Source organism: Bufo gargarizans, chromosome 3, assembly GCF_014858855.1.
Source record: "Bufo gargarizans isolate SCDJY-AF-19 chromosome 3, ASM1485885v1, whole genome shotgun sequence".
NCBI lineage: Eukaryota > Metazoa > Chordata > Amphibia > Anura > Bufonidae > Bufo > Bufo gargarizans.
In genome coordinates, this window is record NC_058082.1 from 565,673,459 (window position 1) to 565,790,354 (window position 116,896).

Sequence of the window (116,896 nt, forward strand, 5' to 3'; positions counted from 1 at the left end):
TTTTAGCAGACCCATTAAAATAAATGGATCCGCATACGGTTTGCAAAAAGGAAACATACATTTGTGTGCATGAGCCCTGAGGGTGGGTTCACATCACGTTTTATGCCTTGTTTTTTTTTACAATGGAACTCTGATATCAGTCTGAGGCATCTGTTTAACGTATACGTTAAACAGATGGGAAAAACGTGATGTGAACCCAGCCTTAATGACAAACATAAGAAGCCACGTGCCGATAAAGCATGCCTCTACAAAGTGTCCCTAGAAAACAGATTTCAGATGTTGACAACTGTACCCAAGGTGTGAATACGTCAATATAACCAGGACCCAGATATGGCAGTGAAGAGGTTAAGAAGTGCTCAGTCAGTTTCAGTTTCATTTCTCTGGAAACAAATCTCTTCAGAAGGAGAGGCGTATAGAAACACATTCAATACACAGCCAGTCTCCAGGAAGACACCAAGCTCTCCACACAGGTAAGTGCCTGCACCGGGATCACCCTTTGTACAATCTGTGCAGCTCCACAGGGGCCCAGAAGATAAAGGGGCCACTGCTATCCTAAAATCAGCCTGCCACTGTCTGTTAGATCTCATGTAAGTGCCTGAGCTAATGAGCTTCAAAGACCGGAGCAGACCACCCCGATTGTGGGAAATATGGGCTCAGTGAGCATTCACTTATTAAAGGGAACCTGTCGCAATGAAAATGCAGTGTAATCTGCGGGCAGCCTGTCCTAGAGCAGGAGGAGATGAGCAGACTGATATATAGTTTTGTGGGAAAAGATTCAGTAAAACCTGAATTGTATTCATTTAAAATCTTACTTGTTTTGGGCTGTGAAGTCCAGGAGGCGGTCCTATCAGTGATTGACAGCCTTCCGTCTATGACTGCGTATGCAGAGTCAGCTGTCAATCACTGATAGGACCGCCTCTTGGACTTCAAAGCCCAGAATGAGCAAGACTTTAAATGGATAAATTACTGGTTTTACTGAATCTTTTCCCACAAAACTATATATACAGTAAGTCTGCTCAGCTCCTCCTGCTCTAGGACAGGCTGCCCGCAGATTACACTGCATTTTCATGGTGGCAGGATCCCTTTGAGGGAGCATCCTACTCTGTGTTGGACACTTATGAGGGTTTCATTCTCTGTTTTGGCACTTAGGGGGCATCATACTGTGTGGGTGTAACTTATGGAATCATCATACTGTATGGGGGCAAATAAGGGTGCATCGCACTGTTTGCATCATATTGTGTGGGGCCCTTACGGCATTAATCATACTGTGTGGGTGTAACTTATGGAAGCATCATACTGTATGGGGGCAATAAGGGTGCATCGCACTGTGTGGGTGCCCTTAGGGAAGCATCATATTGTGTGGGGCCCTTACGGCATTAATCATACTGTGTGGGGCCCTTATAAGAGCATCATACTGTGGGAAGCACTTATGGGTCCAATATACTGTGGGGTGGGCACTTCTAGGGGCATCATGTTGTACTTGGAGCACTTTAGGGGCATCATACTGTGGGGAGCTCTTATGAGGGCATCTTACTGTGGGGTGGCATTTTTGGGGGCATCATACTGTATGTGGGGCACTTAAAGGGCATCATACTGTGTATGGGCATTTAAGGGACATAATACTGTTCGGGGAACTTATGGGGACATCATACTGTGTGGGGGTCACCATATTGTGTCGGGGAGTTTAGAAGCGCAAAATGCTCTGTGGGTGCAGTTAGGGGGCGGGGGCATCATACTTTGTTGGGGTACTTAGAGGAGCATCATGCTCTGTAAGGGCACTTAGGAGGGCATCATACTCTGTGTGGGGCACTTATGAGGGCATCATACTGTGGGGCACTTTTAGGGTCATTATACTTTGCGTGGGCACTTATGAGGGTATCATAAATTGCGTGAGGCACTTATGGGGCATCATATTGTGTGGGGGCACATAGGGACATCATACTGTGAAAGGGCACTTAAGGGGGAAATCCTAGAATGTGGGAGGACTAAGGGGACATCATACTGGGTGGGTGTACAAATCAGGGGCATCCTGCTGTGAAGTGGGTGCTAAGGGGTCATCATACTGGTTGGGGGACAAAAAATGCATCCCATTGTGTGGGATAGCACTAGGGAGCATCACTAGGCTCTAAGGGGCCACCACTATTGTGAAAGAAAGACTTAAAGGGTTATTCTCAACTCAGGGGGCATATCGCTATGCTAATGAATGCGGCATCTGAAGGGTTCAATGACGGGGGGGGGGGCGTAACGATTACCGTTCCCCATCATTACGAGCGCTACATACAAATGATGTTTGCTCCTTAATTTGGGACTTTTTGAGTTTCTTGGCACTTTTCTAAATGGCAAGAAAATGGGCAGAGCCTGAGTAATTTGATGAATGTTTCATAATCTACGCTAAAAACCGGCTATAGCCGGCTAAAAAACAGTTATATCTCAAGTCTGTGCTACCACCTGGGTGGCATAGATTTGAGTTTCCGGTGCACAGAGGGTCAAAAATGCCCCTGATTTAATAACAGGCATCCGCTTCTTAATAATTTAGGCGCATGTCACTTAATAGCACCTATTAGACCAAAGGCATTATGGGGGTCATTTATCAAGGTTGCTATTCGCACATTGGTCTTGTTGTCCCCTGCAGCATCGGGCAATTGCAATTTGTAAAGTCATCGTTTGCCGGCGGCAGATTGGAAAATAATGATTCTGAATGAGGACAAGCGATGGCTACTGTGGAGGAGACCGCTCGCTGCATGTAATAGCAGCAGTCTCCTCCACTAATGAGCAAAAGATTGCCGGCAAGGAACGCTTCCCTCACGACAATCGGCAGCCCCATCTGCTGGTCTAATACCAGCCCTATGTACTATGTTAGAAACCGATCACCATGAGACACGGTCAGTACATAGGAAAGGCGACTGCTATAGGTGAAGCCAAGTTCTGAGGCATCGTTACGCATGTCCACTTACTATTTTCACACAAAGGACGTATCATCAATAAGATCTAATAGGTTATATGTGACTCAACAGAAATAGACACTAGTGGCAAGTGATCGTACCAAATCTCCTCCAAATGGGGTCGTTTTCTGCTTGACCTTTGTGACCCATTATTTCAGTAGGCCAATCTGACCCGAATTGTGTGGATCCAAATCACATCTTCATATACAGTATATCTACATACATACTTAATAGCTTGGATGATGGTATTGATCTAGATTCTAGACAATACAAGCCATAACAGAGAGGGATGTTGTCATCTTGGGCTGGTGTCCACCACATTTTCTTTTAGCAATGACGGTATGTAGACTCTTTTGTAGCATACCAAACCACAGGGGAAACACGTGAGGCTCATAGTGGGCCGATGGGTGCAAATGTTCATGTACTCACGGTTAGCAGATGCCTCCCTGGGCTGGCGTACAGTGGATGGGAAGACAGCACAAAATCCCCCGGGGCACTCTCGGTTGCAGGGAATACCAGCCAGATGTTGGTTGAGGTGCCCTTGGTAATTGGTGTTAGGTGCTTTTGCGGCTGGGCCCATGGTTCGTGACGCCAGCACCGTAAGGTACAAATGTTGAGAGTAGCAGTAGGCCCACTAAGATATGCCCACATTGTCTTATAGGTGCGGGTCCCACCGCTGATACCCTCACATATATTGTGAACGGAGCCAAGAAAGTGGATAAGGGCGCAGTGCGCTGCCGCCCTCCATTCATTTCTATGGGAGAGGCGGGGATTAGCGCTTGGTGGTGGACGTACCACAGGAAATTTCTTGTCCTCCAGCAACAGTGCTCCCCGCTCCGTTCTCGATATAGGTGTGGGTCCTACCAGTGTTACCCACACCTATCAGACAATGGGGGCATATTCAAGCAAAATCCCCCCATTGTCTATGTGAATACCCCTTTAAAAACTGTATGTCCCTTGTGTGTCCCTTGTGGTAATCACACTAGTTATGTCAGAGCGTCATCGGGAAATCATTAAACTGTAACATTACACTTTATTAATGAATTCCTGATGATGCTGATGGACCGTGACTCCCACAAGGGCTCATATGAAAGGGAACAAGATTGAACAATGAACAAGCATTTGCTGTTCATGTGCCAATCATAGGGTCTACGATCAATAAAGAGCCAAAAGATAGCTGATTATTGATGGTCATGTTAATGGATCTTACGACATTGGCACTAATGCTGTTTTGAAATAAAAACTACCAAGGGTGTTATAATAAACGCACAGTAGTGAGACTAGGGTAGTTTTAATTTCAACACAGCTGTAGTGCCAAGGTTCCCGGTACAGGACAATAAAAACACAGACACAGTGTAGTAAACTATAAAAAAAAGTTTTATTTTTTAAACAATAAAAAAACAAAAAATATATAAACATTAATTTTATTTACAATTGTTCATAACGGTGAGGGGAGGTGGACTGTCGTGGGCTTGATGGTCTGGGGCTGGCAATGGTAGCCCCCCTGTCCTGGCGATCTACTGAGATTAAACTACGGGCCACAGGAAAGGATGCAGGGCGTAATTGTGGGGTGTGGAGAAAGGAAGGGTCTGAGGAGGAGGGCACCCGAGCATGTGTAGAGGTGGAGGGAGTTTGAAAAGAAGTAGTAGGAAAATACTGGGCAGGAGAAGAATAAGAAACAGAAGGAAACACATGCTGGGGGGGGTGGGAAGGAAAAGATTGGCGGTACTGGCCACTGGTGTGGGATGGGGGGTAGGTGTGGGATGGGGGTGGGGGGGGTTGGGGGTAGGTGTGGGATGGGGGTGGGGGGGGGGGTTGGGGGTGGTGCATAATTTCCCATGACCCGTTCTCTAGCATGATCTTAAACTCATGCAACTGCTCGGGCGTCATTGAGTCTATCAAACTGATTAGGCTTAGCCCATAATGGTAGTTTGGGCTGCGTTGAATCACCGACTCCGCCCCCTCCCAGCGACGAATCAAGTCAGCACCAAACTCCATCTGATGTTTGGCAAAACCTTCCAGAGCGTCGGAAACGACCTCTACAAGGTTCACATAATCAGTTTGATTTGGCCTACCGGATGTCTGTCCGCTCACCAGGGCTCTCAAATTTTGTCGAAAACCGAAGAGCCTCTGTTGAGCGGAGGGATCCGGTAAGGGACCCGGATTATCCTGAGCGATCTATTCCAGTTCCGCCTCAGAAGGTTGTTCAGGCTCCTGAGTGCTGCTGGCACTTCTGTAGGAAAAAAAAATAAGGAAAGTTAGGAATTGTTCTTTAAATAAAACATCCATGTTCTATGCTATGTCTACCGTATACCATAGGGGGCTGTCCAAAACAGGGGAGCCATACATTCCGCTGTCTCAGACAGCCCCTTTACAAATTTTTTTTTTTACAGTTGTTAAAAATATTTACCTTCTTGGTGCCATCGCCTTTCGTAGGAACCCCAGGGCCGCCATATGGCTGCCGCCACTCGGGGCCTGAACCTCCTTGTTAAAATCCCTCCTGAAGCGGTCCCGGATAGATCAACGCGTTGTAACCAGTTTGACTATAGAAAAAAAACATACAAAATAAAATCAGCATGATGTAAGGAAAAGAACAATATTAATGTATTAAAATACATATTGTTTTACTTGCCATATTTCTCCTGAGCCACCGCATTAAAATCCCCCCAGGTCTCAAAAATTTCCGCACAGATGTCCCTCCAGAGCCGCTGGGTCCGATGATGATCAGCGTGGTGGCGGTCGGAGTGGTCCCATAATGATGGACGCGCCTCCACCAGTTGGATGAGGAGCAGGTTATCTATGGTAGGAACCCCAAACTCCTCATCTTCCCTGGTGGAACCTCTGGAACCCTGAAAAAAAGGAAATACAAAATTAAATGTAAATCCTAATACAAAATGCAAATTAAAACTACTTAATTCAAGACTTACACGTCTACGACCGCCACGCTCATTCCCGCGGACTCTGGAGGCGACTGGGGGATCCTCGCTGGCGGCTCTAAGTGCAGATTGCTGAAACAAAAACAAAAAATGTTTTAAACAGAATGTATTTAAATAAAACATTTTATTAGATATACTTACTTCTTGACAGCCCCGGTCCGGGCTTGGTCCACCTCCCCTGGACGCTGGCGATTCCAGCACTGGTGAGCGAGCCCCCGGCAGATGAGCCGGCCACAGCTGGAGAGCCCTCCGCTGATGAGGATGAAGAAATCTATAATAAGAGCACATACTGATTAATGCAACAAAGTACAAACTCCAAGTGTTGATTTTATACTTACCGGCCACTGGATACGGCGGCGCCTTCTGGGTGGGTTTTTCCAATCGATGCTTGTCTTCTTTGAGGACATCTGTATGCAACAGAATACCAGACAAAATGCAGATAACGTTAAAGGAACTTATTTAGAGCACTATTTCCTCATATATCAACAAAAATGTTTTTAATTTTAATACTTACTATTTAAAATATAGTTTGGTGCTTGCCCACCGCAGAACTTTATAGAAATTCAAAAAATATATATATTTTTTGGGACGACCCTAATAATAAAATGATTAAAAAAATTAATCCTATATGAGCCATAATCCCCCCAAGTGCCATAATCACCCCCAGAGACAGCAACCCCGCATAGTGCCAGCAGCCCCCCACAGTGACATCAGCCCCCCAGTTCCAAACAACCTTCCCACAGTGCCCTCAGCCCCCTCAATGCTAGCAGCCCCCACAGTTCCAGATACACCCACCCCCGCTGTGCCAGCAGACCCCACAATTCCAGCCACAAACACCCCCGCAGTGCCAGCAGCAACCACAGTTCCAGCCACAAACACCCCCGCAGTGCCAGCAGACCCCCCAATTCCAGCCACACACATCCCAGCAGTGCCAGCAGCACCCACAGTTCCAGCCACATAAACCCCTGCAGTGCCAGAAGCACCGCACAGTTCCGGCCACAAACATCCTCGCAGTGCCAGCGGAAAGTTGCTCTCAGACACTTGTGCTGATGAGGTCCATAAGCTGAGTTTAGCTGTTACTCTCACTAGTCTCTCCCCATATCCAGACATAGACCTACTGCCTTGTGTTTCACTGCTGTAGATAAATGTTAGGTGTACTCCCCTAGCCTGGCCATGACCAAGGAGAAGACTACATGTTGGACGATGCCTGTTCCTCTCCTCCATGAACTTGCTTCTCCTCCTCTCACTAACTACTAACTTCCTGTCTAGACACTCCCAAGCTATATGTATTATGTGGTGCCAGCACCACCTATGGGCGAGTGGGTGTAAATGACATTGCCAGTCTGATAAAAGGAAATACCATACAATGCAAATAAACACATGTATATATATATACCCACATATGTGTGACCCATTTACACACATATGTTGGACACTGCAATTTTTTGATGTTTTTTATGATCCTTTCTTACTCTATAATCAGTTGATGTTTTGTTTTTTTAGACGTCAAAATGCAGAGTAATGGCGAAGCATCTGGCTTTTGTTCTGGCAAGCGAGATGCCTCTGGTGCACCAAAGACTGCGTCACCATCTGTATTTGAATTGACTAGTGCAAACTTAACAGCCTCAGACCAAAACCAAAGCCTTCCAACACCAGTATCTACTACATCAGAGGAGAACTTACCACCAGCTACAGAGACACCCTCACAAGTGGCGGTAGCTAATGAAGGTACATTTCTTTGTAGGATACTCTTATTGAATATGTTTGTTGCTCATGTTATACATTTGAATGGATTTTGAACTTTATGTGCTTTTTTAGGTTCCTCCACTGAGGTATTAGACGTTCAAGGCACAACGGTAAGGACCTCTGTGCATTCACTACATATATTTATAGAGGCACGTTAACACATAGTCTCACCTCAATATTTTAGTTTTATGGTGTTTGTGCAGCGTTGAGGTGACGCTAGGGGTCCCTTTAAGAGGGAAAAAGTCAGTAGTTTTGTCATGACACCAGTTGCAATGAAGCAACAAGGGCACAGGGCCCCTTTTATTGATATTGTGGTACCCAGTGTAGGAATGCCAGAGTGGTGTAGAGTGGCCTGAATGTCCCTAATGGTGTTGCACGTGGGACGGTGCTCCTACCTGGATACCCTGGAACCCAAGGCATTGTCGCCTGTTGCAGAAAAAGGGATAGTTGATGAAAGGAATGATGCAATAAATTGAGTCCAGACCTTGTGATGAAATTGATAACAGCTTTACTTGTATAAACCTTTCTCCAAAAGATTTACAGGATTTGTCTTGGTTTTTCAGCAGGTTTTGGCATTAACTGAACTGTGGCAGGCAAACTCCTCTCCGCCACTTCTGTTGCTTTCTGGCTCGCTGTGCTGACAGGATTAATTAGGAATCTTTTCCTTTCTGCTTTACTTATCTTTGTAATCTGCTCTGTCTCTAGTTGTATCCAGGGATCTTTCTCCTCCTGGCTCCAGAGGCTTCAGGCTTTGGCCTCAATATTCAGCAGAGCTGAAGGTGCTCTAGCTGGCCTAAGCAGGGCTTGTCCAGCAGGGACGGGTTCCTGCTGCCTTCCCCTAGCAGGGGGTACTATATTCTCACTTCTAACTAGCTAAACTTGAATAAAGCTAAAAGAATGGAAAGAAGGTTCCATTATAGGTAAAATAGCCCTGGCATTGATGCTGCCACCTGCTGGTGAACCAGGCACATTACACTTGAACAGTTATATAACAAGAAATATGAATACCCATTTTGCAGGACCTGGAAATAAATACATAGAATGACATGTGGTTATCCATAGGAGATAGTGGCTAGGTGTAAAAGTGGTAATGTACCTCTGGGGCATTACATTTGTTCCATATTTATAGTCACATGTCTCCAAAGTGTCTCGAATTCAGTATGATTGTTCCAAAAAGTCATAGAAAACTGTAGTGGTTACTGTACTCTCCTGAAGACACAATTGGTGCTGAGAGAAGGTAGCATTATCACTCGGTAACTAAGTGTGGGGGCTGGGTGGGGCACGTGTAGGGGGTAGGACACCAACAGATCATTCTGACTCATTGCTAGGACAACAAACTGAATCTTTGCCCTGGCCGAAAGAATAGGTATCACCAGCTACTCAAGTTTAGAGACATGTGGATAGCGTGAATATCTCACATAGATTGGGAAGAGCAGGTGGCAGACATTTTTTAGGCCATGTGGTTGCGTGGTCTGTGAAGGGCATGTAGCATACACTTTTGGATGGCATGTGACTGGGACTTATGACTGACACTTTGACAGGCACTGTTTTTGGCATTGCATTTGGGAGTCCTATGGCTAACACCTATTTACAACCTTTAGCCATACCTTTCAACTGCCCCAATCTAAAAGGGGTAGGTCATGTGCAAATATGTCCCAAAATTGGTGTGCCTCGACAGATCAGGGGTTGGGTTTCATATGTCCCGTGAACAAGAATTCATATGTTGGGAGGTACAGTATGTCTGTTAGCGAAGGTTCTGACAACACCATGAAAGGCAGAACACAAAAACTTTGTCATGAATTTGTCAGAAAGTTGGTGGGTCTCAAGAATGTATCACAAAAATAATCTCTGTTAATTTTATTTTCCATTAAAAGGTACAACCAGACAACGTCCTAGGACAACAGTATGAGTACAAGATCCGTCCATGTATTGATCTCATTGACTCGTTGAGGTCATTGGGCGTGGAGAAGGATCTGGGATTACCGGCGATCGCTGTGATTGGAGATCAGAGTTCTGGGAAAAGTTCGGTTTTGGAGGCTCTGTCTGGGGTTAATCTTCCCAGGGGCAGCGGTGAGGACTTAGTCATGTGTGGCTTATTCATAACCGTAAATCTAGGTCTAACATTTATGGAGCAGGAGGAAGCATTAGGAGGAAGGCTGCAGGCCGGAAAAGCTCTAGATGATCACGATTAGTATGTCTATAGGATTATATTAGTCTGAAGGCAGCCAAGAGTCCTTTTGGCCTCTGTTGGGCCAGTATATGTCGGTATACTTCAACAATAGCATACTATGCCATTCCATACAGTAGTATCCAGTAATAAACTTATGTGATATTCCATTTATTTTAATGGAACCACCTAGATGACGGATGCAACTGTATGGTGTCCATTGGATGCCTCCAGCATATTCATTGTATGCTTTTCCTAGCATATGCATTAAAGAGGTAAATCAGACATCATATAGCATATGACAATACCTTTCTATAAAGCTAAAACCAGCCCTGTACCTCACATGGATCCAGAGATCTCCCCATTCACTGCTTCAATTGCTCTGCCAGATTATCTTCACCTGGCAGCTCAGGGGGCGTGCCCTTTCTACAGCAGCTCTCTCCCTGTAACTACCACAGCTTCTAACAGAACAGATTTAGGACTCATGCACATGGCCGTATTTTCTGTCCACATCCGATCTGCATGTGGACCCATTCATCTCAATGTAGGCACAAAAGATGCAGACAGCACCCCCCTGTGCTCTCCACATCCATATATCCATTCTGTGGCCCCGCAAAAATATAGAACATGTTTGGTGGACAAGGATAGGACATTTCTGCAGTAGAAAAAGGCAAGCACTCGGTAGGGATCACTGTTTTGCGGATTTGCGGACTGCAAAAATGGATAACGTCGTGTGCAGGAGCCCTTAAACTGAGTATGTGTGACCATGGAAGGAAGGAAAAGAGCAAACAGCAGGTGGCGCTATACAGATACATTTTATTGAATAGCTCAGTGGCCATACTAAATTTTTCATGCAATTGAAAAAGTATTTAGATCCAGGTGCTGGTTTGAAAAATGTAGAATATGCTTTGTGACACAACCCCTTTGAATGGAGGATATAAGCTTGACCTGATCATAGCCTCAGGGTCTGTATACGGCTCACCCGTCACTCCCTGGTCTCTGTTGGATGGGGCTGTACTCCATCACTCCATCACTTCGTGGACACTATTACTCTATGGACATCTTTCCTTCACTTGACTCCCATTCATTGCTACTGCCATAAAGCACATACCTCCTGCTGTACTTTAAATGCAGATGGGGCAGGAAGAAAGTGTGTGTGCCAATAAGGCCACCCTCATGTGAAGAAGGCACCTTAACAAAATAGGACATCAGGGGCCTCAGGTATACTTGCCAACATTTCCATGGTAAAAATGTAAATTTTGGGGTGGGGATCTTAGGCAGCAGGATTTGCCCCTTTTGTGGCCCATTACCTGGGATTGTCCTGGCTTCCTGGCTTACCTGGGATTGTCCTGTCGAGCCCATAGAAGTGAATTGGAGCGGTGGCCGGTCATGCGTGGTGCGCTCCCATATCACTTCTATGGGGAGCCCCCTTGGTGGTGGCTGGACCGGACTCCTCCAGCCACCACCTTGCAGGGCTCCGTTCTCGATATAGAAAGGGTCCCAGTGGTGGGACCCGCACCTATAAGACAATGGGGGGATATCCTAGCGATATGCCCCCATTGTCTATGATGAGACAACCCCTTTTTAAAGGGATAATTGACTTAAAGTTAGGCTGCTACGTTCACATGGCTATGGCGCTGCCATGCCCGTGCTTTGCATTGAAAAAAGCACAGATCTGCAAAGCACCAACTGTGTGAACACAACATCATGGTGCGGATGCGGACCCATTGACTTCAATGGGTCTGCGTTCCACAAGATGTGGCCAAAGACAGGACATGTCCTATCTTTTAAGGGGCAGAGGCATGGATCCAAAAGCCCAGTGGCATCACAGCCATGTGAATGTAGTTGACACTTTAAGTCAATTCTAAAACAGAGATACATCTGAAGGCAAGGTAGTGGCAGTGTGCCCCCAAAACTGAGGTGACATGCTGTGCAGCCACATTACAGCAGTGTCACTCACACAGTGACTAGAACCTAGAACCCAGGCCAGCACAATCATGGAAAAACCAGTAGAAACTGGCCACTTTGTACACAGACTAGCAGCAACTAGGTCCTGGGCCCCTGGCCCTGTCTGCCTACCAGCCTGTAGCAGGAGTGGCCCTTCATTGGCACATCAGTCAGGACAGGAGGGCTGCTCTGAAGACCGGTAAGCTGGCTGCTGCTATCTCCCAGGCCCCATTCCTACCCGGCGGCACCCCTCAGTCTTATAATTTGTAGAGGCTGAGCTCTCTGCTCCGGACCTCACGCCTCACCCCACTTACTGCCTGCAGCTTCATCATCCACGTCCCGCGCCCGCGCCCGGCCCGAGCTTAAAGGCAGAAAAGCTCTTGTTTATGCTTAGCGTGTCTATAGCGTTACATTAACGTAGCGGAATGCCTTAATCACTTTTTGAAAAAGTGACAAGAGCGTCAGAGAAAACGAAAAAGTTGCAAAATTTGTTGCAGACTTATAATTTGCAATTTTTCTATGACAGAGAACTGCCGTAGAGCTATAATGCATCGCCCTTTATCTCCTGACTTTAAGGCCTCATGCACACGACCGTTTTTGTGGTCCGCATCCGAGCCACAGTTTTTTGCAGCTCGGGTGCGGACCCTTTCACTTCAATGGGGCCGCAAAAGATGCGGACAGCACTCCATGTGCTGTTCGCATCCGTTGCACCGTTCCGTGGCCCGACAAAAAAAATATAGCATGTCCTATTCTTGTCCGTTTTGCGGACAAGAATAGGCATTTCTACAATGGGACGCCCGTTCTGTTCCGCAAATTGCACATGGACGGCTTCCGTTTTTTGCGGATCCGCGGTTTGCGGACCGCAAAAAAAACGGCACGGTCATGTGCATGAGGTCTAATAGTAAGTAGAGCTTTAAAGGACAATGCCACCTTTTCGAGGTTTCGATTAGGAAATCATTTTGCCCTTCTCTGCTTAAACCTAGTCCACCCAACGTGGAAGACTGACCGTAGACATAGGTCTGCGAAACAGGCCCCCGCACTACGGCGGACCACTCCTGCCGGTAATTATGTACAAACATCCTCAGGAACTGTTTACAAGACTTTGCCTGCAGTGAGAGAAGCAGCTATAAGGGCCGTTAACAAAATGTATTAGACTGGTTGTTTTTTTTCCCCAGTCTGATCCTATTGACTCCCATTCTCCACCATCTAAGCATCCATTTCAAATGTGGGGCACAGGAGAAACCTTCTGTGGACCTCCAGTATACAAGTACTGTTATGGTTCAACCACCAGAGAAAGTGGTATCAGTGGATCCTCAAAGCTGGCTAAACCAAGGTGTGGAGTCTAAGGGGTTCCCTGGTATTTACCCCTTAAACTCTGTATTAGGATCTGGACTTCGATGCAGGGAATGGCAGGGTCAGGAACTAAGCGAAGTTTAACAACATGAAGGCAGGCAGAAGGCGTCAAGCCATGAATCATTCAGAAACGTAGTCAGGGACTACCCAGAGTTGAGGGTGGAACATGACCAGACTGCCACACTAGATAGTGTTGATCGCGAATATTCTATTCACATATTTTTATCGTGAATATCGGCACTTCGAGAATTCGCAAAGATGTATAATATAGTGATATATATTCGTAATCGCGTTCGTAATTTTTTTTCATCAGTAACCTCCCTTCTTGCTTGTGGCCCAATGAGAAGGCAGCAATGTCTTTGTCAGAGCTTAGCAACATCCCTAGCAACCAATAGGAAAGTTGCCTACCCCTTACTATATAAGAACCTCCCCAGCAGCCATTTTCTGCAGTATTTTGCAGTTCTGAGAGAGAGAGAGCAGTGACATTGCTGCGCTCTGTGCTTTCATCTGGATCCTATTCCTTATCCAATTACATTAGATAGTTAGTTACAGTAGCTCATATATACTGTATAATACAGATAGTTAGTGGGAGATAGTCAGTGTAGGTTAGATAGTGATATAGTGTAGCTGATAGGTTCCAGTGCAAGGTGTTAGGTAGTGTGATAGGGATTACTGTTTCTCTGCTGTCCATACATACATGCTACAGACATGGTGCTGTGATGTCACAACAATACTTAGTGCACCAATCAGTAATATCTACTGAGACCTGAGAAAATGTGAAGTTGCATGTATTGCGCAAAAAATATGCGCATCATAAAATAATGACTGGAGATCACAAATTCTAGAATTAAGCAATATTTCGCAAATAATTTGTAGAATATTCGTCATATATTCGCTATTATTTTCTTGATCACGAAAATCGGCAATATTCACGCAATGCGCGCGCAATACAGGCGTGGGTCACTATAGCTACATTTTTCAAGCTACTAGAGGTTCCTTAGACTGGAGAAAATGATTGGCACAGCAGAACATTAGAATAGCTTTATATGCAGATAGAGTGCTCCAATATATTCGCTATTGCGAAATCGGCACGAATGATGTGAATATTTGGCGCAATACGGGCAACTTCACATTTTAACAGGTCTGACTACATATTAGTGATTGGTGCACTAAGTATTGTGAACTTTTGACATCCATAGCCCTATGTATGTAGCATGTATGTACGGACAGCAGAACCTATCAGCTACACTAGATCACTATCTAACCTACACTGACATCTCCCACTATCTGTATTATATATATGAGCTAAATAACTATCTAATGTAATGACACAGGAAAGCACAGAGCACAGTAATGACACTGCTCTCTCTCTCTCAGACCTGCAAAATACTGCAAACAAGGGCTGCTGGGGGGGTTCTTATATAGTAAGGGGTAGGCAACTTTCCTATTGGTTGCTAGGGCTGTTGCTAAGCTCAGACAAAGACATTGCTGCCTTCTTATTGGCCCACAAGCAAGAAGGGAGGTTACTGCTGAAAAAAAAAATCTAGAATAATTGAAATTACGAATTTATATCACTATATTCTAAATATTCGCAAATTCTCGAAGTTGCTATATTCACAAAAAATATTTGCGATTCGAATTTTCGCACCCAACACTAAACACAAGGGCAGCATAATAAACTTACCATGTGTTATGTAATACATAGGTTTTAGATAAAAATCATGCATTTTCATATAATATATAGGAATAATTTGATATTATAAAATGTATTGGCTACTACTATTGATATAATCATTTCTGATCTTTCCTATAGGTATTGTGACAAGATGCCCCCTGGTCCTAAAATTGAAAAAATCTAAGAAGAATTCCCCATGCAAAAGGCAAAATAAGCTATCTAAAGCAGGAAGTGGTAGTGAAATCTCCAGGGCAGGTGGAAAAAGAAGTTCGGAAAGGTAACGATGGTCCAGCAGCAGCCATCAGGGGCGTAGCTATAGGCTCATGGGCCCTGGTGCAAGAGTTCAATTTGGGGCCCCCCTACCCTCAATACCGTTTCCTAACACCACCAGACCCCTGCACACCCACCATGTTCAAGCTAAACTAACAGGATTGTGCTCCACACCCAGTTTATCACGCCGCCAGTTAATACATCCCTGATGTATTAACTGACCAATAACATGGAGATCCCAGTGCCAGCTGCCTTGCTGGTGGACGATTGGCATATACTTCTGCTGTGACCCACAGCAGAAGTATATGCCAATCGTCCACCAGCAAGGCAGCTGGCACTGGGATCTCCATGTTATTGGTCAGTTAATACATCAGGGACCCCCTGGCATGGGGCCTGGGCATAACTAAGTGCACACTGTGTGATCCATAGGCAGGACTGAGTGGCTGCCCTCATCCACCAGCCCGTCCCTAATACCAGTCAATACCCCCTTAGGAAATCTCTCATCAGATGTGAGAGCAGCAGCGATCGATCATCCAGGATTAATGTGCACAGTGGGAGGCCTCCCTTAGGCAAGTGACAAACTGCCCCCCTCATTCTTATGCAAGTGACAAACTCAGCTCTGCTACATCTACAATGAGCAACTACAACAAATGTAATGCCAAACTGCAGTTCCTCTATGTGATGCCTTGGATAGCTTCCACTGGACCCACAGGCTGTGGGTCCAGTGGAAGCTATCCAAGGCATCACAATCACATAGAGGAACTGCAGTTTGGCATTACATTTGTTGTAGTTGCTCATTGTAGATGTAGCAGAGCTGAGTTTGTCACTTGCCTCTGATTGAGGGGGGGGGGGGCAGTTTGTCACTTGCCTAAGGCCAGGGTAAGGGGGGCCTCCCACCCAGGCTGTGCACATTAATCCTGGCTGATCGATCGCTTCTGGCCTGCTGCTGTGCTGCCTGCAGTCACATTTGATGAGAGTACTGATTTGTTTTTTCCTAAAGGAGCGGGTATTGACTGGTCTGGTCTGGGGCTGCTGGCTTAGTTATCACTGACTATGTCACCGCCACCGGCGCTCCCACCAGGCAGGTTAGGGCCCCCGGACCGGACTCACTCACTCAGGGACAATCACAGTTCACAGACACACACTTTAACTGGTCTGGACCGGACTACCAGGACCCTGGTCCGGTCGGATGGTCCAGCCAGCCACGCTCACCTCAGCACAGCAGACAGTCTGGCAGGCAGTCGCACTCGCAGGCTCAGGATAGGAGGAGCCGAGGAGGGGAGCTCTCAGCCAGGAGAGGAGGCGGAGTCAGCCAGGAGAGGAGGCGGAGTCAGTCAGTACCGGTGTTCCGGAATTTTCTGCTACCCGGAAAATTTTGCTACCCACGTCACTTCCGGTAGTGACGTGGGAGGTGTGTCACCTACCTCGGCTCCTCATTGGCTCTGCCGGGGGTTGGTGGCGCAGGCGCAGAGGATTCCCAAGTAGCGTGAACGCGCCGAAGGTAGCAGAAAATTCCGGGCCACTGCGCATGCGCGAAAAAGACGGCCGAACGTAGCAGAAAATTCCGGCTTCGCGCGTGCGCAGTGGGCCGGAATTTTCTGCTACCTTCGGCTCCTACTGCGCCTGCGCCGAGCCGTCTTGTTCAGCAAGCAGAAGGTAGCAGAAGATTCCGGTCTACTGCGCATGCACGAAGCCGGAATTTTCTGCTACCTTCGGCCCCTACTGCGCCTGCGCCCAGGACCAATAACATTTGAACTACTCTAGGCGTGCATGCGCCGTGGCCTGTCATTTTAACCTCAGTACAGAAAGCGAGCCTGTTATACTCGCGCTTGCGCATGGACATGTACAAATTTGAAAACCATTTAACTGACTCGGCGCTACTGCGCCTGCGCCAAAAAGACGACTTGGCGCAGGCGCAGTAGCGCCGAGTCAATTAAATGGTTTTCAAATTTGTACATGTCCATGCGCAAGCGCGAGTATAACAGGCTCGCTTTCTGTACTGAGGTTAAAATGACAGGCCACGGCGCATGCACACCTAGAGTAGTTCAAATGTTATTGGTCCTGGGCGCAGGCGCAGTAGGGGCCGAAGGTAGCAGAAAATTCCGGCTTCGTGCATGCGCAGTAGACCGGAATCTTCTGCTACCTTCCGCTTGCTAAACAAGATGGTTCGGCGCAGGTGCAGTAGAAGCCGAAGGTAGCAAAAAATTCCGGCCCACTGCGCATGCGCGAAGCCGGAATCTTCTGCTACCTTCTGCTTGCTGAACAAGACGGCTCGGCGCAGGCGCAGTAGGAGCCGAAGGTAGCAGAAAATTCCGGCCCACTGCGCACGCGCGAAGCCGGAATTTTCTGCTACGTTCGGCCGTCTTTTTCGCGCATGCGCAGTGGCCCGGAATTTTCTGCTACCTTCGGCGCGTTCACGCTACTTGGGAATCCTCTGCGCCTGCGCCACCAACCCCCGGCAGAGCCAATGAGGAGCCGAGGTAGGTGACACACCTCCCACGTCACTACCGGAAGTGACGTGGGTAGCAAAATTTTCCGGGTAGCAGAAAATTCCGGAACACCGGCGGCTGCACACAGCTTCCTCTTTCGTCTTCTGACCTCAACTGAAGCCGCTCCCCCTCCCTCCTCCTACTTAGCCTGCCCTGCACAGAGCACGTCACGCAGGGCCTCGCCTCTGCCCCGCCTCCGCCCCATGTGAATCTGGTTTCACGCAGTTAAAACTGATATCAGCTGCGGGCCGCGTTCTCCTGGCTGAGGGGGCCCCGTGGGCCCCCCTGACTTAGGGGCCCGGTCGCAATTGCGACCGCTGCGACCCCTATAGCTACGCCACTGGCAGCCATGAAATGTCCATATCATTATCTGATAGACTTCAGCCTGAGAGGTAGACATTGAGGGTGCAGGGAACAATCACAACTGGACCATGGCATCAGAGGAGTTAAAGGGCCATTCGGAAGACATCAGTATTAAAAATGGTGCATGGCCAGTGTGGGCCCTGTAACTGATTTTTCATGAGAACCTAGAAGCTACAGGTCAAACATACATCTTTGACTCAATATAAACGGAATCCTATATCAGCAGTGCAGACTGACCCTTGTGTCTAGTTGGGTAGCAAACCACGTGGCTACTATCATGACCAACATTATATTACTTATATGTACCTCCCTCCAGCTGTGTCTAAGACATCTCATTCAGCTAAATGGTACCATTACTGATGAGGGTTAGGAATCCTGAAGCAGCTCTCTGCAGATGGATGTCTGGTTTGGGCTATATGAGCTAATTTCCATATATTTTCCCATGGAGCATTGCCTGTCAATAGGCCTCCATACACTGCTCATATACAGTCTCTTCAATGAAAGTCAGTCTGTAGCTATAAAGAAAATATTTGATGTCATCTACCTTTGATGTCTTACCAAGATCATATTGTCTTCTAGCCCAAGATCACATTGCTGGTGCTGGTAATGGAATCAGTGAAGAGCTCATCACCCTTGAAGTAGAGTCTCCAAATGTCCCAGACCTGACATTGCTCGATCTTCCAGGAATAACACGAGTTGCTTTACCCAACCAACCTCCAGATATAGGACAACAGGTAAGCTGAAAAGCCTATATGCGTATTGTTTATCTGCATATCAAGACCAACGAATAGAGGTAAAGACACATGGGGCAGAGTGACGTCCATGATGTTCATAAACTTCTCATTTCTTTCTCCCACTTTATAGCGGTCTTTGTGAACTGGATACTTATTTCATGTTTTATAACAGGTCCCCCTGGAAAATCTTTCCTCTGCTTTTCCATGAGATAAATGCAGCAAGCCTCGACACCACTAGGGGAGCTACTTACATACAGATAGTAATGATTTCAGTGGGAGCTGTATACATCTGTCAGCCTTAATATTATCATTGAAAGGGGTTGTCCAAGTTACTCTTTTAAGGCAGGGAAGCTACAGTATGAGGATAATAAAAATAACATACTCTCCTATCCTCCCCACCACCATGATGTAATGTTTTGTCCGCAGCGAGGATGTGCCTATATGTTGGACTTGACCACTGCAGCCAACCAATGGACTCAATGGTATATAGCACAAGACCTCTGAAGCCTGTGGCCAGTGTCTTGCTGCAGCTGGCCATAGATCATCATAGCTGTTAGCTACAGGGTGAGTTATGGATATCAACGTATGCCCAGAATGAGTCTGAAGCTGACTAGGTGTGTTGTGATGCTGGTGTGCTGCACCACCACCCTATTCGGAGGAGTAAGTTAGGAGAAGGTAAGAGGTTTGGTATGGATAGTGTCTAATGGTATTGGGCTTTGACCTATGAGATAGTTAGGCCTGAGTCTTGCCCATCTGGTGAGTTTTGAAGAACTTTAAGCCGGTGCAAGCCTGGTCATCAGGAGAAGTGGTAATGGACTGGAGGATGCAGTGGCTAGCCTATTGTGGGGCTAAAGGCAGCCTGGAGGCCAGCAGACCTGATATGGGGTCTGGGGAAAAGCAATGCATAGGGTTATCTGGTGTTTGTGTATAATTCCCTTTAGGCAAGTGGTTCCACTGTTTCTCTAATCAATCGACCGTGTGCGCCCCGTGCCCATGCTGGGGACCGCAAACTGCAAGCATGGGGCACACAAATTTGTGTGACTGAGCCCTTAGTTTACGTTCTGTAACGTAAGGTAACGGCACCACCAAGTGTGTACTGTAACTGCTGAGATTGTGCCGCATCTGAACATTGTAACCATCCTGCTTGCTGTGCCACTATATTTAAAGAAGAGAAAGTAAATTTTAAGTGTTTGAACTGAATTTGAACTATGATTCTTTTATGTTAAAGGGGAACCAGTTAAGAAACCCCACTTTATAGGTCTCTCCTGTTACCTAAAATGTTGTTGACTTCAGTGGATTTGATCTCTTCATGTTTCTCCTATCTCTCGTGATAAAAATCTAATCATTTATACATATCACAATTTCACAGATCAAGAATATGATCATGAAGTACATAAAAAGGCAGGAGACCATCAATTTGGCTGTGGTTCCCAGTAACGTGGATATTGCCACCACTGAAGCTCTAGAAATGGCTCGAGCAGTGGATCCTAAAGGAGGGAGAACACTAGGTAACAATGACTGATATAAGTTGTAGAGCTCTTATTATGTATACGCAGAACTGGACAATAATGAGCTACTTTAGGTAAAAGGATAAGCAAAACTAAGAGGATCAACAAAATACATACAATATGAGACTTTCCAAGGCAAAAAACAATATTAATTAATTTTATTTTGGTACTTGGCCATGAAAAACATAGATGGTGCTGAAGGAGCCTGCCGCTACCTTTTCAGTGTGAACTTCAAGATTGCTCTTCCACGACTCCAAACCTTAAACTTTCTTTGCACTGACAATTTTTTCTTCCTATAAAATTCTAACTTAAGGTTCCAGGCCACATTCCAGAAAGCACCAGCTAACAGTAAATGTGCACAAGAAACACCCTATTGTTTCAATATCGTCAGATTCTCTTTTTATTTCTGTTGCGCCAATATACTACAGGTTGTACAGAGGTTGTCATTAGAGATGAGCGAAATTTTTTAAAATTCTATTTTACTGGGTCGCCGAGTTTTTAGAAAAAATTTGTTTAGATCCAAATTTATTTGCGGTGAATCATGTTAAAAATCGGCTATTTCCTGTCTGCAGAGAGCCTTTATAGTGGTGTAGAACACTGTACCTTGCAGTAACACACATAGGGAGTCTGCTGTGGTAGTGAAATAATACTGTGAGTCCGTATGACATGCAGATGACAGGCGTCACTCTTAGAATCAGTGCACACTTCACTTATTTGGGTAGTCACGGGGCCAAAACTGACCAAATAACTCAAGCATGAACTCAGCCTTACATGTCGATGTTAGCGCCAAGAAGAAGCGCATTCCTTTTACACTGTCGTCAGCTGATTCAACATAGATGTCTACAGAACCTGTTCTATTAAATGCTTATACAGAGTGGAGAGGGTGTCAGCAGTGAGTATGTGTTGACGTCACTGATTATTTTGCATTTCCTCTGATCCGTCAGAACAATAACCCCCAAAAAAATGATTCTGTCTGTTGAGCATCTGCCTTCACTCGGTCAGCATTTGGTCAGTAATCCATCAGTATTGCTAATGCCAAAAAAAACAGGAGTGGATCCAAAACAGAGATGACATGTGAATGAAATATTTGCATGTCTTCTGTGTTTTGTACCCACTCCTGCTTTTGGCTACCAAATCACAAGCCAATTCTGATTGGACCATACAGACCTTACAGCTGTTACACAGACAGGATCCGTTGTGTGTCTCATTTTTCCTTATTTCTGACTGATCAGAAGAAGGGTCAAATAAATGATGTCATCCAGGCCGAAAAGCAAAATAGTGGCCCAGTTATGAAGTGGGGAGGTTAGGAACAGCATGAGAAGTCCACAGAGTGGCCCTATGACATAGTGGTGAGGTGGAAGCCGCATGGGAAGACCAAAGAGTGGCCCAATGACAGCGTGGAGGTGGCGGCAGCAGTAGCATCAGGAGGAGGCCACAGAGTGGCACAATGACAGAGTGGAGGTGGTAGCAGCAGCATCAGGAGACCATAGAGTGGCAAGGTGACATAGTGTGGAGGTGACAGCAGCATCAGGAGACCACAATGGCAAGGTGACATAGTGTGGAGTTGGTAGCAGCATCAGGAGACCACAGAGTGACCCAGTGACAGAGTGTGGAGGTGGCAGCAGCATCAGGAGACCACAGAGTAGCAAGATAACATAGTGTGGAGGTGACAGCAGAATACGGAGACCACAAAGTGGCAAAATGACATAGTGTGGAGGTGGCAGCAGCATCAGGAGACCATAAAGTGACCAGGTGACAGAGTGGGGATGTGGGTGGCAATACGAGTACCAGCTGAAGATGGTGGGTGAAAGAAGGAGCATTTGGCATCAGATGTGTGGCATCAGGTGGGTGGCAGCATCAGAATAGGAGCTGAGGCAGGTAGCCAGAAGAAACCGGTCTCTTTTGTCAAAGTGTTGGTGTGGCACCATGGATGATCTAGTCTGATGCATCAGGCATTGGTGGGTGGAAATCCTGGCTGATCCACACCTGATTCATCTTGACAAAGGTCAGTCTCTCCACATTTTGGGTGGACAGGTGAGTTCTTCTTGGGGTAACTATGGCCCCCACCACACTAAACACCCGCTCTGATGCCACACTACTGGCTGGGCAGGACAGCTTTTCCAGGGCAAACTCGGCCAGTTGTGGCCACAAATCCTGTTTAGCTGCCCAAAAGTACAGTGGATCTTCAATGTGGGGTGGCAGGGTACTGTCCAAATATGCCACCACCTACTGGTTCTGGTCCTGCTCCAGGTCTAGCGGCTGGTGAGTAGTTTCTTTACTAGGTGGGTGAAGAAAGCTGCTCATCAGAGACTCTAGACTCAAGTTGTTGCTGATGGAGCTGGAACTGCTCATACCCCCCACCCTGCCACAGCAGCCATGGCAGAGGAACTTGATGGCAGAGGGCCCCTCCCGGTCATACCTGCGAGAGAATGGACCGTGGCGCAGATAGGCAGCACCTAACTCACTACATAGGATGTCTCTATAGTAGTTCAGTTTGTCCTCCCTCTTAGCGGGTGTAAAAAAGGCCCCTGTTTTGGACCGGTAGCGAGGGTCCAACAAGGTGGAGAGCCAGAAATCATCCCTCTGCCAAATGGTGACAATTCGGCAATCATTACGCAAGCAAGTGCATCGGGTATCGGGCCATTTGTGCAAGTGACTCAGAGGGACTCTCTGCCTCCATCTCCACTGCATACTGCCACGGTGTGTCTGAGTCCTCTGCCTCGTCTTCCTCATCACCCTGTAGCTCCTCTGGCTGCTCCTGCTCCTCCTCTCCTGTCACCTGTGTGTAAAAATCACCCATTTCACTGCACATTGCTTGTGCTTCAATATCCTCCTCCTCCAGTTCAGCCCCCACAGGGCTCATGTGGCTGTGAGATCTAGGCGCCACATCTCCAGTCACCTGACCAGCCAGATTTAAAAGCATCTGTTCCAGGACATGAAGCAGTGGAATTGCGTTGTTCATCCCGTAGTCCTGGCAACTGACAAATAACGCGGCCTCCTCAAATGGCCTGAGAAAACGGCAGGTGTCACGCATGAGCTGCCACTAGCTGACATCGAAGTTACACAGAGGAGTACTCCTGTCCGCTTGGATCATCAAGAAATTGTTTACGGCCTTTCTCTGTTCGTATAGTCGGTCCAACATATGGAGGGATGAATTCCAACGAGTGGAAACGTCTCATATTAGCCTATGTTGGGGGATGCCGTTCTGCCGCTGCAGCTCAAGGATGTTGTGCTTTGCGGTGTACGAGTGGCTGAAGTGCATGCAAAGTTTCCTGGCCATTTTTAGGATGTCTTGCAGATTGGTGGAAGACTTCAGGAAGTGTTGTTACAGTGAGGAATGAATATGGCGGCACTGCTCACACCTAACTCCAGGGCCCACTACTGCTCACTTATCGATAGCTGGTACTGCGGTGTATAAAACTTCATCTGTGGTGCTCAGCACTGAAGAGGTGAAGTTGATTCAATTCGCAACAATGTAGAGAGAATGGACAAAGATGTGCGGCACTCACCGAAGTTGCTGTTAGGTTACTTCTTTATTGTACCATCTTCAGAAAGAGTTACAAGCAGGATTCTGGGGCGGACACTCTGTTGCAGGTGGTAGCGGCTACGGCCGTTTCGCGCGTGTAATCGCATTTCCTCTGGCTTGAGACTTTCTACCTCAGCTCGGCACAAGCCATCAGTTCTCTGAAAGGTGCAGAGTCCACCACTTGGAAAGGGAGGGACTTCAGCACTTAGGTGATCAATTACTGACAGAATGACTGATTAGGAGTGGGAGCAGGAGCGTCTGGATCAGCAGATGATGGGAAGGACAGACAGCTCCATTCAGCTGAGGTGGTGGAACCTTGACTGCCTAAAACTGGGTGCGTGCCAATGGGTGATGCAGCGGTTGCTGTTGCAGGCTGGACCACCACATCGGAGCCACGGTTCTCCCAGGACACTGTATGGTGATGCTGCATATGTTGATGCAGGGCTGTGGTACCAACATTGATACCCTTGCCACGCTTCACCTTCTGCCCACAGATTCTACATATGGCCATGTTCACCTGTTAAAAAAAAAAACGGACAAACCGCCGAGTAGGTAATTTTACCCCCAACACTGCGCACTGACTGACTGCTACCACTGCTGCTTCCATGAACCTGTGCACCACTACTTTCCGGGCAGGTAGGCTCCTGCGAAGCAAGTGGTCTACCCCAGGCACGTTTGGCTACCGACCTCCCACTGCTGCCTTGCTGCTGACTCCCAGCCATGCTAGTGACTTACTGGCTCCGCCGCTGCCTCACGGGCAAGCTCGCACCCTCTTCTCCCGATGATGATGAAGCCCCTAATTTCCCTGGCTCCCGAGTGCGATCAGCTACATCATCATCATCGAGTAGTATCTGCACGTCACTGATGTCCTCCTCAATGGTCTCTGGGTCAGGAGCCTCACCGCTCGCAACACTAGCTCCCACGCCACTCTCCTCATCACTACTTTCCCGCCTACCGGAGGAAGCGGCAGATGTCTCCTCCACATCTTGGCTGGTCAGTAGCTGCTGACTGTCCTCTAGTAGCTTGTCCTTGCTGTATAGTGGAACTGACCCCACAGCATATAGTACTTCTCTGGCTAGAGGGAACAGAAAAGGACAGAGGCAGGTTGAAGACACCTGCTCCCGGGCCATGCCAACTAAGTGTTGTGTCTGACGAAACCACCAACTCTTGGGTGAGGGTGTCTGATGTCACTTGGGACAAAGTGGATGACCGTGTCAACCATTCAAGAACCGCTGGGTTGCTGGTCAATACACGACCGCTAGATGACACCGGGAGCTCAGGCCTCTCGCTGTGACTCCTGCTGCCACGCCCCCTTACTCCGCTGCGACCTGTGCCTGCGGCATAAACATTTAGGCCTCTGCCACTCCCCTGTGCAGGGCCTGGCACTTCTCTGTCTGACATACTCTTAGATCAAATAAATAAAAAAAAAAGGAAATTAAAATACCCCAAAAAAGTCTGTCATTTTCTTACTTCACCACACAATGGCAAATACTTTTTTTGTGCCACTAATACACGCAAAAAAGGGCTGTAATTTTCACCCTTCACCACACAATGGCTAATAAGCACTTTCTACACTAATACAAGCCAAAAAATGCTTTAGAACATATAACTGCACGTAGACATATAAGACGTAGACAAATTTCCTTGTAATAAACCCTGTTACTGGCTGTATCACACAGCACTTGCACCCCAATAACAAGAACGGTTTGCTGGAATTACAGAGCTGTATAATGGAAATTTGAATCCGCAGTCAGTGCAGCAAGGTGTAATAGGATTGTTCCTATTACCCAGGCAGTAACCTCCCCTACTGAACCCCGTTCTACATAAATGCTGTGGAATGATTCCTCCCTATCTTTTCCTAACACCTTGAATAATCTTTCCCTGAACTTGTAAGTCGTTTTTTTAGCACAATTAAGTCTTTCCTAGCACTGTCCCTAGTGCCTGCTGATGTCTCTCCCTGCACTAAGTGCACTGAAAAATGGCAGAATCCAAGATGGCTGAGGCTATTTATAGGGCTGTGACATCACAGGACTGGCTGTGACATCACAGGACTGGCTGGCTGCTGATTGGCTGCATGCATGGCATTGTGGGTGATCCCGAGTTCCTTGCTCCATGTCCTCACATGTGCAGCAGCCATTTTAGGAAAAAATGCAATTCGTTACCACGAAGCGTGAGAAAATTCGGCTTCAGTGCGAATGTAATTTTTCCTTAAATTCGGATCGAATTCCACTTCGTCAACTTCGAGTCGCTCATCTTTAGTTGTCATCATTTACATCACAATCTAAATTTCACATATCAACTATCCATACATTGTAGGGTCAATTTTAATAATAGCCAATTCATTGAGCAGTATGTTTTTAGAGTATGTGAGGAAACCCATGCAAAGCCAAGATCATAAAAACTCCATTCAGATGTTTCTTGGTAGAATTTGAACCCAGGACCCTGGCGTTTGAAGGCATCAAGCCTGCTTGGATGTAGACATTGATATGGATGGTGATTTCTTCACTTTTCTCAGCCCTGTAAATTATTATATAGACGACTTGATTACCGAACGAAATTTCTTTCACAGGGATCCTGACGAAGCCAGATTTAGTTGACAAAGGATCTGAACAAAATGTCGTCAGCGTTGTCCGAAACCTGGTGTACCCTCTTAAGAAAGGCTACATGATCGTCAAGTGTCGCGGGCAGAGTGAGATCTACAGCAAAATCTCTCTGAAGACCGCCTTACAAAATGAGAAAGATTTCTTCAAGAACCATGAACATTTCGGGTAAACTGCAATGATATGGATGGATGAGGATGCCCAGGCTCTGTTAGGGTTTCTTACAGGGACATAATAATAGGAAGTAGAGAAGTAATAGTTGAACCCATCAATGGTTTTTGAGGGTGATCTAAGTCCCCCATGACATATAAGAAGACACCGGTATTATAAATAGCTAATGTTGGGTAAGGTGTATCAGTATAAACCATTATGAGGGAATCACTGAGCAGCACACATCTTTCTTTGCTAGTGATTCCAGACTGATAGCTCTTACCTAAACTGATACATTGCAACAAATTCCCAGCTATGTAAGTAGCACTAGGTCAGGAATGTAAACTGTGAATGTTTCCATTTATAGATGACTAGCAGAGACTTTAAGGATAGTGAGGATTGGGGAGGCTTGCTGCTGCAGCCAGTTGCCTTACAGCCAGAGTGCTGATCTGTAAAGAGGAATGGGATAGACATGAATGATCTCATGGGACACACATAGACAAATCACTTATAATTTTCTCACAGTTTTGAATGTAATTAAGCCTAGGATCAAAGGAGAGGAAGATATTTAAGGAGAAATTGGTGGATTTTTATTATACTTGTATAAGTTGTAGAACACCTGTAATGGGGCATCATATTTTTTTAGGGTTCTTCTGGAAGAGGAACGTGCTACAATTTCCTTGCTGGCAGAAAAACTTACTGTTCAACTTGTGGATCATATTTCTGTAAGTCAACCATCAAGAAGGGTCCCATCTTTGGGCCACTAACTTATGGAGGTACCTAGGGGTCTGTCAATTTAATCCGACCATCAGCAGCCACTAAGAGAGAGTTGCTACCTCTCCATTGATGACCAATTGGCATCAGTAAAACGGGTCAGTGGCAGTACTACCACACTGCAAGAACATGGGTGGCATCATTTTCCTTGTACCCTTATTTTATTAAGGGAAGCATCCACAGATTTGTCATCTGATATTGTGCCAGTAGCTGCCACTTGGAGGTGCTCCTTACAGGTATGGATTATAAATCTAGTATCTAACTTAGTCGAGGAGAAGCAGATGATTTATAGCTCTGTAAATAGTAGATGGGGCTTTAACCCCCTATAAAGATATATTATGAATTGATAGTGAAATTTTGAACCTACATAAATCTTGAAATAAATTAAAAACACAATAGCAAAAAATGAAAAAAGAACACCTGAAAAACTTAATATGATTGAGCTGAGATTGGCTAAGTATAAACTGCCATTGGTGCTTGGTCACTATTCACACAACCAAGGTTGTGCCCCTTTTATTTTCGGTTCTGGAGCAGAGTATATGTTGAGGCAGGGTCACATTAATACTGGGTGGCATCTCCCCTGTGGTCACTCCAAGCTCTTTGGAGCCGTAGTTCAGCCAAGGTGGTTTTTGGCTGTTGTGCATGGGAGATTCTTTTCCCTATCCAGTCCCAGACATTCTCAGTTGGTTATCGAGCTGGCCAAAGTAGCTGCTGGAGACCCTGAAGAGCACATTGTGTAGCGTGAACAGGCGTTATCTTGATGGATCACCAAGTCTCCTGAGTCACAAAAGGCAGTAGGACTGGTTCCATGATGTCCTGGACATACCGAAGATGGGTCAATGTTCTCACCACGAATATCAGACAGTAACACCCATGGTAGCTAATGTTACCCCACACCATGACACATGTACTAACCCCTAGAATGATATGGTGGCTTAGAGGTGATAGCATTCCTAGTAATATGAAGAAAGTTTACATTGTGAGGATGAGGGGGGATTGTGTTAATATTTATACATTTCTTTGTATGTTTTAGAGAACAATACCTTTTCTGGAGGTCCAAATAAAAAAAAAACTTCAAGAGGCAGAGAAGAAAATGAAGATAATTGGCACAGGCGTCCCAGAGATAGAGTCAGAGAAGCTATTATTTCTCATAAATGTAAGAGCTGATTGAACGAGGTTAAAGTGGTTTTCAAAGCATTTTATACTGATGACCTATCCTCAGGATAGCTCATCAGTATGTGGTAGGTGGGGGTCCGATACCGGCACTTCCACCGATCAGCTGTTTGAGTAGGCTGTAGCGCTCATCGGCCTCCTCGCAGCTTAACAAGCACAGCACCGCCCATTTGATAGTGTGCGTGGCTGGTATCGCTACTCAGCCCTATTCACTGCACCCAAATCATGTGGCTGATGTATGTGAAGGAAATGGCCCAGGTAAAGCTGCGAGGAGGCCGCAGAGTTCACCAAAGGACTGTGGCTTCTTCAAGCAAGTGATTGATGGGGATGCTAGGAGTCAGACCCCCACCAATCAGATAATGATGACCTATCCTGAGGATCAAACACTCAGAAAAATCCTATAATAAACTTCTATTTACTACACTGATCAGCCATAACTCCCCAGTAAATAATGGTTAGTACCTACCAAAAGTGGTCCAAGGATGGTCAGCTGGTGAACCACTGTAGCAACAGGGTCATGGCACCCAAGGTTCACTGGGCATGTTAGCATCAGAACATGGAGCAATGTCCTGGTCTGAGTCACAGTTTATATCATCTGGATGGCTGAGTGCGTATGCATCACTTACCTGGGAAGGAGATGGAGCAGGATTGACTATGGGAGGAAGACAAGCTGGTGGAGGCAGAGTGGTGGTCTGAGAAATGTTCTATCAGGAACATTTCGTTCCTGGCATCACGCGGATGTGATAGGTACTACCTATCTAATCAGAGTACAGACAAGTACCCCCTTTATGGCAGCAGTGCTTCCTAACAACAGTGGCTGCCGTAACTAGGATAATGCACCAGCCACACTGGAAAATTGTCCAGGAATGACAAAGAGATAAAGGGGATGACCTGGCCTCCAAATTCTACAGATCTCAGTACGATTGTTATCTGTGGGATGTGCTGGAAAACCAAGTCAAATCTATGGAAGGTGCATCTAGCAACTTAAAGGATCTGCTGCCAATGTCTTGGTGACAGATACTATAGTACACCTCAGAGGTCTTGCGGAGTCCAGGCCTTGACGGATCAGAGCTGTTTAGGCAGCACACAATATTAATATCATGGCTGATCGGTGTATAGTCTTCTCCAGTTCTCATTGCTGAATTACGATTGGCATAATCTTATTTAATTCTTATCCTCTTGACAGAGAGTCAGACATTTTGGTTCTGGAATCACTGAAGTCACTCAAGGAGAAGAAGAGGTCACATATGGAGAGCGGAAATTGTTCACCATCATCCGAACAAAATTCTCCAAATGGGAAAAGGATCTGAAGCAATCATCTGCTACATGTAGGTGCAGGTCACAAAATGCCGAACCATATGGCAAGGCAAGATATCCAAACATACTCCACTCCACTCCCTTAACGTATTGAGAAAGATCAGTAACAACAGTTCTAAGCAAATTAACTACGAAGAGCTTTACTTGTCACTTTAGTTGCAATAGAAAAGGAAGTCATACGAGGCCTCCATCAGCCTAAATCCAGCCCTGTTTGGTGTCCATTCAGTCCACTGCCATCTATTCTGGCACAAAGAGGGGGGATTCCAAGTGTCAGACCCTCTTTTATGGGATCAACTAGACGGCCACCATAAGCAGTCATGTATATGTAAAGTCTGGAAAAATGTGATAACCGATCCTTTACCTTTCAGTGTGTGATGGCATAATACATGACATTACTGATTATGAGAACCAACATCGCGGAAGAGAACTTACAGGATTTGTCAACTACAAAACATTTGAAAAAATTGCAAAGAATCAAATCCAGACATTCGAGGAGCCGGCCATTGAGAAGCTGAACGATATCACAGGTAGGAAAAAATCAGTTATCAACAAAAGTGTGTATAGAGCATACCAACAATTATAGCAGCAGGTTAAGTGTGATTTGATTTCGTCTCAAGAAAGTGACCTATATAGTCCTCTGAAGACAGGTTTAGGCTACTTTCAACATTTCAGGTATTGACATCTGTCATAGAATCTCAATACCGGAGAAAAACGCTTCCGTTTTGTCCCCATTCATTGTCAATAGGGACAAAACTGAACTGAATGGAATGGTCCAAAATGCATTCCGTTCCGTTTGGTTGTGTTCCCATACTGGAGAGCAAACCGCAGCAAGCTGTGGTTTTCTGCCCGACATGGGATCAGGAGCAAAACGGATGACCGACAATGCAAGTCAATGGGGACGGATCCGTTTTCTCGGACACAAAAGAAAACGGATGCGTCCCCAATTGACTTACAATGGTTTTTAAAGATCATTGCTATGTTGGAGTTAATACAAACGGATCCGTTCATCATGGATGCAACCGTTGTATTATTAAAAACGGAAACGGTTTTGCTGATCCCTGCCGGATTAGGCAAAAACGCAAGTGTTAAAGTAGCCTTAAAAGAATATTCCAGTTTTTTTAAGTTATCCTCTATCTACAGGATAGAGGATAATTATTATATTGGTCACAAGAATGGGGACCTTACCTCCTGCAGCCCCCTTAAAATGAATGGAAAGGCCGGTTGGGCATGCGTGTGGCTGCTCCATTCATTTCTATCGGAGCTCCGGAGATAGTACATCGCTCGTCTATCTCAATGGAACGGACGCATGCATGCCCAACTGGCCATTCATTTCAGGGTGGCTGCAGGGTTAGGACACCCACCGATCTAATAGTTATCCCCTATCCTGTAGATAGGGGATAACTTCAAAAAACCGGAATACCCCTTTAAGTGTAGGATGTATGGCTAGATTCTAGGTAGGGCAAAAGGATTAGTGCCCAAGGGCCTCTTCTACTCGGCAGTCTTCCAATGGATGCTGCCAGTGGTGGATTATCATATGGGCCTTTTGGGTGGCTGCCCAGGGCCCAAGGCTCCTAGAGGGACCATGGATGACTGACCTAAATGTCCATATAATTATCTTCGAATGACACAGACTGACCTAGCCTTATACCTGCACTAAACATAAGAGGACCTTACCCCCTTACACATACAGCAGCTGTTTCTAGGGCTGTTGCGTGGACCCCAGTGATCTCCAGTTTAGACCCAGTGTCCCCTGCTGGAGTGCACAAAAAGAAGTGTATGGCAGAGAATATTTGGCTTGATGGCAAGAGGAAGAAGAGAGAGAAGTGTAGGCAGCAGTGTCGCAGTCTGTGACTGCATTCTCACAGTGACAACCCTACCATGTGTCCACTCCACACTTTAGGGCAGAGTAAGGTAACTTATTTGGAGCCAGGGGCAGATTGGCCATAGACCTTACAGGGAAATTTCCTGGTGGGCCAATGGCCAGAGGGCCGCCTGGTCCCTCCTCATGGCCAACCAATGGAAGTTTTTGTGGATGTATTTTGTGCTGCTGGCGGTATTTTCTGATGGACTGTAGAATTTGGTTCTGCTGGGGTGGTATAATGTGCCACAATATGGTATTTCTGGCCCTGCCTTCCATCAATTTGGACCCAAGTACAAAATGGGGCCACTTTTAGCATTTTTTCTAGGGCCTTTTTAAGTTCCCAGTCTGCCCCTGCTTGGAGCTTTTGCTATAGTGATGTGACATGACTACGAATCTCATGAGATCCATAGTAAGCAGAGGACCCCACAAACTAGAGCTGCTCTTCTGTGTATACAGTAAGTCTGAAGAAGACTGCTGAATAGATATGTGCTGGTTCCACCTTTGGGACCCACACCTATATCCAGAAAGGGGCCCCAGAAGTGAAGGAGAGAGCACACCACGCAAGCACTGGCGCTCTATGTTCACTTCTATGGAAGTTCAGAAAATAGTCAGGTAATTTTTGGAAGTCCCATAAAAGTAAAAGAGAGCGGACTGCACATCCACAGCAACTCCTACATTCACCTATATGGGACTGCCGGAAATTGCCGAGCCAGCCCTTGGCTATTTTTGAAACTCCCTTTGAAGTGAATGGAGGGCAACCTCGCTTGTGTGGTGTGCTCTCTTTCACTTCGGGAGGCCTGTTCCAGAGATAGGTGAGGGTTCAGAGGGGGGTCCTGCACTTATCTGACTTTGATGGCTTATCCTAACGATATGTCATCAAAGTCTGAGAGTCACAAGTGTCACAACAAGCCTGGCCTCTTCCTTCCCATCTGTCAGAAACCGAGCAGTCTTCCTGAAGCAGCAACTACCAGTCCAGTGACCTTTCAGTAGTAGATATGATGATAGGTTTCATTTTTAATTGCAACGAAGTTCCACCACACCCCGTTCATACATTAGATTGCTACTCACAGTTGCTTTAGTTCAAACCTTTAAAGTGTAACTGTCATATTTTTTATTTTATTTGCTAGTTTATTAGAGCTAGGCATGTACACCTGAGTTAGTCTGTAAATGATTGCCAAAAGATCTGTAATTACCTTATAATAACAGCTTTAATTAATGTCCCCTGTCCCTTTCCATTACTCCCTTAAAAGACAGTTGCTATGGCTTGCTGAAGAAGACAGGAAGACGGTGGGGCGGTCCTTCACACTGCATGCCTGCATTAGGTTTCAGAGTGAGGAGGCGTGTCTCTCAGTAATCCAATCTGATTGGCTGGCAGGAAGCTGCTGGCTACAGCAAGTCTGTAAGGGAAGTGAGGGAAAGCAGTTTTTGCCTCAGAGAACTGGCAGGGGAGCCATATTGGGAAGGTCCTCATATTGTAGAGGTTAAAACAGCTGTATCTAAGGGAAAAACTCAAGGAAAACAGTAGTATGTGAGGAAACTAAAGATTGCTTTATGCATATTGCTGCTGCAGCAGTAACATATGCAAAAAATTATTTTTTTGATGAAAACATGACAGTTACACTTTAATCCTTTATTAACATCTTTCCATTAGAATACATCTCAGTGTACTTTCAGGTAGCCATCACAGAGAATGCGGACAGCACACAGTTTGTCCGTTCCATAGCCCCGCAAAAAATTTAGAGCATGTCCTATTCTTGTCCATTTTGCGGACAAGAATAAGCATTGTTAAAGTGGATCCACAAGAAAAACAGATGCAATACGGATGCCAAAAGGTAGTCATCCGTATTTTTGGCAGATTAGTGTTTTGCGGATCACAAAACACAAACGGTCGTGTGAATGTAGCCTAATTGCGAGAAACAGCTATTTATGTCCAAAATACGGACAAGAATAGGACATGTTCTATATTTTTTTATTGAAGACCCATAGAAATGAACAGGTCCATGTGCAATCTTAAGAAAATGCAGATTGGACACGAATACAAAATTCAGTCATGTGCATGAGGCCTTAGATAGCATGTGGCCGTGTGGGATCCCCCTTCTGAACCCTGAAAAATGTGTATTCAAATCTAAAAAATAAAATTCCTGCGTAGCAAATGTTGTAACGGAAAAAAACAAAAAACACAGGATTCACCGTTTTTTAATCACCTTGTTCCCCGCCCCCCAAAAAAAAATGTCAATAACTGTGATTAAAAAATCTTACGTCCCACAAAAATGATAACAATAAAAGCTACAGTTTGTCCCGTTAAAAAAAGCCCTGAGACAGCTCTGTTGAGAGAAATATATAAAAGTTATAGCTGCCATAAGATGGCGATGCAAAGAACATTTAAGATTAAAAAAAAAGTTTTTTATAGTTTTTTAAAGTAGTAAAATACGTAATCATATTGAATAAGGATGTCATGTCTTTTTTAGCGCAGCTTGAACACAAAAAACCTTGGCGGAATTGTGAGGTTTTTTTTCAATTTAACCCCACAAGGAACTTTTTTTCGCCGTTTTTCGATACAAGATATGGTCAATGAAATGGTGCCATGAAAAAAATACATCTCACAAAAAATGAACCCCTCATATGGCTATAAAATTTAAAGTAATGGCTACTGGAACGTGGGGAAGAAAAAAATAAAAATGCTAAAATTGAGCCCGGTACTTAAGGGGTTAATACCTATCTCATCTAAAATAGTGGCTCTCAGGTGGAAATGGCTAAAACGGATGCCAAACAGGTGCTTTAAATTCAGGTTCTATTTTTTTTCTTTTCTTCTGACGGATCAGAAGAACGGAAAAAAAAATTGCAATGTGAACCGGGCCTTAGACAACAAAAAACATTTGCTAAGAACCTCATATTTCTCATATGTATCATATTAAATGCAGTATTATTATTATATTATGTGTGTAGAGTTTGAATTTAGAGCATTGAGAGTGGTGTTCTATTCTCTTTTAGTCTCTGAAATCCCGGATACGGGATGGATATGTTTCAAGACATTGTTGAGAAAGAGTTACTACATGTAAATGATGCTTCCCATTTTAGACGCCGGTCTTAAAAAGCCCCTGTGCTGGCGGTGGATTCTCCGAAGTTATGAAGAGGCGCCGGCAACCGCAGCACTGGTGCCTATAGGTTGGTGTGGCCCAGTGCCGTGGGAGGCTCAGCCTGACAGCAAGGTTGTTGTTGGGCTGCTGGGTTGTGCTGCCTTGGTTGTGGTGTTGCTGCGACCCACTCAAAAGAGGTCACCTTGACGTGGTGAGTGGGTTTATGCATCATCATCAAAAAGTATACAAAGTACCTCATGTGCTGTTTATAAATGATGCTGAGAAGCAATACGTCCTCGCATGGCATGGGGATGCACAATCCGCTCTTTTCTATTTCTGTTACAAAAAAAGAGCATAAGCGACATTTGCAGGTATCAGGTACTGACCGCGCATATCTTTATCTCATAGAATTCGTCAGATATAATTTCAATAATACAGCGCAAAAGCATTTCACCCAATATCCGAATCTCTACGGAACTGCAAAGGTAAAGTAGGATTACATTCATTTATACAGTATTATTTTATAAAGCCAACACATCTGGTCTGAAAATCTTGTTGATTAATGTTGAGCGAATCGAAGTTGATGGAGTAGAATTGGGGTGAAATAGTGTTTTAATACTACTGATTTTGGAGTGTTCACGTTGACCATATAGTATACAACTACATATTTTATACTATAATGTACTGCTATACACATCTTTATATAATATACAGCTACATACTGTATACTATAATGTACTGTTATACACATCTCTATATACTATACCGCCACATACTGTATACTATAATGTACTGCTATACACATCTCTGTATACTATACCGCTACACCCTGTATACTATAATGTACTGTTCTACACATCTCTATATACTTCCGCCTCCATGTTGTCACTCGGTTGGTCCTGCGACAATGTCTGCCTCTGCCTCCTTATCCTCCACCATGTCCTCAGCCTCCACTGCACGGACAAGTCACAGCGTTGACTATCATTGTGCCACTCGGTGGCCTTCTCCTGATGCTGCTCCTGCTGCTGCCGCCACCTCCAGACCCTGTCATTGTGCCACTTGGTGGCCTCCTCATACTGCTTCCAACTCCAGACTCTGTCATTGTGCCACTCGGTGGCCTCCTCATACTGCTGCCACCTCCACACTCTGTCATTGTTCCACTCGGTGGCCTCCTCATACTGCTGCCACCTCCAGACTCTGTCATTGTGCCACTCGGTGGCCTTCTCCTGATGCTGCTACTGCTGCTGCCGCCACCTCCAGACTCTGTCACTGTGCCACTCGGTGGCCTCCTCATACTGCTGCCAACTCCAAACGCTGTCATTGTGCCACTCGGTGGCCTCCTCATACTGCTGCCACCTCCAGACTCTGTCATTGTGCCACTCGGTGGCCTCCTCATACTGCTGCCACCTCCACACTCTGTCATTGTGCAACTCAGTGGCCTCCTCATACTGCTGCCACCTCCACACTCTGTCATTGTTCCACTCGGTGGCCTCCTCATACTGCTGCCACCTCCACACTCTGTCATTGTGCCACTCGGTGGCCTTCTGATGCTGCTACTGCTGCTGCCGCCACCTCCGGACTCTGTCATTGTGCCATTCGGTGGCCTCCTCATACTGCTGCCAACTCCAGACTCTGTCATTGTGCCACTTGGTGGCCTCCTGTCACAGCCTTTGCTGTGTGTGCCGTGACACTTGTTCCATGCTTGCGGTTGCCGGTGGTAACGTGTTGCTGTTATGGCATGTGGTGGTAGTGTCTTGGCTTTGGCTGTGTGCGCTGTGACATGGTTGCCATGCATGCTGTTGCCGGTGGCAACGTGGTTGCTGGTGTGTGCACTTCCCCTTTAAGTTGTAGCCTTCCCCTGTCTGGTGCTGTTAGGGTTAACCCCCTGATTGGGTGTGGTCACTAGGTGCTTCTTATACCTGTGGCCTTTGGCCAGGAGTCAGTTGTACTCCAGCCTTGGTATGTGCTGGAGTTATGCTCCTTGTCTGAATGTTCCATCTTCCTGTGTGAGGGCCACCTAGTGGGACATCGATGTCTCCAGCGTTGTCTTCCCATTCTATCCTCCATGTTCCCATACCTTACTTGTGTGGGTTTATGTTCAGGGTTTGGTGTCTAGTCTTGTTGTTGTTACATGTCTGGTAGTTGGCGCTTTAAGTCCAGCATGTATGCAAGTCGTACCCTGTTGGTTGTGCCTCCGGAAGGGAGCTCCATGGTTTCCCGGAGGGGTGAACCAGAAGCCAAGTCTGGGTACTGTTGCTGGAATGCTGGTTCCTGTGTGTCAGTACATACTGCATCCGCTTGGTGTTTGGATTGCAGTATGTTTTTATGGGTTCCAGTTTACCTTGGTGTGGTGTTTATCTGTCATTCCACTTGGCTTCCTTACCCTGCTGCTAGGCCATTTGAGACTCCTGTTCATCCGTGTCTGGGAAGAACAGGTTGTCTCTCCCTTGCTCCTATGTGAGGGATTATCAGGGTGACTCAGGGCCAAAGGTATCCTGGGTATGAGCCGTCCTACCATCCAGGTTCGCTTATACGGTGATGAGTTAGGGTGAGGATTAGGGACGCTGTAGGAGGTGACCTGCTCCCTGATCCTGACATCCTGGCCTAGCTGCTTCTCTATTATACCTTACATTGTACGGTGGGGGGTTTCCTCCACTCTCCACCGTGACACCTCCTCATACTGCTGCCAACTCCAGACTCTGTCATTGTGCCACTCGGTGGCCTCCTCATACTGCTGCCAACTCCAGACTCTGTCATTGTGCCACTAGGTGGCCTCCTCATACTGCTGCCACCTCCACACTCTGTCATTGTGCCACTTGTGGCCTCCTCATACTGCTGCCAACTACAGACTCTGTCATTGTGCCACTCGGTGGCCTCCAAATACTGCTGATACCTCCACACTCTGTCATTGTGCCACTCGTGGGCCTTCTCCTGATGCTGCTACTGCTGCTGCCACCACCTCCAGACACTGTCATTGTGCCACTCGGTGGCCTTCTCCTGATGCTGCTACTGCCACCTCCAGACTCTGTCATTGTGCCACTCGGTGGCCTCCTCATACTGCTGCCACCTCCAGACTATGTCATTGTGCCACTCGGTGGCCTTCTCCTGATGCTGCTACTGCTGCTGCCGCCACCTCCAGACTCTGTCATTGTGCCACTCGGTGGCCTCCTCATACTGCTGCCAACTCCAAACGCTGTCAATGTGCCACTCGGTGGCCTCCTCATACTGCTGCCACCTCCAGACTCTGTTATTATGCCACTCGGTGGCCTCCTCATACTGCTGACACCTCCAGACTCTGTCATTGTGCCACTCGGTGGCCTTCTCCTGATGCTGCTACTGCTGCTGCCACCACCTCCAGACTCTGTCACTGTGCCACTCGGTGGCCTCCTCATACTGCTGCCAACTCCAAACGCTGTCATTGTGCCACTCGGTGGCTTCCTCATACTGCTGCCACCTCCAGACTCTGTCATTGTGCCACTCGGTGGCCTCCTCATACTGCTGCCACCTCCACACTCTGTCATTGTGCCACTCGGTGGCTTCCTCATACTGCTGCCACCTCCACACTCTGTCATTGTTCCACTCGGTGGCCTCCTCATACTGCTGCCACCTCCACACTCTGTCATTGTGCCACTCGGTGGCCTTCTCCTGATGCTGCTACTGCTGCTGCCGCCACCTCCGGACTCTGTCATTGTGCCATTCGGTGGCCTCCTCATACTGCTGCCAACTCCAGACTCTGTCATTGTGCCACTTGGTGGCCTCCTGTCACAGCCTTTGCTGTGTGTGCCGTGACACTTGTTCCATGCTTGCGGTTGCCGGTGGTAACGTGTTGCTGTTATGGCATGTGGTGGTAGTGTCTTGGCTTTGGCTGTGTGCGCTGTGACATGGTTGCCATGCATGCTGTTGCCGGTGGCAACGTGGTTGCTGGTGTGTGCACTTCCCCTTTAAGTTGTAGCCTTCCCCTGTCTGGTGCTGTTAGGGTTAACCCCCTGATTGGGTGTGGTCACTAGGTGCTTCTTATACCTGTGGCCTTTGGCCAGGAGTCAGTTGTACTCCAGCCTTGGTATGTGCTGGAGTTATGCTCCTTGTCTGAATGTTCCATCTTCCTGTGTGAGGGCCACCTAGTGGGACATCGATGTCTCCAGCGTTGTCTTCCCATTCTATCCTCCATGTTCCCATACCTTACTTGTGTGGGTTTATGTTCAGGGTTTGGTGTCTAGTCTTGTTGTTGTTACATGTCTGGTAGTTGGCGCTTTAAGTCCAGCATGTATGCAAGTCGTACCCTGTTGGTTGTGCCTCCGGAAGGGAGCTCCATGGTTTCCCGGAGGGGTGAACCAGAAGCCAAGTCTGGGTACTGTTGCTGGAATGCTGGTTCCTGTGTGTCAGTACATACTGCATCCGCTTGGTGTTTGGATTGCAGTATGTTTTTATGGGTTCCAGTTTACCTTGGTGTGGTGTTTATCTGTCATTCCACTTGGCTTCCTTACCCTGCTGCTAGGCCATTTGAGACTCCTGTTCATCCGTGTCTGGGAAGAACAGGTTGTCTCTCCCTTGCTCCTATGTGAGGGATTATCAGGGTGACTCAGGGCCAAAGGTATCCTGGGTATGAGCCGTCCTACCATCCAGGTTCGCTTATACGGTGATGAGTTAGGGTGAGGATTAGGGACGCTGTAGGAGGTGACCTGCTCCCTGATCCTGACATCCTGGCCTAGCTGCTTCTCTATTATACCTTACATTGTACGGTGGGGGGTTTCCTCCACTCTCCACCGTGACACCTCCTCATACTGCTGCCAACTCCAGACTCTGTCATTGTGCCACTCGGTGGCCTCCTCATACTGCTGCCAACTCCAGACTCTGTCATTGTGCCACTAGGTGGCCTCCTCATACTGCTGCCACCTCCACACTCTGTCATTGTGCCACTTGTGGCCTCCTCATACTGCTGCCAACTACAGACTCTGTCATTGTGCCACTCGGTGGCCTCCAAATACTGCTGATACCTCCACACTCTGTCATTGTGCCACTCGTGGGCCTTCTCCTGATGCTGCTACTGCTGCTGCCACCACCTCCAGACACTGTCATTGTGCCACTCGGTGGCCTTCTCCTGATGCTGCTACTGCCACCTCCAGACTCTGTCATTGTGCCACTCGGTGGCCTCCTCATACTGCTGCCACCTCCAGACTATGTCATTGTGCCACTCGGTGGCCTTCTCCTGATGCTGCTACTGCTGCTGCCGCCACCTCCAGACTCTGTCATTGTGCCACTCGGTGGCCTCCTCATACTGCTGCCAACTCCAAACGCTGTCAATGTGCCACTCGGTGGCCTCCTCATACTGCTGCCACCTCCAGACTCTGTCATTGTGCCACTCGGTGGCCTCCTCATACTGCTGCCACCTCCAGATTATGTCATTGTGCCACTCGGTGGCCTTCTCCTGATGCTGCTACTGCTGCTGCCGCCACCTCCAGACTCTGTCACTGTGCCACTCGGTGGCCTCCTCATACTGCTGCCACCTCCAGACTCTGTCATTGTGCCACTCGGTGGCCTCCTCATACTGCTGCCACCTCCACACTCTGTCATTGTGCAACTCAGTGGCCTCCTCATACTGCTGCCACCTCCACACTCTGTCATTTTTCCACTCGGTGGCCTCCTCATACTGCTGCCACCTCCACACTCTGTCATTGTGCCACTCGGTGGCCTTCTGATGCTGCTACTGCTGCTGCCGCCACCTCCGGACTCTGTCATTGTGCCATTCGGTGGCCTCCTCATACTGCTGCCAACTCCAGACTCTGTAATTGTGCCACTTGGTGGCCTCCTGTCACAGCCTTTGCTGTGTGTGCCGTGACACTTGTTCCATGCTTGCGGTTGCCGGTGGTAACGTGTTGCTGTTATGGCATGTGGTGGTAGTGTCTTGGCTTTGGCTGTGTGCGCTGTGACATGGTTGCCATGCATGCTGTTGCCGGTGGCAACGTGGTTGCTGGTGTGTGCACTTCCCCTTTAAGTTGTAGCCTTCCCCTGTCTGGTGCTGTTAGGGTTAACCCCCTGATTGGGTGTGGTCACTAGGTGCTTCTTATACCTGTGGCCTTTGGCCAGGAGTCAGTTGTACTCCAGCCTTGGTATGTGCTGGAGTTATGCTCCTTGTCTGAATGTTCCATCTTCCTGTGTGAGGGCCACCTAGTGGGACATCGATGTCTCCAGCGTTGTCTTCCCATTCTATCCTCCATGTTCCCATACCTTACTTGTGTGGGTTTATGTTCAGGGTTTGGTGTCTAGTCTTGTTGTTGTTACATGTCTGGTAGTTGGCGCTTTAAGTCCAGCATGTATGCAAGTCGTACCCTGTTGGTTGTGCCTCCGGAAGGGAGCTCCATGGTTTCCCGGAGGGGTGAACCAGAAGCCAAGTCTGGGTGCTGTTGCTGGAATGCTGGTTCCTGTGTGTCAGTACATACTGCATCCGCTTGGTGTTTGGATTGCTGTATGTTTTTATGGGTTCCAGTTTACCTTGGTGTGGTGTTTATCTGTCATTCCACTTGGCTTCCTTACCCTGCTGCTAGGCCATTTGAGACTCCTGTTCATCCGTGTCTGGGAAGAACAGGTTGTCTCTCCCTTGCTCCTATGTGAGGGATTATCAGGGTGACTCAGGGCCAAAGGTATCCTGGGTATGAGCCGTCCTACCATCCAGGTTCGCTTATACGGTGATGAGTTAGGGTGAGGATTAGGGACGCTGTAGGAGGTGACCTGCTCCCTGATCCTGACATCCTGGCCTAGCTGCTTCTCTATTATAGCTTACATTGTACGGTGGGGGGTTTCCTCCACTCTCCACCGTGACACCTCCTCATACTGCTGCCAACTCCAGACTCTGTCATTGTGCCACTAGGTGGCCTCCTCATACTGCTGCCACCTCCACACTCTGTCATTGTGCCACTTGTGGCCTCCTCATACTGCTGCCAACTACAGACTCTGTCATTGTGCCACTCGGTGGCCTCCAAATACTGCTGATACCTCCACACTCTGTCATTGTGCCACTCGTGGGCCTTCTCCTGATGCTGCTACTGCTGCTGCCACCACCTCCAGACACTGTCATTGTGCCACTCGGTGGCCTTCTCCTGATGCTGCTACTGCCACCTCCAGACTCTGTCATTGTGCCACTCGGTGGCCTCCTCATACTGCTGCCACCTCCAGACTATGTCATTGTGCCACTCGGTGGCCTTCTCCTGATGCTGCTACTGCTGCTGCCGCCACCTCCAGACTCTGTCATTGTGCCACTCGGTGGCCTCCTCATACTGCTGCCAACTCCAAACGCTGTCAATGTGCCACTCGGTGGCCTCCTCATACTGCTGCCACCTCCAGACTCTGTCATTGTGCCACTCGGTGGCCTCCTCATACTGCTGCCACCTCCAGACTATGTCATTGTGCCACTCGGTGGCCTCCTCATACTGCTGCCAACTCCAGACTCTGTCATTGTGCCACTAGGTGGCCTCCTCATACTGCTGCCACCTCCACACTCTGTCATTGTGCCACTTGTGGCCTCCTCATACTGCTGCCAACTACAGACTCTGTCATTGTGCCACTCGGTGGCCTCCAAATACTGCTGATACCTCCACACTCTGTCATTGTGCCACTCGTGGGCCTTCTCCTGATGCTGCTACTGCTGCTGCCACCACCTCCAGACACTGTCATTGTGCCACTCGGTGGCCTTCTCCTGATGCTGCTACTGCCACCTCCAGACTCTGTCATTGTGCCACTCGGTGGCCTCCTCATACTGCTGCCACCTCCAGACTCTGTCATTGTGCCACTCGGTGGCCTTCTCCTGATGCTGCTACTGCTGCTGCCGCCACCTCCAGACTCTGTCATTGTGCCACTCGGTGGCCTCCTCATACTGCTGCCAACTCCAAACGCTGTCAATGTGCCACTCGGTGGCCTCCTCATACTGCTGCCACCTCCAGACTCTGTCATTGTGCCACTCGGTGGCCTCCTCATACTGCTGCCACCTCCAGACTCTGTCATTGTGCCACTCGGTGGCCTTCTCCTGATGCTGCTACTGCTGCTGCCGCCACCTCCAGACTCTGTCACTGTGCCACTCGGTGGCCTCCTCATACTGCTGCCAACTCCAAACGCTGTCATTGTGCCACTCGGTGGCCTCCTCATACTGCTGCCACCTCCAGACTCTGTCATTGTGCCACTCGGTGGCCTCCTCATACTGCTGCCACCTCCACACTCTGTCATTGTGCAACTCAGTGGCCTCCTCATACTGCTGCCACCTCCAGACTCTGTCATTGTGCCACTCGGTGGCCTCCTTATACTGCTGCCACCTCCACACTCTGTCATTGTGCAACTCGGTGGCCTCCTCATACTGCTGCCACCTCCACACTCTGTCATTGTGCCACTCGGTAGCCTTCTCCTGATGCTGCTACTACTGCTGCCGCCACCTCCAGACTGTCATTGTGCCACTCAGTGTCCTCCTCATACTGCTGCCACCTCCAGACTCTGTCATTGTGCCACTCAGTAGCCTTCTCCTGATGCTGCTACTGCTGCTGCCGCCACCTCCAGACTCTGTCATTGTACCACTCTGTGGCCTCCTGATGCTGCCGCCACCTCCTCACTGTCATGGTGCCACTCTGTGGCCTCTTCCTGATGCTGCCACCACCTCCAGACTCTGTCATTGGGCCACTCTGTGGTCTCCTCATGCTGCTTCCACCTCACCACTATGTCATAGGTCCACTCTGTGGACTTCTCATGCTGTTCCCACCCTCCCCACTTCATGACTGGGCCACTATTTTGCCTTTCGGCCTGGCTGACATCATTTGTTTGAACTTTCTTCTAATCTGTCAGAAGGAAGGAAAAATGAGACGCACAATGGATCCTGTCTGTGTAGCAGCTGTAAGGCCTGTATGGTCCCATCAGACATGGCTTATGATTATGTAGCCAAAAGCAGGAGTGGGTACAAAGCACAGAAGTCATGCAACTATTCCATTCAGGTGTCATCTCTGTTTTAGATCCACTCCTGTTTTATTTGGCATTAGCAATACTGATGGATAATTGAGCAAATGCTGACCGAGTCAAGGCGTATGCTCCACAGACAGGATCCGTTTTTTGTGGGTTATTGTTCTGACGGATCAGAGAAATGGCAAAATAATCAGTGACGTCAACACAAACTCACTGCTGATACCCTCTCCACTCTGTCAGGGGGCTCTACTTGTATAAGCGTTTAATAGAACAGGTTCTGTAGACATCTATGTGGAATCAGCTGACGACGGTGTAAAAGGAGTTCACTTCCTCTTGGCGCTAACATTGACCTGTAAGGCTGAGTTCATACATGAGTTATTTGGTCAGTTTTGGCCCTTTGACTGCCCAAATAAGTGAAGTGTGCAGTGATTCTAAGAGAGACGCCTGTCATCTGCATGTCATACTGACTCACAGTATTATTTCACTACCACAGCAGACTCCCTATGCGTGTTACTGCCAGCACAGTGTTCTACACCACTATAAAGGCTCTCTGCAGCCAGGAAATAGCTGTTTTTTAATGAGATACGCTGCAAATAAATTAAGATCGAAGTCTATTTTTCCGGAAAATTTGGCGAACCGGCCGAATAAAATGTTTGAGAAATTCGCTCATCTCTAACTATTATGTACTGCTATACACATCTCTATATACTATACTACTACATACTGTATACTATAATATACTGCTATACACATCTCTATATACTATACTACTACATACTATATACTATAATATACTGCTATACACATCTCTATATACTATACTGCTACTGTATACTATAATATACTGCTATACACATCTCTATATTCTATACTACTACATACTGTATACTATAATATACTGCTATACACATCTCTATATACTATACTACTACATACTATAATATACTGCTATACACATCTCTATATTCTATACTACTACATACTGTATACTATAATATACCTCTATACACATCTCTATATTCTGTAGTGCTACATACTGTATACTATAATATACTGCTATACACATCTCTATATACTATACTACTACATACTGTATACTATAAAGTATTGCCTGGTCCTGCAGAAAACTGTGGATTTGCCCAAGCTTTATTATAGTTTCTATGCTCTGCTGAAGCCTGTAATTCAGACCCTGGTGCTCTCCATTTTGCAGCAGCAGACCAGAAGATAGGCTGCACCTTTTGATAATTAACCCTTAGGTGCCTCCTGCACCCGTCACTATAATAGTCTTTTTTTCTAACTTTTCAAGGGAAAGCTAGAAGAGATTTGTAGTGAGCAACAAAAGGAGGCTGAGAAAGCAATCCGCACACAGTTCAAGATGGAACAGATCATATACTGCCAGGACACCATTTACGGAGGATCTCTGAAGGAAGTCCGAGAAAAGACAAAATGTGCTACATTTGGAATAAAATCAGATATACAATTGTCTGTTGAGGAAATGTCCCAACACATACAGGCATATTTACAGGTAAGACTTTTATGATGTGATCAGATAAAGATTTATATTTTAAAAAATGGAAAAATACCCACAAAGACTGATTGTATCATAAAAAATGTAAGAGAATATTTCTACTATACTGCTGCTTCTATGTACAAAATATTATTATACTGCATCTGTGTACAATAATATACAGTGACCAAAATATAAACGCAACACTTTGGGTTTTGCTCCCATTTTGCATGAGCTGAACTCAAAGATCTGAAACATTTTCTACATACACAAAAGACCCATTACTCTCAGATCTAGATCAGGTCTAAATCTGTGTTAGTGAGCGCTTCTCCTTTGCCGAGATAATCCATCCCACCTCACAGGTGTGGCATATCAAGGTGCTGATTAGACAGCATGAATATTGCACAGGTGTGCCTTAGACTGCCCACAATAAAAAGGACACTCTGAAATGTGCAGTTTGATCACACAGCACAATGCAAAAGATGTCGCAACTAGAGTTGAGCGAACACCTGGATGTTCGGGTTCGAGAAGTTCGGCCGAACATCCCGGAAATGTTCGGGTTCGGGATCCGAACCCGATCCGAACTTCGTCCCGAACCCGAACCCCATTGAAGTCAATGGGGACCCGAACTTTTCGGCACTAAAAAGGCTGTAAAACAGCCCAGGAAAGAGCTAGAGGGCTGCAAAAGGCAGCAACATGTAGGTAAATCCCCTGCAAACAAATGTGGATAGGGAAATGAATTAAAATAAAAATTAAATAAATAAAAATTAACCAAAATCAATTGGAGAGAGGTTCCATAGCAGAGAATCTGGCTTCCCGTCACCCACCACTGGAACAGTCCATTCTCAGATATTTAGGCCCCGGCACCCAGGCAGAGGAGAGAGGTCCCGTAACAGAGAATCTGTCTTCATGTCAGCAGAGAATTAGTCTGCATGTCATAGCAGAGAATGAGGCTTCACGTCAGCCACCACTGCAACAGTCCATTGGCATATATTTAGGCCCAGCACACACACAGGCAGAGGAGAGAGGTCCCGTAACAGAGAATCTGGCTTCATGTCAGCAGAGAGAGAATCAGTCTGCATGTCATAGCAGAGAATGAGGCTTCACGTCAGCCACCACTGCAACAGTCCATTGTCATAAATTTAGGCCCAGCACTAGTGTTGAGCGGCATGTCCCATATTCGAATTCGCGAAATTTTGTGAATATTCAAAAGAATATTCGTAAAATATTCGCGATTATTCAAATTCGTTATTATTTCGCATATGCGATAATTCGAATTATCGCATAATACATATGCTATGCAAAATTCACATGTGCGCTAATGAAATCGCCTTACGAAGATTCGCAACTCAATTCAATCACTAATGTATGAATGCAATGCCCTTTGCCTCTGTTCTGGGACAAGTGTAGATATTCGCATGTGCGCTAATAAAATCGCCTTACGAAGATTCGCACCTCAATCACTTTCTAGGGAATGTGAGACTTTTGGGAATCAATCGAGATACAGTGGGGGGTGATGACAGTAGTTGACAGAGTACAGATCAATGTAATCTGTAAGGTGGAAAGTAAAATAAAAAATACGAATATTCGTAAATCGAATTTTACGAAGTTCTACGTATTCGCGAATATGGTGCTATACTATATGAATGCACAGGCCTTTGCCTCTCTGTTCTGGGGACAAGTGTAGATATTTGCATTTGCGTTAATAAAATCGCCTTACGAAGATTCGCAGCTCAATTCAATCACTAATGTATGAATGCAAAGCCCTTTGCCTCTGTTCTGGGACAAGTGTAGATATTCGCATGTGCGCTAATAAAATCGCCTTACGAAGATTCGCAACTCAATTCACTAATGTATGAATGCAAAGCCCTTTGCCTCTGTTCTGGGACGTGCCGATATTCGCATGTGCGCTAATAAAATCGCCTTACGAAGATTCGCAACTCAATTCACTAATGTATGAATGCAAAGCCCTTTGCCTCTGTTCTGGGACGTGCCGATATTCGCATGTGCGCTAATAACATCGCCTTACGAAGATTCGCGCCTCAATCACTTTCTAGGCAATGTGAGTAAGATCTGAGCTGTTGGACCTTTGGGAAACAATCAATTATATGTGTACTGTAATTTTGTGGGGGGGGGAAAAAACAAAAAACAAATATTCGTTTTTACGAATATATAGCACTATATTCAAAATATTCGCGAAATCGCGAAGTTGCGATATTCGCGAAAAAAATTTGCTTTTCGAATATTCGCGCTCAACACTACCCAGCACCCAGGCAGAGGAGAGAGGTCCCGTAACAGACAATCTGGCTTCATGTCAGCAGAGAATCAGTCTGCATGTCATAGCAGAGAATGAGGCTTCACGTCAGCCACCACTGCAACAGTCCATTGGCATATATTTAGGCCCAGCACCCAGGCAGAGGAGAGAGGTCCCGTAACAGACAATCTGGCTTCATGTCAGCAGAGAATCAGTCTTCATATCATAGCAGAGAATCAGGCTTCACGTCACCCACCACTGTAAGAGTCCATTTTCATAAATTTAGGCCCAGCACACAGGCAGAGGAGAGAGGTCCCGTAACAGAGGATCTGGCTTCATGTCAGCAGAGAATCAGTCTGCATGTTATAGCAGAGAATCAGGCTTCACGTCACCCAACATTGGAACAGTCCATTGGCATATATTTAGGCCCCGGCACCCAGACAGAGGAGAGGTTCATTCAACTTTGGGTAGCCTCGCAATATAATGGTAAAATGAAAATAAAAATAGGATTGAATGAGGAAGTGCCCTGGAGTCCAATAATATATGGTTATGGGGAGGTAGTTAATGTCTAATCTGGACAAGGGACGGACAGATCCTGTGGGATCCATGCCTGGTTCATTTTTATGAACGTCAGCTTGTCCACATTGGCTGTAGACAGGCGGCTGCGTTTGAGGCCTAGTATTTAGGCGCTGGGTGACCGGTATGGATTTAGTGACAGAATTAGACTTGGAAATGCACAGTAGCGGTGTGTGTGAAGTTATTCTGAATGACCCTATGTGCACCTTCAATATTATATACCCTTTTAGGGATAGATTTCAAATAGCTCTGATATAGCAGAAACCACTAAATTATGAAATTGCTAAATTGGGAATTGTATTTCAACCCAGAACAAGAAATGTGCTTGAACGGACACTAAATAACTCGCCCAGCTACAGCACTAACGACAGATTTAGCTGGATATGAATTTGAGGCCTAGTATTTAGGCGCTGGGTGACAGGTATGGGTTTAGTGACAGAATTAGACTTGGAAATGCACAGTAGCGGGTGTGTGAAGTTATTCTGAATGACCCTATGTGCACCTTGAATATTATATACCCTTTTAGGGATAGATTTCAAATAGCTCTGATACAGCAGAAACCACTAAATTTTTAAATTGCTAAATTGGGAATTGTATTTCAACCCAGAACAAAAAATGTGCTTTGACGGACACTAAATAACTTTCCCAGCCACAACAGGACAGCGTTAACGAGAGATTTAGCAGGATATAAATTTGAGGCCTAGTATTTAGGCGCTGGGTGACAGGTATGGGTTTAGTGACAGAATTAGACTTGGAAATACACAGTAGCGGGTGTGTGTGAAGTTATTCTGAATGACCCTATGTGCACCTTGAATATTATATACCCTTTTAGGGATAGATTTCAAATAGCTCTGATATAGCAGAAACCACTAAATTATGAAATTGCTAAATTGGGAATTGTACTTCAACCCAGAACAAAAAATGTGCTTTGACGGACACTAAATATCTTGCCCAGCAACAACAGTACAGCGGTGGGTAACGAGAGATTTAGAGGGAATTAAATTTGAGGCCTAGTATTTAGGCGCTGGGTCACCGGTATGGATTTAGTGACAGAATTAGACTTGGAAATACACAGTAGCGGGTGTGTGTGAAGTTATTCTGAATGACCCTATGTGCACCTTCAATATTATATACCCTTTTTGGGATAGATTTCAAATAGCTCTGATATAGCAGGAACCACTAAATTATGAAATTGCTAAATTGGGAATTGTACTTCAACCCAGAACAAAAAATGTGCTTTGACGGGCACTAAATAACTTTCCCAGCTACAACAGGACAACGGTAACGAGAGATTTAGAGGGATTTAAATTTGAGGCCTAGTATTTAGGCGCTGGGTGACAGGTATGGGTTTAGTGACAGAATTAGACTTGGAAATACACAGTAGCGGGTGTGTGTGAAGTTATTCTGAATGACCCTATGTGCACCTTCAATATTATATACCCTTTTTGGGATAGATTTCAAATAGCTCTGATATAGCAGGAACCACTAAATTATGAAATTGCTAAATTGGGAATTGTACTTCAACCCAGAACAAAAAATGTGCTTTGACGGGCACTAAATAACTTTCCCAGCTACAACAGGACAACGGTAACGAGAGATTTAGAGGGATTTAAATTTGAGGCCTAGTATTTAGGCGCTGGGTGACAGGTATGGGTTTAGTGACAGAATTAGACTTGGAAATACACAGTAGCGGGTGTGTGTGAAGTTATTCTGAATGACCCTATGTGCACCTTCAATATTATATACCCTTTTTGGGATAGATTTCAAATAGCTCTGATATAGCAGGAACCACTAAATTATGAAATTGCTAAATTGGGAATTGTATTTCAACCCAGAACAAGAAATGTGCTTGAACGGACACTAAATAACTCGCCCAGCTACAGCACTAGGGACAGATTTAGCTGGATATAAATTTGAGGCCTAGTATTTAGGCGCTGGGTGACCGGTATGGATTTAGTGACAGAATTAGACTGGGATATGGCCAAAAAATGAACAGACTATTGCTGGTTAAATGCACTTGGTGTGACAGCTTCACCCTGATGTAGGCTTTAGCCAAAAAACAACCACACCATTGAGGGTTAAATGCACTTGGTGACAGGCGCAGCTTGCCCCTGATTTTGTATATGGCCAAAAAATGAACAGACTATTGCTGGTTAAATGCACTTGGTGTGACAGCTTCACCCTGATGTAGGCTTTAGCCAAAAAACAACCACACCATTGAGGGTTAAATGCACTTGGTGACAGGCGCAGCTTGCCCCTGATTTTGTATATGGCCAAACAATGAACAGACTATTGCTGGTTAAATGCACTTGGTGTGACAGCTTCACCCTGATGTAGGCTTTAGCCAAAAAACAACCACACCATTGAGGGTTAAATGCACTTGGTGACAGGCGCAGCTTGCCCCTGATTTTGTATATGGCCAAAAAATGAACAGACTATTGCTGGTTAAATGCACTTGGTGTGACAGCTTCACCCTGATGTAGGCTTTAGCCAAAAAACAACCACACCATTGAGGGTTAAATGCACTTGGTCGCAGCTTGTGCTGGCGCACCACAAGACACAAAATGGCCGCCGATCACCCCAGAAAAATGAGACTGACAAACGGTCTGTGCAGCCTAAAAACAGTGAGCAATTGAGTATCAGCAGCTCAATGGTCCACAGCTGCAGATCGATCAGTTAATCAAGTCCTTTGGAGGAGTTAATCTGCCTAATCTCGCCCTACTGTCGCAGCCGCAACCTCTCCCTACGCTAATCAGAGCAGAGTGACGGGCGGCGCTATGTGACTCCAGCTTAAATAGAGGCTGGGTCACATGGTGCTCTGGCCAATCACAGCCATGCCAATAGTAGGCATGGCTGTGATGGCCTCTTGGGGCAAGTAGTATGACGCTTGTTGATTGGCTGCTTTGCAGCCTTTCAAAAAGCGCCAAGAAAGCGTCACAAAAGCGCGAAGAAAGCGACGAACACCGAACCCGAACCCGGACTTTTACGAAAATGTCCGGGTTCGGGTCCGTGTCACGGACACCCCAAAATTCGGTACGAACCCGAACTATACAGTTCGAGTTCGCTCATCCCTAGTCGCAACGTTTGAGGGAGTGTGTAATTGGCATGCTGACTGCAGGAATGTCTACCAGAGCTGTTGCCCATGCAATGAATGTTCATTTCTCTACCATAAGCCGTCTCCAAAGGCGTTTCAGAGAATTTGGCAGTACATCCAACCGGCCTCACAACCGCAGACCACGTGTAACCACACCAGCCCAGGACCTCCACATCCAGCATGTTCACCTCCATGATCGTCTGAGACCAGCCACCCGGACAGCTGCAGCAACTATCGGTTTGCATAACCAAAGAATTTCTCCACAAACTGTCAGAAACCGTCTCAGGTAAGCTCATCTGCATGTTGTTGCTGCAGCTGTCCGGGTGGCTGGTCTCAGACGACCATGGAGGTCACATGCTGGATGTGGAGGTCCTGGGCTGGTGTGGTTACAAGTGGTCTGCAGTTGTGAGGCCGGTTGGATGTACTGCCAAATCCTCTGAAACTCCTTTGGAGACGGCTTATGGAAGAGAAATGAACATTCATTGCATGGGCAACAGCTCTGGTAGACATTCCTGCAGTCAGCATGCCAATTGCACGCTCCCTCAAACGTTGCGACATCTTTTGCATTATGCTGTGTGATCAAACTGCACATTTTGGGACACCAAAATTTTGCTATAGGAGGATCATGCGTTCAGCGTTCGTGCTCCCAGCCTGATGTGATCCCGCTCTGAGTGAAGCCCGGATGCCGCCGTGACGTTCGCCTTGATGCTGCCTGGGACACCGCTGTGAAACCGCTCCATTCCAGCTCCTGCAACGGAATAGGCCATGAAGCCAGCTGATGGTGCTTGACGCCGTGCTGGTTACCGCCTGCTGCTGTTCGGCATATTTTCCTGCTGGCTGTCTACTAACAGCCCTACGCTGAGGTCCTACTGCCGGAAGGTCGTCATCCCACTGGTGTGGGTGGTAAGCCCCTTAGGGGCCCTTTGGGAAAACTCATAGGACTGAGGTGTGAAGGTGTGGGGCCAGTTGGAGGTGTGGGAGCGCTCCCCTTTTCCCCTTGAAACTCTGGGCAGGGCAGTGTGACCTGGATGCCCTGTCACATCCTCATTGGAACTGTGGTACCTTAACCGGACACAATAGCAAGTGAGCGGGAGTGCGGGCTGGGGGGTAGAGGGGGCCATAACAAAAGGTTTTAAAGAATATAGGTGGAATCTGTGTGGTTTCCCCCCCCCCCCTCTAAATTCAAGCCAGCACTTAGACTCTAGACCACGGCAGAGGTGGAGAATCGGGCTATAAAGACCAACTCGAGGGCGGGTTACGGGTCCAGAGGCTTGCGGTCGGGAAGAATACACCTGATGGTTTGGAGCAGGGTGCGTTTATAGTGCTAACAGCACTTCCCTAGATAAGACTCTGACTGCAGGCACCTAAAATGCTGAAGTGGCCTGAACCCCAACCTGACTAGCCAGTGTGTCATAAAGGAGATATTGCTAATCTGTCTCAAGGCCTAATCGTTTATGGTCAGGGTGGAAAGGAACCTGAAACCAGTACAGCACGCTAGCACTACTAGTGTAACTCAACTACATGAGAAAGTACGGGGACTGGTAACTGTGAGCTAACAGGAACTAATCCAAATAATATAAATAACCAAGAGACTGCCTCTAATCCCTGTGAATCAACAATTTGGAACTGTTGTTGCTACTAACTGCTGAGCTCCCAATCACTTAACTGTACTACATTACTAACAAGCAAAGGTGGACTGTTAATGGATAACTGCCTGTGGATATCCAAAATAGATTTACTCCAAAAATACTTTGCGGATATTTACAGTAGTAAGATAAATAAAAATTCAGAGCAAATTTCGAGGTTAACAATAGATCAATGTAACTCCCTGGAAGCTCCATTAACCCCGACAGAAGTGAAGGATATGTTAAATGGGATAACAAAGAACAAGGCCCCAGGAATAGATGGCATCCCGTTTGAGGTGTATGCTCAATATAAAGAAATATTAATTTCCGAAACTGCTTAGAATCTGGGATTCAGCGAAGCAGGTGGGAAAATTGCCAGACTCTACGCGAGAAGCCTTGATCACACTTATCTTAAATCGTCCTATTTCACTGATCACCACAGACAATTAAATATTAGCCAAGATTTTGGCAAATAGACTTAGGAGTGTGATCTCGGTGCTTGTTCACGAGGACCAATCGGGATTCATGTTGGGGAAAACTACCACAGAGAATATTATGAGATACTTTGTGAATACCCAGTTTGAACCCACAAATTGCGGAGAACGGTTGATTGTAACTATAGACGCCTCAAAGGCTTTTGACACGATAGAATGGCCCTTTCTGTTTAACACAATGAAGAAAATGGGATTTGGTGATCGCTTTGTTACATGGGTAAAACTATTGTATACGGAAATCTCTGCAAGGGTGATAGTAAATGGAGAACACTCAGGTCGCATACCAATTGGCAGAGGGGTTAGACAGGGATGTCCCCTCTCCCCTCTGCTATTTGCTATAGCTATTGAACCGCTTGCAGACATGATCAGACAGGAACCGGGAATTATGGGGTTCAGATACCGTACCCATGAGGGAAAAATTGCTTTATACGCGGATAATATCATGTTATTTGTGGGTTCACATCCATCACTAAATAGGATATTTCAAGTATTCGAGCAATTTGGCAAACATGCGGGACTCAGTATAAACTGGTCTAAATCGGCGTGTATCCCGATTGACCCTCTGAACAATTTTTAGACCGGGACAGTTGGAAATGAACCCGTTAAATATTTGGGAATTCAGATTATCTCCGGATCCCAATGATTATGTTAGATTAAATGTGATCCTGAAAATCCAGGAAATTAAGAAGAAAATAGGGGTATGGAAAAGATTGTACATGTCGATGGCAAGACGCATTTCATTGGTTAAGATGTGCGTATTACCCGCCTTGAACTATACCCTGTGGAATACACCAATGACAATCCCCAAAAGATACTTTAAAATAATAGCCAGCCTACTCACTGACTTAATATGGCGAGGAAAAAAAACGAGGATAAAGGCACAGATACTGAGTATCCAGGAGAGGGAGGGTGGACTATCGGTACCAGATTTGGAACTTTATTTTAGTGCAGGGATTAGAAAAAAAAACTGCACATTTCAGAGTGTCCTTTTATTGTGGGCAGTCTAATGCACACCTGTGCAATATTCATGCTGTCTAATCAGCCCCTTGATATGCCACACCTGTGAGGTGGGATGGATTATCTCGGCAAAGGAGAAGCGCTCACTAACACAGATTTAGACAGATTTATTAACAATATTTGAGATTAATGGGCCTTTTGTGTATGTAGATGTGTCAGATCTTTGAGTTCAGCTCATGCAAAATGGGAGCAAAACCAAGTGTTGCGTTTATATTTTTGTTCAGTGTATATACAGAATATAACTACTATAATACTGTTGCGATGTACAAGAATATAACTACTATAATACTGTTCCTATGTACAAGAATATAACTACTATAATGCTGCCCCTATGTACAAGAATATAACTACTATAATACTGCTCCTATGTACAAGAATATAACTACTATAATACTGCTCCTATGTACAAGAATATAACTACTATAATACTGCTCCTATGTACAAGAATATAACTACTATAATACTGCTCCTATGTACAAGAATATGACTACTATAATACTGCTCCTATATACAAGAATATAACTACTATAATACTACCTCCTATGTACAAGAATATAACTACTATAATACTGCTCCTATGTACAAGAATGTAACTACTATAATACTGCCTCCTATGTGTAAGAATATAACTACTATAATACTGCTCCTATGTACAAGAATATAACTACTATAATACTGCTCGTATGTACAAGAATATAACTACTATAATACTGCTCGTATGTACAAGAATATAACTACTATAATACTGCTCCTATGTACAAGAATATAACTACTATAATACTGCTTCTATGTACAAGAATATAACTACTATAATACTTCTCCTATGTACAAGAATATAACTACTATAATACTGCTCCTATGTACTAGAATATAACTACTATAATACTGCCTCCTATGTACAAGAATATGACTACTATATACTGCCTTCTATGTACAAGAATATAACTACTATAATACTGCTCCTATGTACAAGAATATAACTACTACTATAATACTGCTCCTATGTACAAGAATATAACTACTATAATACTGCATCCTATGTACAAGAATATAACTACCAGAATACTGCCTCCTATGTACAAGAATATAACTACTATAATACTGCCTCCTATGTACAAGAATATAACTACTATAATACTGCTCCTATGTACAAGAATATAACTACTATAATACTGCATCCTATGTACAAGAATATAACTACCAGAATACTGCCTCCTATGTACAAGAATATAACTACTATAATACTGCCTCCTATGTACAAGAATATAACTACTATAATACTGCCTCCTATATACAAGAATATAACTACTATAATACTGCCTCCTATGTACAAGAATATAACTACTATAATACTGCTCCTATGTACAAGAATATAACTACTATAATACTGCTCCTATGTACAAGAATATAACTACTATAATACTGCTCCTATGTACAAGAATATAACTACTATAATACTGCCTCCTATGTACAACAATATAAAGATTCTTCAATTGTGTTGATGACATCACGTCTTCTCCTATGTACTTCTGTTTAGTAGTCACGTATGTTATGAGTAGATCTGTCCATTAACATTCAACTTTCTGTGTTTTCTTTTGCCCCTAGAACACGACCACTCATTTGTTGAAGCAGATCCCCCTGATCGTCCTGCACTACATGCTCCACGAGTTTGCTGACAAGCTGCAGGCCCAAATGCTGCTCCTACTCCAGGAGAAAGACAGCCTCAATGTGTTACTACTGGAAAAGGACGACCTGTCCAGAGAGCGGCAGAGTTTAAGAGACCAGATCAAACGCCTCCGTGCAGCCCAACGGAGATTAGCCAAATTTCCATGCTAGTCATTCCGCCCCTTTGCCCATCATTATTGGAGCAGAACTTTGAGTGAGGGGCTCCAGGTCAGCAGAACGATAAGTGAGGGGCTCCAGGTCAGCAGAACGATAAGTGAGGGGCTCCAGGTCAGCAGAACTTTGAGTGAGGGGCTCCAGGTCAGCAGAACGATGAGTGAGGGGCTCCAGGTCAGCAGAACGATGAGTGAGGGGGTCCAGGTCAGCAGAACTTTGAGTGAGGGGCTCCAGGTCAGCAGAACGATGAGTGAGGGGCTCCAGGTCAGCAGAACGATGAGTGAGGGGCTCCAGGTCAGCAGAACGATGAGTGAGGGGCTCCAGGTCAGCAGAACGATGAGTGAGGGGCTCCAGGTCAGCAGAACGATAAGTGAGGGGCTCCAGGTCAGCAGAACGATGAGTGAGGGGCTCCAGGTCAGCAGAACTATGAATGAGGGCTCCAGGATTCCCCACTTGTTATGACAAATTGCCATTGGTATATTTATCACATAAAAGAAGACCCCCGAACCGACTAGTCTGCCATTATACTAATTCCTTTTAGTTTGCTCTTAGTATAGATATAGGTTTATCCCAGGCATGCAGTATACAGTATATATTTTTGTGTCTGTATTGTGAAATGTAAAAATCCCCCCCCGCCCATGCATGAGTCTTGTCTAATTCTTACACCTCCTGAGTTGTGGTTGTGAGTACATGAAATAGTAAAGTGAGAAGCCATCTGATATAAGGAGTAGCTTGTCCATGACATCCCCATAAAGGGGTAATCTGGATGCAACAAGTTGTCTGTATTCCAATATTAGATCACTGGTAGTTCGACTGCTAGGACCTCCACCAGAAGAATGGGTACCCTTTAACCTGAGATGATCCCTGATAGGAAAGGAGAAGCAGGTTGAGAATGTTCACTGCTGCTTCACTAATTTGTATTGGTCTGCTGGAGATAGCTCAGTACAAGCTCTCAGCTATTTTAGGCAGTCCCATAGAGATGAATGGAGCAGCAGTAAGCATGCTCATCCTGCCACACAATTCATTTCAGGGGCCACACAGGGTACAGAGTCCCCATTCTCGTGATCGATGAGAGTCCCAGCAGTCACCCCCCCCACTGATCTAATAGTTGCCCTCTATCCTTTGGGTAGGGGATAACTGGTAAGGAACCTAGATACTCCCTTAAACCAGCCCAGCAGAAGGTGTCAGGGAAATTTGCTGCTAGTCAAACGTTTCCTCTGCAGCGGCCACTGCAGGAGAAATGTGATATGACATGTTGTCCATTCAAATGATTCATATAATATATGGCTGGGTTGGGTAAGGAACAGGAGCTGTTATGGCTTTAAACAGCCCATATGCTCTAATAGGACAATTGAATGGGTGTCATCTTCATGAGACAACCCCAGTCTGCTATACCAGCCATTTTCAAACTGCAAGACACATTGCCCCCACTAATAGAGATACCCCATTAGACTACAGCTAGGCCAATGAAACCATTTTTCTTAAGGATTTTGGCGTTGTCCTTGACTGGACATCATGATGTCCATCATCAAGTAATTCTAGCAGCCGTGGACTAATTCCCCTCTAGACCATTTATGAAGACATGACTATATGGGGGGGGGGGGGCTTAGGGCCTCCCCCCCCCCACCTTCCCAAATGGCCATCCAGCCATGAAGAGTTGGGTCACATACTCTATTTTTGCAGCTGTTCTGAAGTCTAAAAGAGTCGATGGCTCAACTGTTTCCATAACTGGCGTACACTTCAGTGAAGGGGGTCACTCATGCACATGACCACCTCCTCTGTATGTGGCTTCAATAGGCAGTCAGGTTTGTTCTGGTTCTCAAAGGAGGTCGCCACCAACCTTGATCCAAAGCATGATTGCTATGGACTGAGAGTAATGTGGAGAGAGATAAGTGGGTTGCAGAGAGTAATAGGTAGGGGATCATACATGTCATGATATATAGATTTACGAACGGAGAGTAGGGGACAGATATGGTTTTGTGACTTACTTAGAGGAATGGGTAGGGTAAGTCTCATTTAGGGGCAGGGGAAAAGTGTTAGAGAGTTTCATGTGACATGCTTTGGAGAAATATTCGGATGAGCAAATCGATTCATAACAAAATGGGTTAATTATGAATTTCACAAAAATTTGTCCACCAAAATTTGTCAGACAAATCCAGGGCGCACAGTGACATTTTAATGCACATGTTGGCGGGAAAAACCACAAGGGAGGAAAAGGAAGGATGGTCACATGACCCTGGGAGGAAGTGGGGGGGGAGACTTGCACTGATTGGCTCTCAGGCCGAGAGACAGCCTGGATCAGCCAATCAGTGCGGCAGCAGGCATGGAAATGCCTGTGCAGAACCAGCAGAATGTCATTCTGTGTTGACCTGTTAATGAGGGTGGATAAGTGTATGCGGTGTCTGACAGAAACCGATTTTACACAGTATAGAGTCAAAAGCAGGCATCTCTTCTAGTGTAACACACAGTAAAGGGAAAGAATAGAAAGAAATAATTGAGGGTCTTTGATCAGAGAAAGCAGCTTGAGGAGGCAAGGGGCTAAGGAACAGTCTTTAATAATAAAGCTGGTTGTAGAACTTCATTGCAACCTACAAAAAACCTACATGATAAAAAAATTCTTTTTTCTCATGTAAACAGAGAGATAGCAATTTTTTCCCCCAAACCACAGGTTTCTACATATTATTATTGCAGCACAGTACCCCAATAGCATTATGCTGCTGAGCAATTGCAAATTTTTCCCAGAGCATTATATCTGTCCAGTGCAAATTACACAGTATAAGATTGTTGCTTTGGTAGGGGAGAAGAATCGCATTACAACTTTGCAGCCTTTACAGTAGAGAATGTTCTTTTCTGAAACTGTGTTTATAAACGCAAACAACACAGTAGTCAAATCTACACTGGCCTTTCCTGCATCGTTATACTGGTGTTGTAGTGGTAGTGATGGTGGTGGGGGAGAATAACTACATGACAAGTTTACAATGTGCTCTACAGTAGAGAAATGTCTTTTTCTGAAACTGTGTTTTTAAACGCAAATAAATAAGATAGTAGGTATAAATATTACTGGACCCAATACTGCATTATTCCCAAAGTAAATTGTCAATAGCAGTATTTACTGTGGTGTAGAAGGGGAGGACATTGAATTGCATCTTTGTCTTTAAGTTACAGAAAACATGCTTGCAATTTTACTATAACCATTCTATAATTTGTTTGACTGTGTACCAAACCCAGGACTTTCCAGTTGGGAAAATCGTGAGTTTACATTAGGCCTCATAATAAAATGTCTGGAATATGGAAGGGTTCAAAATCAAAACTAAAGACCCAAATCTTGTCCTTCGAGAGCCAGAATGTGCGTAGTAGTAGCACCAGTTATCTGGCCAGTAGTAGTAGTAGTAGGCCACAGTTTTCCCTTGCATCAGAAAGACACAAGAATATAGATGAGGAGAAAGAGGATGAGGCTATGGATTGGATGGCTCACTCCTCTCACTCACAGCAGGATGATGTAGAGGTAACTTCTGAGTCTGACACCATCCTGTGGTGCCAGGGGGTCACAGCATTCCTTCTGCTCCTCCTCTTTGCAGATCCAGAGAAAGCTTTCAGTAGCGTCCTTTCTGTCTTCACTGCCCCCCTCCTTCTTTTGTCCGAAGAAGAGGCAACAAAACCCCACCACACCCTATAGCATATAGTTAAGAGTCTTCCTGTTGATGCCTTGTGTGAGAGTAGTCAGTGTTTGGATTGCCTTGATGAGGTGGTTCAGGGGTAGGTGGGGGACCTTATGGATATCTGCGTTGGTGTTGGTAATAGTGGCAACCGTGGCCATAGTATTTGCGGTGAGGGCAGTAGTAATGACAGTGCCACTCTGGCAAGTACATAGCAGGGAGTTGGGAGGGAGCCCAAGAAGCCTACCGTGATATATTACAGACTGATAAAAGTGGCACGGAGGGTGAGGACTCTGATGATGACTGTGTGTTGGACAGGCCCAGGGAGCTGGATCGGGGTGCTGAGGAGGAGGTAACATCTGAGGATGAGGGTGGTGGCAGCTGCAGCAATAAAGAGCAGACGAGACGTACGGCCAGAACTTCCCAAAGAACTTCCAGGGCCATATCTTCTTTGGATACTGGTAATATCGCTGATATTGTGGGTGCAGCAGGCCCTTATGCCAGAGCCAAGCCAAGTTCAGCTGCCAGTCAAATGAAAGAAATGCGGCAAAAGAAAAGCGTCTCCTTCGATAATCCACAAGTAGAAATCTCACCACCTTACCAGTCTTTAAAATCCTTCACTTTATTGAATATTCTTGCAAAAAAACAATTCACAGTAATACAGTCCACTTAGCGGTGCATTAGCAGATTAGCATGATCATACGGTTGACACATTTCGGAACGCAAATCGTTCCTTACTCATAACCTGACTCGGTGAACGGTTGTCTGTGTAGTTTTTTTTTTTCAATATTTACACCCTCCCCTCCGTTCACACGGTCAGGTCATGAGTAAGAATTGATTTGAGTTCCGAAAAGCGTCAACCTTATCATCATGCTAATCTGCTAATGTACCGCAAAGTTGACTATATTGCTGTGAATTGTTTTTATTAGAGATGACCGAAGTTTTGAAAAATTTGATTCGTCAGCTTCGCCAAAGTTCCACAAGGAATTTAGTTACATATTTTAATCTCCAAACACAATGAAGTAAAAAACTACACAACTTGTTGTGGGTTAAGTGGGGTTGGCCACAGCTTTATTTAAAAAAAAAATTATGTTATTACATTTTCATGCCCATTTAATGAAGCTTGAGAAATCTTATCTACACCAGATGCCAAAACCGCTGAGCCAGCGGGCATGTAGACCTTTCTCTTAGTCTCCTCAGAGCATGAAAACCAACCACCAGAGCTTTGACATCTGGAAATAAAAAATAGCAGGAAAACACACACACACACAAAAAAACGTATCCACCAAAAAACCAGACACGGAGCTGTAGGGCGGGTGGGTGTTGGAGGTCTTCCCATCTGCTGACAGAAGGTGCATCCAATTTGCAACAAGTCTCCCTTCCCTTTTATAGGAACTTAGTTCCTCCCTTCAATCCATCTTAAGGGGACCTGACCCTGAGTTCCCATGACTCAGCAACATAACTTTTTAAACCCCCAGCAGTCTTTTGCCCTTTCTCTAGTTGCTTTGTGGCATTCTAGGTATACCCAGACCACTCTGCCTTAGGGTACAGCCAAACGGAGAGGCCATGCTGCAGTCAAGTTGCGGCCATGCTGCAGTGAAGAACTGCACGGCCAATCTGCCTTTTATTCAATAATGAAGACCGCACTGTATAGTCCTTCATTGTTAATGGCCACGTGGCACTTTTAATGCCAGCAATGCTGTTGCTGGTATGGGGTTTGGCCGGTTAGGTGGGGGAACAATATGCTGGCATACCCACTTCTCCAACCCCAGTGCTCTTCTGCCCTACAGGTAAGAGCCCTTCTTCTGCCATCTGCTTTTCCTCCTTTTCACATCATCTAATATCAATGAGGATATGTCATCAGGAACATCCAGTTCCCCCTTTTTCTGCAGCTTACTGACTTTTCTAGGAAGTAAAGCCAGCAAAAGATGAAGATGGTCATCATTAATACCGGATGGTATTAGTTGGCACACTGGCACTGGAATAATAAAGGCTTCAATCTTATTGGTATTGAATTACATATCTTAGTTTACAGCTGATGTAGGAATAAGTAAATGTAGGAATAAATAAATTAAACCGATGCAGAATAAGTCTCCCTGCACTCTCCCAGCACTCTCCCAGCACTTTCCCTGCACTGTCTTTACACTCTCCCTGCAGTCTCCCTTTCCAATATTCCTCTATAAATCATTTTCAGCAAGACTGTCCCTATTGCATGAGCGCTTGCCACATCTCTCCCTATGCTCAGCTCACAGGACAATGGCGGAGACTGCGAGGGATGAGGGTTTTATAGGGCTGTGACATCACAGGGGATGGCTATTTGCTAATTGGCTGGCCTAACGGCATTATGGGTGATCTTGCGTTCCCGGGCTTGTCTCCGCTTTGTAACACGTGAAGCTGCCATTTTAGGAAAACCTGATTTGTTAACACGAAGCGCGAGGAAATTGAAATTTTACTAAACTTCATATCGAATTCTGCTTCGAATGCTTTGCTTCACTCAACACTAGTTTTCATGCAAGAATATTCAATAGAGTGAAGGATTTTAAAGACTGTTAAGGTGCTGATATTTTTACTTGTGAAACTTGTCTGCCGCTAGCTCTGCTCAAGTATCTCTCATCTGCCAACTTTTCTCCATGCTGCCGGAAGACAACAGTATTGCCTTGTGCAAGATCTGCAAGAGTAAAATAAGCCATGGGCAGTCAAACACCTACATAGGCACCACAGCCGTACTGAACCACATGAAGCAGCATCACTGATCCAGAGGGAAAACAGAGGTGTCCACCAGCTAACAAGAGTTTCCTTCTCCCAGTTTCCTTTGCAGCACCCAGGCCTCATCCACAAGCAGGACGGTATCTTTCTCATCGTTCTCATCTCATCATCACTTACTGTTTTCCTGCTCAAACCCCTCCTCTTCCTATACTCCCTCATCAGCCATCGATAATGAGTGGCCAGGAAACAACTTTACACACACAAAAATCTGATGGTGAACAAGGTTAATTCTCACCTGGCCAAGTTGTGCAGTCTCTCTGCCATAACATCTGGTATAGCCTGCTGCCTTTATGGAACTAAAGGTGTGTACTCAGCCTCGCTGGAAGATACCTAGCAGCCATTATTTCTCCCAAAAATTATCCCTTCCTTGTAATCTCACATGGCAAAAAATGTGGGCTACTCCTTGCAATTCTTGCTGTTGGGCAAGGTGCACGCCATAGAGGACATCTGGAGAAGCTGTTATGGGCAGGGCCAGTACATGTCTTTCATGGCCCACTAGGTCAATGTTTTTCACAGCAGAGGCAAGGCAGCACCCCGGAAACAAGGCCAGGTCCTTTTGACACCTCCACGTTTGTGTCGGCCTGGTTCCCACAGACGGCACTTATCCACCTCTTCCAACTCCTCATCCATTGACATCTTCCTGTACACCAACAGCCACAGGGCATAGTGTAGCTCTTAATCCTTTTCCTTCCTATCACATGTCTCAGTGTTGTTGCCACACAGCCAATCACTTGCTAAAGCGCATCTGCAGTGTCCCACACCATATCAGGAATGGGGCCCTGTGTGTTTGAGGGTATTTGCAGAATGTCATTCTATGCTGTGTATGTATATTGCTGTGTATGAAGCCCTTTGAAGAGGCCATAAAATTTGCCAGTAGCGACAACTGCGACATGAACAATCTCATTCCCCTCATATTTATCTTAGAAGAAGAACAGCTAATATGTCTTGCTGCTCGGCCTGTAGCTGTTGGGACCCACATGGAAAAAGTCCTATGGAGGAGGAGAAGGAGGATGAGGAGCTGCCACTGGGGGAGCAGTTGATGGAGGTGGAATAGGATGATAATGACAATGACACCCAATTGTCTCAGGGGGCGGAACTGGAAAGAACTGGCTCCTTAGGTACGCTGGCCAGAATGGCAAGCTGTATTGCTCACTAGCTTAACCTCTTCCGGACACTGGGCGTACAGGTATACCCTTATGTCCTGGTACTTAAGTACACAGGGCGTACCTGTACGCCCTGTTTATTTCTGATCACCACCGCGCAGCGGGCGGTGATCGGAAGCCGGTGCCTGCTCAAATCATTGAGCAGGCAACTCGGCTAAATGCCCCCCCCACATGTCGGCCCCAATTCAGACCTGCGGTTTGCGGCTTTTCTAAGTTGCGGCGGCGAGCGGTGCCATCGGGTCCCCATGGGGCTGTGGGGGGGACCCGATGGCATGGAAGGCAGCGCGATGCCTTCCTGAGGCAGCTGCACTGCCTTCTTGTGACGTGCCCGTGAGATCCAGCCCCCTGGATCTCACAGGCCCCGGAAGCTGTATGAGTAATACACACTGTATTAATCATACAGCCAATGCATTCCAATACAGAAGTATTGGAATGCATTGTAAAGGATTAGACCCCCAAAAGTTCAAGTCCCAAGACAAAAAATTAAGTGAAAATAAAAGTTGAAAAAATTAAGTTTTCCCCCCAAAAATTAAAAGTTTCAAGTAAAAATAAACAAAAACGTTATTTTCCCCAAATAAAGTTTAAAAAAATTGGTAAAAAATTTATACATATTAGGTATCGCCGCGTCCGTATCGACCGGCTCTATAAAAATATCACAATACCTAACCCCTCAGATGAACACCGTAAAAAAAAATAAAAAAAGGTGCTAAATAAACAATTTTTTTGTCACCTTACATCACAAAAAGTACAACAGAAAGCGAACAAAAAGGCGTTTGCCCACCAAAATAGTACTAATCTAACCGTCACCTCATCCTGCAAAAAATGAGCCCCTACCTGAGACAATCGCCCAAAAAATAAAAAAGACTATGGCTCAGAATATGGAGACACTAAAACATAATTTTTTGGTTTTAAAAAAGCTGTTATTGTGTAAAACTTACATAAATAAAAAAATTATACATATTTGGTATCGCCGCATTTGTATCGACCGGCTCTATAAACATATCACATGACCTAACCCCTCAGATGAACACCGTAAAAAATAAAATCTGTGCTAAATAAACAATTTTTTGGTACCTTACATCACAAAACGTGTAATAGCAAGCGATCAAAAAGTCACACCCACCCCAAAATAGTGCCAATAAAACCATCATCTCATGCTGCAAAAATCATACCCTACCCAAGGTAATCGCCGAAAAACTGAAAAAATTATGGCTCTCAGACTTTGGAAACACTAAGGCCCCTTACACACGGACGAGTATTCCGTGCGGATGCGATGCGTGAGTTGAACGCATTGCACCCGCACTGAATACCGACCCATTCATTTCTATGGGGCTGTTTACATGAGCGGTGATTTTCACGCATCACTTGTGCGTTGAGTGAAAATCGCAGCATGCTCTATATTGCGCGATTTTCACGCGACGCCAGCCCCATAGAAGTGAATGGGGTGCGTGAAAATCACATAGCATCCGCAAGCAAGTACGGATGCGATGCGATTTTCACACTTGGTTGCTAGGAGACGATCGGGATGGAGACCCGATCATTATTATTTTCCCTTATAACATAGTTATAAGGGAAAATAATTGCATTCTGAATACAGAATGCATAGTAAGCTAGCGCTGGATGGGTTAAAAAAAATAAAAAATGATTTAACTCGCCTTAGTCCACTTGATCGCGGCCCGGAATCTCCTTCTGTCTCCTTTGTTGAATAGGACCTGTGGTGAGCATTAATTACAGGACCTTTGATGACGTCACTCCGGTCATCACATGGTACGTCACATGATCTTTTACCATGGTGACATACCATGTGATGACCGGAGTGACGTCATCAAAGGTCCTGTTCATGTAATTAATGCTCACCACAGGTCCTATTCAACAAAGGAGACAGAAGGAGATGCCGGGCAGCGATCAAGTGGACTAAGGTGAGTTAAAAAAATAATAATTTAACCCCTCCAGCGCTAGTTTACTATGCATTCTGTATTCAGAATGCTATTATTTTCCCTTATAACTATGTTATAAGGGGAAATAATACAATCTACAGAACACCGATCCCAAGGCCGAACTTCTGTGAAGAAGTTCGGGTTTGGGTACCAAACATGAGCGTTTTTTTTCACGCGAGTGCAAAACGCATTACAATGTTTTGCACTCGCGCAGAAAAATCGCGGGTGTTCCCGTAACGCACCCGCACATTTTCCCGCAACGCCCGTGTGAAAGGGGCCTAAAACATGGTTTTTTTTGCTTCAAAAATGAAATCATTGTGTAAAACTTACATAAATAAAGTAAAGTATACATATTAGGTATCGCCGCGTCCGTGACAACCTGGTCTATAAAAATACTACATGATCTAACCTGTCAGATGAATGTTGTAAATAACAAAAAATAAAAACAGTGCCAAAACAGCTATTTCTTGTTACCTTGCCTCACAAAAAGTGTAATATAGAGCAACCAAAAATCATATGTACCCTAAACTACCTAACCCGTAGTTTCTAAAATGGGGTCACTTTTTTGGAGTTTCTACTCTAGGGGTGCATCAGGGGGGCTTCAAATGGGACATGGTGTAAAACAAAAACTGTCCAGCAAAATCTGCCTTCCAAAAACCGTATGGCATTCATTTCCTTCTGCGCCCTGCCGTGTGCCCGTACAGCAGTTTACGACCACATATGGGGTGTTTCTGTAAACTACAGAATCAGGGCCATAAATATTGAGTTTTGTTTGGCTGTTAATCCTTCCTTTGTTACTGGAAAAAATGAATTAAAATGGAAAATTTGCCCAAAAATTTAAATTCTGAAATTTCATCTCCATTTGCCAATAACTCTTATGGAACAACTAAAGGGTTATCGACGTTTGTAAAATCAGTTTTGAATACCTTGAGGGGTGTAGTTTCTTAGATGGGGTCACTTTTATGGAGTTTCTACTGTAGGGGTGCATCAGGGGGGCTTCAAATGGGACATGGTGCAAATAAACCAGTCCAGAAAAATCTGCCTTCCAAAAACCGTATGGCATTCCTTTCCTTCTGCGCCCTGCCGTGTGCCCATACAGCGGTTTACGACCACATATGGGGTGTTTATGTAAACTACAGAATTAGGGCCATAAATATTGAGTTTGGTTTGGCTGTTAACCCTTGTTTTGTAACTAAAAAAAAATGGAAATTTTGAAATGATATCTCTATTTTCCATTAATTCTTGTGGAACACCTAAAGGGTTAACAAAATTTGTAAAATCAGTTTTGAATACCTTGAGGGGTGTAGTTTCTAGAATGGGGTCATTTTTGGGTGGTTTCTATTATGTAAGCCTCGCAAAGTAACTTCAGACGTGAACTGGTCCCTAAAAATTGGGTTTTTGAAAATTTCTGAAAAATTTTAAGATTTGCTTCTAAACTTCTAAGCTTTGTAACATCTCCAAAAAATAAAATATAATTCCCAAAATGATCCAAACATGAAGTAGACATATGGGGAATGTAAAGTAAAAACTATTTTTGGAGGTATTACTATGTATTATAGAAGTAGAGAAATTGAAACTTGGAAATTTGCAATTTTTTACAAATTTTTGCTAAATTTGGTATTTTTTTATAAATAAAAAAGAATTTTTGTTTTACTTCTTTTTACTAGTGTCATGAAGTACAATATGTGACGAAAAAACAATCTCAGAATGGCCTGGATAAGTCAAAGCGTTTTAAAGTTATTATCACCACTTAAAGTGACACTGGTCAGATTTGCAAAAAATGGCCTGGTCCTTAAGGTGAAATAAGGCTGTGTCCTTAAGGGGTTAAGCACTGACAGGTGTATCATCCAGCATGAAAATTACTGAATAGACCCTTTCTATCAAAGCAAAATGGGGAAATGTTTTCCTCTTGCTAAAAGAGACGCCTAATTACTTTATAAGCAGGAAGCACTGGGTACACAACTTTCAGCAAGCAGATGCCAGCCGAAAGCATGTCTGAAAGGGAGGCCCCTCCTTCCGCCATCTCCACTGCCACAAGCAGCAGAGCCCACAGCAGACAGTTTAGTCTTCTTAACATGATGGAATGTTTTTTTCATGCACCTCTCACCTCAACGCCCAGATTCTCTGGCCTGTGTCCGGCGCATACCTTGTTTTCTGACCTCAAGTTATTATACATTATTAGCGCTTATAAACTGTGATCAATACTTTAAATTCCCATAGACATGGCATATCTATCCTGTTTTTTATTGCTGCAACAAATCTAAAAATAACAAAATATGAAGCAAAATTTCAAATATTCTTTATGAAAAATCTACACTTTTGCGTATAGAGCTCCTATGCAGTCCTATGTGTCTCCATTTTTACAGACAACAAATAACCCTGTGCGTCGTCTGATCCTGCAGTCATGCCCTCCGTCTGTAGGACAGAGAGAGTGGAGTACTCAATAGGTGCAGGATCAGACTACACATAGGTTTTGTAATTCAGATACATGGATCGGCATCACAACTGTATACACTAAACGGTAGCAGGTTTCTCACAAAGTTGACTTGGAAAACTGCTTACGGTAAATGTTTTATTCCATTCAGTTTTAGGTACATTGGAGAGCTGGTTGCAAAAAGTGGGATAATGAACACATTACGAACACAGCGATTATTTGAGTATCGATAGGTAGAGAATAAAAGCATTTTGAGAAGGTGTCCTAAAAAGAGAGACGATTCCAACACTGCTTTTGCCAGAGAGATCTCTGCACTTTCAGAGCTGTCCTCTCCACATCTTGGACCCCAGTTGATTTTTACTCAGTGTAGGTCCACTTGTACAGTCTGTAAGATTTTAATTATACTATGTTTTCTACCACTAGGTGAAACTGTACACTAATGAAATGCCCAGGCATCAGTGAGAGGGCCTTGCTTAGGCCTCTTTCACACTTGCGTTGTCCGGATCCGGCGTGTACTCCACTTGCCGGAATTACACGCCGGATCCAGAAAAACGCAAGTGAACTGAAAGCATTTGAAGACGGTCTTCAAAACGCTTTCAGTGTTACTATGGCAGCCAGGATGCTATTAAAGTCCTGGTTGCCATAGTAGTAGTGGGGAGCGGGGGAGCAGTATACTTACAGTCCGCGCGGCTCCCGGGGCGCTCCAGAATGACATCAGAGCGCCTCATGCGCATGGATGACGTGCCATGCGATCACGTCATCCATGCGCCTGGGGCGCCCTGACGTCACTCTGAAGCGCCCCGGGAGCCGCACGGTTGGTAAGTATGCTGCTCCCCCGCTCCCCACTACACTTTACCATGGCTGCCAGGACTTTAGCGTCCCGGCAGCCATGGTAACCAATCTAAAAAAGCTAAACGTCGGATCCGGCAATGCGCCGAAACGACGTTTAGCTTAAGGCCGGATCCGGATCAATGTCTTTCAATGGGCATTCATTCCGGATCCGGCCTTGCGGCAAGTCTTCAGGATTTTTGGCCGGAGCAAATAGCGCAGCATGCTGCGGTATTTTCTCCGGCCAAAAAACGTTCCGGTCCTGAACTGAAGACATCCTGATGCATCCTGAACGGATTTCACTCCATTCAGAATGCATTAGGATAAAACTGATCAGGATTCTTCCGGCATAGAGCCCCGACGACGGAACTCTATGCCGGAAGAAAAGAACGCAGGTGTGAAAGAGCCCTAAGCTTGTATTTTCCTGTAACAACGCACCATGTGAATGAATGAATAACTTGTATAGCGCTACACTTGTGAACTGAATCGCCTCAGGGCGCTTTTGCAGCCATTTTCTGCCTGTGTCTTTAGAAGAGGTAGGTCTTAAGCTTCTTCCTAAAGGCCAGATGATTTTCTTCTAAGCGGATCTTTGCGGGTAGGGTGTTCCATAGCCGGGGTCCTTGGACTGCGAATCTTCGTTCGCCTTTTGATTTGTAACGGGTCTTGGGGATATGGAGGAGATTCTGGTTAGCTGACCGGAGGGAGCGATCTGGGGTGTAGTGCTTTATTTTGTCGCAGAGGTTTTGGGGGGCTTTCCCTTGTATACATTTGTGGGTGAGGCAGGGGGTCTTGAATGTGATCCAATCTTTCACTGGTAGCCAATGAAGGGTCCTTAGAGACGGAGTGATAGATTCCCAGTTTTTTTTCCCGTTATCAGTCTAGCGGCTGTGTTCTGGATGACTTGTAGACGTGAAATTTGGGATTTAGTTGAGTCGGGAATTAATAGTTGTTCCAACTACTGTTGCTGCGTCTCCATCAGGGATGAAGGGGGTGAGTCTACGCAGCAGCCGAAGAAGGTGATGGGATCCGCTGACTACTGATCCTATTTGTGCATCCATTGTCATGTCTGATTAAAAAATGACTCTGAGACTTTTGGCTTTGGTGCTGGGAGTGATGATTTGTCCAAGGATAGTGGGTGGCGTGCACATCGTGCTATGGTTTTTGTTTCGCTTTGCATGGAGGAAGAGGAGTTCTGTTTTGGAACCGTTGAGTTTGATGGAGCTCTCAGTCATCCAATTGTCGATAAATGAGAGGCAGATTTCCAGGGCGTGATATTGGTCTTTTTTGTTAGTGATGCGTAAGTAAAGTTGACCGTCATCAGCGTAGGAATGATAGAGCAGATCCTGGTTTCTGATGATTTTAAGAAGTGGTCGGAGGTAGATGTTGAAGAGCACGGGCGACAGGGGTGATCCTTGAGGAACTCCGCATGTGATTTTACGTGCTTCTGAAATGAAGGCTCCTAATTTTACTTTCTGGGATCGGTTCTCCAGGAAGGATGCGAACCAGGGTAGATCCGAGTCAGCGACTCCGGCTACTTCTGTGAGACGAGTGAGCAGAGTTTGATGGTGTACTGTATCGAAAGCTGCGCTGAGGTCCAGCAGCACCAGGAGACATGATTCTCCTTCATCTGCTGCTTCGAGAGCATCATCCCAGATTTTGAGGAGCGCCGTTTCTGTCCCGTGGCCAGGGCGGAAACCGGATTGAAGTGGGTCCAAAGCTGTTGTACTACTGCTTTCTCGATAATCTTAGAAATGGTGTTGAGGCTTGTGACCGGTCTGCGGTAGTTTGGGTCTTTTGGGGTCGTAGTTGGGTTTCTTTAGAATGGGTTTGATTATGCTTTGCTTGAGGGAGATCAGGACTATTCCTTCTTTGAATGACTGGTTTATAAGGTGTGTTATGGTAGGAGCCAGAATGTCGGTGCATTCTTTCAGAAGTCTTGTGGGAATAATGTCATTTGGGGAGGTGCTGTCTCATAGACTTCTGATGATGGTTTTAGTGTTATCGATGGTGATTGGGACCAGGGTAAATCTCGGTGATTGTAGAATATTTGTGTGTTTTTTTTTTTTATTCTTGCCTTACTCGGGTGGGGTTGTTTGCTATGTTCTGTTGAATTATTTCTCGAATGTTTGCGATTATATCAATGAAAAAGTCGGATAGCTCATTACAGAATTCTTGTGTTTCATTTGCTAGAGGCTCTAGCCAGATAGGGTTCATAGTCTGAGCGACTAGTTTGAAGAGTTCACGGGGACGGTTTATGGCTTTTGAAATAGTGTTGGAAAAGTGTTCTTTTTTTGCGATGAAGATGGCTTTGTGATATTTTTTTGTGAGTGATTTGTAGTTTGTGTGGTGTTCCGTTGTTGGGTTCTTCTCAAAGCTCCTTCAGCTCTTCTGCGTTCTTGTTTCAGTGAAGTAAGAGAATCGTTGAACCAACCTGAATTGTTTTTACAGGTGGGTGCTCTACGTATTGGTGCAACTGTGTCTGCTGTCTGTAGTAGTGCCGTGTTGAGGGTGTTAAGTGTGTCTTCAGTTATGCAGTTTTGTGTTAGCGCAGCTATTTTGTTAGATAATGTGGTTTTGAAAAGTTGCGAGTATAATTTCTTCTGTGATCTTGTCCAGTGTGTAGTTTTTAAGTGTGTTGATTTTTGGCAAATGGCGTTAGTGGTTATTTTGAATTTAATGGTGTGATGGTCCGTCCATGGCAGTGGCATGTTGTCTAGCGTGTTGATGTCGATGTTTTGTTTGAAAATGAGGTCGAGGATGTGGCCCAAAACGTGTGTGGGAGCCCTTATCAGTTGTTGTAGACCTAGTGTTTCCAGTTGGCTGATGCAGGCAGTGGCGATGAGGTCCTGGGAGGAATTGGCCCAGAGGTTGAAGTCCCCGAGTAGCAGGAGGTTTTTAGTTTTCAAAGTGAGTGTAGACATAAATTCTGTGAAAGGTGTGAGGAGGTGTGTCTTTGGTCCCAGTGGTCTGTAACATAATAATATGTGAATAGTGTCCTGGGGTGTTGTTTGAAGTTGAAGTGTGAGTGTTTCCATAAATGGCAGTGTGCTCTGTGGAGTTGGTTTGGTGAGGGTGAGATAGGATTTGTAGATCACCGCTAGGCCGCCTCCTCTTTGACCGACTCTGTGCTCAGTTAGGATGCAGTAGTTCTTCAGCACTAGTTCTTCTAAGATGGTGATACAGTCCGGCGTTAGCCAGCTTTCTGTGATAAAGAGACAGTCCAAGTTGTATTGAGTGATAAAGTCGTGGATTTCATGTTTGTGCTTCACTGCTGATCTGGTGTTGATTAGGGCGCATGACAGGTGTTGTACTGGGAGTGGTGTGGTCCTGTTTTGGGTCGGTGATTGCAGGTTAGTTTTTAGAAGTTGTTCTTTCCGTAGTATTGTTTGGGAGGTGATTGGAAGTGGTGTGGGGGTATTTCTTAGGCTGAAGAGGGTGCTAGATGAATTTTTGATAGTGCACATGATGGATGAGCGCAATTTTTTTTTTTAAAAGGTTGCAAAAATGAAGATATCCCTTAAACAACTGAAACAGGCACAGTATAGCAAGTAAAGTTTATTAAATTCCAGGATAACAATTACATTTTCATCTATACACCTACTCATACAGATAAAAACTATAGCTAAAACATTTTAGAGCCTATTTTAATTATATAACTGCTAATTGGTTTCCCAACAAAGGGTATATACTAGGTATATACTGTATACAGAGAGTGTGTATTCTGATTTTGTACTCACGTGTTACCTCACCCACGATTCTGCCTCCTCTTAAAGGGGTTTTCCGGGATTAGACTTTTATGCCCACTTAAACTTGCCTTGGCTACAGGAGAAAACCTCTAATATAGTTTTATTATATTTTCTGCTCCCTTTAGCTTCTTTACGAAGCAGTCATGTGACCTTGTTGTTTTCCTTGCTGACATCATGTCTATAGCCCCGTGTTCTCTCTCCCTCCTGTGTAGCACAACCCTGTAGTCCTGTGCTGCTGCTGTGTACACTCCCACCCCTCTCCTCATAGCCTTCTGCTTGCACAGCCTCTAGCCATGCCCCTCCACATCAGTCCTCACCTCTGTGTATTGTCAGTACATTTCTCCCCTGCCCAGCCCGGCACCACCACCAGCTCTGTAGACACTGGGTAGGGGATAGAGTAGATAGACTGCTGCCTAGACCAGCAAGTGAGGTCTGAGAGGGGGGAGAGTGAGGCAGAGAGGACAGTACATGGAGCTCGTATGTAGAAGGGGGGGGGGGAGAAGACAGTGCTGAACTGGAGACGGAGCTGATATGAGGAGGGCGGGTAGCACTTGAGAAGATAAGAAGACTGCAGGCACTGTGTACCTAAGCCAGTTGTAAGCTTCTCTGTCCCCTTATGCAGAGAGACAGAAAGGATGTTACAGATTGATGTGGAGAGGGGTTAGCTGAGGTGTGTGAGGGAGCAGCTACACATTGCAGACCAGTATAAACAAGAAATGCCTACACAGGCATGTAAACAAATGGCTGAAAGCTGTCACAGGGACCCATAGGAGGTAATATTTTTACAGCATTACAGTTAAAACTCTGATTCTCTCTGAGTCTGGGCATTTTTTTCTTTTATGGGAAAGAGAGTAACATGAGAGCAGAATTATAATATTTGTAGTTTACATCTATGAAGGTCTTTATATGTGATGTATACACAAAATGGCAGGAGAGTTTTTAAACAAAATTTTTTGAAAAGGTTGCAAATATGAAGATATCCCTTAAACAACTGAAAAAAGAAAATATATTTTTGCTTGTTTTCAACCATTGCTGCATTTATGTTCTTATTAGGTTAGGGCTACACGGGTCACATGCAAACTGGAAAAATCTGCAGGATTGCCATGACTGTAAGGTGGGTGCAATGTTTCCTTAAGGGAAGCAGCCATACAATCAGTAGGAAAACTTTGAGAAAATCACGTCACGATATTCAGGGATTTACTGGGATTTGCCCACAACCAAATCTTACTAGAGTGGGGTGGATTGATTCTAAACTCATCGAATTACACTCAAATTGGGATGAGTTGAGTGAATTTTGGAAACAGAGAGAGAGAGAAAATGAAAAATAAAGAGACAGAAGAGAAAAAATATAAGTCCTAGGATCAGCGTCAGACTGGGGTTCCTTGGGTCCACCAGAGGATATTATTGTTGGGGTCCAATCCCTTCATCATCAATAAAGTCTAATAGGTTTTCAATTATAGAAATAGACCCTAGATGTAAGTGATTGGCTTCAAAGGCAGCCAAATGGATTTTTGTGTGGGCTGTGCTCAGAAAAGGATCCTCTGGTGGGCCCGTCAGACCCTGCTTAGGAGACTTCAGAGTGTCATACCCCAAAATTCAGGCTAAGTAGAGCACTTTCAATTCAGGTATAATCGATTCAGACCCTAATCAGTCTACCAGGGGATTACACTGATCGCAAAGGCACCCATAGCAAGTTGAGGCCCAGCCCTCTCCTCCCTCCAGGCTCCATATCAGTTACATGGTCTGCCTCCATTGAAGGTATACAACTGGATCTAAAAATTTTCAGTGATTCGCTATTCTCTAAATCTTACCTTTCCATAACACAATTTACTTACAATTTTTTTTAACAAATCAATAAAGTCAGTGCACCATCCAAATTTTCAAAGTGTACAAATTAACAATAAGGGCCAAAAGGAACATGGAGTAAAACAACAGGATTAGGAAAATATATCCGTTGACCACTAGATGGCGCTGAGTCTGTTCACACAACGCCTTTTTAGCAGTCCATCATCAGGGTGCTCTAATACCCAGAAGCATGAAAATGTTTCACATGTTCTGACGGCACGCAGATTGCAGCATCAGTATAAAAGTAGAAACCATCAGGAAGGTTGCATTGCACTGCTCCATCATGTGTATATCTGCAAGGAAAAGATAGGTGACCATTTTACGTGAGTTCTTATTGGGCCCTGTTTCCACAGAGCACACCTCCTGCCATGAATAAAAAAAAACATATTGAATAAAATTTTATAATTAAATTCTGAATTAAATTATTAAGTTGTCATTGTGGTGTATTAAAGTCGCAGATTTTGCTGCATGCTATTTTTGCAGCAAAATCTGCGACTGTTCCCCCTTCACGCCACTTTTCTTAATTGGCAAGAAAAGGGAGCTCGTCATGGTTGCGAAGCAGTAGAAAATGGCTTAAACACTGGCATAGAGTTAAGTCTGTTGCACGGCCTGCCGGACAAAGCGCCAAACTTATGTAGAGGCCTGCTCCTCCAGCAGCGCATTGAGACTTAAGAAATGTCCCCCATAATTCATCTGATGCTTATATCCTGCTGTAGCTGCATCCCCTTCCATTCCCATCATTCCTGGCTGGAATGCCATGGGCACTTCAATACGGCTGTTACCAGTATTGCAGCTCAAACCCATTCAAGTATAGGGGGTTTTATTGTGTTCATCAGCAGGGGTCAGTGGGATTGGACTTCCACTGATCTAACAGATGGGTCATCAGTGTTCCAGAAGTCCCGAATCACTCCTTTAATGTTACTACTACAGTGGCACAGGTTCAGGAGTGTCTCCATATGTGGCGGGAGCCGGCTATATTGCATAGCTGGCACCCACCTGCAATGACTAAGATTGGAGATGACTCAGATTCTGGTCCTTCAACCCCTCAGAGGCCGTGGTCAGTAGCGCGGTAAGACAGAGGTAGGGAGCTCCATGTTCCCGATCACAATATTTATCTTGCACAGTGAACACCATAAAGAAAACAAAATCCCAATGTTAGTGCCATGTTTTGGCTACCTCCCCTCCCTAATAATGTTCACACCCCACAATGGTACCAATAAAAACTACAGCCCAGCCCCCCCCCCAAAAAAAAAAAAAAACAAGCCCTCATACAGCTTCATCAATAGAAAAAAAAAAAGTTATGACTATCAGAATATGTTGACTCAAGGAAAATGTTTACATATATAAAAAGGTAAAACTTTCCATAACCGTAATGGGCCTCAAAGTAACGTTAACAAGTCATTTGTACCGCACTGAGAAAACTGTAAAATAATGAAACCCTGAAAACTATCCCCATGGAGATGAGCCAATCAATACTAAATTAATCGAATCACCTCTGTCTATTATTTACCATTTTGCTTAAAATTGGCTTAAAATTTTACAGTTAAGCACATTTCAGTGCATTAATATATAAGTTTAATTCCGCACATTTTATTGTTTCAATATACCATTGTAAATTGTCATTACCAGTGTGCAGTGTGTTCATAAAAGGGGATATTTAACTGCTCCTGTGTTGCTTCCCCCCAGAAAGTTGGGACTTGTCATTGTTTAAATAGTGGAAAATAAAAGAGCCATGTCTCATCAACCACGACAGCCTCTCTGCGAGCAAATGAATTTGGTAAGTACGTTTTTTTCCCCCACCATTTCAAGAAAAAGAGATTATAAAAAAGAAAATGGCTGCACACCATTATACATACAAACAATAGAGCTAAGAAATGGGTATCATTCTAAATAAAAGTGGTATAATACCTACTATAAATGAGTCAATGCTCATAGCGCACATATTTGATCAAACGTGTGTCGGGCCCATCTACCAGGCGTCAAGGTGGCTTCCTCAGATGGGTAACTAACACTAGTATACTGCCTCTCTTTGGACTTAACTAATAATAGATTAGTTACCACGATGCGTAAAGAAATTCAGCTTTGTGGTAAATAGATTTTTTCCTGAAATTTACATCGAAGTCAATATGTTTGGCTTCGATTCACTCAACACTGACTTACATATATCATCATTACAACCACACATAGAAAGCTTTATTACAATAACTCTACCTTGGTGCGGTATACTTCTTGTCTATGAGTGTAATACTCCACCTGCATCTGATGGTAGATCCACTCCAAGAACACTGTAACGTTGCCGTAGACTCCAGGATTATTTCGCCTGGCACATCCTATTCCCCAGCTCGTGTCCCCAACAAGCCACCACAAATTGTTTGTCTTCGTGACTAGAGGGCCACCACTGTCACCCTGAGGAGGCACGAAAGAAAATCAAGGACAAGCCTCAGCAACAAAGTCATGCGTAGTAATCATAGGACCCCAGAACAAAACTTAGAATGGATTTCTGAGGAACGGGGGTAGAGTTCTGGATGGAGACCAAAACCAATTTAACAGAGCACTTGGTTTCATGTTGAGTTATGTGGTGACGGATTCCCTGCAATACTAAACTCAAGGGGAGCTGTATAAAGTCGTACGCTCCCAAAACATTATGGAAGTTGTAGTTTAGGAGCCTGCTGGAGAGCCATAGGTTAGTGACCACTGCATGATTTCCTACAAAGACTTTCAGTAGGACACCATCAAAGCTCCCTGACCTTCCCTGCTTTCAGACTCACATAGTGACTACTATATCCCCAGCTATGACACTACGAAAGAGCTTTATTAGTATTGGTTGTCACCCAACTTTCTCTGATTAAGATACAGATAGTGCAGGGGTTTTATAAACTTTGATAGCAGACTCATATACAGTCATGTGAAAAAATTAGGACACCCTTTGAAAGCATGTGGTTTTTTGTAACATTTTTAATAAAAGGTTATTTCATCTCCGTTTCAACAATACAGAGAGATTAAAGTAATCCAACTAAACAAAGAAAACTGAAGAAAAGTCTTTTCAAGATCTTCTGTAAATGTCATTCTACAAAAATGCCTATTCTAACTGAGGAAAAAGATAGGACACCCTCACATGTATTCCCTCTTAAATTGGCTCAGATCTCACACAGGTATATCACACCAGGTGCACATAATTAGTAGATCGTTACTCTGCATGTTGAATGAGGCTTGCCCTATTTAAACCTCAGACATTTAGTTTGGTGTGCTCCTGACTGTTGAAGTGAGAGTGAGCACCATGGTGAGAGCAAAAGAGCTGTCAGAGGACTTCAGAAAAAAGATTGTAGCAGCCTATGAGTCTGGGAAGGGATTTAAAAAGATCTCAAAAGATTTTGAAATCAGCCATTCCACTGTCCGGAAGATAGTCTACAAGTGGAGGGCTTTCAAAACAACTGCCAACATGCCCAGGACTGGTCGCCCCAGCAAGTTCACCCCAAGAGCAGACCGCAAGATGCTAAAAGAGGTCTCCAAAAACCCTAAAGTGTCATCTCGAGAACTACAGCAGGCTCTGGCTACTGTTGATGTAGAAGTACATGCCTCTACAATCAGAAAGAGACTGTACAAGTTTAACTTGCATGGGAGGTGTGCAAGGAGGAAACCTTTGCTTTCCAAGAGAAACATCGAGGCCAGACTGACATTTGCCAGAGATAAAGTTGACAAAGACCAGGACTTCTGGAATAATGTTCTTTGGACAGATGAGTCCAAAATTGAATTATTTGGACACAACAGCAGAGGACATGTTTGGCGTAAACCAAACACAGCATTCCAAGAAAAGAACCTCATACCAACTGTGAAGCATGGAGGTGGAAGTGTCATGGTTTGGGGCTGCTTTGCTGCAGCAGGACCTGGTCAGCTCACCATCATAGAATCCACGATGAATTCTACTGTGTATCAGAAGGTGCTTGAAGAACATGTGAGACCATCAGTTAGAAAATTAAAGCTGAAGCGGAACTGGACCATGCAACATGACAATGACCCAAAACATACTAGTAAATCAACCAAAGATTGGCTGAAAAAGAAGAAATGGAGAGTCCTGGAATGGCCAAGTCAAAGTCCAGATTTGAATCCCATTGAGATGCTGTGGGGTGACTTGAAAAGGGCTGTACGTGCAAGAAACCCCTCAAACATCTCACAGCTGAAAAAGTTCTGCATTGAGGAGTGGGGTAAAATTTCCTCAGACCGATGTCGAAGACTGGTAGATGGCTACAAGAACCGTCTCACTGCAGTTATTTCAGCCAAAGGAGGTAACACTCGCTATTAGGGGCAAGGGTGTCCTATCTTTTTCCTCAGTTAGAATAGGCATTTTTGTAGAATGACATTTACAGAAGATCTTGAAAAGACTTTTCTTCAGTTTTCTTTGTTTAGTCGGATTACTTTAATCTCTCTGTATTGTTGAAATGGAGATGAAATAACCTTTTATTAAAAATGTTACAAAAAACCACATGCTTTCAAAGGGTGTCCTAATTTTTTCACATGACTGTATAAAGGTCATGCACATTTTTGCAACCAATTTTATTATTGTCCCAGTTTGAGATGAGTTAATTTAAAAATTCGATTCGGCTGCTTCGCCGAATTTTAATAAACATTACTTTGTCGAGAAGTGGATTTTTTTTGTAAGCAGTGGGTGCAGTGACAGGGAGCTGCGATTGTGTGGCCCCCCATCATTGTACCCCTCGGATGCTGCGTTCATACATGATCGCAGCATCTGAGAGTAAAAACTGTGTAAAATTAACAGAAAAAAATAAAATCATACTGACCGCCTCCATTTGCTTGCGACGGGTCAGCCGCCTCCATCTTGATTGAAGATCTGGTGCGAAATCTCATACGACCCAAGATAACGTCGTCACGCCCACCGGCGTGGCAACGTCATCCTTCACCACGCATGGGATTTGGGCCAAGATCTTCAGTCAATCGCAAACCAATGGAGGGGGTAAGTAGGATTTTTTTTTGTGTTTTGCACACTATTTCAGGTTAATCCAATCGAATTTATACAGAAATTCAAATCAAATTCCACTTTGTTGGATTTGATTTGCTCAATTCTAGTCCCAGTGAAACATAAAAAAGTAAAAATCTATTACCGGTTTGTGTACGCAGCTCCTTTGCAGACCTTTAGGTGTCCATGGTGACATTCGTCCATGGTCACAGACTACAAAAACTGCAGTAGCCCAATTCCACAGTCATACTACTTCTTGCAAACTTACAGTTGGTAGGTTGGGGAGAAGCAGGGTACAGATGCTAAAAACAGTACAATTTTATGTATACAGCTCCAGTGCAGACCTATGTGTCTCTGTATCCTGCAGTCATGTGCTCAGTTACTTCACTGTTGGGGACAGATCAAAGTGAGAAGCACATAGCTGCAGCTCAAACTTCTAAGGGTTTTATGGTCCTCAAACTTCTTAGGGTTTTATGGTAGGCACATATAGGTCTGCATAGGATCCATAGACATAAGACGGCAGTAGATTTTTTTAAAATTTTTATCAACCGTTCCTTAAACTTTTTTTTTTCTAAGATTTTTGTAAGGATGACCTATCCTCTGTATTGGGCACCATTATCTGATTGGTCAGGTCCGACAGCTGTTTGAGAAGGCTCCAGCGCTCGCGGTACTGCTGCAGCCTTCTCTCAGCTCATGAAGCACAGCGCCTTACATTGTATAGTGGCCGTGCTTGGTATCGCGCTCAGCCCCATTCACTTCTATGGGGCTGAGCTGCGCCTAGGCCATGTGACTGATAAAAGCTGCAAGAAGGCCATGCTACTGCGAGCGTCAGTGCCTTCTCAAACAGCTGATAGGCGGGGGTCCCAGGTGTCGGACCCCCACCAATCAGATACTGATGACCTATCAAGAGAATAGATCATCAGTTAAAAAAAAATCTCAAAAGAAACCCTTTAATTCTTGTCAACCTACAAATTTACACAAGTAAGGAGAAGAGGACAAATAAAGGCAGTAGGTCTGCAGAAGCAGACTGCACAAGGATTGTTTGTAGTCTGTAACCATGGAAACACTTAGGTTTCCATAGGAGATGTAGACACAAAACTCTAGAATCTTTTAACCAAAGATATTTGCAAAATTGCTTATTTTTTATCTATTTATCCACTTAATTTATTCATAATTTTAAATGGATCCCTTTATGGACTTGAATTTATTAGGGATGTTTTGATTTGAGGTGTAGGGACTCCCCCCATCGTGTTATCCTTCATCAGTAAATCTAACCTGACAAGAATCAATGCCTCCAGAGAGGTAGCCGGCGCATATCATGTTGGAAGTGATGATTCCATCATAAACGGAAGGAGCATTGCAAACTCTGGAGCTGATTAATGGAACGTTAGCTTGCATCATCTCATCCGGTGATGTTCCTGTGGGGTAAATACATGTGATTAGCATCATGGTTTCAGTATCTTATCAACAATCTCACAGCAGCTAGTGAAAATGGCATAAATGTGCCCAGGGGAGACACAAGGCAAGAAAAGTTTGGTGTAACTCCCTAGGCATGATATCTGGTATACAGTACATGTACCAACATTTTTAGCCATCTTTATTAATTTGCTGCATTTTATAACCTGCTGTGGCTTTGCCTATTTTTCTACAAACTTTTCAGAGCTGTCAAAGTACATAGGTGTACAAAGTGTCCAACACATGATACAGTTGGTGTACTCTATATTCTCCAATATTATTTTTAAGCAAATGACTAGTTCTGCTGCATAACATTACGTATTTTGTAGTGATTCTAAGTATTACACGAGTCTACAGCTCAGCTCACTATTCTCAGCTCATTACTTATCCTGTACAGATCCTGAGTTACATCCTGTATTATACTCCAGAGCTGCACTCACTATTCTGCTGGTGCAGTCACTGTGTACATACATTACATTACTTATCCTGTACTGATCCTGAGTTACATCCTGTATTATACTCCAGAGCTGCACTCACTATTCTGCTGGTGGAGTCACTGTGTACATACATTACAATACTTATCCTGTACTGATCCTGAGTTACATCCTGTATTATACTCCAGAGCTGCACTCACTATTCTGCTGGTGCAGTCACTGTGTACATACATTACATTACTTATCCTGTACTGATCCTGAGTTACATCCTGTATTATACTCCAGAGCTGCACTCACTATTCTGCTGGTGCAGTCACTGTGTACATACATTACATTACTTATCCTGTACTGATCCTGAGTTACATCCTGTATTACACTCCAGAGCTGCACTCACTATTCTGCTGGTGGAGTCACTGTGTACATACATTACAATACTTATCCTGTACTGATCCTGAGTTACATCCTGTATTATACTCCAGAGCTGCACTCACTATTCTGCTGGTGCAGTCACTGTGTACATACATTACATTACTTATCCTGTACTGATCCTGAGTTACATCCTGTATTATACTCCAGAGCTGCACTCACTATTCTGATGGTGCAGTCACTGTGTACATACATTACTTATCCTGTACTGATCCTGAGTTACATCCTGTAGTATACTCCAGAGCTGCACTCACTATTCTGCTGCTGTAGGAACCATGTAAGTTTCAGTCTGTGTTATACTCCAGTGCTGCATTCACTATTCTGCGTGCCCGAGAATTGAAATCTCCTGGCTTGCTCAGTATCTCTTTAGGGTTTGCACTAATGATTAGTGTTCTGCACTCCACTGAAAGTCTAGAAAGTCATCTGTGACATCAGCTAACCCCAGTATCCTAGTTATTCCATATATTAAACACAGGAGGGTGCTGGTCCATGAGATACAAGGTGCTGTTTGATGGGTTCCTCACATTACACAGCTGTTTCTGAGCTTGGCACCCTGAAGTCATGTACTACCCTGTGGGACGTATTCATACATGCTGTTTTTTTCTTGGAAAAAATGGGGGAAAATCTGTTATAAGCTGTAAAATACACAGATATATTTCACACAAAAAATGTAAAGTTTAGCTGAATTTGTTTTTTTACCGTCTTCATATGTGTAACCCCATCCTGAGATCCAGCAGGACTGTGTGTCCGTCCATGGCATTCCAGCATTGGGCAAACATACGGGCTTTATGTTACTTCCTGCATGAAAAAGAGGGATTTATCTATATATAAAGAAGGACGTATATATGTATGTTCCACGAGTACTCAAAAACTCAACCATCGATTTCAATGAAACTTAGTATACACATCCCTTGTGGGGGTCTCAGCTCTCTAGGACGTACCATTCCTGAGAAATTCTCAAAAAATGACCTGCATTAGCCAATACAAGCCTGCAAGTCTTTCTCTTCATATCCCAACTGCCATAGACACGGTCACATGTCCCTTATCAGCCAATAGAAGCTCGCAGGCCCTTAGTCTCCACATACACACAGTTGTACTCTAGGTTTCCATAACAACCCAGCCATTTTTCTTCACTGCTGTAGGTCAGCTTTAGGCTAGGGCTACATGACGACAATAAGTCGCACGACACATAGGGCACAACTACACTGCTACATGTGTGGCACCAATGTTGCGAGACAATTTTTATAATGATAGTCTATGGTGTTGCACTGCGACAAGTATGGCCGTACTAGGGCATAGCTAAGGGGAGGCCAGCATGATTAGAGTTGGTTGTGAGGGTCAGGGAGATTAGGGGTTAAGGGATTTGAAGGTGTGGTGAGAGAAGGGGGGCGTCGCATAGGGGAGGAGTTTGGGGGGCTATTTATGGGGGTGTCTGGTAGTGAGGGGTGCCATTTTGTGCAGGGAGAAAAACTCCCACCCATCCGCCCGTGTGTTGCAGGAAGTGGGGGGGTGGAGGTAGCGGGGAGTGATTGTTTCGGGTAGGGGGGAAGTTTATGTCATGGCAGTCGAGGCGGCAGGAGGTACTGGAAGCTGGGAGTACAGATCGGGATTTGAGGTTGAGAGGGCCCCTTATGGTGGGGGCTGGACTCTCATGGTGGGACTTACCTGTTTGGTTTGGTGAGGCGTCCACCACCGAGTGTCTCCGAGCTAGTATACTGCGGCTGGAGGCAAGGTGGATTTGCCGTGTGGTTGTGTAGGTGGACAATTTGGGGGCTTCCAGGACCTCCTTCGTCTGTGGTTATGTTATTTATATGTATTGTTATGTATTTATGTTAATAATAAATGGCTGCTGTGGCCAATTAAATCCATTTATGGAGTAGTGTGGTTATTTTAGGAATAATGGGGGTGGATCGGGGGGGAGGACATGTGGAACATGGTAAGTGATGGAGGTGTGGTAAGACCCGGTATATCAACCAATACCTTAATCATGTGACATGCTGTGACTGCGACACATCTTGAATGGATTTTTCTGTGACTGTCGTGTCGCAGTGCGACACTATAGCCTATCATTATAAAAATTGTTCAGACAAAATGTCATGCGACACATGTCGTCGTGTAGCCATGGGCGTAGCTATAGGGGGTGCAGAGGTAGCAGTCGCTACCGGGCCCAGGAGCCTGAGGGGGTCCAAAAAAACCTTGTGCCACATAAGACACTGGCATTATAGAAAGTTCATGCTGGTCAAGGGGCTCTGGCTGAAGGGAAGGGGTTAGGTCAAGAATTTAGATTGAGGGGGTGCCCTTTCAATGTTTGCCTCAGGCAGCAGGAAGGATATGTGCTCCCCTGCCTTTTGCCAACAAGGGAAGGGGGGCCCAAGCTGAGCTCTTGCACCAGGGCCCATGAGCCTTTAGCTACGCCCCTGCGTGTAGCCCTAGCATTAAAGGGACAGGGCGCTGTGGAGGTCACCGTTAAAGAGGCGTTCACTGTGGATGTTGCTGTTAAGGGGGACAGGGGCCACTATTAACCACCTCAGCTCCCCCAGCTTAAACACCCTTAATGACCAGACCACTTTTTACAATTCTGCACTACACTACTTTCACGGTCTTTCACGGTCTATTAACTTACCACACAAATTAATTTTACCTCCTTTTCTTCTCACTAATAGAGCTTTCATTTGGTGGTATTTCATTGCTGCTGACATTTTTACTTTTTTTGTTATTAATCGAAATTTACCAAAATTTTGGCAAAAAAATGAAATTTTTCACTTTCAGTTGTAAATTTTTTCAAATAAAACTACATTTCTATATACATTTTTCTCAAAATTTATTGTTCTACATGTCTGTGATAAAAAAAAAAATGCAATAAGTGTATATTTATTGGTTTGGGTAAAAGTTATAGCGTTTACAAACTATGGTACAAAACTGAATTTCCGCATTTTGAAGCAGCTCTGACTTTCTGAGCACCTGTCATGTTTCCTGAGGTTCTACAATGCCCTGACAGTAGAAAAAACGCATAAATGACCCCATTTCGGAAAGTATACACCCTAAGGTATTCGCTGATGGGCATAGTGAGTTCATAGAACTTTTTATTTTTTGTCACAAGTTAGCGGAAAATGATGATTTAAAAAAAATAAATTCTTACAAAGTCTCATATTCCACTAACTTGTGACAAAAAATAAAAACTTCCATGAACTCACTATGGCCATCACGAAATACCTTGGGGTGTCTTCTTTCCAAAATGGGGTCACTTGTGGGGTAGTTATACTGTCCTGGCATTTTAGGGGCCTTAATGCGTGAAAAGTAGATTGAAATCCAAATGTGTAAAAAAATGCCCTGTGAAATCCTAAAGGTGCTCTTAAGAATGTGGGCCCCTTTGCCCACCTAGGCTGCAAAAATGTGTCACACTCAGGAGAAGTTGGGCAATGTGTTTTGGGGGGTCTTTTTACACATGCCCATGCTGGGTGAGATAAATATCTCTGTCAAATGACAACTTTGTATAAAAAAAAAAAGGAAAATTTTGGAAAGAAGACACCCCAAGGTATTTTGTGATGGGCATAGTGAGTTCATGGAAGTTTAAATTTTTTGTCACAAGTTAGTGGAATATGAGACTTAGTAAAAAAAAAAAAATCATCATTTTCCACAAACTTGTGACAAAAATAAAATTCTAGGAACTCGCCATGCCCCTCACAGAATACCTTGGGGTGTCTTCTTTCCAAAATGGGGTCACTTGTGGGGTAGTTATACTGCCCTGGCATTTTAGGGGCCCTAATGCGTGAGAAGTAGTTTGAAATCCAAATGTGTTAAAAATGCCCTGTGAAATCCTAAAGGTGCTCTTAAGAATGTGGGCCCCTTTGCCCACCTAGGCTGCAAAAATGTGTCACACATGTGGTATCTCCGTACTCAGAAGAAGTAGGGCAATGTGTTTTGGGGTGTATTTTTACATATACCCATGCTGGGTGAGAGAAATATCTCTAAAAGTCAACTTTTCCCATTTTTTTAATACAAAGTTGTCATTTGACAGAGATATTTCTCTCACCCAGCATGGGTATATGTAAAAAGACACCCCAAAATACATTGCGCTACTTCTCCTGAGTACGTCGATACCACATGTGTGACACTTTTTTGCAGCCTAGATAAATACCCCACATGTGACCCCATTTTGGAAAGAAGACACCCCAAGGTATTCCATGAGGGGCATGGTGAGTTCATAGAAGATTTTTTTTTTTGGCACAAGTTAGCGGAAATTGATTTTTTTTTTCTCACAAAGTCTCCCTTTCCGCTAACTTGAGACAAAAATTTCAATCTTTCATGGACTCAATATGGCCCTCAGCGAATACCTTGGGGTGTCTTCTTTCCAAAATGGGGTCATTTGTAGGGTGTTTGTACTGCCCTGGCATTTGAGGGTCTCCGCAATCATTACATGTATGGCCAGCATTAGGAGTTTCTTCTATTCTCCTTATATTGAGTATACGGGTAATGAGATTTTTTTTTCCGTTCAGCCTCTGGGCTGAAAGAAAAAATGAACGGCACAGATTTCTTCATTCGCATCGATCAATGTGGATGAAAAAATCTCTGCCCAAAAAAAAAGGAGGGGAAAGGCGTCTGCCAGGACATAGGAGCTCCGCCCAACATCCATACCCACTTAGCTCGTATGCCCTGGCAAACCCGATTTCTCCATTCACATCAATCGATGTGGATGTATAAATCATTGCCGGGATTTTTTTATATTTTTTTTTAAAAATATAAAAATATAAGTCTCGGCAAACATATATTTTTTACTGCAGAGGAGAAAGCTCGTCTTGCAGTGCCGCATACACCGACTTTTGTGTAATCTGACAGCAGCGCAATGCTTCTGTCAGAATGCACATCAGTGCTGCAGCTGGTCGATCGGTTGGTTCACCTAGAAGGTAAAAAAAACTAAACAAAAAAGAAGAAACTAGGCCGCAACGCAATAAATTTATTAACATTAACTTTATATAACATTTGAACGGAACGTTAACTTTTTTGCTAACCGGTGATTTTTTTAATTTTTTTTTACCTTTATATGACAAACCTCTCCTTCCCCATGGGACAATGTGCAAAGCGCAAATCGCCCAGAGAAGTGGCGAAGTACATTATGCACTTTGTCCCAAGTGAAAGGAGAGGTTTGCAGCAGCTGTGAGTGAAAGGGCCCTAACAGCCCTGTGTGCCTGTCCTGGTGAGATGTGATCCCTATGCTAATAGTGTACCTGTGTGTGGTACTTCCAGAAACACTCCCCTAAGCATAGGGCAGGGTAGTCAGGGCAGTCAGGACAGAAATAGCGGATGTCACGCCTTATTCCACTCCTGCTACAGACACGACATCTTTTTCGGGGTGGCGCTTGGGTTGAGGTACCAGCAACGACATTGGGGAAATGTCGCTCGTGTAGACGGCTCACTACACTTGTGGTTGGGGCCACGGAACCTCCTGGATACAGGAGGTTCTCGATGATCTCTTCCTGAAATTTGAGGAAGGATCTTGTTCTACCAGCCTTACTGTAGAGAACAAAACTATTATATACAGCCAATTGAATTAAATATACAGACACCTTCTTATACCAGCGTCTGGTGCGGCGGGACACTAAATAAGGAGCCAACATCTGGTCATTGAAGTCCACCCATCCCATGAGAAAATTATAGTCGTGGACCGAGACGGGCTTTTCAATGACACTGGTTGCTCGTTCTATTTGTATTGTTGTGTCTGTGTGAATGGAGGAGAGCATGTAAACGTCACGCTTGTCTCTCTATTTCACCGCGAGCAGTTCTTCGTTACACAAGGCAGCCCTCTCCCCCCTTGCAAGACGGGTGGTAACGAGCCGTTGGGGGAAGCCCCGGCGACTAGGTCGCGCGGTGCCACAGCAGCCAATCTGTTCTAAGAACAAATGCCTGAAGAGGGGCACACTTGTGTAAAAATTGTCCACATAAAGATGGTACCCCTTGCCAAATAAGGGTGACACCAAGTCTTCCCACTGCTCCCCAGGTAGTCAGGGCAATCGACCGGCTCCAGGGTCTGATCTTTAGGCCTCATGCACACGACCGTTGTGTGCATCCGTGGCCGTTGTGCCGTTTTCCGTTTTTTTTCACGGACCCATTGACTTTCAATGGGTCCGTGGAAAAATCGGAAAATGCACCGTTTGGCAGCCGCATCCGTGATCCGTGTTTCCTGGCCGTGAAAAAAATATGACCTGTCCTATTTTTTTCACGGCCAACGGACCCATTCAAGTCAATGGGTCCGTGAAAAATCACGGATGCACACAAGATTGTCATCCGTGTCCGTGATCCGTGTCCGTGATCAGTGTCCGTTTTTTCCTATCATTTCAATGGCAAACTTGACTTAGATTTTTTTTTCATTTTTCATGTCCTTAGATCCTCTAAAAAACAAGGAAGACCCACGGATGAAAAAACGGTCACGGATCACGGACCTATGGACCCCATTTTTGCGGACCTTAAAAAAAAACGGTCGTGTGCATGAGGCCTTACCCTCATAGACCCGAAATTTGTGTGTATAGTCTGTGGCCCTTTCACAGAGCTTATACAATTTGACCACATACCGGGCGCACTTGCTTGGGATGTTTGAAGCCAAGGCGCCCGGTAAAATGTATAAGGGACTCGTCTATGCAGATGTTTTGCTCAGGGGTATACAAATCTGCAAATTTGGTGTTAAGGTAGTCTATAAGGGGCCGAATTTTGTGGAGCTGGTCAAAAGCTGGGTGGCCTCTGGGACGAGAGGTGCTGTTGTCACTAAAGTGCAGGAAACGCAGGATGGCCTCAAATCGTGTCCTGGACATAGCAGCAGAGAACATGGGCATGTGATGAATTGGGTTCGTGGACCAATATGACCGCAATGCTTTTTGGTTAGGCCCATGTTGAGGAGAAGGCCCAGAAAAAATGTTAATTCGGAAACTTGGACGCCTTTCCACTGGAAAGACTGGGCGTAAAAGCTTCCCGGGTTGGCGGCTACAAAGTCCAAGAGCTCCGCAGTCAAGAACAGCTCAAAAAATCCCAGTGCCGAACCGATCTGAGCTGTCTCAACCCGAACTCCAGACTGGACGGTGAAAGGGGGAACTACTGGTGCGGCTGAAGTTGGGGGCTGCCAATCAGGGTTTGCCAGCACCTCAGGGACTCTAGGGGCTCTACGGGCCTGTCTGTGCGGTGGCTGTGACGGGGGAACTAATGCACGTGCCACCGTACCAGCTTCAACTGCCCTTCGGTGCTCGCCACTTCACCATGTTGTACGGCAGTGCTGGTACTAGGTCTAGGATGGGCTGCGCTGCTGGTGTATGCCTCACCACGTAATCTGACAGCGCCAGCCCCACTCTGCTGCCCTTGAAGCAGATCCTGCGCAACCTGTGGTCTAGCAACACGGGGCCGGGTACCAAGTACCAATGCTGATTAGCGATACGCTAATCAGCGAATCAGTGACTGGTGGGCTGGGCGCTAACCGCCGCTAACTGCCTAACAAAGGGGCCTAAACTATCCTAAAACCTAACAGTCAATACTAGTGAAAAACAAAGTGACAGTTTACACTGATCACTTTTTTCCCTTTCACTAGGTGATTGACAGGGGCGATCAAGGGGTTAATTGGGGTGATCTGGGGCTAAGTGTACTGTTGGTGTGTACTTACAGTGATCTGTGCTCCTCTGCTGGGACCAACCGACGAAAAGGACCAGCAGAGGAGCACAGCAGCCATTTAACACCTTATATTTATAAATATAATGTGTTAGATGGCTTCTGATTCATTTTTTTGAAAATCATCAGCCTGCCAGCAACGATCATTGGCTGGCAGGCTGATGACGAACTTGTCCTCTAACTTTTGCCGGCCCGCAATGCGGATGCGCGGGCCGGCAGTGAGCGTAATCTCGCATCTTGTGAGATGACGCGCCGGCGCGCGAAGGTGCCCTAATCACCAGCCTCCGGAACGCAATCCTGCGTTAGACGGTCCGGAGGGGGTTAAAGGGGAAACTGCTGTGGAGGTCACTGTTAAGGCAGCGGGGTACTGTGGAGGTCACTGTTAAGGAGGCGAGCCCCTGAGGAGGTCACTGTCAAGGGAGTGGGGTGCTGAGAAACTCACTATTAAAGGGGCGGGCTGCAGTGAAGGTCAAAGTTAAGGGTGGGGGGCTGTGGAGGTCACTGTTATGGGGGATACTGTCGATATCTTTTAACGACACACACAAACATTAAATGAAATAGATGAAATATACCTGTGTTAGTACATTTATAAACTCAAAGTGGATTTTTGTAAAAACAGCACCACACCTGTCCATAGGTCTGGTATCACAGCTCCCCTGTAGTGAAGGAGGCTGAGCAGCAATACTACAAGCAACCTGTGGCCAGGTGTGGCGCTGTTTTTGAAAGAAAGCAGCCAGCAGTTTTTTAATAATTGAAAACCCTTTTCAGCATCTAAAATGTAAAAAAAAGGAAGCTATTTTGTGAATAGTCTCAATTAATTCTCCATCAGTTTTGTATATACAGACCTAATGTATCCATGGTAACAGACTACAACAAACCTTCTGTAGTTTCATCCTGTAGTCATACGCCATTCCATCTGTTCCCGACTACTTATCTCCTATCTTGGGCTGTTTTTAGACAAAATATGGCCCAGGACAAAATAAAAGATGGAGCCCCAAATCTTGTAACGTACTAACACAGTCACATTCTGTCGATTCCGGCCCTCCCTCCCCCATAAAGCTCCTCACACAGATCTGCCCCCTCATGGCCCCCAGAATACGCCTCATGCCCTCTCTCCTCAAAGCAATTAGTTCCCCTCCATCACAAAAAGCTACAGCAATGGAGCAGGTGGTCATGCAGCATGTACCCCAGGACTGCACCACTCACCGGCATAGACAACCCCTCTCTCCCACCGTACCTGGACGAGCTCCAGTGTCTGTGCAGACCATTAAAGCCTTTTCAAGATCCGCCGTAAATGTACGGCGCATGTCGGGTCTTTAAAGATAGTGCCCACTCTGGAGTGAAGCGGGTGCCATAGCAACCTGGGTGCCTGCTGTTTCATACAGCAGGTACCCAAGGCCAATGTCCACGATCTGCGGTAATGCTGACCTGGATATTTAACCATTCATATTCTGTGGTCAAATATCACCACAGTATCTGAGAGTGTTAAAAACCAGAAGCGCGAGTTTCCTGTTCAGGCGCTCTTTCCTCTAGCGGAGACCGGGGAAAGCACCCTGTTCTAAAAATAAGCCACAGCCTGTACTAGCCTTCCAGACTCATTATTAGTATATCCCAGCTCAGGCTACTAGGTGGCAGCACTGAACTGTGATTTCTATACAGACTAAGGCCTCTTTCACACGGGCGTGTGAGCCCCGTTGCCATATTGTGGACCGCATTTGCGGATCCGCAATACACGGGTGCCGTTCCGTGGGCATTCCGCATCACGGATGCGGACCCATTCACTTGAATGGGTCCGCAAATACCGAGATGCGGAATGGTGCGCAACGGAAGCACGGAACGGAACCCTTCCGTGGGGTTTCGTCCCGTACTTCCATTCCGCAAAAAGATAGAACATGTCCTACCTTTTTGCGGAATGGCCAGATCGCAAACCCATTCAAGTGAATGGGTCCGCGATCCATTTCTACAATGGGACTCCTGTTCCGTTCCACAAATTGCGGAAGGCACACGGGCGGCATCCGATTTTTTGTGGATCCGCAATTTGCAGACTGCAAAAAACAGCATGGACATGAGCCCTTAGAGCTCGTTCACACGACCGTATGGCTTTTTCAGTGTTTTGCAGGCTGTTTTTAACGGATAAGTTTTTCCGTTTTTTGATTCAGTAGTGTTTCCGGTTCCATTCCGTTTTTCAGTTCCGTTTTTCCGTATGGCATATACAGTATACAATATAACAAAACAATAACAAATACAGGTGCACTCTGCAGTCTCACTAAACCCTCAAACTGATTTTAAAATTTAGAGATTAGTCAACATGTCCTACGTTGTAGAACATGTCTAAGGCCGGGCACCACGTCAAGGTTTCTCAAGTAGCCCGGGACCTAACACTCACCTACCTGAGCCATATGGGCGATACCAGGAGCCAGTGGGCAAATTACAGGAGCATGAGGCCGACTCACAAACAATTCACCAGTTACCTCCAGCATGTATCCATGCTTGCAATGGGAGGAGGGAGGAGTCTGCGAGTCCCACTCAAGACTGGCTGATATGGCCCAGGCCTCACAGGTGCACCTAAATGTGTCCTGTAGATGGAAAACAGGCACATTTAAATTGGAGTTTATACTCCTCCAGGAATCTATATATACAAACCGGGCTACTTGAGAAACCTTGACGTGGTGCCCGGGCTTAGACATGTTCTACACCGTAGGACATGTTGACTAATCTCTTAATTTTAAAATCAGTTTGAGGGTTTAGTGAGACTGCAGAGTGCACCTGTATTTGTTATTGTTTTGTTATATTGTTATATTGATTATGACATTCGCACTTGTTACCTTGTGTGAGATGTCTATTGTGGTACTTGTGGTTCGCCGCGGGCATCCTCCACCGTATGCATTTTGCTGGGGATCGCCATTAGCAACGGGCCACAAGTGCAGGATTTGCTCCCCTGTATATTTGCACGACTGCATGTGGGTTTGAGCACCTCCTGCTAATGCCACCCTGTCTTTTTTGGTTTGTACATATACAGTATACAGTAATTTTATAGAAAAAAAAATTATCGGGCTGGGCATGAAATTTTCAATAGATGGTTCCGCAAAAACGGAACGGATACGGAAGACATACGGAGTACGTCCTGTATGTGTTCCTTTTTTTTTTGCGGACCCATTGACTTGAATGGAGCCACGGAACGTTATTTGAGGGCAATAATATAACATGTTCTATCTTTGAATGGAAAAACGGAAACACAGAAAAGGAATGCATATGGAGTACATTACGTTTTTTTGCAGAACCATTGAAATGAATGGTTCCATATACGGAACGCAAAAAACGACCCATATACGGAACGCAAAAAACATTTGTGTGAACGAGCCCTAAGGGCTCATACACAAAGTTATTTTTTTCGTTACATTCGGTTTTTTGCGTTCTGTATACAGACCGTATATGGAACCATTCATTTCAATGGGTCTGCAAAAAAAAAAAAACTGAATGTACTCCGTATGCAGTCCGTTTCCGTATTTCCGTTTAGTTCAAAGATAGAACATGTCCTATTATTGTCTGCATAACGGACAAGGATAGTACTGTTCTATTAGGGGCCAGATGTTCAGTTCCGTAAAAAACGTAATGCACACAGATGTCATCCGTATTTTTTGCGGATCCGTTTTGGCGGACCGCGAAACACTGAAAAAGCCATACGGTCATGTGCAATAGGCCTTAGGCCTCTTTCACACGACCGTTTTTTTTTTCTGTTTACGGGCCGTTTTTTGCGTTCCGTATACAGAACCATTTATTTCAATGGTTCCGCAAAAAAAACACGGAATGTACTCCATATGCATTCCGTTTCTGTTTTTAAACTCCGTTAAAAGATAGAACATGTCCTATTATTGCCCGCAAATCACGTTCCGTGGCTCCATTCAAGTCAATGGGTCTGCAAAAAAAAGAAACACATACGGAAATGCATATCCGTACCGTTTTTGCGGAACCATCTACTGAAAATGTTATGCCCAGTCCAATTTTTTCTAGGTAATTACTGTATATGCCATACGGAAAACAGAACGGAAAAACGGAATGGAACCAGAAACACTACTGAAACAAAAAACGGATCAGTTAAAAACGGCCCGCAAAACACTGAAAAAGCCATACGGTCGTGTGAACAAGCCCTAATGGAAATTGCTCCATTAGGCCTCTTTCACACGACCGTCATCTATGTATGTGTAGTAGTGTGATAAGTAGAAAACCTGGACAGCTCCGGACTGGAACCGCATAGTCTTTAGTAATGAATCCAGGTTGAAAGCTGGACCACACCCCCAAACTGATAAACCACAGTAACACCACGCCCCCACCTATGTAAAGCCACGCCCCCATCACCAGCCAGGAAAAAACGGGGGGAGGAGAGGGAAGAATTTTCTGAGGGGAAGGTGAGCTGAGGGCAGCCGGGGTGGTTCTCTCCCCCTCAGTCAGCCACAGGGAGCCATGTCTGTGGCTCTAGGGACAGACTGGGGGTGAGAGAAGCCTCAGTCAGTTGCTGCAGTACAATGCTGGTGTCTGAGTGAGAGCTACTGAAAGGGTGGACATCCCTGCGTCCGTCCAGGCCCTGCGCCAGACGGAGGACAGGGAGCCAGAAAACCGGATGTCTGGCCACCCTAGTATGGAGGTTTGTTGTGACCTTTTCACTCCTGCCTTTGCCGTGGAGCCACATACTGCCCCAACTACTGATGTGATAATCTGTGGAGCCATCACAAACGACAGTCTGCTACCCCTAGTCAGAGGCGTTGCTAGGTTTAAACATTTGGGGCCTGGGCCCCTAATGTTTTGTCCCAGGCCCGAATGTCCTGCCTGCCAGATAGATACTAGCTGGCAGGCAGGACACCACACGTCCTCAGGACGGCAATACAATTGAATTTAATGCACTGGAAGATCTGAAGGACCTGTGATGACATCACAGGTCATGTGACCAGTAAAACAGGCAGTGGTTGAGAAGGACCTGCGTTGATGTCACCATCATGTGACCAGTGCAGGAGAGGACGGCAGTGAAGAGGAGAAGTCCTGGGGGAAGAAGCTGTGGTGATGTCTGCTACATGAGGAGAGGTAAGTGAAGGGAGAGGCAGAGCAATGCTGGGAGTTGTGGTTATTTAACTGGGACTGTATGTTAGGACTGAAGGGAAGGATGCTATTTACATGGGACTGAATGTTGGAGGTGGCTGGGGAGGGAGTGATTTTACTTACATGGGACTGAATGTTGGAGGTGGCTGGGGCAAGGTAATGTTATTTACATGGGACTGTATGTTAAAGGAAGCTGTGGGAGGGGATTATGTTATTTACATGGGACTGTATGTTGAAGGGGGCTGGGGGAGGCAGTGATTTTATTTACATGGTACTGCATGTTGAAGGTGGCTGGTGGGGGGAATGGTGTTATTTATATGGGATTGAATATTGAGGGGTAATGTTTACATAGGATTGCATGTTGGAGGCGGCTGGGGAGGAGGTGAAATTATTTACTTGGGACTGTATGTTCAAGACGGATGGGGAGGAGGTAATGTTCTTTACATGGGACTGTATTTTGGAAGGGGCTGGAGAGATGGTGTGATGTTATTTACATGGGTCTCTATAGCGGAGGGAGGGAAATAGTGTTATTTACATGGAACTGGATGTTGGAGGGGCTGAAGGGAGGGAGAGTGATGTTATTTCCATAGGACTGTCTTTTGGAGGGGGCAGGAGAGATGGTGTGAAGTTATTTACATGGGACTGTATGGTGGAGGTGGGAATATAACAGGGGGCACTGCAAATCCAGGGGACATTATAGGCGTTCTTATTACTACTGGGGGCTTTATAGGAGGGACTTATAGATCCACCTTTTTTCTACTAAGAGCACTATGGGGGGGTCTTATTACTAGTGAGGGGTCTGTAGAGAGCTTTATTACCACTGGGGGAACAATAGGAGGCCTTATTGCTACTGGGGGACCTGTAAGGGTATTATTAATACTGGAGGCTCTTCTACTAATGGGGGCACTCTTGGGGAGCATTATTACTGTTGGGGGCACTGTAGGGGGCAGTATTACTAATGAGTGCATTCTAGAAGGGAATTACTATTAGTAGGACTATGAGGAGCATTATTACTATGGGGGCACTATTATTTCTATAGGAAAGTATTTGGGGGTATTGGGGGGCACAGCAAGCAGCAGGATAACATTGTGAGGGCTCCAGGTTGGGGGATGATGATAGAAATGTGAGCAAGTTAAGATGTCTGTGTGTCACACTCTGCAGAGACGAGGCGGCTGAGAGAAGTTGCACGGACCAAATGGAGAAGAAGATTACAGAGAAGATCTACATCAGAGGAGACGTCACCTGGAGGCCCTGGATGTGACAGGTAGGTGCTGCTGTATAGCAAGTACAGGAAAATGTGGTGTGTGGCGGGAGGGGGCCGCGACTTAGAGAACTGGGCCAAATTCATTGGGGCTTGGGCCCCGAACCTTTTGAGACCCTAGCAATGCCCCTGCCCCTAGTAGTGATATGAGGGTCACTAACAGCTCAGTAATATGTGTAGGACATCCTGTCTCCACATGTGTTCCTCTCATGACAGAGCTTCCAATTGTCATTTTTCAGCAGGATAATGCTCGCCCGCACACAGCAAGGGTTTCCCAGGAATGTCTCCACCAGATTACACTTCCTTGGCTGCCGGGTCACCAGATTTATTGCCAATCAAGCATTTATAGGACCAGCGGGGATGTCAGCTTCAGCAACATAGGAGTGTGCAGGATCTATAGACCCAGCTTTAACATCTGTGGTCAAATGTGCCGCAGGATACCATACAAAACCTGTATGCATCCATGTCCAACTGTATCTCATCTTGTATCCAGGCTAGCGGCTGTATTTCATCTTGTATCCAGGCTGGAGGCCGTATCTCATCTTGTATCCAGGCTGGAGGCCGTATCTCATCTTGTATCCAGGCTAGAGGCCGTATTTCATCTTGTATCCAGGCTAGAGGCCATATCTCATCTTGTATCCAGGCTAAAGGCCATATCTCATCTTGTATCCAGGCTAGAGGCTGTATCTACCGTAGCTTTGGGTGGGAATGGGGTCTTATTTAGGGGTAAACCCATAGCGGTAATTCCTCAGCAGGGTCAAGTCTAAAGGGACATTTTTATGTATCCCATTTATGTAGGTGATAAATATGGTGAAACTAAAATTGTGCTCCTCCCCCCCACAACTCCTTACCAGTGAACGGTAAACTGGTCTTTAGCTTCATGAGGGCGATGTCATTATCCTGCGTCTCAGGGTTATAATTTGGGTGACAAATAATTCTCTCCACAGAAGACCCTAGACCACCAGATTGTAGGATGGATCCCGCGTACACCGTCCACACCGAGGCCACAGAGGAATCCCTGGAACGCAAATAATGAGTCTATAATTCATAGAAGCACAATAGAATGTAAAGTGACAAGAAGATATACAGTGGGGCAAAAAAGTATTTAGTCAGCCACCAATTGTGCAAGTTCTCCCACTTAAAAAGATGAAAGAGGTCTGTAATTTTCATCATAGGTGCACTTCAACTTTTAGAGATAGAAGGGGGGGAAAGAACACAGGAAATCACATTGTAGGATTTCTAATGAATTAATTGGTAAATTCCTCGGTAAAATAAGTATTTGGTCACCTACAAACAAGCAAGATTTCTGGCTCTCACAGACCTGTAACTTCTTCTGTAAGAGGCTCCTCTGTCCTCCACTCGTTACCTGTATTAATTGCACACGTTTGAACTTGTTATCAGTATAAAAGACACCTGTCCACAACCTCAAACAGTCACACTCCAAACTCCACTATGGCCAAGACCAAAGAGCTGTCGAAGGACACCAGAAACAAAATTGTAGACCTTCACCAGACTGGGAAGACTGAATCTGCAATAGGCAAGCAGCTTGGTGTGAAGAAATCAACTGTGGGAGCAATTATTAGAAAATGGAAGACATACAAGACAACTGATAATTTCCCTCGATCTGGGGCTCCATGGTCAAATTGATCACAAGAATGGTGAGCAAAAATCCTAGTAGCACACGGGGGGACCTAGTGAATGACCTACAGAGAGCTGGGACCAAAGTAACAAAGGCTACCATCAGTAACACACTACGCCGCCAGGGACTCAAATCCTGCAGTGCCAGATGTGTCCCCCTGCTTAAGCCTGAAGTTTGCTAGAGAGCATTTGGATGATCCAGAAGAGGATTGGGAGAATGTCATATGGTCAGATGAAACCAAAGTAGAACTTTTTAGTAAAAACTCAACTCGACGTGTTTGGAAGAGAAAGAATGCTGAGCTGCATCTAAAGAACACCATACCTACTGTGAAGCATGGGGGTGGAAACATCATGCTTTGGAGCTGTTTTTCTGCAAAGGGACCAGGACGACTGATCCGTGTAAAGGAAAGAATGAATTGGGCCATGTATCGTGAGATTTTGAGTGAAAATCTCCTTCCATCAGTAAGGGCATTGAAGATGAAACGTGGCTGGGTCTTTTAGCATGAGAATGATCCCAAACACACAGCCCGGGCAACGAAGCAGTGGCTTCATAAAAAGCATTTCAAGTTCCTGGAGTGGCCTAGCCAGTCTCCAGATATCAACCCCACAGAAAACCTTTGGAGGAAGTTGAAAGTCTGTGTTGTCCAGCGACAGCCCCAAAACATCACTGCTCTAGAGGAGATCTGAATGGAGGAATGGGCCAAAATACCAGCAACAGTGTGTGAAAACCTTGTGAAGACTTACAGAAGTAGAACAACGGAGCGAGGCGCAGACGTAGCAAAGTGTAAATTGACTTATGGGGAAGTGTGAAGACAGGAAGGGGTTAAGATTAGAAGTTTGGGCGAGGAGTTTGATTGGTGGGTAAAGGGGAGGTGCAGTAGGTTTTGCGGGCTGTATATATTCTGGTGTAGGGGTGGGGCGTCACCAGTGGCTGTTTGTACCTGAATGAGTTGCCAGTAAGTTGCTATAGTGGGTGTTAGAGTAGCTCTGGGATATGGCTTCGTTGGAGGATTTATTAGAGGCGGTTAGGGCAGCGGCAAAACAACATGATTCTGAGTGGCTGCAGAGAAGTTTTCAGGCTGCTTTGGAGGCACCTATTGCGCCTCCAGCAGCACCTGTCGGGAGGGTTAGAGCGAGGAGGACTGTACCACCCGAGCGTCTGAGCCCGGAGGCGATCCCCCGGGTGCGGCGACGTTTGAGGAGCCCCCCTAGGGATCCTCCGCTGCCGTCGGCTGGTGTTGAAGGGGTTACTGCCAGCCGACGCAGCGGGAGGAATCCTGTTCCACGTCGCGCACCTACAGGAGATGTACGGGATAGCTCCCATTTTAGGTCTCCTTCACGGTGGGGGGGTCGCAGAGTATTGCGGAGTTACGGTGTGAGGAGCGAGCCGGCGGCCGGGGCATTCCTGAGCGGGTGGACAGCAGGAGTAATGCTGGGAGAGCGGTGGAAGAGGCGGCCCCACTTACCTCTGGGGTGGGCCTTCCTGCGAGCGGGACATCTGGGACGAAGCGGGTAGCGTCGCGGTCTGTGCCTACCGGCCGGCGGCGTTCTTCTGCTAGGCGGCTGGTGAGTGAAGCTTCCGGGACAGTGACACCTGTGGTGAGGCCTGGTAGTGCAGGGAGAAGACTTCTGGGTGGTGCGTTGGCTGTGGGAGCGGACTTAGCCCCGCCCACAGTGCGGCTGGATGAGGAAGTCGCATTGAGGTACCAGGATGCGGCTCACGGCTGTCTGGCCGGGGAGCTGGAGCTTGGGGTTACAGGGGTAGAGTTTGGAGGTGAGCAGGGACGGCGGCTACCTTGTGGTGGGCCTATCATCGACGAGTCACCAGCATTGCAACCCTGTCATACGGACCTTGGTGGTGGGTTTCTGGCGGACCAGACCTTGGAAGAAGGAGAAGTCAGCCAGGAGGGGAGCAGTTTCGCCAGAGGAAACCGGTTAGGCCTAATATACGGTGGGACCATAAAGACATCAGCCTTTGGATGCGGCTGATGGCGGCTCCAAAAGGGGTTAATCAGCCTTTTCGTGGGTTCCTTGGCGTCGGATACAACCAGCGGGAATAGAAAGGGATGCTGCTGGCAATTCAATAAAGGGTACTGCAAGTACCTTTCCGATTGCCCCTTCAAGCATGAATGGTCAGGTTGCGGCAGTGCCCACAGCTTGGCGCGGTGTTTCAAGTGCGGAAAAGGGAGGGGATTTGAGGTTGCGCAGAAGAGGGGTGACTCCGGTGAGGGTGGACTTGATGGAGCAGTTTCTAAGGAATTATCCAAATAGGGAGGCGGCCGAGTTGTTGTTATCAGGTTTTAAGGATCGGTTTAGGATCCCGTGTGCTTCGGTGGGGGTCGCTGCTCGCAACTTGTTTTCTGCGTTGCAACGTCCGGAGGTGGTATCGGATAAGATTTCAAAAGAGGTGGAGGCAGGGAGGATAGCGGGCCCCTTTGTGGAGTGTCCTTTGCAGGATTTATGGGTTTCGCCTTTGGGGTTGGTCCCGAAGAAGGAACCGAACAAATTTTGGCTCATTCATAATCTTTCTTATCCGACTTGGAGCTCTGTAAATGACGGTATCGACGATGATTTATGTAAATTATGTTCTGTGTCATATACGTCGTTTGATGAGGCGGTTCGGTGGGTGCGTCGTTTTGGGCAAGGGACGTTGTTGGCAAAGACTGATATTGAGGCAGTGTTTCGCTTACTGCCAATTCATCCGGATAGTTTTCACTTGCTTGGTTTTAGATGGGATGGGCAGTTCTATGTTGATTGTTGTGTACCATTGGGATGCGCTATCTCGTGTTCGTTGTTTGAAACGTTTAGTTCTTTTTTTGAATGGGTTGTGGAGGCAAGAGGCGGGATGGAGTTCGGTGTTGCATTACCTCGACGATTTTTTGTTTTTGGGGCCGGCGGGGTCGCGGGTATGTTTGGTTTTGCTGCGCACGATGGAACGGGTGGCTGCGAGGTTTGGGGTGCCGCTGGCACTGGAAAAAACTGAGGGCCCTTCTACGTCGGTTAAGTTTTTAGGGATTGTGATTGATAGTGTGGCGATGGAATGTAGGTTACCTGTGGATAAAATAGTCGATTTGAGCATCAAGGTGGTTTTCCTGCGTAAGGCGAAGAAAGTGCAGCTTCGTTGTGTGCAGTCTGTTTTGGATAAATAGAATTTTGCTTGTAGGATTTTGCCTATGGGGCGAGTGTTTTGTAGGCGCTTGGCCATGGCCACAGCGGGGGTGAAGGTGCCTTTTCATTTTGTGCGGCTGTCTGCCGAGGTGCGGGCGGATTTGGAAGTGTGGGAGCGTTTTCAGAGTAATTTTAACGGTCATTAGGTGTGGATGGAGGCGCCCATTTCTAGTGTGGATTTAGAATTGTTTATCGATGCGTCGGGTTCGTGTGGTTACGGCGCCTTTTGTCAGGGGCAATGGAGTGCGGGTCCTTAGCCGGATGAGTGGAGTGTTGCTGGCTTACTTAGAAACTTAGCTCTGTTGGAGTTGTTCCCTATTGTTTTGGCAACTGAGTTGTGGGGGGATTTGTTAAGGAATAAACGGGTGTGTTTTTGTTGCGATAATTTGGGGGTGGTGCGAGCGGTTAATAGTCAGTCAGCTAATTCACCCCCAGTGTTGCGCTTGCTTCGGCACTTGGTCCTTAAAGTTTTGAGGTTAAATGCTTGTTTTGTGGCGGTGCATGTACCTGGTGTTGATAATTCCATTGCTGATGCCCTTTCTCGTTTCCAGTGGGAATGTTTTCGCAGATTGGTGCCGAGCGCGGACGGTCTGCCTTGTCCTCAGTGGCTCTGGAGCGTGGCCTTGGGGTCTCCTCAGATCTGATTCAGCGGTCCGTGAGTAGCAGTACGTGGTCAGCTTATTCTTCTGTGTCGTCTCAGTGGGAAAGTTTAGTGGATCAGGTGGGGGGTTGTGAGGTAGTTGAGGATTTTCACTTGTTACTGGTTTATTTTGTGGGGATGTCTTTTAGTTCGGGTGTGTCTTTTTCTGTGGCATTTAAAAGGGTAGCGGCAGTGGCTTTCTGGTTTGGCCGATCTGTCAAAAAGTTTTTTGGTGCGCCAGGCTTTGAAGGGGTATCGTCGCAGTGCAGTAAGGAAGGACACTCGTTGTCCAGTTTCTTTTCAGGTATTGCAGAAGTTGTGGGATCAGGTGGGAATAGAGTGCAAGTCGTGGTACGAGGTGTGTTTGTTTCAAGCTGCGTTTTCTTTGACTTTCTTTGGTGCGTTTCGGGTTTCCGAGCTGGTGGCAAGCAGTCGGGCGCGGGGCGGTGGTTTGTTGCGAGATGATATACGTTTTTGCGAAGACGGTTTGTGATGTGTATTGCGTAGATCACAAACTGACCAAGTGGGTAGAGGGGCATGCATTTTGTTGTGGCCTTTGTTTGGGTCGGTGTTGTGCCCAATTCGGTGTTTGGAGGAGTTTTTGATGCTTCGACCGGGTGTGGCGGCTTCTTTGTTGGTTCATCAGGACTGTTCGACTTTGTCTCGCTTCCAGTTTGTTGCGGTCTTTAGGAGATGTTTGACAGCAGCGGGTTATCCCGCGAATGTGTTTGCATCTCATTCCTTCCGTATAGGTGCGGCAACCGAGGCGGCTAGATGGGGTTTAGGTGAGGATGCAATTAAGCGGATTGGCCGGTGAGAATTGGCGTGATTTTGTTCGTATATTCGTCCTCATATGTTGTAAGGGCTGGGTTTCATGATCAGAGGTGTTGCCTTGTATGTTATTTGTTATAGTTGCACGTGGAGGCCAAGTTTAATTTTGTTTACAGGGTCATCATTATGTCTGGCGTGGATTTTTGGACATTCCTATGTTTACTAGGGAGCTTTGCGAGCCAACGTGCAAAGGAATGGAAGGCAATTAGGTTTCCAGCCGGATGTGTTACAAGTTCGGTGGATAGGTTTGCAGGGCCTCTTGTGGGGGCGGATGTTACCCGAATTCCATGCTTATGCATCTTTGGATAGGCCCCCCGACATTGTGGTTTTGCATGTGGGCGGTAATGATTTAGGAGTACGCCGTTCGAGAGACGTGATTTGTGACATTAAATTGGACCTTTTACGATTGTTAAGAGAGTTTCCTGATCTGCTGGTCGTTTGGTCAGATGTGGTTGCGTGGAGGTCGTGGCGTTTTGCAAGGTCGGTAGACCGCAGTAATAGGGCTTGAGCGAAGCTGAACAAAGAGGTTGGGCGTTTTGTACGTCATCAAGGCGGTTTTGTGGTGCGCCAATTCCTAAGGACAGATGGGGTTCATCTCAATGAGGTTGGTACGAATTTGTGGGCCTTAGGGATTCAAGAGGGTTTGGAGACAGCTCTTAGGGTGTGGCAGGACGTCCACAGGTGAGGTGTCTCCTATGTTCGTTGGTGGCAGGTTAATGGGGGGTCCTGGAAGGCAATACAATGTTTAATAGGTGCATGACACGTTGGAGCGTGCATCCTATGAGGTTCGGTAAGCTGAAAGCTGGGGGCTCCTGTTTGGGCTAAAAAAGACCTACAGGGGTAGATGGATATATATTTTAGAGGATGTGGTGCCTTTGGGTCGGTGAGCGCGGCCAAGGGTAAGGAAAAGATGTGAGGAGTGAAGAACGCAGCTTGCATGGGTTGCCTTCTAGGATCTTTCCACAATGTGAATGTTATTGCACTTTATTATATGTTTATATTATTGTCTTTATTAAAGATGTTGGATAATGTTTTGGATTAATAAACTGGCTGCTATGGCCTTTTTCACCAAGAAGTTGGACTGTTATTTTGGGGGAGGTGAGTTGATGTGGGTTTGGTAGGGGTCTGAAATGATCTTACATCCTTAAGTCAAACATTTGACCTCTGTCATTGCCAACAAAGGGTATATAAAGTATTGAGATGAACTTTTGTTATTGACCAAATACTTATTTTCCACCATAATTTGCTAATAAATTCTTTAAAAATCAGACAATGTGATTTTCAGATTTTTTTTTCTCATTATGTCTCTCATAGAAAATTACAGGCCTCTCTCATCTTTTAAAAAAGTGGGAGAAGTTGCACAATTGGTGGCTGACTAAATACTTTTTTGCCCCAATGTAACATCCACCAGCTTTATCATTCCTCTCTAGCAGCATCCCAGCTGTTTTCACTATGGAAGCTTTCATCTGGTAGACCAGCTGCTGTTGACGGATCTTATTATCTTTTATATGATTGGCTTCATACCTGTCAACGCCTGACTTCCCAATGGACAAATGAATGAACAATATTTGAGGATTATGTAAGTAGAGAGAAAGCTGCAGATTGTGTTACAGGAATACTTGATGTAAGGAATAACAATAAAAAAAATATATAATTTATTCCAAACTTACATAAAAAAATTAAAAAAAATTTATGACCCAGGAGATCAACAATTTTTTATCATCCCCTTCTCACAAATGTGTAGCAGGGCTCTCCATCACTGGTACAAACTCCCCTAGATTAAGCTTCACTCTCTCAGCTTTGCAGGAACATCTTTCGGAAGTCATAATGTTAAATGGGTCCTCCCATGAAAAAGTTTTCAAACCAGCACCTGGATCTGAATTATTTTGTAATTGCATGCAGGGCCGTTGATAGAGCCAGGCGAGGGGTGCCACAAGCAAAAGGGGCACTAGTCACTGGTGTTTACAGCTGATGAGCAGCAGGGCCAGGATGCAACTAATGAGCGCTTTCATTGTGAAAGCGCTCATTAGTAAAGGAGGCTAAAGGAACAGGGAGTACAGCGCTCCCAGCGCTAGCTGTACTCACCGCTGGCCCTCTTCTCTATGGCTGCAGTATTTTCGGGGATAGAGCAGCCTGTGCAGTGTGTGTGAGGGAGGAGGCGGGGCCTGTGGGAGCGTGTCAGGCAATGAGGCGGGCCAGTGTGAGAAGAGGAGGGCACTGAGGGCCGTGTGGAACTGCATGAGGGAGGAGGAGCTTATCTGGGGAGGAGTCAGGCAGCTGACCTGTGAGGAACTTTCTTCACAGTGAGTACAAACTATAATTGTAAATGTGCTGGAGCCTGTGCATGAGGGATGTTCAGTGTATGAGGGGAGATGCTGTGGAGGATGGGGGTGCTCAGTGTATGAGGGGAGATGCTGTGGAGGATGGGGGTGCTCAGTGTATGAGGGGAGATATTGTGGAGGATGGGGGTGCTCAGTGTATGAGGGGAGATGCTGTGTGGAGGATGTGGGTGCTCAGTGTATGAGGGGAGATACTGCTGATGATGGGGGTGCTCAGTGTATGAGGGGAGATATTGTGGAGGATGGGGGTGCTCAGTGTATGAGGGGAGATGCTGTGGAGGATGGGGGTGTTCAGTGTATGAGGGGAGATGCTTTGGAGGATGGGGGTGCCCAGTATATGAGGGGAGATACTGAGGATGCTCAGTGTATGAGGGGAGATACTGTGGATGATGGGGATTATGAAAAAATCCCAAATTTGCAAAAATAAATAAAAAATTAGCAATTTTCAAAATTTATATTTCTCTGCTTTTAAAACAGAAAGTGATACCTCATAAAATATTTATTACTTAACATTATTCCCCATATGTCTACTTTCTGTTGGCATCACCTTTTTGGGGACATTAGAAGGCTTAGAATTTTAGAAGCAATTCAAAAAAAATTTAACAAAATTTCCAAAACCCACTTTTTAAGGACCAGTTCAGGTCTGATATCACTTTGTGGGGCTTACATAGAGGAAACCCCCCCTCCATAAATGACCCCATTGTAGAAACTACACCTACTCAAAACTGATTTTACAAACTTTGTTAACCCTTTAGGTGTTCCAGAATTAAAGGAAAATGGAGATAAAATGTCTAAATTTCACTTTTTGGTCAGATTTTCCATTTTAATCCATTTTTATCTTTAACACATCGAAGGTTAACAGCCAAACAAAACTCAACATTTATTACCCTAATTCTGAGGTTTATAGAAACACCCCACATGTGATCATAAACTGATGTAAGGGCATACGGCAGGGTACAGAAGAAAGGAACGCAGTATGGTTTTTGGAAGGCAGGTTTTGCTGGACTGGTTTTTAGATGCCATGTCCCATTTTAAGCCCCCCTGATGCCCCCTTAAAGTAGAAACTCCCCCAAATTTACCCTATTTTGGAAACCAGGGGATAAGGTGCCAGTTTTATTGGTACTATTTTGAGATACATATGATTTTTAATCGCTCTATATTACGTTTTTTGTGAGGCAAGGTAAACAAAAAATGGCACTGTTTTTATTTTTACAACGTTCATCTGACAGGTTAGATCATGCGCTATTTTTATAAAGCAGGTTGTTATGGACGCGGTGATATCAAATATGTCTACTGTTTGTTTCAGATTTACATAATAAAGCATTTAAAAAAATATATATATGTTTGTGTCTCCATTTTCTGAACGCCATATTTTTTTTATTTTTCTGCCAATCGTCTTTTGCAGAAAGAGTTGATGTTTTTATTGGTACCATTTTTGGGTACATATGATTTTTTGATCATTCATTATTACACTTTATGAGGCAAGGTGACCAAAAAAAAAAATTGGTTGTTTTGGCACAGTTTTTATTTATTTATTTTTATAGCGTTCACCTGAGGGGTTAGGTCATGTGATATTTTTATAAAGCAGGTCGTAATGGACGTGGCAATACCTAAAATGTATACTTTTTCTTATTTATTTAAGTTTTACACAATAATAGCATTTTTGAAACAAAAAAAATGATGTTTTAGTGTCTCCATAGTTTGAGAGCCATAGCTTTTTTATTTTTTGACCGATTTTCTTAGGTAGGGGCTCATTTTTTGCAGGATGAGGTGACGGTTTGATTTTGGGGGGCATATACCTTTTTTATTGCTTTGTGTTGCACTTTAAATGATGGCTTTTTTGGCACTGTTTTTATTTTAATTTTTTTACTGTGTTCACCTGAGGGGTTAAGTAATGTAATATTTTTATAGAGCTGGTTGTAACGGACATGACGATACCTAATATGTATACTTTATTTATTTATTTCAGTTTAACACAATAATTGCATTTATGAAACCAAAAAAATGATGTTTTAGTGTCTCCATGTTCTGAGAGCTGTATTTTTTTTTTTTTTGGGAGATTATCTTAGGTAGGGTCTCATTTTATGTGGGAAGAGGTGACGGTTTGATTGGTACCATTTTAGGGGGCATATGCCTTTTGGATCGCTTGGTGTTGCACTTTTTGTGATGTAAGGTGACAAAAATGGCTTTTTTTTTAAACAGTTTTTATTTTATATTTTTTACGGTGTTTATCGGACGGGGTGGATCATGTGATATATTTATAGAGCCAGTCGTTACGGATGCGGCGATACCTAATATGTGTGTGTTTTCTTTTTTTTTACTATTTCTTTATATAAAATCAGGGGAAAGGGACTTTTTTTATTTTTTTACTCGAAACTTTATTTTTTTATTAAAAACTCTTTTTTTTATTTTATTTTTACTTTATTTCTGTCCAACTCTGGGACTTTACTTTTGGGGGTCTGATCCCCTCTGCAATGCATTACAATACATCTGTATTGTAATGCATTGGCTTTTAGTACAGGCATGCTCAACCTGCGGCCCTCCAGCTGTTGACAAAACTACAACTCCCAGCATGCCTGAACAGCCTACAGCTATCAGCCTACAGCAGGGCATGGTGAGAGTTGTAGTTTCACAACAGCTGGAGGACCGCAGGTTGAGCATGCCTGTTTTAGTGTATTACACTGAGTAATACACTAACAGGTTGCCAGGAGACTGGGCCTAGGGCTGGATCTCCTGGGCACCCATAGGAGGCAGGCATTAGGCAGCCTTTGCACAGTATCGGGCTGCCTTCTCACCCATCGGGTCCCCGCCACAGCAGCGCGGGGACTCAATGGGCTCCCTCACTCGCCTCAAATCCCTTCTATGTCGCGGTTAGCAATGATTGCAGCATAGAAGGGGTTAATTATCGGCTTGTATAGTGACGCCAGCGGATACAGCAGGGGCCCGGCTATCAGGGACTGCCGGGCCCTTGCAGTGATTGGGCGCACACCACTGCAAGACGTAATAGTACGTCAAAATGCGGGAAAGCACCTGCCGCCATGATGTACTATTACATCATATGTCGGGAAGGGGTTAATGTACTAAAGAGTGAGGTAGCGGTTATAGGTCTGTATAAATTTTGGGGCTGATCTGTATGAATTTGGGGGTTGTTCAGGGGTCTGAATGGATTTGGGGCTGACTTAGGGTCTATATGAATTTGGGGGCTGAACTGGAATCTGGATACATTTTGAGATCTTGTCTGGAGGTCTGCATCATTAATTTTGGGCTCTCATGTGGGCTCTGTGTTAAGAAGGGTTTTTCAAGCCATGTAAAATTCATTTTCTAAAACTGATTTGAATGTGATAATAAAAGTAGTGATCCATCTCTGATCCCTGCCGCACTCCTTCCACTACTTCCCGTGTCCTCGCTGGTCTATGTACTTCTGTGTCCCCCTCCACTGAGACATGAGACCACGGCAGCCAGTGATTGAGAAGTGAGCGGTGGGATCAAGTAAGTTTCACTACTTTTATAATTTTATCATGTTCTCAGAAGTAAACTAATGTAGGCACATGGGGCAGAACTGGGCATAGTATTGGTGGACACTACAGGGTGGCAGTGTTAAAATGGGCAACTATATAAGGAGCAGGGGCGTTGCTAGGGTCTGAAGACATCCGGGGCACAAGCCCACGTGAAACCACGCCCCCATCCCATGAAGCCACGCCCCATCCCATTAAGCCACTCCCTCATTGCCACCAAAAGGGTGAGGGGCCTTCACAGTGGTCATAATAACCCCTTTCAGTAGTCCCCCCTTCAGTGAATGGGGTTAATAACTACAGTGAAAGGCCTAGCCGTCTGGGCAACCCCACAGATCCCCCTCCCCATAACAGTGCCATCCACAGACCCCCTCCCCATAACAGTGCCATCCACAGATCCCCCTCCCCATAACAGTGCCATCCACAGATCCCCCTCCCCATGACAGTGCCATCCACAGATCCCCCTCCCCATAACGGTGCCTTCCACAGATCCCCCCTCCCCATAACGGTGCCATCCACAGATCCCCCTCCCCATAACAGTGCCATCCACAGATCCCCCTCCCATGACAGTGCCATCCACAGATCCCCCTCCCCATAACGGTGCCTTCCACAGATCCCCCCTCCCCATAACGGTGCCATCCACAGATCCCCCTCCCCATAACGGTGCCATCCACAGATCCCCCTCCCCATAACGATGCCATCCACAGATCCCCCCCCCCATAACGGTGCCATCCACAGATCCCCCTCCCCATAACGGTGCTATCCACAGATCCCCCTCCCATAACGGTGCCATCCACAGATCCCCCTCCCCATAACGGTGCCATCCACAGATCCCCCTCCCATAACGGTGCCATCCACAGATCCCCCCTCCCCATAACGGTGCCATCCACAGATCCCCCCTCCCCATAACGGTGCCATCCACAGATCCCCCCTCCCCATAACGGTGCCATCTACAGATCCCCCCTCCCCATAACGGTGCCATCCACAGATCCCCCCTCCCCATAACGGTGCCATCCACAGATCCCCCCTCCCCATAACGGTGCCATCCACAGATCCCCCCTCCCCATAACGGTGCCATCCACAGATCCCCCCTCCCCATAACGGTGCTATCCACAGATCCCCCCTCCCCATAAAGGTGCCATCCACAGATCCCCCCTCCCCATAACAGTGCCATCCACAGATCCCCCCTCCCCATAACTGTGCCATCCACAAATCCCCCCTCCCCATAACGGTGCCATCCACGGATCCCCCCTCCCCTTAACTGTGCCATCCACAGATCCCCCTCCCCATAACTGTGCCATCCACAGATCCCCCCTCCCCATAACTGTGCCATCCACAAATCCCCCAGCCCTCCCCATAACTGTGCCATCCACCACAGATCCTCCTCCCCTCCACTCACAGGAGTGTACAACTGTACATTATTTTAAACTGTAATCCTAGTAACTTTAACTTAATTTGCTCATAGTGATAGTGACCTAGTCTTACCCAGTCAGAGAGTCTCTCTCTAGTTTTATTCAGCTAGTCAGCTCCAGCCTCCAGGCAGTGCGGGCGGTGCTCACTCGCTGACGTCACGCGCCTGCGCCGCCTAGTGGGAGGAGCAGACGCCTGACGTCAGTGAGCAAGCGCCGCCCCGCGCTGCCTGCTGTTACCGGAGGCGGAGCTGCAGTAGGAATCGCCGAGATGAGCGGCCGGCTGCAGAATCTGGGGATGATTTTTCAAGTTAAGTCTGCACTCTGCAGGCACAGGGCAGGCGGATTAGGACATGAGCGGCAGGGCCGGTGTAGCGCAGGAGAGTCAGAGCGCTGGCCGGCCCTGCCAGTGCACTGCCAGCAATACATTCGGGGCACTGGTCAAAACATCCAGGGCTCAAGCCCCGAATGTTTTGACCTAATGACGCCCCTGATAAGGAGGTTATTTGCTATAGAGGGTCGGGGTGGACTGCAGAAACAACAAGCCAAAGTCAAAGGTATAAGCTGAATTTCCAGGTCGCTAATGCAAAATTGGTAGCAGACCTCCTCTACAATGTGCCATTTATTAATACTGGTGTCTTTTTATGTGGCAGAGGGGGCTGCGCACCCGTGGCTGGAGATGTGTGCGCATGAGCTTCTGGAAACAAACTAAAAAGAAAAGGAAAGTGAACAAGCTGAGATCTGTGGAGACTTTAAGGTTATGCTGTGTGAATTACTTGTATATGTCATTGAATATGGTGACTAGTGGCCAATATGTCCTCAAGCACCCTGCATATAAATAAACCCATTGTTAAAATGAGCACTCACCCCTGGACACAATGCGCTGCCGTCACTATCCATTCGGGAGTGATAATTGATCCCCCACAGCGATGTGATTCCTCCATCTGCAGACTCACTTGCCACGGCCAATCTCCACTCTGGGCCTCTGTTCCGCCGACTATCCTGTTAGATGGTACTTGTTTGGTTGACTGACCGCAATCTGTGGGTGAAAGAAAACAAGCAATTAATTGGATATTTGATGTGAGCTGTGATTGTACACCTCTGCAGCGAACTCAGGAAGGGCTGAAGGTATGAGAGGTGAGGAGGATAGGAGTAGTTGTACTCATGGTGGCGGTCCTCACTGAGGAGCTTTCCGGGCCTTGCAGTGATGACACGTGAGCACCATTTCTTCCTCTCTGGGCACACTCTGTTTCTGGGTGTTAGGTGGGGTGACCTTGGTGTAGGTGAGTTTTTGAGGTGCAAGGCGGGGGTCTCAAATGTTGGCAGACAATGCAGTATTGCAGCAATTGGTGCATGCAATGACGAGTCCGCTTTTTAGTAGTAACAGATGAACTATTTTACTGGCAACTTTAGCAGATCACTTGTTAGCAGTTCACATATACACACATGCTGGCAGAGGTTGACACGTGTTGCATAGGCAGCTTTTCCAAGGCTATGCATAGGGGTAAGTATTATAAAGTTTCCCTCTTAGTCTCTCTACAGATATTTCTGTCTCTGTCTCTTTCTTTATATCAATAGTTCAGGTGCAAACTTTCTCTAACAGTATAGCTATAGAAAGACTCAGCGGGGTGTAGTCTTTCTAAAGATGGCCAATCTGTCTCTCAAGTGTGACAGGGAACCTGAAGCATCCCTACCACAATGCAGTAAAGTCCAAAATAGGCATACTGTATATGTGTTACCTTCACTGGCATCCAGCACTTTCCCTTGTAAGTGACCACTGTGCACTCTTATAAGGAATTGTCTGCTATTTTTATATTGATGACCTATCCTCAGAATAGGTAATTAATATCAGATCGGCCGGAGGCCCACTCCTGGCACCCCGCCAACCAGCTTTATTAACAGAAAGCAGCTCTCGAACAAATGCTGCTTTTTCTTTACTGTTCACCTGCTAACCATCGCAACTGCAGCAGTGAGCTGGTGTAATTACATCTTTTCAATGGGATCGCTCCATCCTATTCACTTGAACAGCAAGGAGCCGTCCCATAGAAGATCATCAATATAAAAATAGCAGACAACCCCTTTAACTTCAGCTTTCTTTCCCTCAGAGGTTGGCACTTGTCTCCCACAGTTGATGGCTGCTGCTTCTCCTCTCACACACTGCTCCAGACTGCTCTACCTCAGCACACTAGCAGATACTAACTGTCAGGGGTGGGGCCAGCCCACACCCCGGAACTGTAACTAAGGGGCTAGCAGATTCACCCCTACTCCCCATACACAGACCCTTTAGGATGTTAACCCATTGCAGTGATGACCACTGGGTCATTGCACCTTTCCCTTGTGCATTAATCTAAGTAGGCATAGAAACCAGAGAAACATGACTATAGGTACACAAGATTGACATATGTAGAAGAGGTCAGGGTCAGTATAGGAACGGGTCTACAGGACAGGCGCCAGAAGACACAATAAGCAAATAACAGGCAATTTTGCCAGTATTGTGTCATTGATGACATCACACACATTCCAGAGAGACTCACCTATGCACCTCAGCGAGATCACATTTCTAGATGGACAAGAATCCCTGCAAAACAAAATATATATATATTCCAGCCAAATCCCAATAGAATTTGATTTAATCACTATGTGTGTATTAAATTAATATAAAAAATTATCTCTATAAACAGGGTGTGTTTATAGTCTGTAGCCACGTAGACACAGAGGTCTGCATGGGAGCTGTGCACACGGTAGATTGGTTATTAAATTCATGACATTAGAGAGATGAATAGATAAACAGAAAGATAGACAGATAGATAGATAGATAGATAATAGATAGATATGAGATAGATAGATATGAGATAGATAGATAATAGATAGATATGAGATAGATAGATATGAGATAGATAGATAGATAGATAGATATGAGATAGATAGATAGATAGATAGATAGATATGAGATAGATAGATAGACAGACAGATAGATAGATAGATATGAGATAGATAGATAGATAATAGATAGATAATAGATAGATAGATAGACAGATAGATAGATATTAGATAGATAGATAGATAGATAGATATGAGATAGATGATAGATAGATAGATAATAGATAGATAGATAGATAGATATGAGATAGATGATAGATAGATAGATAATAGATAGATAGATAGATAGATAGATAGATAGATAGATAGATAGATAGATAGATAATAGATATGAGATAGATAGATAGATAGATATTAGATAGATATGAGATATAGATAGATAGATAGATAGATAGATTTGAGATAGATATGAGATAGGCCTCCTGCACACGACTGTTGTCCCGTTTAACGTGTTTTTCTGCGATCCCATTGACTTTCAATGGGTCCGTGGAAATATCGGAAACTGCACCGTTTGGCAGCCGCATCCGTGATCCGTGTTTCCTGGGCGTGAAAAAATAAGACCTGTCCTATTTTTTTCACGGCCAACGGTTCACGGACCCATTCAAGTCAATGGGTCCGTGAAAAATCACGAATGCACACAAGATTGTCATCCGCGTCCGTTATCCGTGTCCGTTTTTTCCTATCATTTCAATGGCAAACTTGACTTAGATTTTTTTTCATTTTTCATGTCCGTGGATCCCCCAAAAATCACGGAAGACTCACGGAAGAAAAAACGGGCACGGATCACGGTACAACGGAACCACGTTTTGCGGGACGTTAAAAAATACTGTTGTGTGCAGGAGGCCATAGATAGATAGATAGATAGATAGATAGATAGATATGAGATAGATAGATATGAGATAGATAATAGATAGATAGACAGATAGATATGAGAGAGAGAGATAGATAGATGGATATGAGATAGATAAATACTAGATAGATAGATAGATAGATATAGGACAGATAGATATGAGATAGGGATAGATATTAGATAGATAGATATAGGACAGCTAGATATGGAATAGAGATAGATAGATAGGTAGAATGGATGGACAGACAGATACCTTGTCCTGATGCTTTGATATAACTTTACAAATGGCACACTGGTATTTATACTGGCGAACCCCTTTAAGTCGGTTGTGACATTTTCCAAGAATTCTCCATAATAACTGGATCTGGGAGGAAAATGAGAAAACACGTTGTAATGACTTCCAGTTACTCATTTCCTCCGGTCCGGTCAGTATATAATAGCGGATGTAGCACTGGGACTAGCACTGCTGGAGGAACTGTGCCTGTGGTGGTTAGTGGGGACATTTTGATGGTTGCAGGTTGGTACTGATGCGGGCGCTCTTCGTGTTCTTCATTGGTGAGAATATTTAGCGAAAGGGAGTGTCCCAACCTTGAGGTCTAGAGAAAAAAAGAGACAATGCAACAGCACCCTGCATACCAGATAAAGTACAATAATGCCATAGCCACAAAAATTATTATCGTGCTAATGCTCCCAGCATGCAGGTGGATCCAACACTTCCTGAACTTTATGGCGGCCATTATGGCGCATAACAGGTAGTATTTAGTGTTAGGTTCCCGTCTTACAGAGATCGCCTTGACGTACGGCAGACGGGCTCAGATGGTTTTGTGCAGAATGCATTGGCCAAGCATCTCACTTTATAAATAAGCGTAGCGTTAGCACTATAATAATCTTTGTGACTATGGCATTATTGTACTTTATCTGGTTTGCAGGGTGCTGTTGCATTGTCTTTTTTTTCTCTATGTTTTTAGCCATGGCAGCGTGCACCTGCGCATTGGGATGTGCTTACTGACCCCCTTTTCTTTCCAACCTTGAGGTCTACTACCAAACAGGGTGGACTCTCTGTCTAGGATTCCTTCAACTATAGCATTGGCAGCAGGAAAGGCTTTGGGGCTCTGATGTCTCCTTAGACATGACCCCAAGGCAGCATGAATACTGGTAAGTCCACTTACCTCTTGTAGCCCATAGCTTCGCAGACCATGGGTCCATAGCGGGAATCCCAGTCATCAGAGCACACACTCAGCCATGAGGAATTTGCAGGGTCATAGGCTTGTAATATAAAGTTTTGGCCGTATAGTCGTGCTATAAGAAACAAACAAAAAACATTTCAGATCTCTGCATGCTGTCAGTGAATTAAACGCCCTATAGAGGCTACTCACAGCTGAGGGTTTGCTACAAGTGTATCCGGTCTAGACAATTCTTTGTGAACTAAACACAAATACCTAAAATCCTTGGTCAGTCGGAAGAGTTTACTCCTCCATAAGGTCGACTTCTAAAATGTTGTTATTCTGCAGCGGCCACTAGAGGGAGATCATTACAGGGGCATTTGTATAGCTCTGAACTGAATTATAAATCATTATTGCAGCCTTTAAAGGGGTCTTGCCATGATTGATGTAAAAATGAAAATCAGACATCATACAGCACATTACAGTCTCTAGAACCAGCCCTGTACCTCACATGGATCCAGAGATCTCCACATTCATTGCTCCAATTGCACTGCTAGTTTTCTTCAGACTTACAGCTCAGGGGTGTGTCCTTTCACAAGGGGCATGTCCTTTCTACTGCAGCACTCTCCCAATTACAGCTCAGGGGGTGAGTATTTTCTGCTGCAGCTCTCTCCCTATTATAGCTCATTGGGTGTATCCTTTCTCAGGGGGGTGTCCTTTCTTTTGCAGCTCTCACCCCGTCACAGTTTCTAACAAGAGATATGGCTGGTAGCAGTTGAAGGATGGAACTGAGCAAGTGTGACCACCTCAACAGGTGGACATGCACATTACTAAACAAAGTAAACACCAGAGGGCATCATTAGAATATCTCACAACTGGGGCATTTTCAGTACACAAAGTAAATTACAAAATAAGTTGTCATGCTGAAAAATGTTGCACAACCCCTTTAACAGGTATTTTTCCTCCTCAGAGGAGGGTTTTTAGGTACTATGACTCCCCAAAAAGTGAACCCCTGTATTAATACAGTGCTTCTTATGCCAACTAGAGGTTTTGTGGCCCACTCAGACATTAGGGCCCAGGCGCAAGTGCAACTTCTACAGTTCTTACACCCGATAGAAATAAATAGGCAGCAAGTAGCAAAAAATTTTTATGGGAACTTGAACCTAAAATTGTTTGCCCAATACACTGCAATACATCTATATTGCAGAGTATTGTGATTTTACTGTTATTCTGTTAAAGGGATTATCCAGCCTTGAAGCCGACAACCCCGTGAGTGTGGATCTGTGCCCTGAAACAGAAGACTCACCGCTGTCTCTGGCGCTGCTCCAGTCCTGGCAGTGGTGTGTCAAGCCAATGTGATATGTTTCAAAATGACCCACTGGACCCAGGAGGTCAATATAATGGTTCAATAGTCTGACTCTGACTATAAATTCCTGTTTCTGGTCTTTTATTTAAAACATAACTTTTATTTCTTATTAACAAAAACCAAAAACAAAAGTGAGAAAATTTAAAAATACATATGGAGGGGTACTTTGATAGGGGTGAATCAAGCCAATGTGAGCACCAAGGCTTGTGATTGGCTGCAGCGGTCACAGGACTGAGTCACTTCCTGGGCTAATGGGTTCAGGGGCAGAGCGGTCCGCACCAAAAGCCCCCACTAGGCCCACAGTTGCCAGGACAATCACTCAGCAGCCCACAATTGAATTGTGAAAGGTGTTGGAAAGGGGACCGGGGAAAGAGGAAGTCTCTCCTATTTAACACTTGGATGGTGTGGTTGCTATTGACCAGGGCATCTAAGGAGTTTAAAGCGATCCTCATGAACAGAACAGTTTCCTGGTTACCTCCTTCTCATCTTTATAGCTGCATTTCTGCTACTGTTAGGACTCCTCTTCTGCCGTCCAAGATGGCCACACTGTGCATCAGTAGAACAAGACACCTCTTACTTGTCCAGCCCTGCTCTTGGGTTAGCCAGCACTGTTCACATGAGCACCACTGGCCAAACTGAGGACTGCCGAAAGACTCTTGGACTACCAAAAGTACAGTAGGCAACAGGCAGCCTGAGAAGCGGTGTGGCCATCTTGGCAGAAGAGGAGCCCAGAAATTTGTGGATCTGCAGCTGAAAAGATGAAAAAGAGGGCACTAGGCTGGGGCATTGGCAGGCTTGTGCCCTGTATTATAAGCTTTTTGCCCCGGACCTTGCTAACAGAAGAAGAAGAAGCTGTTGCCACTATTTGTATAACCCTTTCCCAAAAAGTAAAAAAAAATGTTTTTTTAAATATAAAAATTCAAATCACCCCCTTTCCTCAAAATGTAAAACAAAAATAAACAATAAAATAAACATCATAGGCATTGCCACATCTGAAAATGCCCTTACTATAAAAATATTTATCCCATAAGGTAAATGGCTTAGGGTACTTTCACATTTGCGGCAGGACGGATCCGACAGGCTGTTCACCATGTCGGATCCGTCCTGCGGCTATTTCGCCTTTGACTACATTTTGACTACAATGGGGACGGGGGCGGAGCTCCGGCGCAGCACGGCGCTGCACGGAGAAAGGTCGCCGGACTAAAATTACTGCATGTCAGGCTTTTTAGTCCGGCGGCTTTCTCCGTGCACCGCCGTGCTGCGCCGGAGCTCCGCCCCCGTCCCCATTGTAGTCAATGGGGACGGAGCGGCGGTCCGCGGGCACGGCGAAATAGCCGCAGGACGGATCCAACATGGTGAACAGCCTGTCGGATCCGTCCTGCCGCTAGTGTGAAACTAGCCTTAACCTACTGAAAAAAATTTAACAAAAAATGATAAAAGGCTTGTATATTCCAAAATGGCATCAATAAAACTGCAGAATGCCCTGCAAAAAAT

At 45.4% G+C, this 116,896-nt stretch overlaps 1 protein-coding gene across 1 annotated transcript; it reads left to right on the forward strand.

Annotated features, from left to right (window-relative positions):
* Window positions 1-413: 413 nt before the first annotated feature.
* LOC122930713 (interferon-induced GTP-binding protein Mx2-like) lies at window positions 414-56,589 on the forward strand. The gene is given in 16 exon segments (XM_044284275.1): window positions 414-470; window positions 7,382-7,606; window positions 7,697-7,734; window positions 9,499-9,694; window positions 14,905-14,960; window positions 14,962-15,043; window positions 18,468-18,622; window positions 19,992-20,130; window positions 26,226-26,424; window positions 27,053-27,131; window positions 28,214-28,336; window positions 29,540-29,681; window positions 30,039-30,197; window positions 35,017-35,093; window positions 44,849-45,067; window positions 55,715-56,589. Coding segments are annotated over 15 exon segments (2,112 nt in total). The 5' UTR covers window positions 414-470; window positions 7,382-7,389; the 3' UTR covers window positions 55,946-56,589.
* Window positions 56,590-116,896: the final 60,307 nt, after the last annotated feature.